This window comes from Alternaria viburni, assembly GCF_023758015.1.
Source record: "Alternaria viburni strain BMP 2772 chromosome Unknown scaffold_48, whole genome shotgun sequence".
Taxonomy (NCBI): domain Eukaryota; kingdom Fungi; phylum Ascomycota; class Dothideomycetes; order Pleosporales; family Pleosporaceae; genus Alternaria; species Alternaria viburni.
In genome coordinates, this window is record NW_026055817.1 from 1 (window position 1) to 106,700 (window position 106,700).

General features: G+C 40.1%; 24 protein-coding genes across 24 annotated transcripts; 14 read left to right on the forward strand and 10 right to left on the reverse strand.

The window, feature by feature from the left end:
* Positions 1-18,031: 18,031 nt before the first annotated feature.
* On the forward strand, positions 18,032-19,177 carry J4E79_011743 (uncharacterized protein; the record flags this gene model as incomplete). Its single annotated transcript, XM_049360571.1, has 1 exon — positions 18,032-19,177. One exon carries the CDS (start codon positions 18,032-18,034, stop codon positions 19,175-19,177), a length of 1,146 nt encoding a protein of 381 aa, XP_049204949.1.
* Positions 19,178-20,996: 1,819 nt separating this feature from the next.
* Positions 20,997-24,407, reverse strand: J4E79_011744 (uncharacterized protein; the record flags this gene model as incomplete). The annotated part of the gene is made up of 3 exons (XM_049360572.1): positions 20,997-21,345; positions 21,406-24,195; positions 24,244-24,407. The coding sequence occupies 3 exons, from the start codon at positions 24,405-24,407 to the stop codon at positions 20,997-20,999; spliced, it is 3,303 nt and encodes a 1,100-aa protein (XP_049204950.1).
* A 281-nt stretch (positions 24,408-24,688) lies between these two features.
* J4E79_011745 (uncharacterized protein) lies at positions 24,689-25,481 on the forward strand (the record flags this gene model as incomplete). Its single annotated transcript, XM_049360573.1, has 2 exons — positions 24,689-24,764; positions 24,814-25,481. 2 exons carry the CDS (start codon positions 24,689-24,691, stop codon positions 25,479-25,481), a joined length of 744 nt encoding a protein of 247 aa, XP_049204951.1.
* A 259-nt stretch (positions 25,482-25,740) lies between these two features.
* J4E79_011746 (uncharacterized protein) lies at positions 25,741-27,508 on the reverse strand (the record flags this gene model as incomplete). Its single annotated transcript, XM_049360574.1, has 2 exons — positions 25,741-27,346; positions 27,411-27,508. The coding sequence occupies 2 exons, from the start codon at positions 27,506-27,508 to the stop codon at positions 25,741-25,743; spliced, it is 1,704 nt and encodes a 567-aa protein (XP_049204952.1).
* Positions 27,509-28,197: 689 nt separating this feature from the next.
* J4E79_011747 (uncharacterized protein) lies at positions 28,198-30,299 on the reverse strand (the record flags this gene model as incomplete). The annotated part of the gene is made up of 2 exons (XM_049360575.1): positions 28,198-29,924; positions 30,149-30,299. 2 exons carry the CDS (start codon positions 30,297-30,299, stop codon positions 28,198-28,200), a joined length of 1,878 nt encoding a protein of 625 aa, XP_049204953.1.
* A 1,151-nt stretch (positions 30,300-31,450) lies between these two features.
* Positions 31,451-32,374, forward strand: J4E79_011748 (uncharacterized protein; the record flags this gene model as incomplete). The annotated part of the gene is made up of 1 exon (XM_049360576.1): positions 31,451-32,374. The coding sequence occupies one exon, from the start codon at positions 31,451-31,453 to the stop codon at positions 32,372-32,374; it is 924 nt and encodes a 307-aa protein (XP_049204954.1).
* Positions 32,375-36,099: 3,725 nt separating this feature from the next.
* On the reverse strand, positions 36,100-37,086 carry J4E79_011749 (uncharacterized protein; the record flags this gene model as incomplete). The annotated part of the gene is made up of 1 exon (XM_049360577.1): positions 36,100-37,086. The coding sequence occupies one exon, from the start codon at positions 37,084-37,086 to the stop codon at positions 36,100-36,102; it is 987 nt and encodes a 328-aa protein (XP_049204955.1).
* Positions 37,087-38,280: 1,194 nt separating this feature from the next.
* On the reverse strand, positions 38,281-39,705 carry J4E79_011750 (uncharacterized protein; the record flags this gene model as incomplete). Its single annotated transcript, XM_049360578.1, has 3 exons — positions 38,281-38,857; positions 38,906-39,316; positions 39,365-39,705. The coding sequence occupies 3 exons, from the start codon at positions 39,703-39,705 to the stop codon at positions 38,281-38,283; spliced, it is 1,329 nt and encodes a 442-aa protein (XP_049204956.1).
* A 92-nt stretch (positions 39,706-39,797) lies between these two features.
* Positions 39,798-40,419, reverse strand: J4E79_011751 (uncharacterized protein; the record flags this gene model as incomplete). Its single annotated transcript, XM_049360579.1, has 3 exons — positions 39,798-40,013; positions 40,075-40,281; positions 40,336-40,419. The coding sequence occupies 3 exons, from the start codon at positions 40,417-40,419 to the stop codon at positions 39,798-39,800; spliced, it is 507 nt and encodes a 168-aa protein (XP_049204957.1).
* Positions 40,420-40,713: 294 nt separating this feature from the next.
* On the forward strand, positions 40,714-41,457 carry J4E79_011752 (uncharacterized protein; the record flags this gene model as incomplete). The annotated part of the gene is made up of 1 exon (XM_049360580.1): positions 40,714-41,457. The coding sequence occupies one exon, from the start codon at positions 40,714-40,716 to the stop codon at positions 41,455-41,457; it is 744 nt and encodes a 247-aa protein (XP_049204958.1).
* Positions 41,458-41,674: 217 nt separating this feature from the next.
* Positions 41,675-42,963, reverse strand: J4E79_011753 (uncharacterized protein; the record flags this gene model as incomplete). Its single annotated transcript, XM_049360581.1, has 4 exons — positions 41,675-41,856; positions 41,909-42,296; positions 42,354-42,585; positions 42,797-42,963. The coding sequence occupies 4 exons, from the start codon at positions 42,961-42,963 to the stop codon at positions 41,675-41,677; spliced, it is 969 nt and encodes a 322-aa protein (XP_049204959.1).
* Positions 42,964-43,352: 389 nt separating this feature from the next.
* Positions 43,353-43,977, forward strand: J4E79_011754 (uncharacterized protein; the record flags this gene model as incomplete). The annotated part of the gene is made up of 2 exons (XM_049360582.1): positions 43,353-43,661; positions 43,711-43,977. 2 exons carry the CDS (start codon positions 43,353-43,355, stop codon positions 43,975-43,977), a joined length of 576 nt encoding a protein of 191 aa, XP_049204960.1.
* A 917-nt stretch (positions 43,978-44,894) lies between these two features.
* On the forward strand, positions 44,895-46,262 carry J4E79_011755 (uncharacterized protein; the record flags this gene model as incomplete). Its single annotated transcript, XM_049360583.1, is given in 3 exon segments — positions 44,895-45,899; positions 45,974-46,243; positions 46,257-46,262. 3 exon segments carry the CDS (start codon positions 44,895-44,897, stop codon positions 46,260-46,262), a joined length of 1,281 nt encoding a protein of 426 aa, XP_049204961.1.
* A 1,254-nt stretch (positions 46,263-47,516) lies between these two features.
* Positions 47,517-48,851, reverse strand: J4E79_011756 (uncharacterized protein; the record flags this gene model as incomplete). The annotated part of the gene is made up of 2 exons (XM_049360584.1): positions 47,517-48,772; positions 48,821-48,851. The coding sequence occupies 2 exons, from the start codon at positions 48,849-48,851 to the stop codon at positions 47,517-47,519; spliced, it is 1,287 nt and encodes a 428-aa protein (XP_049204962.1).
* A 3,353-nt stretch (positions 48,852-52,204) lies between these two features.
* On the forward strand, positions 52,205-53,098 carry J4E79_011757 (uncharacterized protein; the record flags this gene model as incomplete). The annotated part of the gene is made up of 1 exon (XM_049360585.1): positions 52,205-53,098. The coding sequence occupies one exon, from the start codon at positions 52,205-52,207 to the stop codon at positions 53,096-53,098; it is 894 nt and encodes a 297-aa protein (XP_049204963.1).
* Positions 53,099-54,151: 1,053 nt separating this feature from the next.
* On the forward strand, positions 54,152-55,412 carry J4E79_011758 (uncharacterized protein; the record flags this gene model as incomplete). The annotated part of the gene is made up of 3 exons (XM_049360586.1): positions 54,152-54,445; positions 54,629-55,174; positions 55,230-55,412. The coding sequence occupies 3 exons, from the start codon at positions 54,152-54,154 to the stop codon at positions 55,410-55,412; spliced, it is 1,023 nt and encodes a 340-aa protein (XP_049204964.1).
* Positions 55,413-55,528: 116 nt separating this feature from the next.
* Positions 55,529-56,359, reverse strand: J4E79_011759 (uncharacterized protein; the record flags this gene model as incomplete). Its single annotated transcript, XM_049360587.1, has 2 exons — positions 55,529-56,220; positions 56,272-56,359. The coding sequence occupies 2 exons, from the start codon at positions 56,357-56,359 to the stop codon at positions 55,529-55,531; spliced, it is 780 nt and encodes a 259-aa protein (XP_049204965.1).
* A 549-nt stretch (positions 56,360-56,908) lies between these two features.
* Positions 56,909-58,147, forward strand: J4E79_011760 (uncharacterized protein; the record flags this gene model as incomplete). Its single annotated transcript, XM_049360588.1, has 1 exon — positions 56,909-58,147. The coding sequence occupies one exon, from the start codon at positions 56,909-56,911 to the stop codon at positions 58,145-58,147; it is 1,239 nt and encodes a 412-aa protein (XP_049204966.1).
* A 385-nt stretch (positions 58,148-58,532) lies between these two features.
* J4E79_011761 (uncharacterized protein) lies at positions 58,533-60,030 on the forward strand (the record flags this gene model as incomplete). The annotated part of the gene is made up of 2 exons (XM_049360589.1): positions 58,533-59,708; positions 59,956-60,030. The coding sequence occupies 2 exons, from the start codon at positions 58,533-58,535 to the stop codon at positions 60,028-60,030; spliced, it is 1,251 nt and encodes a 416-aa protein (XP_049204967.1).
* A 468-nt stretch (positions 60,031-60,498) lies between these two features.
* On the forward strand, positions 60,499-61,996 carry J4E79_011762 (uncharacterized protein; the record flags this gene model as incomplete). Its single annotated transcript, XM_049360590.1, has 2 exons — positions 60,499-61,008; positions 61,058-61,996. 2 exons carry the CDS (start codon positions 60,499-60,501, stop codon positions 61,994-61,996), a joined length of 1,449 nt encoding a protein of 482 aa, XP_049204968.1.
* An 815-nt stretch (positions 61,997-62,811) lies between these two features.
* On the forward strand, positions 62,812-65,367 carry J4E79_011763 (uncharacterized protein; the record flags this gene model as incomplete). Its single annotated transcript, XM_049360591.1, has 1 exon — positions 62,812-65,367. The coding sequence occupies one exon, from the start codon at positions 62,812-62,814 to the stop codon at positions 65,365-65,367; it is 2,556 nt and encodes an 851-aa protein (XP_049204969.1).
* A 2,263-nt stretch (positions 65,368-67,630) lies between these two features.
* J4E79_011764 (uncharacterized protein) lies at positions 67,631-69,162 on the forward strand (the record flags this gene model as incomplete). The annotated part of the gene is made up of 3 exons (XM_049360592.1): positions 67,631-67,780; positions 67,831-68,676; positions 68,737-69,162. The coding sequence occupies 3 exons, from the start codon at positions 67,631-67,633 to the stop codon at positions 69,160-69,162; spliced, it is 1,422 nt and encodes a 473-aa protein (XP_049204970.1).
* Positions 69,163-72,044: 2,882 nt separating this feature from the next.
* J4E79_011765 (uncharacterized protein) lies at positions 72,045-72,630 on the forward strand (the record flags this gene model as incomplete). Its single annotated transcript, XM_049360593.1, has 2 exons — positions 72,045-72,506; positions 72,565-72,630. The coding sequence occupies 2 exons, from the start codon at positions 72,045-72,047 to the stop codon at positions 72,628-72,630; spliced, it is 528 nt and encodes a 175-aa protein (XP_049204971.1).
* A 265-nt stretch (positions 72,631-72,895) lies between these two features.
* On the reverse strand, positions 72,896-74,537 carry J4E79_011766 (uncharacterized protein; the record flags this gene model as incomplete). Its single annotated transcript, XM_049360594.1, has 3 exons — positions 72,896-73,244; positions 73,291-74,302; positions 74,351-74,537. The coding sequence occupies 3 exons, from the start codon at positions 74,535-74,537 to the stop codon at positions 72,896-72,898; spliced, it is 1,548 nt and encodes a 515-aa protein (XP_049204972.1).
* Between the last annotated feature and the right edge of the window lie 32,163 nt (positions 74,538-106,700).

Genomic DNA, 106,700 nt, shown 5'->3' on the forward strand with positions numbered 1-106,700 from the left:
TAAGAGTAGAAAACTATAGTATATTCTTTATAAAGTACTAAGTAGAGTATCTAGTAATAAAGATTAGTATAGATAGCTTATTAAATAAGAGAATAGTATATAATATAAAGCTAGCTAAGAGTTTTATTACTATTAATACGTTAGAGGTAGTAATAGTATATTTTAAAGAATTCTTTAATAATCTTCTTAAGTTTCTTATTATTAAAGAATAGCTACTTAAAGTTCTTTATAGTAATATTACTCTTTTACTTAAAGTCTTCTACTAGCTTACTCTAATCTATCTTTTTACTAACTTTTTTCTAGAAAGAAATTAGGTATAAATTATAAGCTATCTAAGAATAAAAGTAATAGCTAAAAAAGTTAGAGTTTTATTTACTAAGCTAATACTACTTAATAAAGAGAATAGATATAATTAGATAAGTTTAGAGTTTATACTACTTATCTTAAAAAAGATATAAAAGAAGAAGAATATTATTTATAGCTTTTATATTTATAGCTTACTTATAAAAACTTATATAAGTAGCTATTACCTATATATAAGTTTAATAAATATAAGTACTATTAATTAATAAGCTATTAGAGTAGTAACTAATATAGACTTCTTAATACTATACTTAGATAACTTTAATACGTTTATAGTTATTAAGTTTAGTATACTTAAAGTAGCTATTAAGAATTAGTTAAAGAAAATTAGAAGTTCTATCTAGATATTTATAGTTTTTAGCTATAGTTAAAATCTTAAGCTTATTAAAATTCTAGTTTTTATTTTCTAAATTATCTTTATTAAGTATAGTGTCTATTTTCTTAGATAAAAATTAGTAAGCTAGAGTAGATTTTAGAGTACTAGCGCTAAGTAGTAGTAGTAGTTAAGAAAGACTAGCTTATATACTATAAAGCCTTAATTTTTATAACTTAGCTACTACTATTCTCTTCTTAACTACTTTAAGACTAGTCTAGCGCTTTTAGTGTACTTACTTCTCTAGGTTTATAAAAGAAGTAACTAATTTAGCTCTACTTAGTTATCTTACTCTAATTTTCTTTAGCTCTACTTTAATATAATTACTACTTTTATTAATTACTCTTAACTTATATAAAAATAATCTAAGTTCTATTATAATAAAAATAGCTAATTAATAGATAAAGTAAAGCTTTATCTAGTATCTAGCTATAGTATTAGTAATTATTACGTTATTACTACTATAAAAAGTATATATAATCTAGTAGTTCTTATTAGAATATTTATTAGCTATATATAGAAAGATATATTACTAAAACTTATATTAACTATTATAAGTACTATCTTTCTTATAATTATAAGTAAAAGAAACTATAATATTTCTAGTAGTAAAGCTAAGTATACTTAGTATTATACTATACTTTTTATAGTTCTTTTTTAATACTTTAATAGAATACTTTAAAAGAGATAGTATTTTAGAAAGTAAGTTTTTCTTAGTAAACTAAATAGTTACCTTAATAGAATTTCTTAAGATAGTCTAGTCTTATATAATAATATTAGTCTTAGTACTTTTACGTAGAGTATAGATATAAATAGCTACTACTTAGACTAAGAAAAGAGCTATATTACTAATATCTAAACGTCTAAAGTAAAACTATATATTAGATATAGTCTAGTAGTTATATAAAATCTTACTTAAAAAGTAAGAAATATAGCTTATAAGACTAGGCTCTAATATATTAATACTTTTAGTAGTAGTAGTTAGCTCTATAATATACTTATTTTTAGTATTCTTAGCTTAGCTTAAGACTTAATACTAGCTATTAAATACTTTAATACTACTATACTTATTTATAAGCTTTAGTAGCGTCTTAACTATATTAGATACTTTAAGAATAAAATTAGTAATCTAGTTAAATAGAAAGATTACGTTAGTTATAAAAGTATTAAGAATAACTTTCTATTACTTAGAAAACTACTATTTAAGACTAGTAATAAACTTTATTACCTTACTATTAATATTTAAATTCTAGAGATTTTAGTTCTAAACTAAGATAAAAACTTAGGTTTTAGCTTTAGTATATAGAGCCTAAATAATTATAAAAGTATTTTTCTTTAGATATAAACTAGAAGAAGTAGTAGAGAAAAAGCTAGTATTACTTTTAGAAGCTCTATCTTAGATATCTAAAGTAGTAAAATTCTTAGATAGACTAAGTATATAAAGCTTAAAAGATAAATCTTTCTAAAAAAAAGTTTTTTATAAAAAAGAGTCTTAGCTATAAAAGAAAGTTAACTTTCTAGTATTTATAGCTTTACTTTTACTCTTATTCTTATTACTAGCTATCTTCTACTAAGCTTCTAGTAGCGTAGGTATTTTCTTTTAGTAATCTAAGACTAGCTCTTATAAAGAAACTCTTACTAAACTAGCTTATAGTATAGAACTAATAGTACTAAGCTTATATATATATATAGTTATACTTATATACTTATTTATAGAATTAGTTATAAATATAGTAAGCTAAGCGCACGCTCTTATATATAAAGTTAATAGTAACTAAGAGTTATAAAAAAGGTTTAGGTAGCTTATAAACTTATTATACTTCTTTATACTAAGTATAGTAGTTATAGTTATAGTTATAGTTATAATTACTAAGAAAGAAAATAAAAAAAGTTAAGTTAATAAAGAGAGAAAAAAGATATAGCTTACTTCTAAGAGGTAACTATAGTATATAAAGATAAGAAGAATAGATTAAGAAAGTTAAAGAAGAAAAAAAAAAGTAATAGCTATAAAGAAGTATATATATATATATAATTAAAAGACGTTTATCTATTATAGTATTATAATATTATAATATTAATAAGTAAAGTTAGAAGGTAAAATTATAGTAAAGGTAAAGTAATTAATTACGTAATTAGCTATTATACTTAGTAGTATTCTTACGCGTATAATAGTATTAGTAAATAGATAGTATTATATTATTATAGTAGTAATAACTAGATTTTAGATAAAATTCTAATCTATCTAAAATCTATATATTAGAACTATTATAAACTATAATTATTAGAATTATAGCTAAAGAACTATAATAGCTATATAAATATAGTTTAAAGAAAGTTTAAAGCTAGATAGAATAGTTAAAAAAGTAATACTTATTATAATTAGTACTAGTATTTCTAATATTAAAGTTATATCTATAAGCATATTACTTTCTCTACTTTCTTCTCTAGCTTATTACTAGAGATAATACTTATAGCTTTCTCTTTTATTATCTCTAAGAGTATATAAAAGTAATAAAGAAGTAGTTACTAAAGATAAAATAGTTATAGTTATTATAGTAGTTTCTAAGTAGTTATATATAGAGTTATAGCTAGTTATTATATATAAAATTATAGCTACTATATTCTCTAAATATTCTAAGTGTATTAAGATAGTAGTAGAATAGATACGTTCTTATCTACCTAGTAGTAGTTACTTTCTAGAAACCTAACTATAGATAGACTAATATAACTAAAAATTACTATTCTAAGCTTTAATTTAAGTAGCTTAAAAAGCTTAAAATAGTAAATTAACTAAGTTTAGGTAGTTATTACTAAATAGAGGTAACGTCTTAGTAGTTATATAACTCTATAGTCTAGTTAACTAGTAGTAGAGAATTTAATATAAGATAGAATATAGTAAGGTAGTAAGAATAGCTATAGCTATTTTCTCTACTTTATCTTAAGATTTATAGTACTTATACTCTACTAAAAGTATCTAAATATACACTATCTAGCGCTTATAAGAAAAGGTATTAATATATATAGTAAACTCTTTATTTATATTATCTAGTATTAATATTATAGTAGAGAAGTTAGAGGTTATAGAAAGTACTTAGAGTAGCGTTTACTTTAGGCTCTAGTAGTAGCTTCTAGCTAAACACTACTATAAGCACTACACTATCTTTATTACTACTTATCTTATAGTTTATAATATATTTATCTAGTATAGTTTAAGACTATAAAAAGAGTTAGACGCTTCTTTTATAAATAGTAGTAAGAAAAGTAAAAATAAATTAAGGTTAAAAGTAAAAAAAGTACTATCTCTCTAGTTTTAATAGAACTTATAGAATACTTCTTTATAAAACTAATATAGTCTATATATATTTATAATATTAAGATTCTTTATAGTATAGTTAATATAATAGAAAAGAAAGAAATAAAAAGAGACTAAAGAAGTATACTTTAAATACTTAGTAATAGTAGACTATATATTATTAAAAAGGCTTTTAGATAAGAGAGTTTATAGTAGACTTTCTTTTCTTTTTCTTAAGTAAAGACTATTCTATAGCCTAAGCTCTTTCTTTATCTAATACTAATAATATATTAGAATTAGAGAAAGAAATAAAGTTTAGTCTAAATACTTTTTATTCTTCTTTTATAAGGCGCTTAGTAATAACTATACTTAGCTAACTAATAAGCTTTAGAAGAATACTTAGCTAGCTAATAAGTTTTAAAGTATTAGTTACTTTTTCTTTCTTAAGTTATAGTTAGAAAGAAGTATTCTAGCTATCTTTTTTATTATTATTAATAGAGCTAGCTAGTACGTTAGTAGAAATATTAGTATTCTTCTAGTTATCTAGGTTATAGAGCTTTATCTAGCTATAATATTACTTAGTAATATCTTTTAGTATTTATTAGTAAAAAAGCTTTAGTCTCTTACTAGAAATAGTATATAAAAGTAGAGTTCTATTAAGATTCTTAATCTAGTAAGTACTTTACTCTAGCTATAGCTATTAAATATAATATAAGCCTATCTACCTAGTATTAAGCTTCTTATCTCTAGATATATTAATTTTCTATATAGAGTTTTATAAAAGAACTAAGTTACTAAGTTAAAGCTTCTTATAGTGTATTTTCTTAGTATTATTCTAATAATTCTTTTTAGCTTAATATAGTTAATTAGTATAAGTAATAGTATTCTTTATAAACTAGTTCTAGAGGTCTAGTTATATTACGCGTATTACTAGAAGTTATATATAATTCTTTACTTTCTAAAATAGAAGAGTCTACTATATTAGAAGCTCTAATTCTAATAGAAGAACTAGATTTTAACTAGTAATTAACTAGTATAGTAAATAGTTTATCTAAGACTAAGTAGAAATATAGTTAGTAAAAAGAATAGTAAGTAAGTTATTTACTTATAAGCCTAATAGCTTAGTAAGAGTATTAATAATAGGCTTATATTTACTCTTAATCTTATCTATAGTTTATAGATTATATAAGAATAACTAAATACGCTTAATCTTATAGTTAGCTATAAAATACTTTACTACTTTAGTAAAGTCTAGTCTACTATTAACTAAGAGCTTATATATTATACTTTATTAGTAGATAATATTCTTATAAATAAACTTAGTAATAGTACTAAACTTATTATTAGAAAGTACTCTAGCCTCTAGCTATTTACTTAAGTATTCTCTAGTAATAATAAAATACTTCTTACCTTAGTAGTAAGATATATAAACTATATTAATTATAACTAACTTTTAGATTATAAAGCTATACGTATTAGTTAATATATTAACTCTTCTCTTAGAGAAGTAAAGCTAGTATTTAAAATAATACTAAATTCTTTTTTAAATATCTTTATATATATTAGGCTACTAGTAATATTAGAAGAGTATAAAGTATATAGTATTAGTTCTATAATAGCTAATAGATTTATATATTAACTATATAGCTTATAAGTAGATATTAGTATTATTAATAATATAGTATATAGCTATATTTCTTAAAGTTTTATAAAAGAGCGCGTAATTATATATAAAGAAGTTTAGAGCTCTTTTCTTCTATATATAAAGCTCTTTTAGTATTATACTTTTAGAAATCTTAAAGTTAATAAGAAACTAAGTAATCTACTTAGATTATTTAGCGTACTTATGCTTAAGTACCTAGAATACTCTAATAAGTAGTAGCTATTTTTCTATACTTCTAATTATATAGTTAATAAACTTTTTAAAATTATTCTTAGATTCTTTTAGTAGAATCTAATTATTAGATTTAAAGTAGTAAGAGAGAGCGTCTATAATAACATTCTTCTTTCTAGAGATATAGATAATATTAAAGTTCTAAAGAAAAATAGTAGAGATTTACTAATTTATAACTAATTCTAAGTTATTAGTAGAAAAGTAATTAAGCTAGATAATAAGTATTACTATATTAGTTTTAATAGTAAAGTATATACTATATAAGTATATATAAAACTTCTTTAAAGTCTATAGTACTACTTTATATTTTAACTTAGTAAAATACTAAAGACGTTCTCTTACTAACTAGAGTATACTTTTAAATTAAATAGAGTAGTATTTACTATTAGCTTATAGCTATTTAAGATAAAGTTCTTTTCTATTCTAACTAGTATTAGTTATAAAAAAAATTTTATACTTTAATATATCTAAGTAGTTAAGGCTTACTAGCGCTAGTACTAAGTATATAGTATACTTAAGTATATATATTACTTAATTCTAATCTAGACTCTACTTATACTTTACATCTTTATAAAGAAGATAGAAGAAAGGCTTAGTAATAGTAGTAAATTCTTTTACCTAGATATAGTAGTAGATATATAGCTTAAGAAATAAGTAAATATTATATATATTATAGTAAGATAGCTAGTCTAATAGCTTCTAAACCTTCTTACTATTAAAATAGTATTCTTTAGAGCTAATTTTATAGCTAATAACCTTTAGGCGCTCTATAAGAAAGTAGTATTTTTTACTAGAGACTATCTCTTCTACGCGCTTAATATCTATAAAAATATAGTTAAGTTAAAGAATATATTTATAAATATAGTAATAAACACTAAGTATAGCTACTTTACTACTATAGTTTGTTTTAGAATCTCTATAAGTAATATTATTAATAAATACTATAGTATTTAGCTAATAGTTCTTAAGAATCTTTATTATAATACGCTAGAATACTATAACTAAGTTAGTTACCTTTATAACTATAGTATATAAATAAAAAAAACTAACTAGTATCTAGAAAGCTATTATATTCTAGCTTATAGTATAAAAAGTAATTTAATTATAACTAGAATAGAGATCTATAAAAAAGTTAATAAGATATCTAGTAAAGCGTTTAGAGAACTTATCTACTATTAGTAGTAGATTTATATTATATATACTAATAGTATTAATCTTTTATATATTAGAGATCTATTAAGCTTTTCTATTCTTTTTAGAGACTAGGTGCTATAAGTTATAATACTAACTATTATAGCGTTTCTAGGTACTTCTATTAAGATAAGTATTAGCTATATTTACTATAATCTACTTAAGCTTCTTAGAAATAGTAAAGCTTTACACTTACTAAGCTTTATATTTAACTATATAGATCTTATATAGTAGGTATATATTAAAGTATATTCTACTAGATTTAGTAAATTTCTATAATAAAGCTACTTCTCTATTATAGAGTATCTAGATAAAAAGATCTTTCTTTTTTTATATAACTTATAATCTAATATAAAAGTTAGCTAGTCTCTTAGGTATAAAGTAAGTTTTTTATAAGAATATAGCGTATTATAGTTTAAAAATATTATTATATAGTTCTAGATCTAGTTTATAAATAGATAGGTAAAGTTATTACTACTAAATAGCTTATTTCTTCTAGTCTTTCTATCTAAACTTTATTAGCTTATCTACTTAAGAAATATTAATAGATTAAACTTTCTTATCTATAGTTTTATATAAAGTAGTAACTTCTAGTTACTAAAGAGTTCTATATACGTAATTAAGTATCTTCTTATAGTTAATCTTATATATAATAGTATACTTAGTAAGCTTCTATTTATACTAAATAATTAGCTTAGTATTTTTATCTACCTAAAGTACCTCTACTCTATTATTAAAGAGAGAGCGTATCTACCTTCTTTATATCTATTAGATACTTACTAGAAATAGTATATTATATTACCTAAAACTATATATTAGATTATACTATACTTTTTAGTATAAGTACTAAACTATAGAAGAATTTTAAGATAGCTTTAAAGTAGAGTTAGTTATAGTACTAACTTATATATATTCTATAGTATTATTATTTTTATTCTCTTACTTATAATTTATAGTAAAGAATAAGTATATAGGCTTAAAGTCTAAGGTAATAAAAGAAACTAACTTAGTTCTATTTTTAGACTAAATATAATATTATACTTTACTAAATATATTATATTATATTTTAATATATAATACTATATACTATAGTTCTCTAAGTATAGCTAAGCGTATAAGATTTATAATAATATAAAAGATAGTATAAATAACTATAGTACTAATACGTATAAAGATATTAAATATAGTACTAATAAATAGCTTATAGCTACTATTAGTAGAGATTACTTCTTATAGTAGGTTACTAAGCTTCTATATCTAGTATTTATATAGTATCTTTAATACGCACGCTATACTAAGATAAAGAATATTTATCTACGCGCTTATATTAATAAGATATTTAATAAAATTACTATAAATATAAATCTAAGTTTCTAGTAGGTCTATCTATATAAACGCGTATCTAGCGCGTTACTATACTCTATATATAGCCTTAGTAGATATATAATTAAAAGTATTACTCTATAAGTTACTATAACTAGTAACTTTATATTAAGTTTATATATTTAAGTAGTATATATTAATAGTATTATAAAAGGTATTAGTATTACTTTAATATAACTATATAGTTAGTAGAGATTATAATAAGTATTTATAAAAGTTATAATAGTAGAGCGTAGATATATAGAAGAGTGTATAGATTTTAGATAAAAATAAAGTCTACCTAAAATCTATAGCGTAGCTAGCTTTAAAGCTATTTACTATTCTAATACTATCTATACTAATACTATTCTTCTTTAGAAGATTACGTAATTAATTAGTAATATTATTCTAACTAATTAGGTTAGAAACTATTACTTTTTATACTTTCTAACTTAGAAGCGCTATTATAATATAATTAGGTTATTTTTTAATAAGCTTTTTAAGTTCTAGATTAGAAAGAGTATTTAAGAACTTAACTACTTTCTTCTTATAGTCTTATAATAAATATCTAGAATTAGCTAATATACTATTATTAATATAGATATTAGTAAGTAGATATATAACTATAAATAGTGTATTAGAAGCTTATAAGAGAAATAGCTATTCTAACTAACTATTCTTTAGTATTATAGTAGTATCTAATATCTATAAGTTAGAAATCTATCTAATTATATTTTTCTTAGGTAGTAGCTAAGAGCTTTATAATTACTTAGAAAGTTTACCTCTTTTCTTAATATAGCTATTATAAACTTAATTAGAGTTACTAAGAATACTTTTATTTAAGTATCTAATAGTATTACCTTTAGCGCTATAGAGAAAAGTAGTATTCTTACTACTAATAATAATACTATTAGAATTAATATTATTAAGTAGCTAGACTTTCTTAGAGTACTTAATACCTTTCTAAAACTAGATAAACTACTATTAAGTATTTTTATAACTAACGTAATAGTCTAAGTAAGTAATTATATTAGCTAAGTTTAATTACTTAAAAATATACTTAGAGTAAAAGTCTCTCTTAAACTTCTTAGAAAGAATACTAAATATAGACTATTCTATTATATTATTAGTAATATTAAAATACTTTTTAATTTTAGACTTAAGCTATTTAAGCTTATAAGTTAATAGAAAAGTACTAGAGATTTAGTTAAGGTAATTATAGAGTAGACTAAAATAGTATATTTCTTACTTACGCTTACTATTCTAATAGTAACTAATCTAATCTAAGTTATAGAAGTTATTATAAAGTTTATAATTAGTAATTTTATAACTTTTTTTATTATATATATAGTAAGTATTAGTATACTTAGTTTTTCTATACTAAATAGTTTCTCTTTTAGAAGCTATATTTCTAGATACTTTAGTAATAAAAGAACTATTATTTCTCTTAATAAAGAGCTCTTTCTTAGTTATATAGTTTATAAAGTATAAAGTATTATAGAAGTTCTTAAAGATTAGAGAAACTAATAAGTAGACTATAAAGAAATAAACTATATCTATATTAAGTCTTAGTCTATTTAGTAAAGTTATAAGTTATTTTACTTTAGAATTTATATTAAAAGAAAGTAAAAATTCTTACTTCTTTTATTACTTCTTAAGATTAGTAATAATACTTTTTACTTTCTCTAGATTAAAGATAGTACGCTTATTAGTAAGTATAATATATCTTATCTTAGTATCTATACTACTACGTTTCTAAGTATATATATTATTAATAGTATTATTTTTTTTATAGTATTTCTTAAGAAAGATATAAATCTTATCTATATAGTACTTAGCCTAATTATTACTTTTAGAAGTATTAAGTATTATAAAAGTAACTATTTACTTATTATACTTTAGAAGTTTATAATAGAAAAGAAAGCTAAGTTTCTTTTATAAAACTTACTTATTAGTAATATAAACTTCTACTATAGTATAGAAGTAAGTATAATACTTAGTAAGGCTAAGTAGATTATTTATATACTTATAGATAAAAGCTTATAAGTATAAGTACTTATCTATTTTAATAGCTATATTTTTATCTACTTAGTATTTCTTTATATTTACTTTAAGCTTAGTCTAGTTCTTCTTCTTATAGCTAGTAAAAAGCTTAATAATATAAGTAATAGAGTAATTCTTATTACTAATATAATCTAGAAGAATAGAGACTCTTATCTTATTAGAAAGGCTTCTATTATTAGCTTATTAGTTATAGTCTTTAAGAAACTTAGTAATATTATTACTAGTAAAGACTAGAGTAGCGTATTTAGAGTAAACTATAAAGACTATACTATTAGTTACTATTATAAATAATAATATACTCTCTACTTTAAAGATAGTTCTAGAGGTTAGTATCTTTAGTATTAAAGTAGTTAAAGAAGTAGTAAATAAATACTTAGAGAAAAGAATTACTAGATCTCTTAATATTTTACACTTTTTCTATTTCTTTAGTAGTTATTATAGTTTTAAATAACTTATAAAGAAGCTAATACTTTTTTACTTAATAGATTAAATACTAAATAGATATTATACTATAAAGATTATATAATTAAATAGTAAGTTCTAAATACTTAATAGTGTTTAATACTCTCTATCTAATAGTAGAGAATACTTTCTAAATACTTTTATAGTTAGTATAGCTTAGCGTTTTACTTACTATAATACTTTATTAGATTATTAGTTCTATTAAACTATAGTTCTATACTAGTGTATATTCTAAATATACTATTATAGTGTTATATTAACCTAGTTAGCTTAGTATTTTATTATACTTCTAATATTACTATTCTAGGTATTAGTTAAATTACTATCTTCTAGTATTTCTAAGTAGTTATCTTATCTACGTAATTATCTTATCTAATATTACTTAGTAGTAAGAACGTAGTTAGCCTAAATATAACTACTATTATAGTTCTAGCTAACTTAAAAAAAAGAGCTAAGTCTATACTTATTATATTTATTATAGTTATTATTACTATATATATTATATTAATATATACTAACTACTTCTTATACTACGTAGTAGAATATATCTTTATAGACTTTACTATTTATATAGATATTAGAAAGTATAAAAATATATTACTATAAGAATATAAAGTAATTAGTATAGATAAAAAAGTATATAAATATTAGTTTAGTAGAAAAGAGTTCTACTATAGAGAAATTCTATTATCTAAAGTATTATATAAAAGTCTAATACTAAAAAGTATAAGTAAAAGATAAGATAGTAGATAATAAAATAATTCTAAAGAGCTTTTATTAAAAGACGTTCTCTCTTTAGATAATTCTTAGATTATTAAAGATCTAATTTATATAAGAATATCTTATACACTAGTATACTATATACTTAATCTATAGCTAGTTAAGTTTACTACTTAGTTTATTTATCTTAATATTATATATTAAGAACTATACTTTATTACTAGATTAGAAATATTCTATAGAATATTAGCTATAATTAGTTACTTTCTACTAGCGCTACTATTAAAATGTAATAGCTACCTATACTAACTTAGCTTTATTATATAAATATTCTAGAAACTTTATAGCTAAACTACTTAGAAATATATCTATCTTACTAAAAACTAGTATCTTTTATAATAAGTCTACTATATAGCTATTTAGAAGTAGATTTAGACTTATATCTATAACTAAGAAGTTCTTATTATTTAGCGCTAATTAATATATAAAGAAATAAAAAAACTAGTTAGTTTACTTAAAGTTTACTATTATATAAAGTACTATCTAAACTTTTTAGTTTATATACTCTATTCTACTATTAGTCTAAAGATAATATATAGTAGATAGAAGCTAGTTAATATCTATAAGCTAGTAGAGAGTTTTCTAAAAGCTATCTAACTAGTTAGAATCTTAGTTTATAATAATAGTAGTTAGAAAACTATAGAAATACTACTAGGTATTATAAAAAACGCGCGCGTAATACTCTATAGCTATTAATATTATAGCTTTTAACTATATATACTTTAATAGTTAGTTTATTATTACTAATAGATACTATAGTAAGTTAAAAAACTTTTAAGAAAGCTTAGTTATAAAATCTATAGAGATCTATATCTAATATTATATAGTAACTAGTATTAGCTATAAAAAACCTTAATACTTCTTTCTTAAAATATATACGCTATAGTAGTAGTAGTTATAAATATATTACGCTATATTAGCTAATATACTATTTTAATAATAGTTATAGTATAGTAGCTAGAATATAGTATTCTTTCTAAAGTACTTTACTAGACTATCTTTATACGTATACTAGATAACTATAGTAGTTAAAAGCTTTTATAAAAGTAGCTATATAATACTATACTAGAAAAGTATACTATATATACTTACTATATAGTTACTAATCTACTAGTTAGTATACGCCTTAGTAGAGAACTTCTAGAATATATCTAGCGTAGCTTATAGTCTAGGTATATAACTATAGTTCTATATAATAGCTTTATTCTATAACTATTATATATATATATCTATAAAGAGAAAACACTTTTTAGATAAATATATATTACTAGTATATTCTAATAATATAAGCGCTATAATATTAATAGAGTATATAACTACTACTTTATTAAAGCTTTTCTAGAGCTAATTCTATAGATATTAGCTTAGTATATTAGACTACGTATAGAAGTATCTAGGTCTAAACTTAAGACTATAGTAGAACTAAAATAGTAACTCTATTTATCTACTTTAGTACTTACTAAGTTTATATAAGTTTATAAAGTACTTTAAGTTCTTATAGTTTATAAATATAGTAAATAGATAGAAAATACTTTATAGCTTACTACTCTAGACTTTTAAATACTATACTACTATAAAAAGCTTCTTATTATAAATAGTATAGTTCTACTACTCTACTATTAAAGTAGTAGAGTAGTACGCTATAGAGTAAAAAATACTATTAATATACTATAATAGGTATCTACTAAAAGCTACTCTTAAGTAGTTATATTTAATAATAGTATTTTAGAATAAGTTCTACTAAACTAATATTAGCTTTATAATAAAGTATATCTTAAAGCGCTTAAATATCTTATACTTAGTAGAACTCTACTTAAATAAAATATTTTAACTAGTAAGATAATATAAAAGTACTACTATCTTAGAAAATTTTTTAATAAAGTTTTAGTAAAAATTTATAAACTCTAGAAAACTCTAAATATCTATTATAGTGCGTAGAAGCTTCTAATTCTAGACTACTTTTAGTTTATTAAAGTCTAGATAGATTACTTTCTCTATCTAAACTATATAGCTAAGATAGTATACTTTCTTTATTATAAATACGCTTTTCTCTAGATCTAAATTTAGACTAGTAGCTTAAAGTAGTAAAAGTACTTAGTGTATCTTTACTATATAATTAGTATATAATCTATCTATAAATATTAGTATATTATCTAAATATATAGTTAAGTATTACTTTAAAGTCTTAGAGAGCGTACTATTAATATATTATTAAAAGATAGTAGAAGCACTAGTTAGTCTAAATAGATAGATAAGCTACTTAAAGAAACTAAAATAGATATAAAATACTATTTATAATAGTTCTAGGCCTAGGTCTCTATTAGTCTAACGTTAGGCTAACGCCTCTATAATATATATTACCTCTAATAGCTTCTTCTAAAGCTCTCTACTATAATAACTTTATTATCTCTATATATTTTAATTATCTAATCTTTGTAAGACTCTTATACTATTAGATACTTATTCTTTTTAGCTATATAAAGCTTATAGAATATAGCTTATATATTAACTTTTATAAACTACTACGCTTATAATATTATATATAGAGTTTTCTTAATTAGTAGAAATAAATAGTAGTTAGACTAAGTAATCTTATTTAATAAGTAGTAATCTACGTAGAAGTACTACTTATCTAATACCTTCTTAACTAGAAGTATAAGTATATTTATAGTAGAAAAGCTAGTATAAATCTAACTCTTATCTATAAGTTCTATAAGCTACTACTATAGCTCTAATAGTTAATTATATAATATAAAGTAAAAAGAGCTCTAAAAGAGTATAAGTAAGCTCTTATTAGACTATCTAGCTAACTTAATATAATAGTTTATAGTATCTCTATAAAAAAGTAACTCTAAAACTTTAGATTTATTAAAAAAGTTCTAAAAGTCTACTAGCTTACTAGAAAGCTTTATTATAATAAGCTTCTTAAATAGCGTAGAAGTAGATATAATAAAGTATAGTATATTAATAGTAAGAGTAAGTTTATAAAAGTTTATTATCTATAATATCTATACTATATTTCTATTATTCTCTATATTCTATATAAACATAAATACTATAGATACTACTATAGATCTAAGCTCTAGAAGAAATAGATATATAGTAGTTTCTTTTATAATTATACCTTCTACTACTCTAATATAAAGTTTACTTTAGAGTATATTAAGAATAATATCTTTATAGTATATCTATAGTTTTTCTAAAATAATATTATAGATAAGCTTTAGAATAATATAAACTACTAGCTATAATATTTATCTATCTAGATTATATATTATAGCTATAAGTTTAGAAATATTAGTTCTCTTTAAGAACTCTATAGCCTAGTAAAAAGTCTAAGAAGAAATTATAATATAATTAGTTTATAGCTATAAGGCTACTACCTTACTAATAGTGCTATAGTACTTATACTCTAAGTTTACTAAAGTCTACACTACTTTAACACTATTTAGTAGTAGTAGAATAAGAAATAGACTTTTATCTATAAACTACTAGATCTTATAGATATTATTAGTAAGAAAGTTATTTATAAACTTCTCTACTAAGTTAGTACTTACTTACTTCTAGTCTAGACTTAGACTAGAGACTACTAGTTTTCTAAAATACTATATCTCTTTTCTATTATAGTATATCTAATCTCTACTACTTATAGTATAGTTACGTTAGTATAGCTTTAGTAAAGATATCTTTACTTACTATAGTAAGTATAAGCTTTTAAAGTATACTTAGCGTTAAAAATATTCTAAAGAATTTAGTTAGTATAAGCGCTATTTATACTATACTTTATAAAGATACTAGAAGTTTTTATAGTATTTATATTTACTATCTAGATATTACTATTATAGTTATAAGCTAAAGACGCTAAAAGTGTAAAGTTATAATATAAACTTTCTATCTTAGTAGTTTTAATATCTACTATAATAGCTTTATACTTCTAGATAGTGCTATTAAAGTCTAAATACTAAATATCTTAGTTAAGAGTAACTATTTATATACACTTATTAAGCGTATAGCGTAGCTTAGTAAGCTTTTAGTTACTACTTTAGCTAAGCCTACTTACTTATATAAGAAGCTAGCTAAAGTAAATAAAAAAGTTAGTAAAGCTCTACTTTTTACCTTATTATAAGTAATCTAACTATATCTAAGTATACTTCTAGAAGTACTAGTTACTATAATAGAACTTAAGATACTTTAGAAAAGTAATAGAGTTTTAATAGTTTTACTTACTAAGCTTATAAAATAGAGTAACTTTACGCTATACTATAATTAAGAAAGATTACTAAATATAAATAAACTAGGCCTTTATATCTTTAATAAACTTCTAGTTTATATCTAATTTATATTTTATTATAATATACTATAAATAAAAGTATATTCTATTACTAGTAAATAGCTTTTTTAGAAGTAAGGCTTTATAGCGTAAAGTAAAGACTACTATAGTAGTAGAAGAACTTAGAGATAGTAGTACTATAGCTATAGAAAAGAATAGTGTAGATACTAATAAAGTTATAGTTATAGTAATAAGTAGTAATATTATAAAGCTAGGCGTAGAGTATATTAAGATAATAAGATTATATAGTTTCTTATTCTAGAAGTATAATATTACTATTATAATATAGTTCTAGACTTATATTTTATAGATAGCTACTATCTACTTAAAGAGCTAGTAGAGTAATATAAAAAGAAAGATCTCTAAAGACTCTTAGATATTCTATATACTAAGTTCTACTATTATAATACTTAAGTATAGTATATAAGAAAAAAAAATATAAATATTATAAACTAGTCTTAAAGTATAGCTATAATAAGTATTAATAAAGATATTATATTTCTTAGAAAGAAAGCTTATAGTAAGCCTTACTTTATATACTAAGCTAAGGCTTAGATAAAGCCTAAGTCTATTATAGTATAAACTAAGAAGTTATATAAATAAGTATAGAATAAGTCTATACTAAAATAACTATATTACTATAGTAATATATACTAAATTAATATTAAAATTATTTAGTAGTTCTAAAAGAGACTAGCTTAAAGTCTTTTAATATCTTTTAATATCTTTTAATATTATTTTACTATAAAGATAATACTAAATTAGACTTAAGGTACTAGCTATAACTTATACTTAAAAAGACTTAATTCTCTTTACTACTTTCTATTTTAAACTATACTAATATATACTACTATAAGCTAAAATTAAAAAAACTATACTACTATTTTATAACTATTACGTAATATAAGTAAGCTTTACTTAAATATACTTTATTTTTATTTAAAGCTAACTACTAAATAAAATAAACTTTATAAACTTTATAGTAAATATAAAATAAAATAAAGCTTACTTACTTATACTACTTAAAACTCTAGCTAACTATAAATTTATATATAAGTATAAATTAACTTTTTTAATACTTAAAATACTTTAAGTATATACTTAAAAACTACTACTTATATACTTATACTTACTATACTAGTATATTTTATAATTACTAAAGATAAAAAAATATTAGAAAATAGATAAAAGTTATTAATAGTAGCTATTAAGCTTAATTTAATACTATAAGAGTAATTTATAGTTTTCTCTAAGTAATAAAAGAAACTTATATATATAGTTAGTAGAAGCTAAATAAATATTAATATAATTATAATAAGCTAAGGGCTCTGCAAATCTTTTTGCTAGGAGTAGCGGAGTGGTGATAGCGTGGTCTTGGCGCCACCTTCGCGTTTCATATGCCAGCCGATACCTGCCTCATCCAGCGACTTGCGACACCACCTCCCGCTTGCACAAAGAGCGCATTCCACGATATGGATGCCCATGAAGATGCGATTCAAATGAGATATCTCGCTGGGAAAGACTGGCAACCGCCATGATTATTACTCCCACATCAATGCCAACATCAGAGCTCGGCCGCATGCGAAGACTACCTAGGTACTGTCTCAGAATATCGTGTCTAAGCGTCTGACGGCGTCTGAGAGTCAGAAAACTGGGGATCAGCCTCGCATGGCTGCACGGGTACGGCGCCCCTTCATGCGCTTTACTTTTTCCATCCGAACCTCATGCCCTCTGCTAACGGCATCCTTGAAGCCTGCCCTCCCCGTTCCGCCCTGTTCCCGCGTGACCAACGCGGTTCACTGCAACGGTACATCATTGCCTCGTGTTTGAACAGGATCGGCACAACCTCCATGCCCGCAATTCCCAACATCTCGCGTTAACATTTCGATCGACCGAGCTGTCACCGGCAGCTTCGTCGACATGCTGACGCTCCACTCGCTCTTGCACCTCCCTCCCGTACTCCTCGCTGGCCTCGTAGCACGCGCATACGCTGCCCCCGATGGCGTTATCGGCGACGACAAAGGCGCGGGCAGGCCTACCTACGCGACAGCTCTCACGGGTGGCGAGGGCTGCGACTTCTCCGAGATTGAAGACATCCGCGATGGCTTCTCCGAGATGACGATTCTCTTCGCCGCCGCCACGCCCTTCGACCTCACATCCCAACCCGCACGAGAGTTCTTCGGCCCCTCGATAAACGCAAACTACACCGACATGATAGCCACGAACCTGCAGCGCGCCGCCAACTTCGGCGTCCTGGAAGGAGGAACCGGCGCCGTAAACTCCGACATCCACATCCGCTGCGACGACCCCATGGACCTCTGCGACAAAGGCAACAAGCGCGAAGGCGACCACGCCGCCTACAACATCGGCAACGAACCGCACATCGTCTTTTGCTCCGACTACTTCCGCATGGACTCGCTCAATAATCGTATTAATAAGAAAGCCGACAACCAAATGGAGAAAGACCGGCTGATGGAATACTACAACCGCGCCTCCCTCTGGGCACGCATGGTGATGCACTTCGCCTCCATCGGCACAGCCGTCGTCCAACGCCCCATACCTGCGCCCCCGAACTCCACATCCGAGTGGCTCATCTCCGTCTCGGAAGGCGCAATGAACACCTCTGTCCTCGCCGGCGTCCTCAACGAACAACCCGAAACACCCACCGATTTCCAAACTCTCAAATACGCTTACGGCGCCACGCGCTCGAAACTTCTCGCCGTCCTCTCCACACAAATGTCGTACGACGCTGCCAACAACGCGGAGAACTATGCGTTGTATGCGCTGGCGCAGTATATCATTCAGAACAAGGGTTTCTATCCTGCGGTTCCGATTATGGATTTTCCGAACGAGGCGAGTGTGCTTACGAATGAGAATCTGCAGGATGGTGAGAGGGTCAAGTATGCGTATTTCGATGCTGTGGATGTGGTGGCCAGGCCGACGGATATGGAACTCAAGGGTGCGCCGTTGCCTTCGAAGGGTGCGGTGGTGAATGCTAGAGGAGTGGGGATTATGGTTGTTGCGTTGGGCATTGGAGCTACGCTTCTACTGGCGCCGTTCGGATGAAAGATCAGGAGGTTTGCGAAACGGAATACCTGGTTTTTAACGAGCATGTCGACATCAATTACGGAAACATTTCCCCGAGGCCTGTCGATTGTCCCAGTTACAACTACCGAGGAAGAAGAAGGACATCGCCACGCCATAACGCCTCCAAGCCCCATAAGATATAGGTCGCATCACATCCGATTCTACGGCGGCATCCAACACCCTGCCACCCAGCGCGGACAACACATGCTTGGTGCATTACAACATGCAAGCCTGCCCGCGCAGAGCACATGCCATCGTCGGGCCCTCTCCTAAGAACCTCGGCTGGTGCTGTATCGTTAGCGACGCTGAAATTCATTCCGCGTCAGCAATGATACAGCACCAGCTCAGGCTTTTAAAAGAGGGCTCGTCACGAGACACAAGCGTTTACCCGACGACTTCGACCGTGGCCGAGGCATCAGCATGTAATCGGTCTTGCTACTTATCTACCCACTTATCTACCTACTTACTTACCTACCTTGGAACCCCCAACGCATATATCAAGAACAGCAAGCCCGGCGCGGGGCCTATTCACCGGGTGGGTGGGGGAGGCGGAGGGGAGGCGGAGGGGAGGCGGCGGGGTGGGGGAGGGGCGGAGGTGGAAGTTTGTGTTCTCGAGGTCTTCATCAGGCATGACACGCGCTGTCTACCGCATGGTATCCAGTTCACCTTCCCTCCGTCCCTCTCCCCCCTCCAAATTTACGAAGCTCAGTGTCAAGCACCTAGCACCTACCATCTCCCCCGCACAGTCTTCTCATAGTGTGGGAGACAACGTGTATAACACCTTCATCGTCTCGGCACTGGAATTTTATCTGCTGGTAACCGGGAGGAAGGAGCAATTATACGCGGTGTCATTCACACTATGAGAAGATTGTGAGGGGGCTGTGGGGGGCGAGATGGTTGGGTGGAGTGGGGAGGGGAAGTGAGGGGAGAGATGGGGAGGCAAGGGATGGGATGGGGTGTGGATGGGGTGCGGACAGGGAGGGGGTGTGGATATGGATAAAAGGGGAATGATAGATAGGCTTTTATGAGAGAGAGAGAGAGGTCACCATCTGGTATTAAAAGATCAACATCTTCCCTCCTCACTACCTTTCACTGTAACAACTGCGTGTATCTTCCAACCCAACAACGGCTTATAACCCAACGCCCCATCCATCTTTCTCCCCTCTTATCTGATCGAATCATTTCATCCCTGCAAATTACAGACACCTTCCTCGCCTTCTCCATTTCCTCCTCCAACCCCATCTCCAGTCGCCGTCTTCATGCCCTCACTCCACACCCAACCCCTTGTCATCGCGGCGGCGATTGTATAGATCTCATCGTTCTAGCTCCGTTGACAGAATCTTGTGTTGGAGGTTTCGTCGCAGGAGGGTTGGCAGCATCCGTCATCTGCATGATTCTTGTCTTGATTATCACAGGCATCGTAAGTGGTTCATCAGCTTTACATCATCGCCTGTGCTATCGCAGCACCACAGGATGGCAACGAATTGACGTCCGAATTACGCAGCATCTTCACCCAACCTGACCTTCACGCTAAAGAACAGGCAGTATACATTGTACGCGACACTTCATGACGGACAGCATATATACATGTTACTTCTATTTTGACAGTATTGTTTCAAAATATCGCGGGACTAACTAGACTCGCTCTGTAGATACGCCATGGAGTCCTGTGCACTCCGTCCTACCAACCAACCTGTCCAGCTCTAGAATGAACACTTTATCATACATATTGAACAACAAGTCCACCTTCACAGTCTTTCCGCCCAGGAACCACGTCCACAACCCAACAGTCACCATTTCACTTCTTCTTCCCCTTAGCCACCGCCTTCGCCTTACCCTTCCCCTTAGTCTTAACCTCCTCCTCCTCATCCTCCATCTCCTCATCATCCCCATCTTTCTTCTTCTTCCCGCCCTTCGCCTTAGCCGCCGCCCCCTTCTTCGGCGCCGCCTTCTTCTTCGGCTGCTTAACATATTTATCCTTTGACAAATCCACATCCTCCTCTTCATCTTTAACCTCCACCTCAACCTCGCCATCATCAGATTCGTCAATCGCTTCTTCAAGATCCGGTTTCTCTTTGGCTTGCTTCTTGGGTTGGGCGATGGACGAGGCTTTCATGAAGGGGAGGGGGTGGGATTGTTGGTTGTAGCTGTGGAAAAGGGGCGTTAGTGGTGTACGGGGGCGATGATGAGATAAGGGGGGGACTTACAGGCGTGTAAATGTGGATTTGGTTTGAGAATCAATCTTAACCTTCTCTTGGTCCATAGGTCCAACACCCAGTTCCATGATCGCGTCGAAGTCGTCTTTGGTGAGGTAGTAGCTGTCCATCAGCTCGATGACCTGTGGGACAGCGTCTTTGCCTTCTTTCTGCAGCTTCTGAACTAGGTCCGTCCAGAGAAGTGGGACGTACTGCTGTCGAACCTCATGTCGGTCACCGGACGACCGCAACCTCATGTGAGCTTGAATCTCCTTGATCATTCGGCTCAGCTTGTTTGTAGAACTGTTCTTTCCTAGCCATGACGTGAAGCGCGTCTGGTTACCAGCAGTGCTACCAGCAACATAGCTTGCAGGCCTGACGAAACTGAAGACCGCATGTGTAGGCATCAAGCTCCACTGCTGCTGAGAGCCATGAATCATGCGATCCACGAGATCACCATCGCTGATACTGTCGGCTGCTAGTGACGCCAGTTCGAGGTTCTTCAAGTTCTTCTCTTTGCCCGAGTAGTTCAAGGACTGCATCGGGTTCGTGCCGAGGTAGTTCTCCTGCAGCATCAACGGACTGAACTCGTGGTCGTTGAAGTAGAGCTCAATCTTCTCGTTGAGTGTGGCTTTGCTGCTCGAGGCGAACATGCCGCCACCGAGAATCTTCTGTGTGATGTCCCATGGCTTCAAGATGACATGCTTCTCCCAGCTCTTGGACATTGTCTTGCCCTTGTCGAAATCCATGGCTGTTTGGTCGAGTTTGGCTGTGGAAATCATGTTAACGACCTGGCGGATATCGGCGTGGCTGCCCTCAATGAGTGCATTGACAACTGGCGCAGGCATCTTCAAGCCTTCTCGGTATGCGATAGTCATGATGCGTGATCGTACTTGGTCGACAGTGGGCCGTCGGAAAGGCAAATCGAATGTAACGTAGTCGAAGGGCTTCATCTTTGGCAGCTTCCTGTCGTTGCAGATGAGAATCATGGGAACCTCCGTCTTCTTGCACACGGCTGCGAGCGCACCGACACCACCACGGTCACCCGCAGACATGCCGTCGACTTCATCCATGATCAAAACGAGCTTCTTCTTGGCCGCCTCAACCTTCTTTCCGTCTCCAGCAAAGTAGCCATGGAGTGAGTTGGTGCTAAGGACGCCACGTAGACCGTCTTCGATGAGCTTCTTACTTCGGGTGTCACTGGCGTTTCTCTCCACAATATCGTATCCCTCCAGCTTGGCGACGAGATGCGCTGCGGTAGTCTTGCCAATACCGGGTGGGCCATGCAGCATGATGGCACGGAAGTTTCCGCTACCGTCTTTGCCAGCCAGCTTGAAGCCAGTCTTGAGGTTCTTTGGAAACATCTGTAACCAGCGCTGGATCCTCTCAACCGTCGCCTTGTTGCCGCAAATCTGGTTGAGTGATGTGGGCGCATACTTGGTAGTCCACAAACGGGAGTCTACGGCCGGGCCTGCACTCTGAGCAGCTGCTGTGACGCCAGAGGCTGTCTTGCTACCGGAAGCTTTCGCTGCTGCCGACAGCTCTTTCTGACGCTTCTTCTCCTCTTGCTCAAGCTCTGCAGCTTGCTTCTTGATCTTTTCCTCCTCCTTGCGTTGCTTCTCAGCGTGCTCGGCCTGTGCCTTGCTGTCGCCCTTGTTGCCAGCCGCCGTCAGCTTCTCAATAAGCACCGTCAAGCCATCCTCGTCGATTGTCTTGATTTCCATCTCCTGGATCTTCCGCAGTTTGCTAGGGCCGGCATCTGTGCCAAGCACAACATAGTTGGTCTTCTTGCTTGGAGCGCCAGTGACCTTTCCACCGTGCCGTTTCACCAGCTCTTGAGCTTCAGTGCGACCCCACTTCTGCAGCACTCCGGTGAAGACGAATGTGAGGCCTGCAAGACATGTCTCTGAGCCTGATGGCATCTCACTAGATCCGCCTCCGAGTGGTGCAGCTTCCCCACGACCTGCATTCGCCTGCCAGTTGAACTTGGCATTGTCGTCTTTGGGTGGTGGAGTGGGCGCGCGCACTGTAGGGATGCTGTCGTAGATGGCCTGGATATCCGCACTATCCTCAACCTCTTCCTTCTTGGCCTTCTTCTTCGCTGGCGACTTCGGTGTCGTCGTTGTAGCCTTCTTCGGTCGTCCTTTCTTGGGCTTCTCCTCCTCTTCCTCTTCGTCGTCGGATATGGGTGACTTTCGCTTCTTGCCTGCAGTCGATGTCTTCTTTGGCTTGCTCTTCAGCGCTTGCTCATCCTCGTCGGGCTCCACAAAGTCGTTTTCTGCGTCGATGTCCTTCATATCAATATCTTCGTCTTCTGGATCGAAGTCGTCTTCCTCCTTGATCGCTTTCTGTTGCTTGGCTGGGGCCTTTGGTGTTCCGCGATGTGGCAGCTTCACAGGTACGTCGTCATCGCTGTCCGAGGCTTCCTTGTAGTCGTCCTTGCCTTTGCCCTTGATGTTGGCTTCGAAGATATCGTCCGCGTCCTCTAGGTCGTCGTCCGGGAACTCGTCCTCGTCATTCCGCTCCGCGTAGGATGTAACGGGTTTCTTCGCTCGGCCAGATGCCTTAGCATTGGTGGCCGGAGTAGCCGTTTTCGAGGCCTTCCCATTCGCCTTCGCAGCTGCCTTCTTCGGTGTCGCAGCAGGTGCATCCGCCGCTTTCTTCTTCACAGGCTCCGTTCGCTTGGGCTTATTCGAGCTGGCAAAGAAGTCGGATGTGGTGGTCTCTTCGAGGACGGGTTCTGGCGTCGGTTCGCGCTTGACCTTCTTTGCGGCCGGCTTCTTTGGTGTCGCTTTCTTCGGCCTGTAAACTGTCAGGTTTGACGTCACCAAGCAGAAATTGTACACTCACTTCGCCTCTTCCTCATCATCGTCGTCAGAGTCCTCCACGACACGACTTGTGCGACCCTTCTTCTTAGTTGCGGCCTTCTTCGTTGCAGGCTCATCTTTCTTCTGCGATCCCTGGCTTGCCTTCGGGGGCCCGCCGCCAAAGAAGCTGCGGATGTCGGCAGGCATCTTGACGATGAAAAACGCGTGTAATCAGATTGTGGCAGTGTGACGCGTTCGCTGACAAGTGTTGAGCCAAACAATGGGGGGAAACGGGGTTTGGGTGGGTTGATGGACAACAGGCGCCATTGACGTGCACGACGCGACTTCGCGCGGTCATTAGGCAATTAGGCAGGCGCATTGACGCCACACCCCCGCGTGCGCCACAGCAGCCACAGACATGTCTTGGCATCAGAACTTCGACACCAAAGTTACGGAACGGCCTGGTAAAGGTCCAACATCACAACGCCATGCCGCCACCAAGGATATCACAAAGCCTACTGGCTCAATTCGGCCGATTAAACATCTCTGCGTCAAGGCCTACACGTATGACGCTCAATTCCCACCTCCGACAGCTCTGCTAACAAGCACCCAGTCCTCCAACAGACATGCCTCTCCAAACCCCAACCCTCCGCCCTTAATACCACCCGCCTCTTCTCCACAACCCGTCCCACTCTCAACTACCTCGCCCCCAAAGCCGGCGAATCACGCAAATCACGAAAAGGGCGCTGCCGCGTCCCCACAGGCGGCAGCATGCGCGGCACAACCGTCGTCTGGGGCGACTACGGTCTCCGCATGCGCGACCACGACCGCCGCATATCCGCGCAACAACTCCGCATCGCCGAAGAAACCATCCGCAAGCGTCTCCGCGGCATGAAATTCCGGCTCTACATGCGCATCGCCGCCAACATCGGCGTGTACACCTCCGGCAACGACGTGCGCATGGGCAAAGGAAAAGGTAGTTTCGACCGCTGGACTGCGAGGGTGGCGGTGAGCAAGATCATCTTTGAGATTCAGGGGGATTTGCACGAGCAGGTTGTTAAGGATGCGTTTAGGCTGGCGGGGAATAAGTTGCCGGGGTTGTATGAGTTTGTGAGGAAGGGGGATGCGCCGGTTATGGGGATTACGAAGGTGGGGTTGAATGGGGTTACGGAGGAGGATTTGAAGAGGCCGAGGAGGAAGGAGCCGCTGGAGCAGACGGCTGGGAGGATACCTGATGCGGGTTCGTCTGCGCCGGCGAATGGGCCGAGGGTGGAGATGTAGATGGGGGTTGGGATGGAGGCTGTGGACCAGAAGAATTGAGGTCGTCTGCCAATTCAGCTGCGTGGACGATGTTATCAAGTGTAAATGCAATATGTAGCATGTATCATAAGAGAACATGTATTGAACTGTACAATTTTGAAATCGACAATGGACAGTATGATCATCATCAACCCTGAAGAAAGCACAACAAATAATGAATGGGGTATGTAGGTATCAACACGCCAGCCCAGCTCTCGCCTCATCAATCAAAACATTCCCCTCACGCCTTATACAAAGTATCCAAAAACCCCTTCGCCAAATCCACAACAACACTCTTATTCGGCAAGCTGCCCGCAACACCATACAACGCAGCCGTATCCCCCTTAACCGCGCCCTTCGCGCCCTTACCCTCCGCAATCCTCTTCCGCTCAGCATCCCTAACCTCCTCCGTAACCTCAACCAGATCCTCAATAAGCTTATCCACCACCGCAACAATCGGCAGCGTGACAGCAATGTGAATAGCAGGCGGGTTCTGGAGCGCATTTAAATGCCAGCCTTTACCCGACATGCCATCAGCGATGTCGTAGATATCGAGGGTGTTGGACAGGAAAGATACGACAGAAACCATGGGCCGACCGATGATCTTGAGATCAGACGCGAGTTCAGGTTTCTCGCGGATGGCGGTTTCGATCTTCTTCATGCCGCCGACGATTTTGTGGCAGGCGTCGAGGTAGCCGTTTGCGCCTTGCTTGACGAGACTGGCCCAGCAGCCTGCGATTAGGGCACCGGGGCGTGAGCCAGCGATGGAGGGGGATGCATAGACGCCGCCGGACCAGTCCGGCGAGATGAAGTATTGGTACTTGCGGTATACGTCGGAGCGGTAGAGGACTGTGGAGTTTCCTTTGGGCGCGAAGCCGTATTTGTGCGTGTCGCAGGAGATGCTGGTTACACCGGGCAGACGGAAGTCGAAGGGCTCGAATTCGAAACCTGCTTTGGGGAGCATGGGGATGATGAAGGAACCTAGACAGCAGTCGACGTGGAGGGGAATCTTCTTCTTGACTGCGAGTTTACTGAGGCCGGAGATGTCGTCGATGATGCCGTGGGGAAAGTTGGGCGCAGAGCCGACGAGGAGGACGGTGTTCGGGTTGATGAGACGGGAGACGGAGGGTAGGTGGACCTTGTAGCTCGGTGCTTTGCATGCCACGAGGTGCATCTTTATCTTGAAGTACTCGCAAGCCTTGCGGAAGGCCGTGTGTGCGGTTTCAGGCAGGATCATCTCAGGCTGAGTGACGCCACGCTCAGCGTACGCCTTGTTGCGTGCGGAGAGACAGGCCATGAGGATAGACTCTGTGCCGCCAGACGTTGTAACACCAGCCGCATCGTCTGGTGCGTTGAAGAGGGAGAGCACCATAGCCACAATCTCGGCTTCCATCTTCCTCACACCAGGGAACACATCCGGGTGGATGGGGTTCGCAACAGTGAACTTGCCAAACGCCTCCGTCTGCAGTCTGATCAACTCCTCCCCACCGTGGTATACCGCACCGCTGACTCTTCCATCTTCCCACCGAGTATGCTCCATATCAGCCAGTTCGCCCAGCTTCTTGCGCACCTCCTCTTCGCTCCATCCTTCGGCGGGCAAACTGGTGATGCGCTCGACGCCGGGACCGCTCGGAACAAGTTTGCGTTCGAGTTTTAGGAGCGAATCAGACACCTGTGCCTGTACCTTGTCGCGCACGCCGGGAAGTCGCAGGAAGACGCCGTAGAGGTAGCGGCGAATGCTGATGTAGGCATCGCTGATGGAGCCGAAGATGCCGCGTCCTTTGAGTTGGTAGAAGGTGATGCGTGTCCAGCGGAGGAGGAAAAGGACAAAGATGATATTGCGCAGGCTAGATATCTCATGTCAGTATTCCGCTCTATCACTTATCGTTATCGGAAGGGAGGAGCGCATACACATCGATGTTCAAGGCGACGAGCTGGCCATTAGCGGAGCTCTTCCGCGCATTGAAAGTGTCGCGGAGACTGACGGGTAAGCGCGACGAGCCGGGCATCGTGGGCGGGGTGGGCGGGATGGGCGACTGTGTGTAGGGTATCAATCAAGTCTACGCCAAAGACATGATAGTAGGAATGTGGAGTTTGGGTCGCGGGTTGGCGCTCTGGTTAAGCATTTGCAAGAGGGCTTGCCATGTACGTCAATCACATGTCGCAGCCACTGGCGCAACGGCTTCGGACTGCCGAGGAACCCGCCTCCGAGATCCTAGCGGGGCATTTCCTCTTGAGGAAGTTACGCCTACATCGCAGCCATTCGCAGGAACACCTAAAGTAATAGCAGTCGGATCATATTACTAGAGTCCCGAAGATGCTGAAGCAAAGAGAAAGTAGACATACATGATCTGTAGCGGGGGTGCAGATGAATTCCACCTCCACCCCACCTCCTCCCCTCCGCCTCCCCCACCCACCCTGCTACTCCTACATAACAGCCACTCGCAAGTAACATCAAGCCATAGTAGTCGGATTATATTATCTGAGATAGAGTGACAGAGGCCATCAATCAAAAGTCTAAGTTTCGACAGGCAAAAGCCATGAAGCTGCGGAGGATTTCGACCCCGCAGCCTCCCCCGCCCGCCCCGCTACGCCTACACAACAGCCATTTGGAAGGCTTGGACACTGAAGAGAAGCGAGATCATGGTAATGGTAGTCTGATCGTATAACTTGGAGCCAAGATAACTACACCACCAGCCTAATCCATCATACCATGCCACCTCCAATGCGCACCCATAGCGAAACTCGGCATAACAGCACCACACTCCTCACAGCGAAAAGAATCGGCATCTGTCATATCTTCTCCATCCTCCTCCCAAACATCCTCTACATCCACAGGAGAACCAATCTTCTGTGACGAAGTGGGCAAATCCTCAGAACCTTGCCTGTGAATAATTTCACCTGTCGGCCAAGCCTCGTCCATCATGTATTCAAGGCGTTGCTGCCGCGCTGATTGTAACCAGGGCGGCTCGTCTGGTGATGGGGAGGCTTCAATTTGAGGCTGATGTTCGTTGACGAAATCTTCTTCGACTTGAACATGCTCGTCGCTCACGAAGTCTTCTTCGAGTTGAGCTTGCTGTTCACTGACGAGATCTTCTTCGAACAGGGATGGCTCTTCATCCATCATGTATTCCCGTCGTTGCTGTCGCGCTGATTGTAACCAGGGCGGTTCGTCTGGTGATGGAGACGCTTCAACTTGAGCTTGCTGTTCACTCACCCATTCTTCTTCAGGTATAGATGGTTCTTCGTCCATCATGTGTTCTTGTCGTTGCTGCCGCGCTGCTGCCAACCAGGGCGGTTCATCTGGTGATGAAGATGCTTCAACTTGAACCTGTTCTTCACTCACCACCTCATCATCCACCCTCCATTGCCTCAACACCTCATCCTGCCTCCTAAACATCTTCCCAATATCCCTCCCCACGCCACCCCTCTCCCTCGCCGCATCCGCCATATTCGTCGCCGCAACATTAACCAGACTAAGATTCCATCCCTTCTTCTCCGGATGCAGCTTGCGAAACAGCGGTAGCAACGTCTCGGACAGCAGCTTCTCAACCACGGCATCCACAGTATTATTATTATCGTCTTTTAGGCTGAAGACAAACGTTGGCATGGGTCCGGATTTGGATATGCGTGCAAAGGACCGATTGCGGGTGCCATCTGGGTTTTGGGGCGCCCGTGGTCGGGTTGATAGTCGGAGTGTTTTCGGGTGAGCGAGCCAGCGCTTCATAGGCTTTGAAGTGGTGGCGGAAGTTGGAGCCGTGGATAGGTCGTGTGCATCGTCATCTTCTTCTAGGAGATCGGTGTGCATTCGCTCGAGCAGTCTTTTCGCTAGCATGCGAAGCTCTTTGGTCACGGCTTCAAGTGTGTCTAGGCGCATGTAGCTGTCTTCTATACTGATCTGACGCGGTATTTCGCGTGCTTGGCCGACTTCTGTGTCGTCACAGCCGTTTAGTAGACCCCACACTTTGGTCCCGGTGCCATGTGGTACGCCCGGACCACCGAGTATCCGCTCCAACGTCTCCGGACCGATTCCAGGATGCGTCCTTACATCGCGGACAAGAACAGCCTCTTTAGTCCCACCATACACCAGTCCAGCATCAAATTCTGCCGGCCGCTGCAGTAGGTGGGTACGGAGCTTTTGTGCTATCTTGAACCCTATGCCGGGAATCTTGCCGACTTCGTGATCATCGATGAAGGCAGTCACGTTGTCGATAGTCTCATCGTCTTCACCAGATGTATAGGGCGGGACCAGTGTAGTCTGAGCATTGGGCTTGTATGTGTTGCCAACAAGCTTTGCCAGAAGCTTGTTAGTAGAGATGCCAACCGTGGCCGTGTAGCCCTTCTCTGCCTCGAGTCGAGTTCGCACGTAGTGTGCTAGATGGCTTCCTAGAGCCAATCGGAGGTGTAGCAGATCGGGCGTGGTGCCTACAATCGATCAGTTCCAACGTTCGGCTATGTACAGCATCTATGGCGCATACGGTGGGCACCTGCATAATCGAATCACAGACTGTTGGTGGCAGTCCCATAGGCACGGTTGCTGGTCTCAGTAGCCGCAAGGATTCAGCAAGGGCTGTCAGCCTTGCCGTTCGCGGTCCATTCCAAGAAGATGTTTTTGCTACGCCACACCGTATGCGCCGTGTACAGCTTACCTAAGTGTTCAGAGGCCGTTTTGGGGTACAGATGACCCCTCAGCCGCGTCGCATCGTAAGGAAACCCCACAGTGGGATCGTTCCTGTCGAGACAAAAGAAGGCGTTGCTGAGGTCATTAGAGTTGAGAATGCTGACATTGTAGTCGATCATGTCGGTGACATCTAAAAACACCTAGCCCGCCTTAGCATGACTCGCATGAACGATACGGTGAGAGAACAGAAAGCGTTGGGACTGAAATGAGATTGCAAAGGTGGCGGTGCTGAGACACGAGGGTTGGGACGGAAAGATAACCAGAGAGACAAACCTCATCAAAGCCTAGGCGTTCACAACGAGAGTTCCAGGAAAACGATCGCAAGAAAGCATAGAGTTCTTTAGAAGCATTCCGGAAGCGGGTAAGATCCTCGCCCAGGACGATGACTACATCTGGGCAGACCTTCTTCGCTTCGTGGATCAGCTGCAGCTTGTGCAAGCCCTGAGAGAGTCAGACTGGGTGGATGACACGGGCACGGCGGTAGTCAAGGGATCGTACGCGTCGGCGGGCCTCATAGTTGCATGTGACGACTATCTGTTTTTGCTGCACGGCCAGTGGCAAGCGTCGTAATGCTGGGTTTTCATGTTCAAATACGCTGGCGTAGAAGCAGTCCTGTGGGGAGGGGCACGGTAGACGTTATCTTCTGCGCATTCAAATACGTAGACTCGGCCGCACGCGGTAAGAAGTACGTACGTAGTCCTGTGGATACGAGGGAAGGTTAGTAGGTGAGGCCGAATAGGGCGACCAAGGCGTGAAGGCTGTGCCTGGTGCTTACGAACAAAGTGGACGATGACGGAGCCAGTCTGGCGTTTCAGTTTCTTCATGGAAGAGGCAGGCAGAGAAGCGCCGGTGTTGTGCAGCAGTTTCAGCGGCGTGCGTGTCGTGTGGAGATGCAGGTGGTGGTGCAGCGGGTGATGAAGCGCGCGTGAAGGCGCGACGTGTGTGGCCAGGTGCGAAACGCCGCCCGTGGTGCCAAGCGCCGGGCGCGGGTAGCCCAATTATGTTTGCCACGCTGCATCTATCTTTGGACAAGCCTAGTGGCTGCTGGGTATTTTGGGAGCAGCCCCAGCCAGGCGCTTCGTGTTAAGACCGTCCTGGTGGATCCGCAGCCGACATGGCAGTGTTTAATAGCGATGTGCCCCTCTAGCACTCGCCTGTCCCCAAGTATTCGCAATATCATCTGCACACTTCCGGCACCAGCCTCATACCCGTGGACACCCCCCACATGATGCTGTCCACCCTCCAGCCCTCCCACCCAGCATCATCTGCCATGTCCGGTATGACCTCAATGACTTCCTCCATGGCCGCCTCGCTGCCTATAATACCCCCGCGCCAGGCCCCGCCCCGGCCCAAACTCTCCATCAACACTGAGCAGCCGCGCATCCTGGGCAAAGGTGCCAGTCTCCGTCTTGAAACCCTCAGTGCCGTCTCGCCCACCGTCCGCAACACCTTCTCCAACGCCTATGAGCGCCCGGCGACTGCCCCAACACTACAACGCCCCTCAAGACCCCAGCTCTCCATCGAGAGCGACGTGCCCACCACCAGCGGCTCTACCAGCGCATCCACGCCAAGTTCAGCGTCTACCCTCTCCTCCACCCTCACATCGGCCTCCAACGACTCGGCCACCCTCTCAATACCCTACAAGCAACCCCACAACCTCGCCTCCATCCTCTCCAACAGCCCCGCGCGCTCGATAATACCACGCAAGATGGGCTCCAGCCGGCCCATGTTCCCCGCCGAGAAGCGCGTCTCCTTCCGCACACCACTGGAAGAGGAGATCACCACCACCAGATACACCCTCGCACATTCCGACATTGAGTCTTCCGTCTCAACACTCTCCTCTCTCGCATCCACCGCCTCCACCACCGACTCCGACGCCTCGACATCACAGCCGTCATTAAGTCTCAAGGCTCTGAAGAACCCCTCCGAAACCAGCATATCGCCCCTCCAGCTCTCCCTCATCAGCACATCGTCCTCCGCAGAGAGCTCACCAAGACCAAAGTCGCCCCGCACAGGCGAGAAGCGCGACTCGTCATCTTCAGACGACGACAGCGACTCAGCTCCCGAAACTCCCGTCGCCGGACGACGGAAGCGGACGCGAGACTGGCGCTGGACACTCGGACCCTTGCCTTCAGACAACAAATCGTCAGTATCGTCGGCGAGCGATGCGACGATCAGCGAGGACAGCAGTTGATGGGTTGACGGCGCGCATGATTACGAACTGTACAGAGTGGGACGAAGACAACGGATGCGGCGTTACATTCCCATGGCATTTCTCGGTGTTTTATTTGTCACTTTCCATGATACCACATTTGCATATCTCTATTGTCCTGGACGAGACAATCGCTAGCATCGCATTACATTGCATTTACTATTACTTTAACTACCATCATCAAATCTACATACTACTACTCTGCTCTCGAAAATGAGCGGACCGACACTACACTACATACATTTGACTTGCATACCACTATATTAAACACTGCACATCACACTCTTTTCGACTCGACTTGACTTGACTTGACCATGACCCTCCCAACCAAGTGCAAGTCTTATCCGAATCCCCCTCGCGATCATCACTCCTCGGCCATGTGACAGGATCGGCTGCCGATCGAACATCGAACGGCGGTGCGTGCGGGACAGCCCACAGCCACCGACCGCACATGACAAGGGCCCCAACATCGCAAGTCTACGCGACACACAACTAGTTGCCAGGGTCTCGGAAAGCAAAGCAATCACAACGAGCAAAACGTCCATGATCCCGAAATAACACTACATTACGTGCGTACACATGCTTCGTTTTTGCGTCCGCCTCCTCACTGCAACGGTCCTGACTTGCATATCCGTGTGCATGTGCAGCAACCATGACATCACCGCCTATCTACCGGGACCAACCCAGCCACCAAGCTTACCTCAAGGATAAATTGCGTACCCGCTTTGAGAGTAGGCTACGGCAATTTGTAGATTGCGCCTCCATCTTGAGTCACTTCCGTAACAGGATGTGAGATCCGGATTCTCCTCTCGATGTCTGCTCGGAATCGAACTAGGATAACGTGGCTGGCGGGAGGAGAGAGAAGCACCGAAGATTCAGGATACGAAGTTGTGCCGGCTTGGCTTGGTGGTAACTGGGTGGGTATGGAATGGTAAGGTGGAGGGGCAGGCTGCACGTGATACTCTGGGGACGGCCCCCGTTGTAACAGAAGCAAGTGCAAGGGTATTTTCAAACCTCGTCGTGTGTTCTTTTCGTTTCAGTTTCATCTTCTGAACACTCCCACCCCACTCTATCCATCCATTCAGCATCTGTGTGTTGTGTTTACGACACCCCACCCATGCAATATCTCTCAAAATAAGCCACAGTGGGACTTATTTTCGCAAGAGTCAGCGTCGCGAATTGTGACAGCTGTCAGATGCGTCGGAAAATATTCGCATCGCACCTGCGAAGTTTCGGCCTTGCATCCAGGCGTTTCGTGCAACACGATGTATTCTCGATGTCTAAACCAGCAGTAAATCCGACGCGGCTTCAATCTCCACAATCGATACTTGGGTAGAAACATACGGGTTATTGTTCGTATCGCGTTCGTGTCTCTACAACTCTAGCGCAATCCAGCCTCAAGTGCTCCCATGTTCCTAGTCTTTTCGGTCCTCGTCTCAGAGCCTGCAAGACATGCAAGCCGCGGCGTAGAACTCGGGTTTTCTTTGTTTTTCCATCTCGTACCTGCAGTACACTACCTTGCGCATTTCTACTGAGCTCACCACCCGGCCGGCGATGGTGGCGCTCAAGCCCCCAGTTGCCCATGCTGCATTCGTCAACTAGGGAACGCGTTGCGCGAACGAACGCACAGCTGCAGCGAAAGAAAACCAGCATCAACCCGCCCGTCTCGCATACACGTCGTCATCGTACCCTCACAAGCGCAAACACGGCAAATTGCACATCTCAACCAGTCCCGCTCCGATCGCATCGATGCAGTCAGCAACGTACATTTTTCATCGCGGGAGTGCTAACGAAACGCGGCTTGCAAGGATCCGTTTTAGTGTGGTGTTCTGGAACGTGAATCGCGTGGTCTGGGAGATGCAGATACGGGATTGCGATGGTATTGCTTTTTAAGGCTAAGAATAGCGTGGGAACCGCTAGTGAACCGTTTTTTTACTCCTGACTTTATCTCATGGGTGCGATGGGATGAAGTGTTTGGGTGGTGCTGTGGAAATTACGGTAGAGACCTCGGGAGTGTTGCGTTGCGTTTTTCTTCTTTTCGACGGGTAGGTGTCATCACGGTGCATGTTCTTTAATTGAATGCCTGTTCATTCAGTAATCATTCGGACATCTCCCGCGGTCGTGAAGTCTTCGACAACAACCTCACCAAAACTAATTGCAAGGCACCGTCCAATCCGCCCAATCATACCCACACAGTGACCAACCCATCTACTACTCCCTTGCTCCCTCCGGAGTCTAGAATCCTATCCTACCGTTTCCGATAGTCCAAGTAGTCCCAGTAGTCCCACCATCAAGCGAGATAACGATCTTCAGGTACAAACTCTACCACCCACCCGTGCCATCCCTCAACCACGTACTCCTCAATCACGCGAACGTGTTCTAGACCAACCTGGTCCGTGTGTGATTATAATAGCGTGTGCGTGCTAAGAGCGCAGGGAGCGGAGTCGGAGTGAGGAGCGGAGCGGAAAGCACGGAAGTGCGGGACTACGGAGATGAGGTGCACGTTGCATGTGCATGGTTGGTGTGGTTGGTGTGGTAGGGGTTGTTGGGTTGTTGGGTAGGGAGGATTTAGGAGGAAGTGAGATGGTTTTAATGAGTTGATGGGGCATTAGTGAACGATTGTTGGCGTTGTATGTGACAATCTTAGAACGTGGCGGAACGCAAACACTGTTGCCGTTTACATGTGTTTCTGGAGAAGAAAGTATAATACAATAGCATCTCTTGAATTGAGTTACTGATACCAAATCTCGAGTCCTTGTCAATCCCAAAGTAGAGTGATGACCTAGTCTATCATCCCCCACGAGTACCAACACCAACTCCAGACGCCTAACCCGCCTATTCCCAACGCCATTGAATCCACGTAAGGCATAACACTCGCTATAGTCGCTCGAAGCTTAACCTTTCTATAGTTTATATAGATTATATAACCTACTACCTATTAGTTAAGTATAAATTTTACTAACGCTTACTAGTAGAGATATAGCTTTATTTTATACTTAAAAAAGCTTAATTACTACTTCTTTTATTCTATTCTATACTATTTTAAATATACTACTATAAGCTAATATATCTACTTTCTTTAGATCTCTAATTACTACTATTATACTTACTACTTAGCTTACTTAGCTATATATAGATAAAGACTATAAAGTAAGCTTTTTCTTTAGCTTATTATTACTAGCTAATAAATTAAAGTAAATACTATAATAACTACTAGAACTATAAGAAGATACTACTCTTATATATAAGTACTTTAGTAAAGCCTAAATATATACTCTAAAATCTAGTCTACTTTTTTATATACGCTTATGCTTCTTATAAAAAGTGTATAGCTTTCTTAAAAAGTACTTTAGAATATAACTCTTTACTAGAGCTAGTATACTAAAGTAAACTATAAAAAATATCTACTAAAGACTAGCTAAAAGCTTATAATAAGATTCTTATAAAGATCTAAGAAGAGAGAAATTACTAGTTATTTATTAGGACTTCTATAAAATCTAGATTAATACAACCTTTTTAAGCTAAGAGCTCTGCAACTCTTTGCTACAAGTAATCTTGTTAGTCTCCAACCGTTAACGCCGTACTCCTCAACACCTATCAATACCCCCAACCTCCATGTGAATATAACGCTTGCGGTGGTAATCCTATCCTTCCCATCCAATCCATAAACGCCATACCCAACTCCATCCCCTCCCACACTCACACACCTACACACCCTCCCCACCCGGCGTAAAATCCAACTTCCCACTCGCCATAGCCCAAACCAACCCGCCCATAATCCCACTCAATATAACCACAATAAAGCACACAAACCAAACCATACTCTTCCTCTTCCTCCAACCCCTCCTCACCCTAGTGATACACCCCCTCCCCTTCTCCCTCTTCTCCTTTCTTTCTTCCGCCAGTTTCTTGGCTGCTGCCTCGGCGGTAAGGCGAGCAGCGCGATCACGCCGCAATTCAGCTTTTTCGTCGTCAGAGATGAGGGAGCGGGGGCGGCCGAGGGGGTGTTTGTGCGTGAAGCGTTTGGTGTAGAGGCCGGAGGCGTGGTTATTGGTGTTGGTAGAAGGATAGGGGGTGGTAGGAGTGGGGGGATAGCCGTCGGAGGAGAGAGACTCGGGGACCATTTTTGTCTCTGAGATGGCGTGGTCGCGCCAGGCGGCGTGCCGGCTATCCAGTGTGCCGTCTTTAGACCATTCGATGACATCCTCGATCGCGTTTGTGAGACCATCGCCTTCGAGACTATACGTCAGCGCCTCCCAGAGCTGGAGGTCGATCTTGCGGATGTCCACGCCGGCCGTAGAAAGCGTATCCGCAATCTTCTTCCAGGAGTTCTTGGCGGAGGGGTCAACACCAGACAAGCTCGCTGGATTGCGGACGTAGAGCCAGGATTGTGCCTGGTCGACGAAACTGTCGAGGGAGATGGCGGTTTGCTTTACGCCGAGGCCGACGGTGTGGTTGTAGAGAACGAGGTTGTTGTCTTTGCTGATGGGGAGGCCTTGGGGGTACCAGTTGTTTTGTGCCTGTCGGGCAAAAGGGAGGGTGCGGAGGGAGCAGAGGATGGCCATGAGGGCGCGGTCGCGGTCGGTGTACGTGTGGTGGTGTGGTCCGGCTGAGATAGAGTGGAGGTCGTAGAGGGTGGATTCGGGCGCGTGCTTGAAGTCGTCTTCGATGATGGCTTGGATGCGGTCGACCATGTTGCGGGTGCTGAGTACTGTGTTTGCGTTAGCAAGCAATTCGAGAAGTGTGGCTGAGGGATCCGGTCCGCATCTCTTCTCGGTTCAACTATTACTAAAGCAGAGCTACTCACAGTAAGGCAGAGCATCGCAGACCCGACACAGCTTCAACCCCATAAACTCAACCACAACATTCTTAACTGGCTTCTCATTCACCGCAGGCACAACTAGCACCCCATCCCCAACTCCTCCATAGATAGTATGCTTCGTTCTCGGAGAAGACGCTCCAGAACTGCTTTGTCTGGGCGACCGTACAGTATGCACACTCGACGAGGAAGAATTCCACCCTTCATTGCCGTCAGGCCCAAGCCGATAGCCGTTGGGTGTTGTGTGTGCTTGCTGAGGGACGCTGGGTCTGGAAAAAGACTTTGACGTGGGAGGCGAGGGAGGTGCCGATGACAATGTAGAAGATGACGATGCGAACGATCGGTCCTGGCTGGTGTAGCTATCCGCATTGGGGGTACTGTAGGCATGGCACGGTTGAAGTGCCGGATGCTCTTCATGATTGACAGTGGCGGACAGTGAGCGTCTCCATGCGGCTTTTGAGCTCGACTTATCAGCGGGGACGATAGTGTCCTGATGCAGTGTCAATGGCTGTTTCGGTGTGATGAGTGAGTTTGCGTACCTTGCTACCATGCCGCGATGGGACGCCGTCGTCGCATCGCGATGTTGTAGCCATTGCGATGCACGGCGGTCAATGAAGCGATGAATGAAAAGAAAAGAGACACTCAGTCCATCGACATGAACTGCATATAAGAGGAGAGATCAGGCAGTTGGAATATCGAAATGCAAGATATGCGAGGAGGAAAGGGATTGTATCAAGTCGGCTTCTGGCCAATGCGTACTGGCATTACACGTCGACGAGCACCAGACCGATTCGCTATCAGACCCCTCACGATACACACAATCATGTTCTCATCAGCACTCGACATCACTCATGTGTATGGTGCGTGTTGTGGATCGCGACCCTGGATCGCTCAACAACCACTGGATGTGTGACCCCTCACCTTGATCCACGCCAATACAGCTGAGCTACCAGACTTGATGAAGTGAATTGTTTCGCAACGTTGTTTGTTGATTCGTAGTTGGTATTTGAACGCGCGGGCGGCCACGACGACGGTCGCTTCGAGAACTGCAATTGTGCCATATCCAGCCTCAATTGTCGTCATTCAGTGCTTTGGCATCTTCTACCGCCGCTCTAGCAATCTTCTTCAGCAGAGATTTGAAGTCCGCCTCCCGGAATTTTTCCCAACGATCCAAACCCTCGCTCGCATCGATCGACAACGTCTCGTACCCCTGTTTGATGACGGCGCTGACTTCTTGCGGGCTAAGATGCTTGGACCGCGCTTTTCCATTGCTCTCCAGCAGGGATTGGTAATGTGAAGACACATTGATGAGCGTCTGCATGGAGTCTGATTGGCCTGATAACCCAAATGTGTCCCGGAACTTGATCAGTGTGTCGCCGCTTTCCACGAGCTTGTAGAATAAGTCGTCATACGATGCAGGGTCGGGCAGGAAGTTCTCTCCGCTAGACAGTGCAAAGGCCAGCAGATTGACAAGTATGTTGATCATTCCGTTTGATTTGTAGTTGGACTTGATGTCGCTTTCGTAGGTGGTGAGGAAGCGGACGAAGGAGAGCAGGGTCCGCCACAGCTCCGACCAATGGTATGTGATGCGCGTCTTGGTTCGACTGAGGTGCGAAAGGAGACGTAATAGAACGCCGAGGCAGAGGCTGGGAGCGGATTAGCCAAGTATGTGCCATATTGGGACTCAGACTCACATGTAGAAGTCAACGTCTAATCGCCTCCGCAGGTTATGGCTGATGGCGTCAGACATCATGTCTAGTATGACAGCTGCAGGGACACGATCGCCCCTCACTGCCGGCAGGTAGGGCTGTCTCTGACGGCACAAGCGCACCGAAAGCTTGGACTCGTCACTGCATAGGCGTTTGGCGAGCTCTCGGTCTTCGACAAGTATTTGCAGCACGAAGAGGCTGAGGTATGTGTACAGTGCGGCCCTGGTAGACCGATGCGCGTGTTGAAACATGTAGGACGTCAAGGAAAGGTATGCGCTCAGCGGCGAGGGCTCGTTCTTGTCCGCTGGGGCTGACTTGACTAGGTTGAAGCAGAAGACTTTGTTCGCGTTGGCGAAGTCGTACGTGGAGAGTAGTACGCCAATCTCAGGTCCTGGTCTAGACAAACGTTAGCCATGAGCAGTGACTGCGACCATGAGTGCTCACAATGCAGCGAAGAGCGACTTCGCGTCCTCTGGAGCCGGCACAGGTGTCGTTGGCCGGGAACTGGGAGCAAGAGCACCCAGGCCAATATAACTCAACGTCGAGCCCAGCGACCAGCCCTCTGGCATGTCGTCCTGTACAGCTACATAGGCGTCCCGCAGCTTTGTACATGTATTCCCAAAACAAGCGACCATATCCTGTATGATAGCATCGTTGACAAAGTCGTCTAGCCGCAGTCTATACGGGTTCTGAAACTCGAATTTGTTGTAGTTGGTGAGAAGGCCGAGGAGATAGAGCGCGGGGAGAACTTGGGTGCTGTCGTCGCAATCTTGGATGTACTTCATGAGCGAGGGAAAAAGGTCGCGATGAGTAAAATACGACGGAAGCGCAGTCTGAAAGCCAGCCGCAGTAATCGAGAGCGCCACTCTCACAGCCCTCAAACGCAAAGGAACTGCTTTTGGTCAGCCTGTCCCTCTCCAGCATCCACCCTGTACATACTATCCCTTCCCCCCCGTATCGCCGTATCCAGCGTCGCAACAAACTCCGTCATAACCGCATCCGCATCATTCAGCCCCGTAAGAACAGCTATGATATCGGCGCTAGGATTCGTGTACTTCTTCGTGAGTGCGGCATCGAGGAAGACTGTCAAGGTCTAAGCGGTAAGCGCATGGAGAAGAAGAAGGTGTGTGTGCGTGGGTGGGTGGCATGGGTACCTCGAGGGCGATTTCGTCGGCGGGCGCGCTGGCTTGCTTGACGCGGAGGATGGCCTGGCTGAAGAGTGCCTGCGAATGCGCTTGCTGGTGCAGCATCTCGTCCGGCGTTACCGAACTGAGTATGCGCTGAAGGCCGGTGGGGTCGGGGCGGTGGAGGAAGAATTCTTGCCAGAAGCCGGCGGATAGCTCGACTTCTTCGTCGTCTTCCTGGGCATGGTTAGCACTTGGCTGGCTGGCGCAAAGTGGGTGGAGAGGGCGCACTTTGAAGAGGGTTTCGTAGAGGGAGATTATCTTGGGTTGGAAGATTTCCGGTCGCGTGTCCTGCGTCAGCGGTGACGGCTCCATGGTTGTGCGTGCGAGGGACTTTGGGGAATTTATCGTGGGTGATGCAGGGCTTCAGATGGTGGCAGTCGCAGGCGCGTCGCGCAGCATGGGGAACTAGCGGGCCGGTGGGCGATCAGACGCCGACAGCCCCACCATTCACACGTGTGAAGGTAAGTAAGTCGTGTGAGGAGGTTGACTAGATAATATCCCCTCGAATTATTCTTATTATCGTGAACCGTCAATACATCCCAAAGGAAGGCACGACCAGACTCCCGGTACCCCGCGTCCCTCCAACCCTCCAACCCTCCAACCACGATGCCACAACCCCTCCTAGTCGGCATATCAGGCCCCTCCTCCTCAGGCAAAACAACCCTGTCCCGTCTCCTCCGCGACATATTCCCCCCCTCCAAACTCTTCATCCTGCACCTCGACGACTTCTACCTCACCGACGCCGAGATCCCCGTCAAGAACTCTGTCCAAGACTGGGATTGCATAGAGTCGCTCAACCTACCTGCGCTCAAACAAGCACTGCAGCACATCAAAGAACATGGTAACAGCCCAGAATGGCTGGTCAGTCAAGAAGATCAGAACAGTGTAGGCGAACATGGTGTACCCGAGGCTGAGATCCAGAGGTTAAGAGATGAGGTATCGGGGTGGTTGAAGAGTAAGACCGAGTGGGAAGAGCGACGGATATGTGTTGTTGATGGGTTTTTGCTGTTTTCGCAGGATATGAAGGATATCCGTGAGATCTTTGATGTTAGACTCTTTTTACGGACGAGCTATGAGACTGCGAAGCGGAGGAGGGAGGCGAGGAGTGGTTATGTGACGCTTGAGGGCTTCTGGCAAGATCCGCCGGGTTATGTAGATGATATTGTGTGGCCGAACTATGTGAAAGACCATAAGTTCCTGTTTAAGAATGGGGATGTGGATGGAGAGTTGGATAAGAAGGTTTGCGAGAGCGTTGGCATATATGGCATGCCGAGAGAAGCGGAGGGCGATATGACGAGGTGTTTGCATTGGGCTGCTGGGTTATTAGAGGACGTCATCAAGAGGACATGAGCGCTTTCTGAGTCTGTATTATTATACTTGTATCCATGTCACTTTGGAGCTTGACAACTCAAAAACTGCATACCCCGACCCCGTACCTGATTGTTACTACTCAAGAACGCCAGTGCGCCATTAGACAATGCCCCAACCCACCAGCCATGCAGAAGTGATGATACACAAATGTCAAAGCGAAACGGCCGACTCGTCAAATCTTGAAGTCACCGCCTTCCTAGGTGCTGGACTTGACCTTGTCGATGTAGGCCTGACCCGGGCTCTCATAGGTAGGCACAAAGAAGGTGTTGATCTGCGCTTCCTTGGAGAGCCACGTCGTCATCTGGCTAAGCTCCTCGCGCAAGCGCGTGACAGCCTGGTGGTCCATGTTAGTTTGCGCGATGAGTTCGGGCATGGTGACTGTGAAAGCCTTGTTAGCAATTTTCACATCTAATAACTCATATATGCATACCCAGAAGACGCAGAAGATGCTCGCCGCCATAGATGTCAGCCAGCGGCTTTGCTGCAAGATCATCCGTCGGCGAATTGACGCGCGTCCAGATGTCGTAGAACTGCTCGCGCTCAAACCGGTACAGAAGAAGGCGCCCGACGCTCTTATTGAAGTACTCCTTCAGTCCAGCTATGACTTCCTCGAGGATGTCCTGCTCGATGCTGGTGCGGTTGCTGTTGTCTTTGACATGCTTCATGTACTCATCCAGTATGACGCCTGCAGGGTAAGCTGAAGGCAGCTGAACCAGCTGCAGGTTCTTAGTGATGTTCTCCCAGTCGTCGACTAGGAGGCTCTTTAGCCGATCTGGCATGTAGATCCTAACAGCCAGCTTGTTCTGGAATGCTTCTTCCTAAGGGGAGTTAGAGAGTGAGTTGCTAAGCATAGAACGAATTGCTGGAATACACACCTTCTCTAAGTCATTGTCCCGCACCCTCTTCTGACCGCGTGGTGCAGCAGTGACGGAGGTTTGGCGCTCTTCGCTACCGCGCGCCGAACCTTGAGCCTTCTTTTTCGCAGGTGCGGGCTGGGCTCTTGCGGCACGCTGGGCTGCCAGCATCTCGTGCCTGAGGTTATTGGCCAACTCTCGGTTCTCGGGAGACAGCTTGCGAAGCCGGTCCTCAGGAACCCAGTCGTCCCAGCTGCGATGCGTTAGCTTGCGATCTCAAAAGCAAGCCGCGGGTTTTTGAGTTTTGAGGGGCCGATTTGAAATGATGTGCCGCTGCGAATGTGTAGTAAAGGTGTAGTACATGGGCACGAGTGAAGTGTATGCAGAGGCAAACGTGACTTCCGCAGTGGGAGACGGAGTGACAAGCAGGCGGGCGCAGACTCCAACGGATCAAAGATACGTACGTGTTCTTCCAGCCCTTGTAGTGGACTCTGTATTCGAAGCCATTCTTCTTGTCTTCTTCTACAGGCCTGACTTCGAGCACCTTGGCCTCGTATAGCAACTCATGGTGGAAACAAAAGACTTTTTCATCTTTCTTGAAGGAAGGCTCCGGCGCAGCTGCGGGCGCCATGATTGCGATGGAATGTGATGAAATTGATGTTGATGGGTTTGGTAGTCAGGAAGGAAGCGGTAAGGGTGCGAGAGATTGCACGTCCACGTAGCGCGTCTTCGTGCCAGCCTTGGTGTTCAACAATAAGGACGATACTTTGCGCCGCAGAACTGCAGTGATGGTTGCCTGAATACTGGACAAAGTCGACAAGCTTGGTGAAAGACGGTTCAGTCGACGTTTGCTTGGAGTCGTCCAGGCACGTCTCACGGGAGTTTTCTGGGCACGGGCCACAACGCGTCGTCGCGCGTTCCGATGGCCCTCCTTCATTGGCGCATCCACCACCAACACTGCTGTATCAATCATATACGTGGGCACTGTCCGGCCTGAAATCGACATCTACTACTCTAATCATGCCGTCGCAAGAGGCCAAGATCCTCGGTGACTTCCTCCTCGCACCTGCTCCCTTACGCGACTTCACCACCCTACGCGACTTCACCGACATCTTCCCCCGCGCCCACCGCTCCAACCCCGCTGTACAGGAAATCTATCGAGAGCTTCAGCACATACGCGACAGGGACATCGAGCTGATTCGCCAGGACATTATCGATGAGGTCAAACGGTCCAAGCAGCTGAGGCGGGAGTACGCCCGGGAAAGACGCCACGTAGACGATGCAACCGTCGCCGGACTGGACCCGATTGCGCTTCAAATGGAGCAGGAGGTACTGCATCAAGGAAAGTGACTCCCTAGATTGCGCTGACAATCACCAGCTCTCCGACCAAAGTCGCAAGAAACCGCACACGCTACAGACGGTCCACTCCGACATCGAAGAAGCATGCCAAACCCTCGAGGCCCAGATCGCAGAGATGGAGCAAGAGAACAGACGGGCTTTGGCTGAGGTCAAAGACGTTGTTGGCGCCCTCAGTGAGCTGCGACATGGCCGCTTCGCACCGTCGCCCAGCGGAGAAAACATTGGAGAAGAAGTCATGGCCACGCTCAAGCAACTTGAGGCTGTGTGCGATAAACCGGCTGGATGAGAATTGCGAATATCCGAGCATCGTCGTGACGAATGCACTGTACAAACATGAGGACCATGCTAGCGGTCGAAAGGTTCAGTCTTCGACTTGGATCACACACTGCCTGAGCTGGTAAAATTGCGCATTACCGCCCAAGGCTATCGACCGCAAAACGAGGTTACGCTTGCGCAGTTTTTATGCCGGTCAGGGAAGTAGTATGTCTACAGAGACGTTTGTGCGATCCCGCACTACGCCGAGCAGTAGACGCCACTCTTCAATCGTTGACAGGAACAACACCAGCACTAGGACAAGGGATCCAGATCATCCCCGTAGATTTGGATCAAAGGATATCCTGCGACGTATCGCAGCACGTCGCAGTGCTTCCTGTCCACACCCGAATCATTACCAAGGCTATGTATCTAGGATAAAGTGAGCGCACAACGTAGCTGCCACTCCCATCCGCCGGACTTGCGCACGACGACTCTGATACATGGTTTCATCCGATCCTCATCGCGGCAAATATCATACCATAATATCTTGCCAATACCCGATGCGACGCTTGCTGTGCTTATTCTCCGGTGCATCAACCACGCGTCTGTATCCCCGTTAGCCAGGACCATCACGAGCACAAGACAGCGTGACAAACCCAGTACGAACTCCAGAAAACATACCCTGTCCACTTCCATCATCCCGCCGTCCAGGTTAGCGACCCCGCGTATACTGCCTGCAAGCACGCCGTGATTGGCTGCACGCACCACCGCAATTAATCTATCCATATGAACATTGTCAATCCCGCAAGTATCAACATCTAGTCCGCCGTTACAGAGATCTGTCTATAGCAAAACTTCTACACGTGTTCAGATCAGGATGATTGTCTTATACCGCGTCGCAATGCAATTCCTTTCCGTTGTCTTGTCGTCCATGCCATATTCGCAAAGATGCTCCTCCCATCCTTCCTGACACTATCACTATCCCTCATCGCCTACTCTCCCCTCGCCTCCGCCTCCGCCTCCTCCTCCCTCAGAATCACCTCCTCCAACCACTCCTTCGGCGGCGTAAACTACCCCCAACTCCAATTCTTCACCCCCTCCCACCGCGACGCCACAATCCGCGAAATCATCAAAAGCGGCGCCCGCGTAATCCGGCTCTTCATCCGCCCAGATGCCCAACACCCAGATCCAGAAGGCGAACTAGGCGGCTTCGACAAGTCGCTGCTCGACCAATTCGATGACACGCTAGCAGCCATTCACCATTTGTCGAAAGGCCAGATGAAAGTCATCATCGCACCGCACGACGCACATGCGCTTCGGGGTACAAATGATGTAGCCTGCGACGCCTACTGCCAGAAACTCAACGGCGCGTTCCTCGATTTCTACAGCAACGAGGAATATCGCGACATGTACAAAACACGTCTCAGTGTCTTCTTCAACCACTACCCCTCCAAGAACTTTGACGGCCGCCCCTGGAGCACCTTATCCGAAGTCATCCTAGGTGTGGATCTGCAAAACCAGCCTTTCTCTGGTATCTCTCCCATTCCCTCGGGCGAATCCTGGCTCTGCGACATAGCCACCTATTTGAAATACAGCATCGGTCTCGACGCATCCAACATTGCCGTCATCAGCGGCGGCGTATCAGGTGCACAATCCGTTGACGGGAATGAGAATTTTCCGGATAGCGTGTTTGACTGCAAGGCTATTGATGTGATTGGCATCCATGGGTATTTCGATAAGAGGAGTGATAGGACGGCGGGGACGGCGTGGGCGGATTTGTTTCTGCCGGGCAATACGTTGATGGGGAGGGCGGAGGGGAGGAAGAAGGGAGAGGGGAAATTGTTGTTGGTGGAGGAGTGGGGGTATGTGCATAGTGAGGTGTTTGGGTTGTTTTATAAGAAGGAGGCGGTTTGGGATGGGGGGAATGTGCTGAATTATAGGGGGATTCCTTGGGTATGTTTGTCCTCCACTCCTTCTCACTGTCCATGTAACTTCGACGTACTCCACCATACTAACAACCCCCCAAGCTCTACTCCCACCTAACCCCCCTCTCCGAAGGCAAATCCTCCCGCATAAACCCCCTCCACCCCACCTACACAACCTGGCCCGCCCTCGTCGACATCTTGAAACGCTCTTTCACAACGCGTAGCCCCTTCTCCTGGACCAAATACCTCCCCGCCCCCTACCACATCCTCGCCCCCTCCGCCGACGAAAACACAGAAGCATACCTGAGGGCCATGCTCACCGGCTCCCCCGCGACCAAAGAATGGAAACTGAAACCAGCGGGCCTGTCGAATGTAACTAGTATAGCGCTGAACCCGTATATCATCGAACAAAGCGACTGCACTTTTGGCTGCGTGGGCCATTTATGCGACGCAGCAGATGATTGTTCACCCGATCTCCTCTGTAAAAACAGCATATGCCAAACCAACCCTTCCTCGCAGCCAGGGAAAGTGGGAGACAGATGCAACAGCAAGGCCGTCTGTCAAGCGCATTTACGGTGTGAGAAGGGGAAGTGTGCGGCTTGTGTTGCACGTACAACCATCCAACCGGAAGATAAGAAGAAGAATAGGAAACGAACGATCCCAGGGGACAGCGGGATGCAGCAAGAGGAGGAGGAGGAATATAGGAGGAGGTATGCGGTCAAACCGAATGATCCAAAAGGAACATGCTACACAGATTCCCTCCCCCACCTCTTCGAAACCATCAGACTCTCCCCCTCTTCCCCTTCCCCACAACCCCCTTCAATATGTCTCCCCCCCTCCCACCACCCCAACCCCTGCACAACACCCACCCACTGTTCCGCCTCACAATACTGTTCCTGGGGCTTATGCACACCCTGCTCCGCAACAGACGCCTGTCTCGGGTCTCCCTGCCGCAGCAACAACGCGTGCAAAACGGGTTTCTGTAACGATTACGGGAGATGTGATTACGTGGCGCAAAGGAGAAAGAAGGTCACGGGGCCGGGGGGCGCAAGGGGAAAAGTACATGGGAGGGTAGCGGGGGTGCCGAGGGGGTTTGAGAGGGGGCCTGCGAGGGTGAGGAGTGAGAGTATGAGGGTTGTGGTTCCGGAGGAGGGGGTGGCTGCTACTGCTACCGCTGCGGCGTGAAGTCATCATCACATTAACTATGTAGCGTGGTATAAGAGCGTACTTTGCAAGGCACGGCAAAAGACAGACCATCTGAATATAGATATCCTCAATCTCGAACGAAAATAAATTCCTCAGCGCTTAAATATTTACAAGAAGATTATTTTCATACTAGTTAGTGTGTTGGGGTATCGTATCGAATGCCTCCCTCCCTCCCTTCCTCCCTTTCCCAAAACTCCTTTTTGTGTTGGTAATCTGTAGCATGTACAATCATGGGCATCACGGCGTCATGACCTCGTAGAACGCATGCGCGTGAGTGTGGTTCACGTCTGAGACCGGGGTCGTGGCTCTAGGCGGGGCGTTGTTCGAGGAACTACCGTTGCGTCATCAGTCGGGTCTTCGTGCTGGGAGGTGACAAAGCGTATGCCGGTGGTAGATCACTGTCGCGTCCACTGCAGTGGCAACGCGGCTTTATCCCAGATCACCCCATCGAAACCCGATACTTGTCATTCTCCTCAATCAGCTTCTCCAAGAACGCCGCCGCCTCAACAAGGACCTGACTCTTACTCAGCCCGCCACCTCTCACAGCAGGCACAACCTCATTCAAATCCTTGTACCCCTGCTTGATCAAATCCCGCCGCTTCTGCTCCGACAAAATATGATTATTCCGCTTCTGTTCCTCGGTAAGATTCTCGCGATGTGCCTTCTGAGCCGCAGTTGATGCCCGCTTCTTCTTCGTACTATCCTCCACCGTAGACGCTTTCCGAGCCTTGGCATTGCGCGCGGCTTTCTTGGGTGTGTCTTTGCTATATCGTACCTGGCTCTTTTTCCGCTTCTTCGCCGGCCGGTCTTCGTCTTCGTCGTCGGATTCGGCGTCGTCGGATTGCGAGGCGGAGTCTCGTGGCCCGCGAGTGTAGGTGGTAGGGGTACTTGGTCCTTGTATGCCGGCTACGGCTCGGAGGATGTGGTGCGAAGTTTCTTCAATGTCTTGTATTGATGCCCTAGCTGCGCTCTCTGCGTCCGGGTGGCCGTTGGGTATTGAGTAGCCGGATGGGCTGTTGAAGGAGTTGTCGGTGCCGAAAGTATACGACCTCTTCAAGTCGAGCTTCTGCAGCGGTGGGCCGAATTCGGAGTGGTGTTGTTGTGGCGCCTGGCTCGCTGCCCATTGTGAGGCATACTGTGTGTCGGTGACCTGGGCGTTGTGGTTCGGTACCAATGATCCCAAGCGTTCGTGTATAAGGCCGTGTTGGGGCATTGTCATGGGCAGCGTGTTGAGATTCAGATCGGGGGCCCTGCTCGCATCGAAGCCGTTGGAGGCGGTAGACAGCTCGTGGAAGCTGTGCGAGCGGCCATTCGTGTATGAAGGCTGGGCCTGGTTGAAGAGAGCCGTGGCTGCCTGGAGCTCATCCTGGGTATTGCCTAGGAAGTCTGTGTGGAGTGACGAAGGGAATTGCTGGTCTTGGTGGAAGTTGTTCTGCAGACGGGCTTGGTCTGGTATGGTGCTGGTCACGCGGTGGACGGTGGGCGGGGCTATAAAGTCTTCCCAGTTGTTGTAGTCGTGGGCGCTCGCCTTGGTGTCGAGGGCGGGTGGCAGGGCTTGCGAGTCGACGAGGTCAAAGGGATTGGTCGAGGAGAAGAAGTTGTCGAGCTGCTGGTTCTCCATGTCGCTGAGGATGGACTGGCCATTGTGGTCGTAGGTGGCGGGCGGGCCGTCGAAGAAGTCGTTGGTGAAGGTGTCTGCTCTGCGTCAGTCTTTCGTCTCTGCGCGGTGGTCGGCAAGCGTACAGCCAAACGGCGGCGGGTCCTTGTCGTTCATGGCGGGTCGTGGGAGGCGCCTGGCCGTAGCACCCGCGAGCCCCGCGAACGACTGATGCGACAACGTCTCCAGCTTGGTGGTGGGTGAGGCCGAGGGACAGACTACTGTCTACTCTCTGATGCCCTCTACCGGCTTGGCCGGGCTGGATGAGGCGCTGGTCTAGACCGTCGACAGGTCTTCACAGTACTTGTGCGTGTGGAGGCGTCGAGACTGGCCGGGTTGGGAGGTGTTGAGCGAGTGCGCGCGATATGACGTGAGGAACGAGCATTCGCAACGGCGCTGGTTGCGCTGCCGGGATGGGGCGTCGGACAAGATAGTGCCGGTGAGTAGGCGCATCCCCAGCGGGCGGCGACAGTGAATGCGCGTGATATACTAGACAGTGAGAGACTCGGGTGTTGGATTGGATGTCAAGAATGCGTCTGGTTGCGCGTGAGAAGTTGGACCGCCATCACATGTGAAAGATGTCTTGCGCCCACCTGCTGAGCCCACTAGCGCCCACCACCTCGCTTGCTCCTTCCCTGCTCCCGGCCGCCAAGCTCTCCGAACCCTCAAAGGATGACATGCATCCACACCACAGTGACCTGGTTACTGTCATCACAGCATGGCTCAGGCACAGGAACTAGCTCCAACTATCCGCATGCCCTTCGTTGGCGTCCTACACACATCAACGCCTCTCCTTCTGTCCACCACCTCAATCCTGCTCGGACAAACCTTCTCACCGCAACGAGCCGTCTCGCCGGGATCCGAGTGCGCCTAGAGGTCAAGAAGGGAATCTCCTCCGCCATTTTCTTCAATGGCGCGCAACCGTGTCCCAGCACTCTTCTGCGGTCCGAAAACTGCAGTGGCGGCACACGACTGTCTTTTCGTTGGCCGACCCTACCGTAGCTCCCGTCCGATCACCTCTAGTTTGCGCATCCCAGGGGTCAATCTGGGGAAACGATGACTGTTGCTACGCTTTATTCCCTCTGATCGAGCACTCGATCTTGTCGACCATCCCACCCCCGGTTTGTTCCGTGACTGCTCCTCATTTCATTACACTGTAGCCACTGTGTCGGTGCCTGCCTCGGCTGCCCACCAGCGATCTACAATGCTTGTGTCGAGCCCGAACCTCGTACGACACTACGATTTGTTCATCTCCAAGTACTAGCTGTTCCCCATACTTTGTTCTTCGCATTCGCTACTGCTTCCTCTTTCCGGAGCACTACGGTTTTGTTGACATGCTATTTCCTTCCGTAGCAAGGCCCCGCGTACTTGCGACCGCAGTTCGGGTCCAACATCCAACATTGTTACCACTTTCGATGTTGTAGCCAGCCACTCAGATATCATCTAGCATTGACGTCTATTAGAGCATGCCACCGGTCAGTATGGTAATGCTCCACGTCATGCGAGGTACACTTGCATCGCCCCGACATTCTCACCGAACACATCAAATCTCAAAAGGCACAATATCCGTCCCAAATCTCACCTACAACAGCTCCACAACTGTCTGCATCATTGCATTGTCTACCCCTCGAAGAACATTGCTGCTGTGCCATGTAAGCTGGCATGCATGGACAACCATCTACACAAACCCCATCTAACCCAATCGGGAAAAGGCGCAAATTTACCAGTAATCTACCAAGCCAACACCAAGATACTCAGCCATACTCCAAGATACTTGCGCAAAAGTAAATTTAGGAACAAGACCGAGTCAACCGAGATGCGTCGTGTTCATCTGTCCTCAGCGCCCCTTTCATCAAGTAGCATGCCGCAGCATAACTCGAATCTGAGATCAGAACTCCTCCGTTTAATTCTACGCACTCCTCAATCTTTGATTCCACAAACCGTAGACATGGATCCTTTCACTATCATTATCGTTGTTTTTATTCTCCTTACCATGCTACTCTGTGCTCTCTGGAGTGCAGCACCACTACAGCCCTCACCAGCACCACCGATGCCTCCGTCCTCAGCTTCCCACGAACGAAAGAAAGAACCTGATAGTATGGTCTGAAAGACACACTCATCCTCTATCCGATACCGATGTGTCATGTTATCTATGATTGGGCGAGCTCGGCGCCCACAGTCCACAAACCAGCCTGACAACTCCGGAATCCTACGTTAAGCCCCTTCGGGTCAAAGGTGCGAATACTCGACACACGACGCGCAACCTCAATACCGAGTATCTCGCGAGTAGGACCTATTACGGTCGACACATGACGATAAACTCTCGAGGCTTCAGGATGATGAGCTCAGAGCACACACATCTGAATGTGGTCCATCCCGCGAGGACTGGCATATAACAGCGTCGGATCCGCGACGTCTTTCTCGCTACATCCAAAAGCATATGATACCATACTCGGACCGTACCATGGATCCCTTCACTGTCATCTTTATCATCATCCTCGTCTTGTTCACTTTGGCACTCTGCTCCCTCTGGAAACCACCACTACGACCACTTCCACACAACCACCGATGGAGATACACGACCCACGGGACAGCAGCCTCGCAAAGACCAAACTCCCTATCATGAGGTACTACGACATTCCTGCGACAGAACAGCTCTGACTTACGTACTCCCCTCGCCATTCGCGAACAAAGTGTCCCCACACGGCATCACGAACCACATGCCTGGGTGGGTTGGGGAGGAGAGGAGGAGGAGGCGGCGGAGGGGAGGTAGTGGGACTTGTCTCTCTTCTTGTGTGCGCGCTCGTCTCGTAATAATCCGACTCAATTACTCTGAATGAAATGACTAGAGCCGTGAAGAAGACATCTGGTAAACGTGAAATTGTACAGAAATGTTGGCCACCAAAGTCTACATTTACTCACATCTACCAATCTGCTCGCAAGTTCACGATAGTCCCCAAAATTGTCGACTCAGTGATTCTATGATGCCAACAAATCGTGGGTGTGATGTGACGCTTGCTCGGCTGGGTAAAGTACGGCGCCCCGCCATTCTGCCCTGCATGCATTTGCGTGCGGTCGACGTCAACGATCCGTTTCGCGCCAGTGCCAGCGCAAAGCCCATTCAAGCTTTGTCGCATTGTCTTTGCCCTTGACTCTCTTAATCGCGGCCACTGCCGGTTTTACTTTCTTTTCGCAAACCCACTCTCAACCCGCTTCCACGACCGTCTGATCTTTTCGAGATTGTACAGAATACCCCGCAGCACAACGCACGATAGTTGTTTGCGATATTGTTTGACGTCTGCGCGACGGTGATCAACCCAATAATCGCGTGCGTCACTAGTCTTGGTATCTGGGCTTGGAAGTTGGGCAATTCCAACCTTGGGGTCTGACAGTCAGCCTGGTCCCCGCTTGCAGTTCCCCACTCTTCTGCCCATCACATCTGCGATCAGCGCTGCACTCACGCCTCAACCATGGAGAACAACCTGAGCGCCGCCCGAGCCTCCCGGCGCTACCTCGACGAGCGCCTGCGCAATGACTGGGAGTACCCCGACGTGCCCGCCATCTGGTCAGCCTCGGACGAAGAGGTGCGCGACGCTGCCGACTTTCGCGAGCGCTACTACGGCGAGTCGGAATCTGGAGACTCGGATCAAGAAGATGAAGGTGTCGGCCCGTACAGGTTTGACAACCCAGAGAGCATCGGCGATGCGGTAGCGAGCACGAGAGAAGCGCGCAGAAGGCGCCGTCGAGAGAGGCTGGAGCGCGAGATGAAAGACAACGAAGGGCTGAGGATCTGGGTCGAGCGACGAGACGTGTGGACGGGCGCAGCGAGCGTGAAGAAGTACGGCACGAACCGCCAAAGACAGGCCAACCGCCCGTCTTCAGCCGCAGGCTACTCGTCCGAAGAGCACGCCGTCACACCCACCGGCTCGGAATCGCACTCCATCACCAGCGCCACGCCCGACACCTTCGACCTCGTTCCCGTCGCGCCGCGTCTCCTCGAGGACAACCCGATCCGTGCCTCCATCACCCCCAAAGCATACCGCGACATCTTCCAGAAGATCGTAGTCTCGTCGCGCACGCCCTCGGTCCCCATCAACCTCGCAGACATGACCAAGGCGCTGGTACAAGGCTGGAAAGACTCGGATGAGTGGCCTCCAAGGGTAGCTGCGGTTGACCCTCTTGCCGGTAAGAAGCGCACTATTACCGGTACTCCATCCAACGGCCATCATGGAGGTTTCATAGCCCGACACCCCCATCTGGAGAAGAGTGTAGACGGCATGAAGCGGATCCTGCATCTCAACGGGCACCACGAACATGGGCACGAACAGGACAAGGAGCATGAGCAGGGTGGGAAGGAGGGCTGAAGCATAGTCGCGGATGAGTCAGTGCTTGTCCTTCACAACGCTGATGCATAGACCATGCAGGAAATACCCTCTTCCACGCTTACCGCGGTACCAACGACGCTCTGCCTACGCCAGAGGACCGCACGAACCTGCCGCGTGCTTCACTATCCTGGCGCGCCCCTCCGATCGATGCGAACAAGGGCAATTTCTGGTCGACGGGGTAGGGGTTGTATGCACGCGCGCAGTCTCTTACAAGACACGAGCATGTCAGGCGTCTAGATTGAAGCATGCCGACCTCGGCATTCGCATTCACAGTCGCGCATTACGCGATCGAACAAAGCGCTGGTGGAGTTGAGTTGCAACAGGCGAAGATCACTGCTCAGAAAAGGTCTCGCATATATCTCGGCGATTGATTTTGATCAGATTGATTGATAAGATAATTTTTCCATGATACCCCCACATAATCCCAGCTTGTTACTACACAATATCCACCGAGATCGCCTGACTTTGCCTGATGTACGAAAGTAGCGGTCGTACATACTAGAAGTGCGTATGCTTGCACGGATCTGCATGCGTATACTTCGGCCGATAGTGTAACGTCGGTCTGTCGGCCGCTGGCGCGAGGCGACTGCAGTCACTTTACGCCTTGTGCGGGGCTGGTATGCGACGCTTAGTGGACGTAGCCATGCCGTAGCCTGGACAGCAGCCACAGCCTAAAGCCATATCGCCTTGCAGCGCTTTATCTGCTCCGCTCTTTCGGACTCCTCGGTCGCCGTAGACCGCAAGTGGATACACCATGGAGGTGAGACCGTTGGGTAGGGCGGGCAGTCGGTAGCCCGCTGTACTGCAGCGTGATGATCCTCATACAAGGTACAAGTGACGGGGTGTATTCGTCCGCAAGCGCATAAGTTGTTTGCGATAGCCAGCTCTTTTCTGCCGTCGGTAATTCTTTCGCCTTGCTCTTTTCCCTCTCTCTGCTTGATAGATCGATCATCTTATCAAGACTCTTCTTCTTCTTCTTCCATACCAACCTACCTGCCACATCCAAGCAGGCAGGCAAGCAAGCAAGCGACCATGCCAGGTACACTCCAAACACCCCAACCCAATGCCATCCCCCCCGGTCGCCGCGGAGTCTACCTCCTCACGCACCCCCGCTCAGCGTCCAATCTCTTCCAAACCATGATGTCCAAGCAGCCCGGCTACCAGAACTCTGGCTACAAGCTCTTTGACGGCGGCTTTGCTACGCTGATGAATCTAGAGAAGGGGCCGCTGAGCGAATGGCCTGAGGAGGAGAGAAACGGGTTGTATGAGACGTTTAAAACGGCGTTTGGCAGCTTGGAGGACGAGTTGGACGATTGCGCGAAGAATGTAAGTAGGGAAGGAAGAGATGAAGTCGAGATGTGGGGTTTAAAGTTACAAGGCAAGGCTGCGCCACAACCGCACATGCGCCCGTCGTGATCCGCCCTCGAGATGACGTGCTCGGGCTGGCCCGTCCCACTCCTCACTATCACAATCCCCATCTGCAACACCCAACTAACAAACATCCAACAGAACAAACAAGCCTTCGTAAAAGAACACACAATCTTCCTCTCCGGGCCCGACCGCCTCTTCTCCACCGTCTACCCCAACGACAACCCCCCAGCCCTAACCATCCACCCACGCAATGCCTCCCCCTCCTCCTCCTCCTCCTCCTTACCACACACAAACCCCACCTCCGTCCCCGACAGCCTCCTCCTCTCCCTCCAACCCATCTTCCAAATCCGGCATCCGATTTTGATGTTCCCCTCCATGCTGCGCGCGCAGAAAGATTCGTTTCCAGACATGTTCACCAAACCCCGTTCGTTGTACACATGCACCACGTATACTCTCAAGTATACAAGAGCGCTGTATGAGTGGTACGCGGAGAGGGAGGCTACCTCAGGCATCGTCCCCCGCATCATCGACGCCGACGACATCATGAACAACCCGCTTGCCGTCCGCCAGTTGTGCCTCCAATGTGGCCTCGACCCCGAGGCCGTGCAGTACGAGTGGGAGGAGAAGAAAATTGAGGATAATCCATTGATGGCGAGGTTTTTGAGTACGATTAACGCGAGTAAGGTACGTCGCGGCTGTTGTACGGAATGCTTGTGAGATGTATACTGACTTAGGTTAGGGGATTAAGAAGGGCTATGAAGCCAAAGGGTTGACGATGGAGGTGGAGAGGAAGAAGTGGGTGGACGAGTGGAATGAGGAGTTTGCGGCGGATTTGGAGGATTTTGTGAGTAGGGCGATGGCGGATTATGAGTTTCTTTGGGAGAGGAGGGTGACTGGAGAGGGCTTGCTGGAGGAGAAGTAGATGGGGGATGGATTGGCGGTCTGTGATGATGTTATGATAGTTGGTAGTAATGCTTCATGGGCAGTGTAGTCCATTCGCTCCCGACAATGTCGCCCGAGATGCTTCGGTAAAGGACTTTATGAGAGCTTCACACCAGAGAACTCAGCGCAAATCTCCAGCAGCTTGTCCTGAGCCTTCTCATCTTCCGTCGCCTTATGCGGCGTACCCTCCCGTTTACTCGGATGGAAATAACACCCACTCTTCTTCGCCTTCTCCTCCTCCCCCTCAGCAAGCATAACATAGCTCTCGACCGCCGCATCCACGCTCCCCGGCGCCGAACTGCCACCCATCTTGGTAGCCACCCAACCCGGATCCAACGCATTGCTCTTCACATCCGGCCATCTGCGAGCGAAAGCCTTGGCAAGCAAGACATTGTGCAGCTTGCTCGCGCAGTAAGCCGCATTCGCGCTGTATCCGCTTTCGCCACGCTTCTGCCAGAGAACATCGTCTAAACTAGGTGAACCCGATTGATGCATCTCCGAAGAGAGGAATATCAGGCGCTTGGGACGCGTGATTAGTGCGGTGAGTACATATGGCGCGACGGTGTTGACGGCTGCTAAGGCGGGAATCCCTTCGTGCGTCTTGCGGAATGGGCCTTGGTATAGGCCGGCGTTGTGGATTACGCAGTCGAAGGCTCCCAGCTTGTTGACTTCGTTGGCCATGTTTTTGGTTTCGGATAGGCTGGATAGGTCGCCTGTTATAACTGTGTCGGCTCCTGGGCATGCTGTTGTGGCGTCTTTTGCGCGTTGGGCGTTGCGCGCGTGGAGGACTGCGGTGCGTCAGCGCGTGGATGTCGTTCAGGGATGGTGGTCGTAGATACCAACGGAGTGTCCATTTGCAACGAGACGCTGGGCGACGGCCGATCCGAGACCGTCGGAAGAGCCTGTGATGAGAATGCGCGCCATCATAAGGATTGTAGATTGGCGTGTACAGGTTTGGACGGAATACTTGGACGTGAGGAAGAGGGTTACAGTCTTTGTGGCGTCATTGCATCATGCTAACCCAGAACTCCTAGATACGATGCGCTCGCATCGCAGCTCGGGAGTTACGTATTCCCGCCTGTCTCGAAGTGGGCATGGCGGAGAGACGGGTGGCCCCAGCGACAACCACCAGCCCCCAACCGCCCACCGCTTGCCAGGCAGCACTCTTGCTCCGATACTATTGGAGCACGACAACATACCTTAATTCACACCATGTCGGTGCGGCGCATTAGCCAGTGCTTATTTGCGATAAGCTCGTCGACCTACGTGCGTATCGTAGCGATGTGTGTGCCACTAGGCTCGGGTTTCACGCATTTCGGGCCAGATTGATCTCGGGTCAGGCGTGCCTCAGCGCATCAAGGCTGAGCTTTGGACGCCTTGGATGCAAGAGCATCACCACTTCAAGGTATATAAGTAACGTGTGTCGCGTCCATCGAGATGCCTCAACACATCATCGCCAAACGACTCATCAGAACCATGTCTCTCGCAACAGCTCCCCAACTCAGAGTTCTTGTCAACGGTGCTGGCATTGCAGGATCAAATTTCGCCTACTGGCTCGCCAGAACAGGTCTGAATGCCTCCATCACCGTTCTAGAACGCTCGCCATTCCCTCGGCCCACCGGCCAGTCCATCGAGATTCGCGGTCCAGCCATCTCCATTGTCGAGAAGATGGGCCTCCTGCCAAGCGTACTTGCACGCAACACCACGGAAGAGGGCACACGCCTGATCAACGCACAAAGCAAGATTGTCGCCGAGTTCGGAAAAGGCGGCTTCACATCCGAGTATGAGATCCTGCGATCAGATCTCTGCGGCCTATTCTTGGATGCGTCGAAGAGTATGAAGAATGTGAAATACGTGTACGGCGACTACGTCACAGCGGTACAACAAACAGACCAGTCGGTGGACGTGACCTTCGACAGTGGAGCAAAAGACAAGTTCGACCTCATCGTTGGCGCAGACGGCTCAGCGTCACGAATCCGCTCCCTTATCCTGGATGAAGAGACGCTCAAGGGAAGTTACAACTTCATCGGGCAATACGTCGCGTACTTCAGCATTCCCCGCCAGGACTCAGACACGAAGCACTGGTATTGGTACAACGCACCAAAAGGCCGAGGCTTGATGACGCGACCGCATCGCAACGGCAAGACGATTGGGTGTTACGTCATCATCACAACGCCAGCACATGGACACTACGATCCCCTCGTCGAAGCAGCGATGGAGGGCGGTCCCGAGAAGCAGAAAGAAATCCTTCATACGTATCTCGACGATGCGGGGTGGCAAGCTGGGCGGATCCTCGCCGGCATGGACGCATGCGACGACTTCTATATGAGCCGCTCAGCGTACGTCAAGCTTCCTACTTGGACGAACAATCGTGCTGTTCTTCTTGGCGATGCAGCCCACGCCACATTCGGTGTTGGCACTACCCTCGCTGTCGAGGGCGCATACTTCCTCGCAGGCGAACTCGGCAAGATAAAGTCCACCGACGATATCCCAGCTGCGCTTAAGCGCTACGAAGAGACGTACCGCAAGGTCCAAGGTCAAGGTGCAGACTTGCCGCCTGGCTTCCCTCAGTTCGCTTTCCCTCAGACTGCCTGGGCAATAAGGCTACGCGACGCACTCGCCTGGACATTCTGCAAGACGAAAGCGTATAAGTTGTTGCCGGAGGACAAGCCGGATGATTCGAAGTTGCCGCCGTACGAATGGGTCGCTGTGTGAGTAGGGGGCTCTCACGTGTTTTCTTGCTTCACAACAACGATACCAAATGCGATCGCTCTATTATCGCCGTCCTTCTCTCTATTCTATATGCGCTGATTAGCAGACACAAATACACCACTGTAACTACTCATATACTCACAGCCTACTTCGCTGTCTCTTCCATGATTCTTTGCGATATAAAGGACTCCCTGCGCTGTCTCGATATGAGCAACGCACTCTACCACAACGCTTTGTTACTGCATCATCCTTCGCTTGTTCTTTATAGCATCTCCATAGTCAGGATTCTTAGCGAATCTAGCCTCTGCTCACGATGACTCTCACCGATCCGTTTCCTGAAACACATGCGTTGATCGCACTACTGCCAGAGACGAGCCACAGCCTAAAGATGCCTCTACTGTACCTGTCGACCCGCCAGACAGAGTGGCCCATCTACCAGTCTCTACATCGCAACATCTACCCAATATGCTTTCTCTTCGTCTTTCTTCTTCGCTACACCCGCGTTCTTATTAGTCTATACGGCACCTATAGATACCGGCCTACACCTATACCGCTCAACCCCACATACCACATCAACGATGTCACAGTCATCATACCCACCACAGACCTCATGTCCGTAACACTGCATCACGTTGTCCGCTCCATACTCAACCAACGTGTACCAAAGCTCATCATCGCAACCGCCGGCACACAAGCCGCAGAACAGTTTCGCTCTTTCCGAGCTCTATTCCCAGAGAGCAAGGTCGTGGTGGCCCATCGCGTCAAGGCCTCCCGCCGGGAACAAACAGCACAAGCACTCAAGCAAGTCGAAACGCGGCTCGTCATTCTCCAGGACGATCACACATACTGGCCCCAATCCGCGCGGTTTATCGCTTCCGTGATCGCACCTTTCGAAGACACCAAAGTCGGAGCTGTGAGCGCTGACCTGCAAGCTCGGCACCGCGGACACCCCTTCTCCTGGCCCGGATTCTGGAACTTCATGGGCATGACCTACCTGATGCGCCGTTCCTACGAGTACCGCGGCACCTACGGCATCGACCGCGGCCTCTCAACGTTACCAGGCCGTTTCGGCGTCTTCCGCACGACTATCTATGCATCACCTGAGTTCCTCAACGGATACCTAAACTCGTACATGCCTTTCAAGACCGAGCCTCTAAACTCCGATGACGACAAGTTCCACACCCGCTGGCTGATTGAACATGACTGGAAAATGGGTCTGCAAGCTGGGCCTGATAGCGTCATGACGACGGAACTGGGCGAGTGGCCCAAGTTCATGAGTCAAGTGCTTCGCTGGACTCGAACGACGTGGCGCAATAACCCCGCGCAGTTGATGGGTAGGCTGACGTGGGTGCGTCATCCCTTTATGAGCTGGAGTCTGCTCATGTGGTTCTTCCGTCAGTCGCTCACACAGGAATCGTGTATGTACATGACGCTTCGTGGTTCCCTGAAGCAGTACGGAAAGGCTGAGTACTTCCCTATCAGCGCATCTGCGCTCACGATCTGGATCTTGTCGTTCAAGTTTGTCAAGATTCTGGAACATTTTCGCAAGTATCCACGCGATGTTGTGTATTTCCCCGCGTATCTTTTGTTTGGTCATTTGCATGCGTTTGTTAAGATTTACGCGTTGCTTACTTGTATGAATGCTTCTTGGACTACGGCGGAGAAGGTGAATGGTAATTTGGGGAAAGGAAAGACACCGCAGTCTGAGTCGAAGGCGCACTCTATTCATTCGGTAAAGACAGAGGACGGGGTAGCGGAAGACAAACGCCAGGAACCGGCTTCGAAGCGGGTTGCTTTGGATGTACCACCAGCTCCTCAAGATCGGCCCAAGCGGCCGGCCATGTTTGTGCGCAGGTCGCGGTATTACTCCCAAGCGCCAGGAGTAGGCGGATGGTTGGGTTGATTGCTGTCGATTGTGTGTAACTTTTCCACTGTCCTTCCGCGAGCGTAGCAAGTATAGCTAGCATACTACGAGCTAGATCAATAACTTTAAATCGGTGTTGTTCATGACACTTGATCGCAGTGGAGAAGCTGTCCTCGAGTTCCACACTCGTGCTCAAGCTTGTGGGAATAGACTTGTCGGCTAAATCCATGCTCAGCCTCTTCGGCGCAAGGGAATCGTGGGGTACGAGTCCTCCGCATGTCTGATACGAAGTGTATATAGTAGCCTTGATCGGAAGACACGGGATAATGTAGATCCCGCAAATCACCATACGATACTGATGAGATCTGCGCCGAATGCAGATTGAACGATACGATGACCAGCCTGTTTGTGCCCCACACGTTAACCGCAGTGTATAATTCAGCAATATGTTCTCCGTTGCCGTCCTCAATCCATAATCATTGAAGGCATCATGAATTTCGCATTATCTCATCTTGCAGTCCTTGCGGCCATATCGCATGTCACTTTGGCAGTCTCTCTGGAAAGTCGCCAAGCGCAGCAGAAAGTCACCATCGACCTGACGAAGAGATACCAGACGATCGACGGCTTCGGTTTCTCAGGCGCATTCCAGCGCGCAAACCTCATCGTCAATCTGCAGCAATCCAAACAGCGCGAGGTTCTCGATCTACTCTTCAACACGACCACCGGCGCTGGCTTCTCAATCGTGCGCAACGGTATTGGCTCCACACCCAATAGCAACAGCGATTTCATGAACACGATCCTTCCCAAATGCCCAAACACACCAGCGGAAGTCACTACGAACTACAGCGGGTACGTCTGGGATGCTAAGGATAGCGGACAATTGTTCCTCAGCCAGAGAGCTCAAGAATATAGCGTCAACACCTTCTATGCGAATGCATGGAGCGCGCCTGGATGCATGAAGACAAACAACCAGGACACCAACGGCGGCCAGCTCTGTGGTGTACGTGCGTCCCCGAGGTCCCCTCATCGCGTCCGCTAACCTGCCCCAGGTCTCTGGTACCAATTGCCGCTCTGGAGATTGGAAGCAAGCCTACGCGAACTACCTCGTCGCATACATCAACTTCTACGCATCCGCCGGCGTCAAAGTAACACACCTTGGCTTCCTCAACGAGCCCGACTTATCCACCTCGTACGCCTCAATGCAATCATCCGGCACCCAAGCCGCCGAGTTCATCAAAGTCCTCCGCCCCACACTCGACCGTGCGAACCTGACTTCCGTCGGCATAAACTGCTGCGAAGCCACAGGCTGGAACGTCGCAACCCAACACGCTTCGCAAATCGCCTCTGCCGGCGCCGAAAGCCTCGTCTACGCCATCACCTCACACGAGTACACTTCGCGCATCAGCGGCACCATGCGCACTGCCGCTCGCGTCTGGCAAACCGAGTACTCAGACCTGAGCGGCGGTTGGAGCACAGCCTGGTATTCCAACGGCGGTGCCGGCGACGGCTTCACCTGGGCGAACACGGTCTTCAACGGTGTCGTAAACTCCAATCTGTCCGCGTACATCTTCTGGGAAGGCGTCCAGGACCGCGCTACGAATAACAATAACAACGAGAAGCTTATTCTGGTTGATGGCCAGAACTACCAGGTTAGCAAGCGGCTTTGGGCTTTCGCGCAGTTTCGCGTCGTTAGGCCGGGTGCTGTGAGGGTGGGGGCGAGTGGTGGGGCGAATGTCAAGGCTGGTGCTTTTGTTAATGGGGATGGGAGTGTGGCGGTTGTGGTTATTAATTCTGCGGCGGGTGCGCAGAGTGTGGGTGTTGCGCTGGCTGGGTATCCGGATGTGAGGGCGTGGTATACGGATAATACTCACGATATGAGTGTTGCGACTGTGACGGTGGGCAGTGACGGGACTGCGAGTGCAAGTGTGCCTGGTAGAGCGATGATCAGTTTTCTGTTCAAGAAGACTGCGAATGCGACGATGTCGTAAGTTGGGTGGTGGGTGTGGAGAGTGGCCTGGGCGCGCTAGGCGTTCAAGCTCCACCGCGTGAAGGCGCCACTTCCGCGTGACATGAGCTGAGGTCACATCTTCAATCTCGAACAAACACTGCGTTATCCTTCGCCTGTCGTCAAATGCCATGTGCCTTCGTAACTGTCCCGTGGATTTTGTGAGGCCCCTCCAATACGAGGCGGCACGCTCACAGCGCGCTGAATGAAGCCAAAGCGCTTTCTTGACCCCGCTCACAGCTCGGTCCTTCTCCCCCAAGAAATCGCATCACGCGTTATCGCATCGTATTCGGACAGCAACATGGCTATCTTACGATGCAGATCGGATTTTGCGAGAGAGTTAAAGCAGTCACCGCCATAACGGCCAAGGCTCGGTCCGCGAGAAGCCTACATTTCTCCGGTGGTAGTCCGCAATGGGGAAAGGGGCCGATAGCTAATATTGAAAAGTGGACACTATCCACGATCTCCATGCTGGTGTTTCTATTTCCTGTCCACACGCAGGGCACATTGGGCAACCTGACCGTGCTATACGAAGTGCGCATGAACATCGACATGTCCCGAAAGCTTCCAGATAAAGCTACGGGCTTGGTGTTCGTACAGATATAATGGTCATCGTGGCTGCGATGCCAGACACGCATCCCCCTCACGCTCGCTTTAAAAATGGGTAAGATCTCGTGCGCCATCGCGGCCCTTGTTCTGGGTGCGCAAGTTGCCGTGTCAACGCCCATTCATTCTCGACTCCAACCGAATGCGATTGTACAACGAGCTGCAAATGACACGCCTGTGGCAGGCGGCATCATGCCCGGTGCCTACATTGTCGAGTTCGCGAATGACAATGAGACACCGGAGTCATTCTACGCGTCTCTTGCAGCTAGCGGCGTACAAGTTGAACCTCGCATGGACCTGAGCTTCCGTTTCTTCAAAGGCGTCTCGTTCCAAGTCAAGAGGTCGAGCTCGAACTCGACTGGTGGGGACTTTCTGCGTCAGATGAAGGCTCAGCCCCAGGTCGAAAACATATGGCCGACGCGCATTACCACACGTTCGGGCGAGGAAAGTGTTGCAGCACCCTTCCAGCAGAAGCACAACAAGCGGCAAACCACCTCCGAGCGTACCTTCTCTCCTCATGTCATGACCCAGGTCGACAAGCTGCACGCAGAGGGCGTAACCGGCAAAGGTTTCCGCATCGCCATCGTTGACAGCGGCCTCGACTACACCCATCCAGCACTCGGCGGATGCTTTGGTCCGGGCTGTCTGGTAGAAGCGGGGTACGATTTCATCGGCGATAACTACATACCAGGCAAGACAGACCCTGAGCCCGATAACGACCCCATGGACAACTGCGGTGGACATGGTACCCACGTTGCAGGCACCATTGCCGCTCAGCTCGCAGGCAACAAGTATGGCTTCACAGGCTCTGCTCCCGGAGCAAAGCTGGGCGCATACAGGATGTGGGGCTGCACATCGACTTCCACAAACGAGATCGAGCTGATGGCATTTGCTCGTGCTGTCGAGGACGGCGCAGACATCATCTCGTACTCTAACGGCGACGAGTCAGGCTGGGCGCAGGATGTACGCGCTGTCATCATCTCCCGCATTGTCGACTCTGGTATTCCTGTTGTGATATCGGAAGGCAACGGCGGAGGCCAGGGCATGTTTTACGCTTCTACACCGGCAACGGGATACAGCGTAATGGGCACGGGAGCGGTGTCCAATACGAAATTTCCCACGTTCCTTGAAAGAGGCTCCTACACGACGGGTGCTAATGCTACCAGCAACGGTACGATCGACTTCGGCTTCTTGATGGGTGTACCCGAATTTGCTGCCGACACGACACTCCAGCTGTGGTCTGCTGCCGATGTGGATGACGCTTGCAAGCCCTTGCCCGATGATACACCAGATCTGAGCCAGCGCATCGTGCTTCTGGAGTTCAAGGATGCAAGAGCAACTCAGTGCTATCCACAAGACCAGGGCGCCAACCTCGCTGCAAAGGGTGCACGATTTATGGTCTACTATGAGCGCAGCAACCTCACGATGCGGGACGAGCCATACGTCTACGCCGACGGGATCGAAGGAGTAGTCAAGGCTGTCCCATACGTTGCTGAGCGTTGGCTTTCCCTCCTGTCGCAGGGCAGCACCGTCTCCGTGACAATACCCGCAAATGGTACCCAAACGCACCTCGAGGAGCTTGAGAACAACGAGACCGGCGGATATGTCGCGGGTGAGCTGAGTAGCTGGGGCCCAAGTTGGGAGCTGAGCATGACGCCACAGATTGTATCACCCGGAGAGAACATCCTCAGCACGTATCCGACGGCTTTGGGTAGCTACCGCGTCATGACTGGTACCAGCATGGCAACGCCGCTGGTCGCAGGTGTCTACGCAATGCTTGGTGAAGTGTACGGCAAGTTAGAACCAGAGCGACTTCGCAGGATCCTGACGCACACGTCCAAGCCACTTGCATGGCATGACGGTACGAATGCATACCCCGACATCCTCGCTCCAGTCGCCCAGCAAGGCGCCGGGCTGATTCAAGCGTGGAACGCTGCCCACACCACTCTTGAGCTCGATGTCGACAGTCTCATGCTGAACGACACGGAACACTTCGTCGGTACGCGAACCTTCAGCATAAAGAACACTGGCTCCACCGACGAGGTCCTCGACTTGGGCCACCGCAAAGCCGTCACAGTATACACTTTCCAACCCAACGTCCCCGACCTACGTACAGGCGTGTTCCCCAACCCCGCCGTTGACTCATGGGCTACTGTCTCCTTCTCCTCCTCCCGCATCAACGTCCCCGCTGGCCAGTCCGCCAAGGTAACCGTCGACATCACACCACCCGCAGGTGTCAACGCAACCCTACTCCCCGTCTACAGCGGCTTCCTCAGCATCGGCTCCAAGCTCCACCTACCCTATCTAGGCGTCGTCGGAAACATGCGCGACGTGCCCATCACAACGGCCGACAAAGTCTACCTCGCGCAAGGCTACTCGCCCGCGCCCGCGAACGTATCCTACACCATCCCTAGGCCAGATCCCGAGAACCCGCCCTTGACCGACCGCGGTGACATGCAAAACACACCGAATGTATACGTTGGCACTATTGTAGGATCGTCGTTGGTGCGCGTCGAGGTGGTGCAGGAAGACAAGGTGTTGGGTGCGTTGGCTGGATTTCCGCAGACGTATGTTGCCAGAGGTGAGGTGCGCGCGTACTTTAATGGGTTGATGGCGGATGGGACGGTGCTTGATGAGGGGGCGTACAAGATGAAGGTTAGTGCGCTGCGCATATTCGGGAATGAGGAGCGTGAGGAGGATTGGGATGTTTTTAAGTCGGTTAGTTTTAAGGTGAGGTACGCTGTGTAGTAGCTTTGCGACGTGGGTTCAAACTGAATTGATACGTTCTGAGAATGTCTTCATTTCACTCCTTCTACTTTGGTCAGCCTTGAACATGCACGATAGTTTGCAAAGTCCTGTCGCGTGGTCACTTTCAAGGACAGCGGCTCCGATGATGTACACTGTATCCCTCCTTCAGGTAGCGATATCATAGGCGTGTGGATGCGGGCTCTTGCTCGCCCGCCGGGCAGATAGACTATTTCCAGCGCGGTAACGCCATGCGCGACTTTTTCTGGAATATTACGCCACGGCCCGAAGCCATACCCACGGCGCCACAACACCGCGCTCAAGCGACTCACGAACGGCTTGTATCGCTCCGGAACTTTCCTTCTCCGCAACTCACCCGGGCGTCGAAACGCGCTACATCGACCACTGCCGGCGGTATCACGTCATGCTCTGCGACAACGACTGGCTCAACGCACGCAAAGCTTTAGTCCCCTCCACCCTGAAGGCATACCAACGCGCATCCTCTCCCCGCATCCTGTTCGACCCCACAGACTCTATCCGATGTCCCAGCAGCGGGCATCGCAAGCGTGGACAACGGCCTAGTCTCCGCTCCTCAGCCTCCTTCGCGCGATCTGGTACAAGCCGGCGTCAGTCTTGGCGTAAGGGTCGTGCGATTCTGACATTGAAGGGCTACGAGGTGCGATACATTGTGATCAGCGGAACCAAGGCCGTTGAGAAGAGCGCACGGCGGAGCAGCGGAGGGACACGATGCGCAATCGCATTGCAATCAGGAATGACGTCGAGCGGATTAGTGATGGCGCCTTGGGGACGCATGTCATGTCAGGCCCACTGGGGCTTCGCACGCTGCCGAGCACGCTACCACACGTCTTACCTAACGACAACAGCTGCCCCAGATTGAGGCTCTGCGCTACCATCCGTACCTTGCAAATGTTACCTAACGACAATGCCTTTCCCCAGACTGCCGCTCCGCATCCTCCGAACTCTTTACATAACAGCAAATCTGCCCCAGATCGCGTCCGCAGCACTGGGTCAGCCCTGGTGTCAGCTTGCTTCCGTGCTGCTTCAACCTGCTTCCAGAAGCCGTGCTCACCGGAGTGGTTGCGTAGCTGCTTGTCCTTTGGCTCGGGAAGGTAGTCGAGTGCGGAGGAGGCCCGTTCTCCACGTGCTCCCTTCCCGAGTATTCCTCCGATACCCTCATATCCAGCGCCAATACTCGGACATATATCTCCATGTTGCGCAAGTCTCTCCGCGTCTTGGACGCCCATCGCAATAGATTCCTGGAGTTTGATACGACCATGTATCAGCTTGCGGCATTGCGATATAGCATTTCAGGTACTATACCAGCACACGACCATCTCGGGACTGTTGCGGTTTGGTTCATGGTGTAGCGATACAGGGTCGCATGACAGCCCTGAGGATCTGGATGCTCAAACTACACCTGTAGCGTGCCTGTGTACCATTGCAACCTGTTCACTAATGCGCCACTTCCACGCGACTCCGACCTCCTCTATATGCGCATGCTATCTCTGCAATCTCTTCGCGCACCCACGCATATCATCGATATTGACACAATTCATTCGAAAACGCGACAAGAATGACGCATTCTCGTCATTTCGCTATCTCGGAAAGCATTGTTGAACAGATCTCAGCGGACCCTCGTCCCACAACGTAGGCCCAGAAATCCACAAAAGATAAGCGTCTATTTCACTTGGTCCGAAGTGCTTCGGCCCTGTTCCGGTCCTGGCGCGCGTGCTTGTCGTCGCGCGCAGCAGTGGTGGGCGGCCTTGTCGCGAAGCTTGCCCACGCCACCTGGGAAGCCACGACCGATTGCGCTCCCCCAGAGTGCTCTCGAACGCGCTCAACATGCACAGCGCGGGCGCTTGACACTGGTGACATTCGACGATGCAAAAAATGGAGTCATTTTACCGGGTTGGGCCTAGGTCGGCAAAACCTCGCTGTACCTGCACACATTTTTTCGCGGCTTAGTGCGGCTCCAGGCCAGGTTGCCTCGGTCTTTCGCGGCTCCACGCCTCTCACGCCAACGTGAAGCATCAACCACCAGCGTCCACTACCGCGAAACGACCCACGTACCTGGGGAAACAATGCGCGCGCGGCGACCTCCACATCGTTCCTGGGTCTGTGCCAGCCGATGTCGGTCGGGCCGACGATTCTTGCATATGTAAATGGCAGACGGTCGCCCTTGGAGGCAGGTCTCATTCTCGTGCGCCATCTCCTCTTGATACCCAGGAACACTCATCAGGGCGACATGGGCTTCTCCAACGACAAGATCAGCGACGACAAGATGGGCAACGACCTCGAATACGGCGCCCAGCTCAAGCCTGAGGACACCAACCCAACGGGTCAGACCGATGCCGTCTTTGGTGAAATCGTCGAGGGAGGACCCAACTACCGCAGCGTATGTTCCCATACTATCATTCCTACCCAACGCATACTGACATTCTGCAGGTCAGCTGGTGGGGTTCCTCCGTCATCATGATGAAGACTCAGATCGGTCTCGGTGTCCTATCAATCCCCGCTGCATTCGATGCTCTGGGCCTCATTCCGGGTATCATCTCGCTGCTTGCCATCGGATTGATCACCCTGTGGTCTGGATACATGGTCGGCACATTCAAGATGCGTCACCCCGAGGTGTACGGTATCGAGGATGTGGGACAGAAGCTCTTTGGGCGCACAGGCCGCGAGGTGCTCGGTCTTGCGTTCGCTTTACTGTGGACGTGCGTTGCTGGCTCCGGTATGCTGGGTATCTCGATCGGCTTGAACTCGCTGTCTGAACATGGCACGTGTACTGCTGTCTTCGTGGCTGTGGCCGCCTTTGTGGGCTTCGCCATTGCTTCGATCAAGACGTTGGGCAAGCTCTCCTGGATTGCGTGGGTTGGTCTTGTTGGCATCATGTCAGCTATCATCACCCTCACCGTCTCAGTCAGTCTCCAGGACCGCCCCTCTGCGGCGCCTCAGTTCGGCCCCTGGGAGTCTGACTTTGAGCTTTTCAAATCGCCTACCTTCGCTGAGGCATCGGCTGCTCTTTCCAGCATTGTCTTCGCCTTCTGCGGTATCCCTGCCTATTTCAACGTCGTGTCTGAGATGAAGGACCAGAAGGACTACTTCAAGGCACTGTCGCTGTGCCAGTTCGTCATGACTTCGATCTACGTCGCCATCGGCATCGTTGTCTACTACTACTGCGGATCATACGTCGCTTCGCCTGCGCTGGGATCCGCCGGTGTCTTGATGAAGAAGGTGTGCTATGGTCTTGCGCTTCCGGGTCTGCTTGCCTCCGTCGTCCTGGTCACTCATGTAAGTTCCATCATCCCTCCTCCGTCTTTTCTTTGCGAACAACATACTAACCTCAAACAGCTCGTCGCCAAGTACTTCTTCATCCGCACCCTGCGCGGAACCAAGCATCTCAGCCACCCCACCACCAAGCACTGGATCACCTGGTTCGGCTTCACCGCCGCCGTCTCCCTAACCGCCTACGTCATCGCATCCGCAATCCCCGTCTTCGGCGGTCTCGTATCGCTCGTCGGCGCACTCTTCGGCACGCTCATGAGCTTCCAGCCCATGGGCTGCATGTGGCTCTACGACAACTGGCACCGATCCAACCGCGACTGGAGGTGGAAGGGTATGGTCGCATGGTCCGTCTTCGTCATTGTGTCTGGCACGTTCCTCCTCATTGGCGGTACTTATGGTTCCATTGCCGGCATTATCGACTCATACAACAAGGATGGCGGAACCAAGGCTTGGACTTGCGCGGATAACTCCAACTCCAGCGGTGGTCACTAAGCGTGGCCTGTTGGAAGGAGCGTCATGATTGCATGGTGCGATAGTCCTGTTTTTTAGCGTTGCATATGCACGATTCGAATGTATATATCATACCCTGGCTCAATATAAGCCGTATCTCAAGATTTAAGTTCATTGACTTTGCAAAACTGTTGCCTTGAGTCGTTTGTTGATATCTTCTCTTTCGAACGAAAGGTAAAAGTCGAAACCGGCGACTGCTTCTGGGAGACACCGCCATCATGCGCCGCGGTAGTCGCCCAAGCAACGTTCGATTGACAGCACATCGCCACCTGGGGAATTCTCATGTGCGTGGAATCTAGTCTCGGGGCGTAGGCGGCATTCGCGTCGATGCGTTTGCAGTGTCTTGGGCGTCGAAAAAAAAGTTGTTGATGTTGTCCTTGGTAACGGGGTCGATGGTAGAAGGAACGGGGCGCAGAGTTGACGACTGGCTTTCAGCAGACTGGATGTAGGAAAGGTAGATGTAAAGCTTGAGACTGAGAGCGAAACAATGCATGGAGAAGCTGGAAGGAGAGACGCGGAGCTTGATAACGTGCGCAATTACATAGAAGACTAGATCGCGGTATGCGCAAACCACATGGCGACAGCACAACAACCTACCTGATTCTACTAAATGCCTTAAAGCCAGATACTTATCCTCCTTCTCCGGGTGCAACGGCAACGGGCTTCTTATCTACGTGCGCTTTTGCGCCCTACGCCTTCACACGCCCTACATGTACTCCGCGTCCACGCCTTTTCCCGCAGGAGATCCCCGCGGGAAAAGTGGGTCCCACACACCGACTTCGCACCACGGCACCTTCCCTTTCGTTCACCATGTCTGGAGAGACCTTCCCGTTTCGGTCGCGCTTTCCATGGCCCTTATCTGAAGGCACATTATTGTTCGTCGTGACTTTCCTTGGATTGCCGAGATATCCATGGATGGGTGAGGCACGTGGTGACTATGCGATGGGGGTTTGTTTACGCTGCGGGCTGCTTTATAGCTCGCGTGCGACCCGGGGAGCAGCGATACTAGAGGATGCGGCAGCAGCAAGATTATCGTTCCAGGCCACGATCCGGCTGCAGCTGATTATCTCGCTGCTAGCACACGTGTCCACGTGGTCGCGCGTTGAGTTGCGGGACCGGAGCCTCCCAAGGTCGTCGCGACTAGCCTCACTACCGCCTTCCCTACCAGACACAACCTTGCTTCAGCATCTGTCAACGTCTTTGTCTGGGCGACGGGCATCGTTCTGCGCATCGCGCCAGTTGCGCAACGGCGGACGCATCTACACATCAAGAGGTGTTTGGATGCCCTAAACGAGAAGCACATTCCCCCGACACTCGCTGAAGACCTGGGTGCTGGAGCACACGCTCGACGACAGCCCGCCAGGCCAAGTCCAATGTCCTGATCGCACCCATGATATCGTCCATCCCTCGCCCAGCGCAGGTGCTGCTGACATAACAACTTCATCTCCCCATTCGAGACTCAGGCCTCAAGTAACCGCAGCCGCTACTCCCCTAGTCGCACGCGCGCTCGCAGTCCTCAGACCACATCCCTAAGACAACGAAGACAGTCACCCTTCTTAGCTTAATTTCGTCGCGCTGTATCGGACAGTTTGAGGTCCATGTGGAAGCTTTACACGAGAGTATGTCGCTGACTTCCAGGTAAGGTGCAGCATGTGTTTCTCAAAACGCCCAAGACACGCTCGTCACAGGATCGCTACTACCTAAGTAAGTGGGACCAGCGCTGTGCAAAACAGAACGACTGTACAGCATGACATTATGACAAACCTGGGGCGACTACCAAGTCGTCCAGAATTCAAAGAAGATGGTCAAAAAGCGCTTGCATGAACGCAGCGAAATCCTTCCAAGAGGTGCATTTCGCCGGGGCGGCGGTGCACTGGCTGCGCCGTGATGGTAGTGTTCCGACGGTGTTCAATGCAGCTGGATAGCATTAGCCAAGTCTGCAGCTGGCAGAACTCGGTGTATCGCACAAAGGCTCGGCATCTTGCCGACATCCGAACTTGAGAAACGGCTTGTTCTTAAAAGGTGGAATAATCAGACGTTCTCGGGTTCCCTTACCGACAACCCTGGCTTTGTCGTGAGTCGCAAGTATTGGAAGGCTCGCCAAGACGACTGCGACTCTCTCGCAGTGATCCTTCTTACAACGTTCTATCGGTGTCCGTAGTTATCATTGGCTAAAATGTTGTGCTGCGCCTGACTTCTGCCTGGCTGAAACCATTTGTAACAGGGAAGTCGGCCCTACGTATGTCACAAAACCGAATCGGCCCTACAGTTGGACCATGCCAAGAAGTCCAGAAAGAGCCGCATACTGGAGCTTCGATTCATGATTGGTACCTCTGTCAGAACGCCACTACGGGTCGAACGACAGCCGCAGGCACTTTTGCCTCGTTACGGGCGTAGTCGTGACCCTCTAAGGCTTAGACTGAGGCTGAACGACATGGTGACATCGGCAGTACCCGTTTCATGGGCATGAAACGGGCACTAGCAAGTCACGAGATCGTTCTTCGCGACTCATCCCTTCATCTCGTCGCTTCAGTTTGCATAACCCCGAATACCTCGAGATGTCTACCATGCCAAGGGAATGCACCTGGGGAGAGGTTTTGAAGACGTGACGTGCAGGGTGCACCAGGGGCCACTACATCCTCGCGGACCGATTGAGAGCTCGACTTCGCAGTATAGTGCGAGGGAACGGTGACAGCACCCAGATCAAGTTGAAGGATTGCAAAGGTACATAAGGCGAGATCCAGTCGTTCACATATCCATCATCCATTCAACTCACATCGCCTTCACTTCTTCACTTCATCTTCTCAACACTCTCCACTTCACTTCTTTCGCTTCAAGTCTGTGACTTTTCAACAACACTCAACATGCCTTCTTTCACCACCATCGTCGCCGCTCTTGCCGGCTGCTCTGCTATCGTCAACGGCGCCGCCGTCCCTACTCCTGAGGCCCGTGAGAACAGCCTCAGCAAGCGCGAGCCAGTCCTCGCCACCATTCTCGTCGCGGCTGGTACCGCAGCCGTCAGCGCTGTCGTCACCAAGGCCGTCGACGCCACCGCCAAGTTCATTGGTGACGTCCAGAACTTCGATGAAGCTCGCGAAGCCTTCACCCAGCAAACCACCAAAGAGATGATGGCCAACAACCCCGACCCTGCCCGCTTCCAAGCCGCCGCCTGCTACAACCAGGGCTTCTCGGTCGCTGACCCCGCCAACATCGACGGCCAGAACTCTGTCAAGTTCGAGCTTGGCCTTCTCAACACCGACTACGAGTGCATGTACATTGCTGCTCCCAACCAGTTCTTCACCGAGGGTGACGGTGGATTCATCAACGTAAGTTCAAGCTATGCACCGAAGCTTATGAAAACTTCGACTAACAGCACACCTAAAGCTTGCATTCGAGCACACCGACCGCTGCACTTTCGACGAGGCTACCGCCGATCTCACCTGCGTCTAAGCGACAGTGTTTCTAGAGGAGGATGTTGGTTGGCGAAGTTGAAGGGGAAGAATTGGGGGCGAACTCTTGAAAAGGTTGAATGTGGAGCATGAACATGGCCGTTGATGTGATCGACGTATACAAAGTAACGTTCTCTTCTTTGTCCAATAGTAAATTAGATCTTTGTGCTCCCACACTCTCTTCCTCATGCACGTATTCATTCGTGAGCATACTCCTGGCCAAAGAAGCAGCTATTGCGACACCCCATCTCTCTCATAAGGAATTCCTAGTCCACGACATACTTTCCGAATGCTTTCGTAGCCACCTTTCGTTCAAACATGAGATCCAACTCTTCGTAAGTTCTGCCTTTCATTTCAGGAACACGGAAATAACACCAAATCAGACATGGGATGCCGAGCCCACCGAAGAAGAACCCAAGCTTGCCACCCAAATCGGCTGCGTCTGGGTTGATCAAGTACGGAATTGCGACAGTCATGATGATGCCGACAAGAGCCTGAGCAGCGGTTGCAACGGCGACAGTCTTCGAGCGTACCCTTGTCGCGCTGACTTCGCAGAAGATGGCAAAAGCCACGGGTCCGACGCTCCAGTTGTAGACAGAGTTCCACACCAAGAGCCTGCAAAGTTAGCGCAAGATTCAACGTCAGCATGATGCGCACTTACAATGAAGACTTCGCCCATGTCGCGCCTGTCGTAGGTACGAGGTCGAGTATACCCACAAGAAACATGAGGACCGTGAGGATTGTGAGCCCAACACCGAACAGCGTTCTTCTCCCAAACGTTTGCATCAAGTACCATGACAAAAGCACGCTGACCCAACCGATCGCCATGAAACCAATGCCCATGTTGAACGCTTGCGCGGTCTCAAGACCAGCGAGGGTGAAGAAGTATGTTCCGTAGTTGATGAGATACACACCACATAGGACCTGGGTAGAATACACCCCAATCGCAATCTCCGTTCGGCGCCAATTGACCTTCTTGAAGACGTCGGCATAGGTACTACCCGCTTCCATATCATTCTCCAGTCTATCCGTTTCCATGATCTGTGCGAGCACAGCCTTGACGTTGACCTTGGCGCTCGTGAGCCGGCGAAGAGACTTCTCGGCGTCTTCGAGCCGATTCTGACGCACCAGCCACCAAGGACTTTCCGGAGCAAAGAACATTCCCGGGAGGATCACCAAGACCCAGAACCATTGCGTTGCGAACGGAATCGAATACGCCCAGTGGGACTGAATATGCTGGGTTGCAGCCGCAACTCCGTTTCCAAGCAACTGGCCGGTGACGAAACAAAGATTGACGTAAGAGGTCGAGACACTGCGCATGGCCAAGGGTGATACTTCCGATGCGTAGACAGGTGCGATGACAACAAAAGTGCCCAGCACCAGCCCAGCAAGAAGCTCTCCAGCAAGAAGAACTTGAAGCGAGCGAGCGAAGAATTGGATAAACACCAGGCCCGCGACAGCGATGACGCATGCATTGAACGTCCTCTTGCGCCCGTACCATTCCAACGGATAACCCGCGGCCAACGCGCCGACGACTTGGCCGATCGGGTTGCCCATCCCGAGTCCCGTCTGCCATGCAGCGGAGATGATGTACCCGTCCCCGAAAGCATAGCCGAAATCTTTTTGGAAAGCAGGTACTGCGTACAAGTTGCCGAGAAGCTGGGGATCGAATGCTGCACGCTTGTAAGTCATATTTCAGACGTTGGTGGACTTCCTCGTACATAGCATGATCACACCCAGGCTGAAGTAGAAGGACCATCCTATTGCCTTGGGATAAAGAGACAGGGCCTCCCGAAAGGTGAGCGCATGCTCCTGTTCGACGACTTCGCGGACTTCTTCTGCGGCGATCGAAAGCTTCGGTGCCGTACTCGCGCTCGATTCGTCCAGCCTTTTCGTTGTGGTGGCCATGTTCGGCGTTGAGGTGTTTGCGCCGCGTTTGACCAAAGACGTCAAGGCGTAAGATGTAGAAGCTTGTGAAGCCAAGCGCCTTGCTGAGCTTATATCAACATCTCTGCCGGTTCATGCACTGATACGCGCTTATCAGTTACACGGGGTTCTGCTGCCGATGCGGGGTTGTGAACGGAAATCGGTCCGCTTCTGGCTGAGATACGACGCTATCGTTCGCTGCACATCCTCTATGCGGTTTGGACGTGGGCCAAAGTCGCATTTGTTGGAATGATAGCCAGGATGAGCTGCGGTGAGGAGGTGGCCTGGATGTCGGTTGTCAGCCGGCAAGGCTCGTAGGACTCGGCTAGCACGCTTCGCCCCCGTTATCGCCATGGCCATCGCACCAACGCTCGTGGGACACAAGCTTATCATCGAAGCGCTGCGATAGCGCAATATACCACCAAGCGACTACCTCGTCCCCCGGCGCCTCTAGGTGAGTCTGCGCGATGTGGCGTGGATTGCGGCGATGTTGGAATGCGCGAGGGATAGAGCATGCGGTGTGGAAGCGAACAGCGATCCTGAGCACGAGGAAGTGCGCGAAGACGCGCAGTAGAATGTGTGGAACGCGTGGTTAACTGCGGAGACAGGCGGGGGCGGCCGAGTGCGTGATAGTTCGGAGGGATAGTGCTGGACCCTGGCGGCGCTTCGCAGCACGTCGATAGGGCACGATCTGCCGCGCGTGTACTGCACCCTGAATAACGCATCTTCTACAGCCTTCCCGCTAGCCTCGAGATATAGCCGTCGCCTACAATAGATACTAACTATATACTACTTTAACAATAACCGGTCTCTAAACACTCTATAACCTAAGTACACCCTCTACTGCAAAACACTATTATCGCGCAGAGCCTCGCGATATAGCACAGCAGCGAGCCTAGCCTGCTTAATAGTACCGGCCTCTGCCTACTATTGCTTAATAGCAGCAGTGTGCGCGGCCTGTCGACGCTATACATTCTAGAAGGCCTAATAGCCTAACTAAATAACTAACGCTGCAATACTACTAGTCTACTAAAAGTAAAGCTATATAAGGTCTTTAATTATATCTCTAGTATAAGCATAGATAGGTAAGTAGATAAGTATAAGGCTAATAGCTATTAGACTTAGCTAACTAGAGGTAGTTAGCGTAGAAAAGTAATATCTTAGACTAGCTACTTTCTTAATAGATATTATAAGGTAGACTTTATATATAGAAAGATAGGCTAGTTAGAAGATAGCTTATATTTAGAGTTAAAAATAGTAGATATAGAATCTAAAAGAGAAAGAGTTTAGCTAGATTTATATAGAAAGAGAAAGAGAAAGCTAGTATACTAGTGTATAAGGTATTCTTATATAAATTAGATCTTTAATAATCTAAGAATTATTTAAAAAGAGAACGTCTTTTAATAAAAGCTTTATAGAATTATCTTATTATCTACTATTTTATCTTTTACTTATACTTTTTAGTATTAGACTTTTATATAATACTTTAGATAATAGAATTTCTCTATAATAGAACTCTTTTCTACTAAACTAATATCTATATACTTTCTTATCTATACTAATTACTTTATATTTTTATAGTACTATATCTTTATACTTTCTAATATCTATATAAATAGTAAAGCCTATAGAGATATATTCTACTATATAGTATAAGAAGTAGTTAGTATATATTAATATAACGTATATAGTAATAATAACTATAATAGATATAATAAGTATAGACTTAGCTCTTTTCTTTAGATTAGCTAGAACTATAATAGTAGTTATATTTAGGCTAACTACGTTCTTACTACTAAGTAATATTAGATAAGATAATTATATAGATAAGATAACTACTTAGAAACACTAGAAAATAGTAATTTAACTAATATCTAGAATAGTAGTATTAGAAGTATAATAAAATACTAAGCTAGCTAGATTAATATAATACTATAATAGTATATTTAGAATATATACTAGTGTAGAACTATAGTTTAATAGAACTAATAACTTAATAGAGTATTATAGTAAGTAAAACGCTAAGCTATACTAACTATAAAGGTATTTAGAAAGTATACTCTACTATTAGATAGAGAATATTAAATACTAATAAGTATTAAGAACTTATCTTTTAATTATATAATCTTTATAGTATAATATTTATTTAGTATTTAAGCTATTAAGTAAAAAAGTATTAGCTTCTTTATAAGTTATTTAAAACTATAATAACTACTAAAAGAATAGAAAAAGTATAAGGTATTAAGAGATCTAGTAATCTTCTCTTTTAAGTATTTATTTACTACTTCTTTAACTACTTTAACACTAAAGATACTAACCTCTAGAACTATCTCTAAAGTAGAAAGTATATTATTATTTATAATAGTAACTAATAGTATAGTCTCTATAGTTTATTTTAGATACACTACTCTAGTTTTTACTAGTAATAATATTACTAAGTTTCTTAAAGGCTATAACTAATAAGCTAATAATAGAGATCTTTTTAATAAGATAAGAGTCTCTATTCTTCTAGATTATATTAGTAATAAGAATTACTCTATTACTTATATTATTAAGCTCTTTACTAGTTATAAGAAAAAAGACTAAGCTAAGCTTAAGATAAATATAAAGAAATACTAAATAGATAAAAATACTACTATTAAAATAGATAAGCACTTATACTTATAAGCTTTTATCTATAAGTATATAAATAATCTATCTAGTCTTACTAAGTATTATACTTACTTCTATATAATAGTAAAAGCTTATATTACTAATAAGTAAGTTTTATAAAAGAAACTTAGCTTTCTCTTTTACTATAGACTTCTAAAGTATAATAAGTAGATAGTTACTTTTATAATATCTAATACTTCTAAAGATAATAATTAAGCTAAGTACTATATAGATAAAATCTATACTTTCTTTAAGAAATACTATAAAAAAAATAATACTATTAATAATATATATACCTAGAAATATAGTAGTATAGATACTAAGATAAGATATATTATACTTACTAATAAGCGTACTACTTTTAATCTAGAGAAAGTAAAGAGTATTATTACTAATCTTAAGAAGTAATAAAAGAAGTAAAAATTTCTACTTTCTTCTAATATAGATTCTAAGATAGAATAACTTATAACTTTACTAAATAAACTAAAGCTTAATATAAATATAGTTTATTTCTTTATAGTCTACTTATTAGTTACTTTAATCTTTAAGAACTTTTATAATACTTTATACTTTATAAGCTATATAACTAAGAAAGAGCTCTCTATTAAAAGAAATAATAGTTCTTTTATTACTAAAGTATCTAGAAATATAGCTTCTAAGAAAAGAACTATTTAGTATAGAAAGACTAAGTACACTAACACTTACTATATATATAATAAGAAAAGTTATAAGATTACTAATTATAAACTTTATAATAACTTCTATAACCTAGATTAGATTAGTTACTATTAGAATAGTAAGTATAAGTAAAAAATATACTATTTTAGTCTACTCTATAATTACCTTAACTAAATCTCTAGTACTTCTCTATTAATCTATAAGCTTAAATAGCTTAGATCTAAGATTAAAAAGTATTTTAATATTACTAATAATATAATAGAATAGCCTACGTTTAGTATTCTTTCTAAGAAGTTTAAGAAAGACTCTTACTCTAAGTATATTCTTAAATAATTAAACTTAGTAAATATAATTACTTATTTAGACTATTATATTAGTTATAAGAATACTTAATAGTAGTTTATCTAGTTTTAGAAAGATATTAAGTACTCTAAGAAAATCTAGCTACTTAATAATATTAATTCTAATAGTATTATTATAGATAGTAAGAATACTACTTTTCTTTATAGTGTAGTAGTAAAACTAGTAATATAATAATAGTCTAAACAGCTATTAGGCTTAAGAGTTAGTGTACTAGAGAAAGCTAGGTCTAAATAGCGTTTAGACAAGAACAATAACTAGATATATACATATAATATAATTAACTACATTAAGCACTTATTCTAATAGAGATACTTCTAATCTCTTTACTATAATAGTACTAAAGATAATACTATTAGATACCTAAATAAGAGTATTCTTAGTAACTCTAATTAAGTTTATAATAGCTATATTAAAAAGAAAAGTAAACTCTCTAAGTAATTATAAAGCTTTTAGCTATTATCTAGAAAGAATATAATTAGATAAGTTTCTAACTTATAGGCGTTAGACACTACTATAATACTAGAGAATAGTTAGTTAGAATAGCTATTTCTTCTATAAGCTTCTAATACACTATTTATAGTTATTTATCTACTTACTAATATCTATATTAATAATAGTATATTAGCTAATTCTAGATATTTATTATAAGGCTATAAGAAGAAGATAGTTAAGTTCTTAGACGCTTTTTCTAATCTAAAACTTAAGAAGCTTATTAAAAAATAATCTAATTATATTATAATAGTGCTTCTAAGTTAGAAAGTATAAGAGGTAATAGTTTCTAACTTAATTAGTTAGAATAATATTACTAATTAATTACGTAATCTTCTAAAGAAGAATAGTATTAGTATAAATAGTATTAGAATAGTAAATAGCTTTAAAACTAGCTACGCTATAGATTTTAGATAGGCTTTATTTTTATCTAAAATCTATATACTCTTCTACGCGTCTATACTCTACTATTATACCTTCTATAAATATCTATTATAATCTCTACTAACTATATAGTTATATTAATATAACACTAATATCTTTTATAATACTATTAATATATACTACTTAAATATATAAACTTAATATAAAGTTACTAGTTATAGTAACTTATAGAGTAATACTCTTAACTATATATCTACTAAGATAGTACGTAGAGTATAGAAACGCGCTAAACGTGCGTTTATCTAGATAGACTTACTAAAGACCTAAGTTTATATTTATAGTAATTCTATTAAATACTTTATTAATATAAGTATATAGATAAATATTCTTTATTTTAGTATAGTGTATATATTAAAAATACTATATAAGTACTAAATATAAAAGCTTAGTAACCTACTATAAAGTATTACTTCTACTAATAGTAGCTATAAACTATTTATTAGTACTATATTTAATGTTTCTATACGTATTAGCACTATAGTTATTTACACTATTTTCTATATTATTATAAACTTTATACGCTTAGCTATACTTAGAGAACTATAGTGTATAGTGTTATATATTAGAATATAATATAACATATTTAGTAGAGTATAATATTATATTTAGTCTAAGAATAGAACTAAGTTAGTTTTCTTTATTACCTTAGACTCTAAGCCTATATATCTATTCTTTACTATAGATTATAAGTAAGAGAATAAGAATAATAACGCTATAGAATATATATAAGTTAGTACTATAACTAACTCTACTTTAGAGCTACCTTAAGATTTTTCTATAGTTTAGTATCTACACTAGAAAGCGTAGTGTAATCTAATATATAGTTTTAGGTAATATAATATACTATTTCTAGTAAGTATCTAATAGATATAGAGAAGATAGATATACTCTCTCTTTAATAATAGCGTAGAAGTACCTACTTAAGAGAACGTCTTAGAGCTACTAGGCCTAAGTAATTTTTAGTAAGAGCAATAAGCACTAATAAGAAATAGAGAGTAGCTCTAAAGTAGTAGCTCTAAGACTTTTAAACTTTACTACCTAAGAGCCTAGATAAAATCTAAGTAGGCTATTTTGTGCAGAATTACTATACAAATTTAACGCTACACTTAGCTTATTAATAGCTACTTACGTTGTAAAGTTATAGAGTAGAGAAGTTTAGAGCTAAATTTTAAAGTTCTTTACGTAATTACTACGCTTGCTACTAGTATAGCCTACGTATAGCTAGAATTTAGCACTTATAGCTAAATTTTAATATCTATAGCTAAATTTTAGGCTTAAATTAAGACTAAAATTAGGCGCTTATAGTTAGAATTAGTTACTAAATTAAGTACTTAAAATAGGCGCCTCTATAGCTAGAGATTAGTGCCTCTATAGCTAAAAAAGAGTGCCTTTATAGCTAAATCTAACGCCTATAGCTAAATTTTAACGCCTATAGCTAAATTTTAAGCTTAAATTAAAGCTAAAATTAGGCGCCTATAGTTAGAATTAGTTACTAAATTAAGTACTTAAAATAGGCGCCTCTATAGCTAGAGATTAGTGCCTCTATAGCTAAAAAAAAGCGCCTTTATAGCTAAATCTAATATCTATAGCTAAATTTTAATACTTATAGCTAAATTTTAGACTTAAATTAAGGCTAAAATTAGGCGCCTATAGTTAGAATTAGTTACTAAATTAAGTACTTAAAATAGGCGCTTCTAGTGTTAAATTTAGTGCCTCTATAGCTATATATACTCTATTATACTTAGTGTTAGTAGCTAGCTAGTATAGAATATTATTTCTTTAGCTCTAGAGCGCGCTAGCTCTACCTTCTCTTATTACGTCTTACTACTTATTATCTTTACCTTTCTATCTACCTTTTTACTAAATTACGCCTTAGGCACTTTATTTTATCTTACTATAGTATACTACCTCTATATCTACTTACTTACACTTTCTCTTCTACTAGAATTATATTAACTAAACGCGCTTACTTTAAAATTAACGCGTCTCTACTATAGATATAAGCTCTACTACTACTCTAATCTACTTTTTTACTACTTCTATAACTTTATAAAAAGCTAAGACTAAGTAATTTCTTTAAGCCTAGTAGTAGTGTAATAACTACTAGCTCTTCTAAAAACTAGAGCACTACTAGCTTTTCTAAACACTAGAGCACTACTAGCTCTTTTAAATAATAGAGTACTACTAGCTCTTATAAATACTAGAGTACCTTACTTTCTACTATATTCTTCTATACTAGCACTATTACTATACACTATAGTAATCTTACGTAGATAGCTAAGTAGCTATTCTATAAATTTAAAGAGAGTACTACTTATATTAGGTCTCTTATATAGCTTATTTACTACTATACTAAGAAGATTATAGCTATCTATAAAGAGAAGAAATATCTTAAGAGATTAGCTATATACTATAAGTAAGAGGTAACTAAGGCTAAGAGTAAAGTTAAATTATACTATAATAAAGTGTAGAGCGTACGTAGAGAAAGTAAAAGATATTAGAAGTAGATTAACTTCTTAGATAAGATAGTATATAGAGCCTATAATATTATTAATAAGGCTATTTATCTACGCTCTACTAGCCTATCTAAGTTAGATAGGCTAATTAGTAATTAGCTTTCTTTATATTTTAAGCTTATAACGCTATCTTTTATATTAATATTTTCTTTTCTATTACTATAAAGTTATAGCTCTACTTTTTAATAAATAAGAAGTACTATTAAATTTATAAAGTATAGTCTATAGTATAAGTATTATAGAAGTAATTATATAGCTAAAAATCTTACTTTTTAGCTACTTTATAACTAGCGCTTTTACTAGTTTTTAGGCTAATACTCTATCTATAATACTTATAATAGCTCTATTTATCTACTAGCTCTAAGGCTTAGTGCTTAAAATTTAAAATCTAAGTAACTACTTAAGCTATCTACTAGTATACTAAGTTCTTATCTATAAAGACTATAGCGCTGTCTGTAGTTAGACTAGATATCTTAAGAAATTTTACTAAGTTAAGAAGAAAGAGTAGTAAGCGCTAGATAAACACTATTAGATTAGCACTCTTCTACTTACTAACCTAAGAGATATTACTCTTCTACTACTAAATTAACTACTAATACTACTTCTAGGCGCTCTAATTCTAGTCTACTCTTATACCTATATAGACTATATATTTATTACTAAAAACTATAATAAGATTTAGCGCTATTATAATAAAGCCTATAACTAGAGAATAAGTCTCTAAGACTAAAAGCCTTAGGCTTATATTTAAGCGTAGATATTCTTCTACACTAGTAGCTTTTAGAAATACTTTAAAGTATAGCTTATTACTAAAAGTAAAAGTAGCACTTTCTTTAGTAAAATTTTACTTATATTATAAGAAATTTAAAGTTTATAGGTAAAGTATATAGAGTTACTTACTATAGCTAACGCTATAGTTATAAAAACTAACTACACTAGCTAGTTTAAGAGAAATTACTAGCTAATTTATCTTACTAAGTATAATCTTTTCTACTTTTACTAGGTAAGCTATATACCTAATAAAGATAATACGCTACTTACTTAGGTAGCTACTATTATTAAATAAATAATTAAATAGGTAGTTAGTAGGCTTTCTACTCTTAGGCTTAAGAGTAGACGCTAGTTATAAAGCTCTAATACTAAGTAAATTAACCTACGCCTAATAGTATACCTATAAAATCTAGAAAGCTAGAAGTAGTATACTAAGTATATAAAATACTTTATCTACTACCTACTACGTATCTATAATACCTAAGAGATAGGCGCTAATAGTAGTAGAAGTAATTTATTTTAAACTTAGCTTAGTGTAGAGAGTAAACTAGATTTAGACACTAATAGTTAGACTAGCCTCTTACTATACTATAGAGATAAAATACGTAATATAAAGTAGCTATTTCTTTAGACTAGCTACTAAAAGTAACTTACTAGAGACTTTATTAGTACTATATATCTAGATAGCCTAGCTTCTTAAATTACTTATCTTCTGCGCTTATTTTAAGAGTTTATATTTTATATTACTAAAGATAAGCTCTTTAGTAGTAGGTTAATTTACTTTCTTACTATTATAGATATTAATAAAACTACTAACTATCTATAAGAGGCTTATAATTACTTCTATATACTAGTAGAAGTAGTATACTATATACGCGTGTTAGCTATTAAAATTCTACTTTCTATAGCTAATTACTAGTAGTAGACTAAGTAAGATAGAGAGAATTTTATCTAGATAAGAAAGTAGTACCTAGTTAATAGTATATATAGCCTCTTTAGCGAGATACTAAGTCTTTTAGTATATTTAAAGTATATTATATTAAATACTACTAACGCCTCTATCTTATAGTAGTCTAAAGATAAAAGTACTTTATATATATATAGTTAGCTAATCTTATTAACTAGTTTTTAAGTAATAGTTACTAGTATACTATAAAAGAAAGAGAACGTTTTTTAGAAAAACTTACTTTAGACTACTATAAAGATAGAGTAATTTTAAATACTACTTATAAAGATTTAAAATAATATTACTTTTAGCTAAAGAAGCTACTTCTTTCTTTTACGCTCTAATAATAAATTAGTAGGTAGTTTAGAAGAAACTATATCTAAGATACTAGCTAGTTCTTAAGGCTGTAAACTACGCAGCCTCTAAAATTCTTTCTAGTAACTTTAGGTAGTGCGCTGCTACCTAAAAAAGGTAGACTAATTTTTTAAAATTCTTTTCTTTCTTATCTATATTACTAGTAGGCAGCCTACTAGAGGCACTAAAATTACTTCTATCTACTATTATAATAGCTATATATAAGACTAAAATATATTTATTATAAATAGCTAGGTAGTGTTTATTAGCTAGTATTATAAAAGTTAGGCTTTATAGAATAAGTCTAAAGTTATTTTATAGTTTTTGCTCTAGTAAGTTAGTTAGTTATTTACTATCTACCTAGTGTATATCTAGCTACTTACTAAGTACTTTAAAAGTAAAGTGTAAGGCGCTTCTTTAATAGACTATATCTAGGCAACTACTACTAGCTCTTAGAAAACTAACTAGCTTAGTAATATTATTATCTATAAGACTAGAATCTAGTTAGACTACTAGCTTACTACCTTATAGTACTACTATACTACTATTATAATTAGGCGTAAGATAGTTAGCTTAAAGTTTAGTAAAAGTATAAAGAAAGTACTTACTAAGAGTAAATAGAAAGAGTCTAAAATATAGCCTAAAAGTAGATTAGATCTTTAGGCTAGCTACTTAGAGCTTATAGGTACCTTTTACTATAGCGTTAAAATAGATATTATATTCTATCTTAGCTACTACTTACTTAAACTATTTTAAACTTTAAGTAGCTAGTAGTACTTATTTCTTTAACTTTTAAGCGCTTTATCTACTAAGCTTACACTAAAAGGCGTAATAAAGAGTAGTATATTAGGTAAAGAAAGAAGTAATACTAGAGCTATCTAGTTAACTAGTCTATCTAATTACTAGCTTATAGGTAACAAAAGGCTTATAGTAATTAGTAATTCTAATCTTTAAGTCTTAGTTTGTAAGATTATATAGAAAGAGAGCCTACTTATATTTAAATTACTAGAGTAGAAAATTACACTATAAGTAATTCTAGCTAGTAAGATGCTACTTATTATAGTGCTTCTAATAAGTAGTAGTAAGAGTCTTCTCTTTATAGCGCCTACTTATCTTTTAGATCTAGAGGTTACTATTATTATTATACTCTTCTATAAGCTAATTTAAGACCTAAAGCGCTAGTTAGTAGAGGCCTAAATTCTAATAATTAAATAGCTAGTAGAGTATACTAGGTATACTCTAGCTACTATAATTGTAGTTAGTGCAGACACTATAGAAGAGTATAAGTTTCTTACCTTTATAAATATACTAAGCTAGAGTAGTATACTTAGGCGCATTATTATTAATAAATGTTATTTAATATTTACTAGCTATAACTAGCGTCTAAAGTTAGCTTATCTTACTTATCTATATGCTATTTTAGCGTAGATAGTATTACTTACTACTATCTAACTCTCTCTACTTAAGCTTAAACTAGAGTATACTATAAGTATAAGAACTCTATGTGTTATACGCGCCTCTACTATACGTATAAATATTTAGTACCTAGTTTAGAGATATTAGCTAGAGAAACTATTATAAGAGGTAGAAAGTATTACTAGACGCTAGTTGCGCTAGCTACTTCTAGGTAAAAAAGTAATTATCTATTACTAGTATATAGATTAGTGTAAAAGAATAGAGAAGAAGTTAGACTACTTTTACTTTTATGCTTAGCTAGAGTTAGACTACTACTTATAGACTTTAAAAACCTAGCTTACTAGTAGAGGTCTAATTATAGCTACTTTATCTCTAGAAACTAGTGTTAACTACTCTAAGATTATAAGAGTACTCTACGCTAGCTCTTTATATAGAATAATTAACTTTATATAAGAATTAGAGCGCGCTAGTTATTAGAGTAAGCTAGTTAATTTAGTTATATTAGTTAAATAGCCTTTACTATAGAAGCTCTAGGTAGCTAAACTAACTAATAACTTATAGTGCTTATTAGATAAGAGCACTATATAAAGTTTTATTAATACTAGCTAAAGCGCCTACTAAAGAAGTATTCTAAGCTACTTTCTAGATAGCTAGCTAGTAATCTACACTAAAATTTTAGCTACTAACTATAACCTTTATAGTAAAGATTAGTTTAAATTAGTAGCTTTAATTTAGAAAAAGGCTAAAGATAAGACTAAAATTTATAAGATACTATAAGAGTTAGCTAGTAGTTATCTAATTTATTAGGTAGTAAGTACTATAGACTAGTATAATTACTTATACACTAAATATAGCTAGTATAAGATATATTAGGCTCTTAGGCTAGAGAGCTATAAGAGGTTTAGAGATTACTTTAAGAAGTATACTTAGTAGACTTTAGTAATCTATATCTACTATAAGTATAGACTTAGCTAACACTTCTACGTAACTAGTAAGAAGGTTACTATAATATATTAGTATCTAGGCATAATATTTCTAGTTCTACTTATAGTGTTTTTATATAGTAAGTAAGTATTTAATAAATAGAGAATTATACCTAAAGACACTAATACTCTACTTACGTAGTTTACGTAGAAGTATAGATAATAAAAATAGAGCACTATTATTAGTAACGTAATAGTAGTCTTAGACGCTGTTCTTATCTAGCTAGACGTACTATAAGCTCTTTACGCTAGACTTTAAAGGTAAAACTATAGATAGTTAGTTATAACGTCTATAGGCTAGATAGTAAAGAGAGAAGTACTTTAGTAATAGATTTAAGGCTAGGTAACACTTTTACTCTACTAATAATAAATTCTTACCTTTACTTATAACTTTATCTAACCTACTCTTTCTAAGTAGTATTATAAACTATATTAAATATTAGTATATACTTTTAAATAGTTACCTAATCTACTCTTTTTAAGTAGTATTACAAACTATATAAAATATTAGCACTTACTATAGAATATTTACTTAATCTACTTTTTCTAAGTAGTATTATAAACTATATAAAATATTAGTACTTACTATTAAATATTTATCTAACCTACTCTTTCTAAGTAGTATTATAAACTATATAAAATATTAGTACTTACTATTAAATATTTACCTAATCTACTCTTTCTAAGTAGTATTATAAAATTAATCTAAAGATTAGTATATACTATTAAATATTAATTTTAAGACGTACTTAATTTTGTATTTTATCTCTAGCTACCTACTAGCGTAAAGTAGAAGAGATATTTAGAAAGTATCTAATAAGTTTTTTATATCTTAGTATAGAAACTAGATACTAGGTTTACTAAAAACTTATTAAAAAAATTATCTTTTACGCTAAAATCTACTTAAAGAGATACTATTTAATATCTTAACTAGCTATTATAGCTGCGGAGTGTTACTAGCTAACTTAAAAAATTTTAAAATAAGCTTACTACTTTAGATAACCTCTATCTAAAGATAGAGGTAGCTATTATAGCCTCTAGAGATAATCTTCTTCTTAGCGTTCTATAAAGAGCGTCTTCTAATTTTTTTTTAAATTCTATCTATAGTTTAGCTACGTTAAAAGGTACTTCTATAAAGCTATAGCTATTATTAATTTCTATTTTAATATAACTTTTCTACCTTAAGGCTATTAGAAGTAGCACTTCTAGTACTCTAAAAGAGTGTTTTCTAATTATTTTTAAATTCTATATATAGTTTAGTAACACTAAAAGGTACTTCTATAAAGCTATAGCTATTATTAATTTCTATTTTAATATTACTTTTCTAACTTAAGATTTTTAGAAGTAGCGCTTTTAGTACTCTAAAAAGAGCGTTTTTAGTTATTAGACTACTAAAGTAGACTTTTAACTATTAGATCTAAAGGTTACTAGACTTATAATATAAGCTAAGTATTATAGAAAATTACTAACTTTAAATATTATTATAATATTTTTAGGTCTTATACTAAGTAAACTTAATACTTAATAATACTAACTAATAGTAAGGTATACTCTAAAAGGTTCTCTATTAATAGTAGGTATAAAAAAGAAAAGATTTTATAAAAGTAAAGTAAAAAGGTAAACCTTAATATTAGGTGCCTCTTACTTATACCTAACTATACCTTCTACTACTAGAAAGCACTCTAAGGTACTTTTTTATTTTCTAAACTATAAATAGTTTAGTTAGAGTGTCTATATTTACTTCTATGTTTTAGTTATAATTTAAGGTTTTATACTAAGTAAACTTAATACTTAATAATACTAGCTAATAGTAAGGTATACTCTAAAAGGCTTTCTATTAATAGTAGGTATAAAAAAGATAAGATTTTTATAGAAGCTAGATCTATTCTTAGGTTCTAATACTAGCTCTAAAGCTAATAAAGATTATAATAAATATTTTATCTCTCTATATAAACACTAGCTTAGATAAGTACTAGTATTTATATTTAGATAATTAAATTTTAACTTATTTAATTAAAGGCGTTAAGGTTTACTACTACTTACGCTTACGCGTATTATTTCTTTAGCTTTAGATTTATCTAAGAGTAGATTAGAGTAAAGAGTTCTATTACTACTTTATAAAAGTAGTAACTAATAATAATTAAGATAGATATTTTACCTCTTTATATAAACACTAGTTAGATAAGTTTCTAGTACCTATGTTTAGATAATTAAATTTTAACATATTTAATTAAAGGCGTTAAGGTTTACTACTACTTACGCTTACGCGTATTATTTCTTTAGCTTTAGATCTATCTAAGAGTAGGTTAGAGTAAAGAGTTCTATTACTACTCTATAAAAGTAGTAACTAATAATAATTAAGATAAATATTTTACCTTTTTATATAAACACTAGTTAGATAAGTTTCTAGTATCTACGTTTAGATAATTAAATTTTAATATATTTAATTAAAGGTATTAAAGTTTACTACTACTTACGCTTACGCGCGTTTTTTTTTAGCTTTAGATTTATCTAAGAGTAGATTAGAGTAAATTAAGCTAGCTATCTATAAGCTAATAACCTATAGAAAGTAAGCTAAAACTTACTTTTAGTTATAATACTAAGAGTTCTAGTAAAGAGTCTCTTAGAAAGAATTTAGTACCTAACCTAGAATTTAGAACTACTTTTTAATAGATTTAGTGTTATAGAAGTAATAGAAAGACTAGTGTAAATATAACTAACTTCTATATTATAGTTAGATTTAACTCTAACTCTAAATATATAATTACTAGTTACTTCTTATATATAGTTCTTATAACTCTAAACCTTTTTTAGCCTTTCTAGTAGTATATTTAATAGATTACTTTATATTAAAGTAGTAGGCATTATAAGTTAGCTCTAATTATAACTATAATTCTCTAGTTTAAATATATTAACTTTCTCTAGAGCGTAGGTTAACTTTAAAACTTAACTCTTATTTATTTATCTATTACTACCTAGGTCTATAGAACCTAATAGCTAGTAAAGTAGAAGATTACTTAACTATTATAGCTAGAGAGCTATAATTCTATAAGATACTACTAAAAAGGTATTCTCTCTAAAAGAGAGATATATTTTTTTTCTTTAGAAACCTAGAGAGGTAGTATATAAGGCTAACTATTTTAATAAGCTATTTATAGTTTTATAGTATAATTACTTATACTTAGATATATATAGCTTAATCTCTAAGATAAGTATATAACTACTAGTAGAATTAACTAGGTAATAATTATACGCTAGAGCGCTAAAGCGCTAAGATAGTACTTCTAAAAGAGTAGACTATACTAAAAAAAGAGGTTACTAAAATAACTCTAACTATCTACTACAAAAGTATCTAGAGCGTAATTATAGTAAGTAGCTTATTTATTTACCTCTACTAAGTTCTCTAAAGCGTAGTCTACTATAAAGCCTAACTAGTGTTACTACTAGTAGTAAGTCTACTATATATACGCTTTAAGAAAAGAAAGTTTATACTACCTTATATATATAAAGCGTAGATAGATAGTAGAATAGTTTTTAAAAAGCTAGTAAAATTATTAGTAGAGCTATTAATCTATAAACTCTAAAAATAGTATCTACTTATAGAAGTAAGTAGAACTTTAGACGTTAAGCATAAGTATAGATATAGCGCTAGAGCGCTACTTTATAATATAGGCCTTAGCTTACCTCTATAAGCCTCTAATAGTTGCTAAGTTCTAGATAACGCGCTAGCTAGAGTTAACGTCTCTAACTACTATCTAGGTAATAAGGTATATAAATATAAAACTAATTTTAAGCTAGCGTAAGTAGACTTAAGAAAAGGTAATAAAAATAAATTCTAAGATACTTTAGTTAAGATTATATATATATCTAAGAGAACCTATTTACTATAATCTATACACTAGAAGTTATTAAGAATAGCTCTTTTATTTATTAATTTTTACGCTATATTATTTAAAATCTAAATACTACCTATAAAGTTTAATATCTAGATAATAGATATAATAGAAATATCTAGAGTTATCTCTAAATAAAACTATCTACTACTATAAGAGAGTTGCTCTCTAAGTTATACTCTAGCTATCTTAAATAGAGAGCTAGTGTTAAAAATAACTTTAGCTACCTTCTCTATAAACTATCTACTACAAAAGTACCTAAGGCGCAATTATAGTAGGTAGCCTATTTATTTACCTCTACTAAGTTCTCTAAAGCGTAGTCTACTATAAAGCCTAACTAGTGTTACTACTAATATAAGCTAGCTATATATATACTTTAAAAAGAGAAAGCCTATAGTATTAAGCGTAAGTATAAGTATAGCGCTAGAGCGCTGCTTTATAATATAAGCCTTAGCCTACCTCTATAAGCCTCTAATTATTACTAAGTTCTAGATAATATATTAAAAAGAGTAAACTCTCTAACTACTATCTAGGTATTAAGATATATAAATATAAAACTAAAAAGTAGCGCTTACTCTAAAACTATACTATAAATAATACTAAGAAAAGAGAATAAGTAGAAAGTATAGCTAAGTAAGAGGTAATCTACTACACTAAAGTAACTAGTATAGCCTAATAGCTACTAATCTAATAAATAAAAATAATAATAAGTAGAGGCACTAGTAAAAATACTACCTTAATCTCTAGGCTAAAGCCTATTTACTCTAAATACTATCTAAAAAGTCTATCTACTAGCTAAATATTAATTTAAGTTACCTTATAAAAATATTTAGCCTATAGTAAAGTGTAAAAGAGTTACTTCTAAAATACGTTTAGCTAGTTTAGTGTCTAAAATATCTATCTACTAGCTAAATATTAATTTAAGTTGCTTTATAAAAATATTTAGCTAGTAGTAAAGTATAAAAGAGTTACTCTTAAAGCGCGTCTAGCTAGTTTAGTACTCTAGATCTAATTACCTACTAGTGTAAATATTAATTTAAGTTACTTTATAAAAATAATTATACTATAGCTTAAAAGAGTTACCCTCTATAAACCTTATCTATCTAATACTAGTCTAGTTAGGTAGGTAGCTAGGTTCTAAGAACTCTAACTACTTTTCTTAAATTTATACTACTTAAATATAGATAGTAATAGCTACTATAGAAGAACTATATAACACCTTTAGTAGAATAAGTAAGCTTTTCTACTAATAAGGTAATCTCTTTTCTCTAGTCTAAGCTAAGTATTAAAAGTACTTAAAAGTATATTCTAGCTAAAGCTAAGTAATTAAGGCTAGATAATAAAATAGTTTCTAGTATTACTTAGTACTAGCTCTTTAAACTTTTACTACTCTTAGAGGTTATTAATAAGCGCTTAAAAGTAATATCTTCTAGCGCCTATTTAGCTTTTATAATAGTTCTCTAGGTTTAATCTAATTTAGTTTACTTAGAAAGGTAGACTACCTATATACTAGCTACTACTACTATAACTATAAACTTACTACTAAACTTAAAGATATCTATCTCTACGCCTAAAATAGTTATCTCTATTCTCTAAATAGTTATCTCTATACTCTAAATAGTTAGTAGAATATACTAGTACGCCTATAATTAGTTTCTAGTATTATCTAGTACTAGCTCTTTAAACTTTTACTCTCTTTAGAGGTTATTAATAAGTAGCTAAAAGTAATACCTTTTAGCGCCTAAATAGCTCTTTTAATAGCTCTCTAGGTTTAATCTAATTTAGTTTACTTAGAGAGGTAGGCTACTTATATACTAGCTATAGCTACTATAACTATAAACTTACTACTAAATTTAAAGATATTATTATAGGCTACTCTAGAAAGTAGAAGAATAAAAAAGTATAAACGCTTCTAAGATAACTTAGTAATAGGTAAGAGACGTAAGAAGTAATCTTTAGGTATAGTAGTTAACTAAAGATACCTACTAACTACTATCTAAATTACCTTTACGCGTTTTGCTTCTAGAAGCTTTAAGCTATAAAATTTTAGATATTTCTCTCTATACTTTTAGATAGAGTAGCTACCTAAAGGTACCTATAAAGCTGCTAGCTATACTTTTAGATAGAGTAACTATCTAAAAGTATTTAACTTTATTAGAATTAATAATAATAGACTATTATTATGTAAAATATAGTACGTATATAGTAATCTTATAGTATAATATTACTAGTATATAGTGTAATATTAGTAGGCGTAGAGGTAATATTAGCTATAGCGAGTTTAATATTAGTAGGCCTAGAAGTAATATTAGACTACTAATATTACCTATTTTAATCTAAATTTATAATTTAAATTATTTTGCCTGTAACGTAACTACGTAGATAAAACTATTCTTTAAATTATAAGTATTTTAGAAATCTTATAATTCTAGAAGTACTTTTTTCTACTATGTTACTTGTAAACGTTAACCTAAGTTAAGTTCTATTAAATATTAAGCTATATATAAGTATAGTTTTAGAATTATATATATTCTAAAAACTTTATAATTCTAGAAGTATCTCTTCTTAATACGTTACTTATAGACGTTAACCTAAGTTATAACTTATTAAATATTAAGTAGTAAGTAAGTATAGTCTTAGAATTATATATATCTAAAAATCTTATAATTCTAGAAGCGCCTTTATTATAACTAACCTATAGCTATTTTATTTACTCTTTAGTAATTTTAAGAACTATAATTTTATAATTTCTAAATATAGCTTTCTAAGCTAACTTACTTACTACGCTACTCTCTCTTATACTACTATCTATAATTCTTAATATACTATTAAGTAGTGCTAATAGATTAGTACCTTAGAAATAATGTAGCTTCTTAAGAAAAGCATATTCTATTAGTAGATTCTAGTTATATATACACTTAACTACTAACTACTTAATTCTTATTACTAACTTAACTACTAGTTTATTATATTTAAATACTATTTCTGCCTACTATATAACGCGCGCTTACGTAATCTTTCTCTTAATCTAGTTATTTAGATTTATACTATGTAGTAGTAATATAAAGATACTAATTATTCTAAATTACTTCTTAAGAATATTCTAGCGCTTACTCTAATCTAGGTACTCTCTAAACTTAATCTAAAGCTTTCTATTCTTTTCTTTTATAGCTATTCTTTTTAATTCTTTTTTATATATAAGAGTAAATAATATCTTTTTTATAATACTACTATACCTTTACTCTTTTTAACCTATTTCTATACTCTACTTTCTTATTTTCTTATATATCTACTTATATTTCTTATAAAAAGTATCTATCTCTTAACGTTACTATATTTAACTTACTATTATATTAGTGTAAGTTTATTAAACTTTAAAGTACCTCTTTCTTAACTTATTAGTGCCTAATTCTATCTATATTTCTAGAGGTACTATATTAAAAGTCTATACTAACTACTAAGTAAGCTACGTACCTAGTATATAAGAAGTAAAACTAAAACTTTTATCTTTAACTAGTTCTAGCTTATTAAAGAGCTATAAACTCTTTACTCTCTATTACTTCTATAAAATAAAGATAGTAGCTTAATTCTTAAATACTTCTATTATCTTTATAGCTTTTACTATTTTAATTATATAAGTAATTATATTTAAGCTTATATTTAGTATTTGTTAAGCCTATTAATAATAATATTACTCTTTAACTAATATTACCTCTAGATTTTAAATAGTTTTCTAATTCTAAGTACTTGTAATTATTTACATAAGTTAAAGGTTAAGATAATTAACTATATCTTTGTTAACTTATTTAGTTATCTTTTTCTACTTACGCTTTAATTCTAGCTACGTATTAGACGTATATTTATTATTTATATCTTAACTATATTACTTATTATAGATATCTTTATTCTATACGCTTCTAGATAGATAGTTATAATTATAATTAAGAACTTTAAGAAGTTTAGGTTTAGAAATGTTTTAATATATCTAACGTAGAGCGTCTATTAGATTTTATAATACAAACGCTATATATAGAACTAAGTTATCTAGAAGATAAATAAATATAGCTAGTTTTGTGCTAGAAAGGCTATTCTAGATAGCTTATCTAATTACCTATAGATTTAGCGCGTTATCTATAATAGTATTAGAAATAACGTAGAATATAAAATAAGCTACTATGTCTACTAGTAGTAGTTATGTTATTACGCGTAGTATTAAGTAAACGTAAAAGAGTATTTCTACGTAGTTAAACTAGAAAGATAGATCTACTAACTTTATGTCTATATCTTATTTAGTTAGCGTATAGCTGCAGCTCTATTTTAGGTATACTACTTAGCCTAGTTTCTACTACGCCTACGCGAACTATAGCGTAGTTCTTATTTTAATCTAAAATTTATATTTAAATTATCTCTTCTACTTTTACTAATACACTACCTAATATATTAATTCTAAAATAACTTATCTATAACTATAAGTATAGAGTTCTAATTTACTCTATCTATAGTATTATTATTTTCTTTTAAACTATTCTATTCTATTTTAAAGACTAATATTAAACTAACGTTACTATACCTAAACGCTACCTTATTCTTAGCGCTATTATAGCTATATAAGAAGATCTTAGTTTAAAAACTAAGTATAGTAATTTTAATATTCTATTAATAGCTATTTCTATTATATATAGTCTTACTATCTATATAAAATTCTATTAATATAATTAATATAGTGCTATTATAGAAGGCACTAACACTAGTAGTAATATATAGTTATATTTGCAAAACTAATACACCTTATTTAGATCTAATTTACTATAATATATTAGTAGCGCTAACTAGTATTTCTCTTATATTAGAAAGGTTACTAGCTAACACTTCTTTATAGGCGTTCTAGCTATCTACTAAAACTCTAGTTTTATAAAATACTTTAAAGTGTATAAATCTAACGTATCTAACTATAGTAATATAGAAGTAGATATTATAACTCTTTCTTCTAACACTTCTATTAACTAGAGTAGTAGCTTACCTTAACCTAAATCTCTATCTAAAATTACTAATACTATATTATACTATACGTAGATTACTATACTACTATAAACTATATCTTCTTTTTATAAGTAGCTATAGATAGCTAAGTAATAGACTATAAGTAAGCGTAATAAATCTCTTATATAAGTTCTAATCTAATCTAATATATTTATAAATCTATAGATTACGTATACGTTATTTTTTACTATACTAGAGAGTATATTATAGAAGCGTGTAGTATTATATACTGCACCTCTAGCAGGAAAATTAGACTATAAGATATACTTACTCTATAATGTAGTAAAGACTATAGCCTAAATCTAGTAGAATATTATAGCTTAAAGTAGCTAGTATGCTTATATCTACGTAGTAAAAGAATATTCTTAAGATATTCTACTACACCTACTTACGCCTTACTAGAACTTTAACCTTTACTATACTACTATAATATAAAAGATATTTCTTTTCTTTTATTATATATTTAAGTAATATTACCTTACGCTATTAATATTATATCTAAGAAAAGACTAGCACGCTGTATAAAGAGCTATTTATAACTATCTCTATAATCTTAATAAATTAGAAGAGTATAAATTTAACTTTAGGTATATCTATACTATATTAGAGAAGCTAAAGAGATATTACTATATATTCTAGATGTCTCTTATTATATAGACGTTGCGTACTACTAATATAAAGCTATCTATACTTATTTCTTTAGCCTTTATTACTATATTACCTAAGAGTAATAGATTCTAAGAGGCGTATCTATTTATAACTAACCTCTTAGTAATTAAAAAGTTTACCTATATAGCTATACTCTAACACTTCTAGAATATATTATTTAATACACACTAAGTAAGTAGTAATAAACTCTACTACCTAATATCTTTATAAGAGGTAGAGATACTTATCTATAAGATTAATCTTAGAGGCTTAAGTATAAAAGAATCTAATAACTATGCTATAGTAAAGTTACTATAGGTATAGATTTCTAACTACTTATCTACTAAAGAGTTAATACTAATAAATTAGGTTATCTATATAGCGTAGAACCTTAGCTAGTATTACTATAGAGAGAATCTAAACGCGTTTATTTACTAGAATAGTAATACTATAAGCGTGCGTAACGTTTAGATATTACTTACTAAGTACTAAAGTATAGTCTAGAATAAGTATAAAGAAGCCTTATAGCACTTTTATAAACTTATAAATATTACTTCTAGAGTAGAGCTTCTAACTATACTATAGAATTAATTATATAATAAACCTAGTAATAAAAGTATTAGCTTTAGCGTATTCTTATCTACTAATTCTATACTTACTTATAGTTAAGACTTTATTATAAACTATATTATTAACACGTAAGAGCATAGTTAGTAATCTATTTTCTTATAACTTTTAAATACTCTAGAGATTCTAGTATAGTATAATACACTATAAGACTTTTTAAAGAACCTTCTTCTTCTTAGCTATTATACTAGAGAAGGCGCTACTTATAAACTAAAGGCTACTAGCTTCTACTTTAAGAACTTAATAGAAGGTAGATTACATAATATCTTTTTTTATAATAGTCTAGTAACACTAGTTCTAAGATACTATAAGAGCTATAATTAAGATAAGTTAATTAAGGCTATCTACTAATTTCTTCTACGTAAGATAGATAGTTTTCTTATATAGTATATTTAGCTTATATAGCTATTCTATAGTATAATTTTATATTAAGCTACTTCTTATATTATTAACTTATATTACCTATAAGCTATAAGCTAACTTTTATAGTCTAATAAGAATAGGTAGTAGAGGCGTAATAGAGTATATCTTGCTAGAATTATTTATTACGTAACCTAGCGCTAGATAGGCGTAGATATTAATATTAGTATACTATAATATCTTATTATTATCTTTAAGCGTAGACTTAATAGTAAAGCTAGAATACTAATAGAGTTATTAAAGAAAGAAGTAGAAGAGCTATATAAAGTAGTAGATACAAAAGCTTAGAAAATCTAGTCTAGGCACTTATCTAAAATAGTGTATAGTATCTACGCACTTAATCTATAAAATATATTTACCTAGTAGTTTTACTAACCTACTACGTATTATAAAATATTAGTAAAGTAGTATAAAGCGCTTAGTTTTATAAGTTATAAACCTAATATTAAGAAAAGCTATAGCGTAATATACCTAATAACTAAGGCTCTTATATTAAAGTATAACGTAAACTATAAGGCTCTAATTAGAGAAAACTTAGAGCTAAAGGCTAAGTACTATAGCTATTAATAGAAGGCACTAAAAGCTATTCTAGAGGGCACTACTATTATTCTATATATTACTAGTATAGAGACTAGTAAGAGCCTACTCTTTTAGTTGCTAACTTACTTTTCTAGCTATAAGAAGGTTATTATTATTATACCTCTAGTAGCTTTATATATAGATATTACTACGTAATATATAGTAATAGATATTAAAACTATAGTATAGAAGTAGAGCTAGTGTAATAAGAATATATATATTATTCTTGCTACTTCTAAGAACATTACTAACTCTACCTTTTAAGTATTTATCTACTAACTTTAAAGCTAGTACTGCCTAGAGTAAATTATAGTAGATAAGTTCTACTTTATATTACTACCTAATAGTAAATACTATCTATATTTACTATTTCTTTACTTACTAACGTAATATATAACGCTTTTAACCTTTCTATTAGCTACTATCTTTATAGTACGTTAATAAAAGGCACTATAACTAGCTAGAGTTCTAGGTAATACTTATATATACTAGAAATTTATAGTATATATAAATATAGTGTATAAGGTTTAAGAAGTAGAAGTGTAAGATAATAGCTATAAGAAGAATCTAATCTACTATATCTAATACGTATAAAGAATAGAACTTAAGGTTTTTATATTTATTAACTATATAACTATAGTAGAGAGCTTATCTAGATAGATAGATTATTATAGCTACTATAGCTAGATAAGCGTAGAAGACTAAGTGTATAACTAAAGTACTTTTATATTAAATATATTTAGAGTAATAATTACTATAAGTACTTTTATAATAGGTATTTATATTTCTAATATCTATATAGTTTTATAGATTAGTAAGCTAAGTAACTTTATTATATTTCTATAGGTAAGTAGAAGAGAAGAATAAGATAAGTTACCTTATATTACCTGCGTTCTTCTCTCTAATAGTATACTAAACTAGTACTTTAATAAAGTAAAATAGACTAAATAAAACTAAGTAAATAAGTTTCTATAGCTACTCTATTATAATACAAAGTATTATTAATAGGTTATTAACGCGTTTATAGATAGAGATAAAAAGCGCTTATATTATAAAGAAGAAAAGGCTTTATATAATAAATATGTTATTCTATTCTCTATAGAGTCTAAGACTACTTTAGTTACTTCTAACTAACACTAGAGTAGGCTAACTATAAGAGAAGATAGTACCTCTAAAGCCTACGTACTATTAACTATAAAGAGTAGTAAGTTATTCTAAGTTCTACTTTTAGTGTTTTAGACACTATAGCTAATAACTATTATCTAAAGTAGTTATAAACGCTACGTATAGAATATAATACTTATATCTTTTATAGTATTATTATTTTTTTTAAAGTAAGTGTAAGGTTTCTATAAGTAATATAATAGTAATATAATAAGTAATAGACTAATAAGATATAGTAAACTATAACATTTTCTCTTTACTTCTACTAAGCTTCTCTATTAATATTACCTTTAAAGTAGCGTATAATAAATAATAACTTACTTTTAACTATACGTAGTAGAGCTATTAAACTAATAAGATAATATAGTTATTCTTAGATAATCTCTCTACTACTTAATAGTTTTAGATTAAAAACTATATAGTATATCTTATAGCTATAGAGCTATAGAACTACTTCTACGCGTAATATAACTATATAGTTAGGTATATAGTTAATAAGTATTAGTCTAGAATAGAAAATAAATAGAGTAGTAGCTATTATTAGTAGTACCTTATACTATTTAACTATTATCTAACGTAGGTAGTGCCTAGAGGTAATAGAGAGACTACGTAGATAATGTAGTCTAGGTAGTCTTATATAGATACGTATACTATTTATAATATTTAGGTATATATCTAGAGTAACTTTCTAAGTATGCATAACTATTAGATTAAATATATTTAGAAAAGCTAGAAAGTTAAGTAGATTAAAATACCTACATTATTTAGTAAATACTTCTACTAGGTAAAGAATTTCTAAAATAATTTTAAGGCTAGGTAAATATATCTAGATATATATTAGATTACTAAGATATTCTTCTAATAGTTAGAGTATAGCGTAGTTAAAGTACTTATTATAGTAGATACTAATACGTAACTTTAGTTAGATAAGTAGCATTTTACTTTATAATATAGTCTAAAATTAAAATATATCTTTAATTATATTATCTTACTCTATATAATATAAGACTAATTTTAAAATTATAACCTTTTTACTATTTATAATATGTAAGTATAATTTAAAAAAGTTATAATTTTAAAATAGCTCTTACTATACTTATATACTAATACTTTTTAATACTATAATAACTCTATAGTAGTATAATAGAGTTACTACTAATAATAAACTAGTATAGATAATAAGTAAGGCTAGTTCTAAAATTATAACCTTTTGCAGGCGTATAATAGAAAAAGCGCTAGTATAGATAATAGTATTTAATAATATTATAGAGTATGTAGCTTTAGTTTAGACTAGTTAAAATAACGTATTAATTACGTACTTTTAAGAAAACTAAAAGATTTAATAGCTTAGTTATTAGATTAGTTAGCTAGTATACTAAGATAATTAAAGTATATAAACTTCTTGTCTTTCTTCTCTTTTATTACTTTTTCTTTCTCTTTTCTTATAATTAGAGCGTCTATTTACTTAACTATCTTATCTTAATTAAGTAATCTAAATCTAATTCTTGTAAGTCTAAAATAACCTAAAAAAACCTTATAATTCTTAATATAGCTTTATATAGATATTAGAGAATTAATAAATATAGATTATAGTTAGAATAGTAAAATCTTATAATTCTTAAACCTACCTTTAGGTATAGTTAATAAGTAATAGAATACCTTCTATAGTAATTATATTTTTAAAATATTATAATTCTTAAATCTATCTTTAGTTATAGATAATAAGTAATAGAAGGCTTTCTACGTTAGCTATATTTTTAAAACTTTATAATTCTTAAACCTGCCTTTAGTTATAGATAATAAGGTAATAAACTCTAATAAGTATATTTACTAATAAACTTTAGGCTATAGAGATTACTGCACTAACCTTAACACTCTTTATAGTATCTACTATTATCTAGTTAGAACTTATAGTACTTAGCGTTGTAGTCTTAAACGTTAATATAGTATTTAATATAATAATAGATTTTATGTTATAGTTTTACTATTTTATATTACTTAACTAATTAAAGTCTTATTATCTATTTACTTATTTACTATAGATTAACTCTTCTAATATTACTTTTTAACTAGGCGCTACTTTTATTCTAGTTAGCTTTAGCGCAGCTAGAGAAATAGAAGAAATTATAAATAGTAGCTATAGAATATACTCTAGCGCTATTATTGTCTAGTATAGTTATAGAGCTATTAAGTATAATAATACTTTCTACGCCTAGTAATACCTTTTTATTAGTAAATATAGAGCTTCTAGCGCTTAACTCTCTTATTCTAAAGTTATATATATCTAATTCTTTATTAATAGATACTACCTATAATAAATATAGAAAGAACACTAGTAGTTACACTACGTTATCTTAGACTATATTAGGCCTCTACTTTAATATCTTTAAGTATATCTAATTTTGTAATACTATTAACAGCGCTATTAACTACTTAATTTCTCTATTTATCTAAGGCCTATCTAATATTATTCTAAATACTAGTAATACTATAGAAACTATTATATAAGCTAAGGTTTAGAGCTACTTAAATACTAAGCGTTCTAGTTTCTCTACTAGTATTACTAATAGCACTACTAGCTACTTAGTTACTATATCTTAGACTAAGATATAATAATTTATATTATAGAGTTAATAATAGCTAATAAGTTATAGCTTAAGTAGATAGTTTAGCTTATTTATTAGTTTTGCTTAGTACTTTTTAATAATATATCTACACTATTTAGAGATCTAGGCCTTACTAATATATAGCGTATAGACTAATATTTTATACTATATCTACTTCTTTATAAAGTAGACGTTCTTAAGACGCTAGTACCTAGATTAAATAAGTAAGCTAGTAGCTTATAGTCTATACCTAAAAAGAAGTCTTAAGGCTGCTAGTAGCTACTTAGTTAGAAGCTAATTAATAATAGTAATAATAAGTTAATACTAGACGTAGAGAATAATAGCACTAGCTAGATAGTAGGTTCTTTAACTATAAGTAAGAAGGCCTAGAGTAAGTAGGTAATATCTTGCGTAGAGACAGAAAATCTACCTACTATTCTACCTAGCAAAATCTAAATAAAGAAAGCTCTAGTAGTAGCTAAATCTAAGCTAACTACTATAGCTACCTATATACGTAATATAGCTATAACTAAGTATACCTCTAACGCTAAGCGTTTGTAGTAGTTAACTTATAAATCTAAACTACTAGTTACTAGACCTATAGGCGCTATAGTACTTAGTAACTTAATTAGTAATAATATTAATAATAACTTTATTAAGAACTAGTTTTATAAGGTAGAGAGTAAAGAAAGCGTACAGCTTATTAGCGCTAATTACCTTATTAGTATCTTCTCTAACTATAAGATTAATTAGAAAAATAATATAGATATAGACCTCTATAATATCTTTCTATAAAAGATCTATAAGTACTATAAGCTTATTAGTAAAGAGATACCTAAATAGTTAGAACCTACTAAGAAGATAGAAATTAAAAATAATAATAACTCTACCTTACTATAGAACTAGATACTAGCCTATCTAGTTAAAGACTTATTATCTAATATAGCTAAGCGTTATAAGACTTATATAGCGAAATATATACTTCTTAATATACTTACTAGCAGCTTTAGTTATATAGACGTTTTTAGTAAAGCTATTAAGCTAAACGTAACTTTAAATATTATAGAAGCTACTAAGCTAGAGACTACTAGAGAGATAGACTAAGAACGTAATAAAGAAGACAGCGCTACTAATAGTGTAGAGTCTATTAGCGCTAAGAATAAAGTATTTAAGTAGTAGTAGTAGCGTATTCTTACTATACGCAACTTAAAGTATATACTAGTATTAGAATACTAGGCTACGCTTAGTTAACTTAATATTAGGTAGTAGTTAAATCTACTTATACGCAGCGCTAAACTATAAACTCTACTTTAGCTATAGATAATAGTAGTAGTAAGAATAGTTAATAAGGCTACTAAGTAATATAGGTATAGAAAAAGCTCTAAAGGCAATATATATACTAACTCTACTAGGTTAGGTAAGACTAATAGAGCTACTATAATAATTATATAAGTAAGTTTACTTCTAATATAATATTATATAATAAGGTCTATTTTAAAATTATATAGTTTAAAAACTTTATAATTTTAGAATAAGCCTTAATAACGTAGGTACTAGCTACGTACTATATAAGGCTACTATAGAATTTATAAGGTTTTAAAATCTTATAATTTTAGAAATGCTCTTATATAGAATAAAGCTAGTATCTACATAAGATTATAGCTTAAATATATAGAATTTAAAAACTTTATAATTTTAGATATAGCTTTATATAATATATACTACACGCGTAAGAGAAATAGAAATATTATAATTTTAAATATACCTTTATATAGACTTATACTAATATCTCTAGTTTCTTAATAACTAGAATATAGAGATATAAGCTACGTAAAACGCTAAAGACTAGGCACACTTAAAAGAGCTAGCGTAGTTATAGGTAGTTATCTAGTAGACTAATCTAGCTATTATTACGCAAACTATAAAGGCTTTAGTTAGAGTAATAGATATAGTTTATATCTTTATATACTATAACGTAATAAACGCTAATACCTTGCTACTATATAGTATCTACTATATTACTAACCTCTTAAAGATTAATAATCTACTTCTTAATCTCTCTAAGCGCGCTAATTACTAAACTATAATCTTAATAATCTATAATACTCTATTAATATAATATAGTTATTCTGCCTATAATATCTAGATAATAAACTATTATAGCTTAAGTCTTAAAGAAGTAGAGAAGTAGTATAATTAATATAGAGTCTATTCTAAGTTTACTAGTAACTTAGATAGTAAAGTAAGCGTGCTTATATTAGATAAGGCTACTTATCTATATAATAAGCACTTATAAGTGTTAAAAGTGTTCTTATAAATTAATACTTATTTTAATATTCTTATAATAGCTACTCTAGTTTCTTAGCACTTCTATAGTTATCTAGGTCTACTAAAGCTTATTTAAGATAAGAACTTAGATAAGAAAGCTTAGATAGCTCTTACTAAGACTAATAGTAATCTATACCTACTTAGTAGTAACCTTACTAAGTACTATCTAACTATAACTACCTTCTAAAAATATATAGTTAATAGTATTACTATAGCTACTAAAAGTCTTATTCTGCGTAGTACTTTTAAGAATACACTCTTTATACGCACGTACTATACTAAATATATAATATATCTAGATAGAGATATTAATATCTTAGTAAATAAGCTTTCTCTTTATATTACTATTTAACTCTATATTAAAAATAACGTAATTAACTAGAGCCTCTATAATACGCGCGCTACTAAGCTTTTAAAGAATATTTATATCTTTTCTAAGAATATAGTTATAGATAAGATAAAGGTTATAAATTTAAATAGTAATATTATACGTATACTAAATTTAGTATTATTATACCTAGGTTTTATATATACTCTAAGTATATAAGCTATAAATAGTAACTCTTTTCTTACGCAGCTATAATAATCTAGCAACGCTAGGTAATACTATAAGTATCTCTATTTACTACTTAGCGACGTAGATACTAGCTATAAGAATATAGGTATTACTAGTGTACTACTCTATAATAAGGTTCTAGATATTAATAATATAGCTAGTCTTACTACTACCTTTACTATTTGCTTAGCTTATATTATTACTATTCTAAAGTTACTATAGAAATAGTATATTAAGAATAGCTATAAAGTAGTTATTTTTTATATAAATCTATTAGAGTAAGAGTTTCTTAATACTCTTCTTAATATTATTAGTCTATAATCTATAGCTCTACTTACCTACCTTAATTCTATAATAAAAACCTTAGTTCTCTATAAGTTTAATACTAATTTATATAAGTAGTATAATAGCTTAATAGATGCTAAGTATAACTAGCTATATAACGTAATCTATATTTTAAAGAATTAGAACTCTAGACTTAATATATAGAACTATGCCTATTATATAATTATTATAGGTTTACCTAGCTCTAATTTAATATTTATCTAGATAGTTAGCTACATAGTTTATATAGGCTAGAAATATAAGTATATTATTATTAAACTATATAACTCTAATATATATAATATTAACGTTATATAGACTACTATAGATAATACGCTGCCTATGCTAGCTACTACTATAAATATTACTAAGGTATTTAACTAGACTAATTAGACTAAGAAGAACGTAATAGATAAAGATAAACTTATTACTATAAGTATAAGTAGTATAGAGAGGTAGGTCTCTATTAACAGTAAGTTAAGAAATAAGAAGAATTATAACTTTCTAGAGGCGTACCTTAATTTACTAGAGATAATACTAGATAACTTTCTTATTACTATATTTAATATAATCTATTTCTAAAAGGTTTAAGCGCGTAATAGTTAGATAGAGTCTACTATAGCTTCTATTAGTACTCTAAGTAAAAAGCGCAAGCTTATAGATAGTAATATAACTATTAGAGTATTTTAGACTATAGTAATCTATACTCTAGTAACTATAATCTACTTAGCTTTCTAGAAAACTTAGCGCAGCGCTTATTAGCTTATTAAGTACTCTATACCTACTAACTAGACTATAATAGAATCTAAGCTAATCTATATTCTACTTTTAATTACTTATAGTTAGAAGATACATTTTTAGCACTAGAATAATATCTATAGTAAGCTATAGTATAGTAACTACTTACTTCTAGGCGTAAGTCTTCTATATTACACTACTAAGACAACGCTTAATAAAATCTTAGCTAATTCTAATTACTAATATATATCTATTCTAGTTTTAGATTATTAGCGTAAGATAACTTTACTTCTTAGTAATAACTTTAATAAAGGCGCTTCTATATCTTTACTAACTCTACTCTAGAGTATTAAGAATACTACTACTAGCTTTACGCCTACTAATACTAAAGATAACCTAGATAATATATTAGATAAAAATAGTAGTAATATAAATATTAATAATAAGTAGGTAGATAATAAGAAAATAGGTAGTAATAACTTTACTACGTTTAATAGTAACACTAAGATGTATAAAGATAAGAATATAGAAAAGAATTTAACTAGTAAGTATATTACTGTAGGCGCTGTAGATATCTAGCCTAATAAGTCTAACTAGGCTAATAAGTCTAACTCTAAGCGCATTATTAAGAAGCTAAAGCTAGATCTAGTTAATAATCTTACTAATAACTCTATTAATTACGTAGCTTAGAAAGTAGAGGCTAAGAGGCTTAAAAACTATAAGAAGAAGAATTATAAGAAGCTAGTAAAGTAGTAAAAGGTAGTATAGGTAGCGTAGGTATAGAGTAAATAGAATTCTATTATATAGATAGCGTAGATATAATAGAAGTATATAGAATAGATAATTTTTATAGAGGTAAGAGCTCTAAATTATTATATATACTATAGTAGTAAGACTAGTAATAGGTTTTAACTCTATAGATAAGAAAGAATAGTTAGATATCTATCTACTATAGAAAATATTTACCTATATTATACCTATTATAAATCTATATATACTATTTATAAGATTATAAGGTTTTACTACTAATCTATTATTAAAGTTTATAATTTCTTAAGCTACCTTTTACTTCTTATACTAAAGATAGGCTATATATAGAATTGTAACGTTTTACGTATAAAAGTAGTAAAAAGTTTATAATTTTAGAAGTAGCTCTATACTTATAAAGTAGATATCTCTGCGTGCTACGCACGTATAGAAATAATATAACTAAGTACTATATATAATATCTACTATGCTTAAATAGTACTATATATATCTAAGAGACTATAATTTTATATATAGTAGATTTAGCTAAATATATATATACGTAGTAGTATTATTACTAATATATATTAATATAAGAGACTATATATTTATAAGTTAAGATATTAAAAGTAGTATATTATATATAGTAACATGTAAACTAACGCGTATATATATAATATAGATATATTTAGAGATATAACTAAGTATTAGTAAACTCTATCTATTTAGTACTATTACTATAACGCTATTACGTAGTTAACTAGCCTATTTAATACTATACTCTAACTATAAATTAACTATCTATATACGTAAAAGTAGTATTAGGGTTAGGGTTAGGGTTAGGGTTAGGGTTAGGGTTAGGG